Source organism: Hyperoodon ampullatus, assembly GCF_949752795.1.
Source record: "Hyperoodon ampullatus genome assembly, chromosome: X".
NCBI classification, from domain to species: domain Eukaryota; kingdom Metazoa; phylum Chordata; class Mammalia; order Artiodactyla; family Ziphiidae; genus Hyperoodon; species Hyperoodon ampullatus.
The window spans coordinates 60,814,879-60,959,057 of record NC_136913.1 but is presented as its reverse complement, the minus strand read 5'-3'; the positions used below and the strand labels follow the sequence as shown (position 1 = coordinate 60,959,057).

Sequence of the window (144,179 nt, the reverse complement as noted above, 5' to 3'; positions counted from 1 at the left end):
CCATACTACAGCATATAGCAAGATTTCCTTCTTTTTAAAGGCTGAATAATATTCTCTTATATGTATACATTATATACACCACCTTTTATCTATTCACCTGTTGATAGATATTTAGGTTGTCTTCACCCCTTGGCTATTGTGAATAATGCTACAGTGAACATGGGAGTGCAATGATCTATGCAAGATCCTGATTTCAATTATTTTGTAATGTAAATGTAAATATACGGAAGTGAGAATGCTGGATCATATGGGAGTTCTATTTTTATTTTTTTAGGAACTTCCATACTGTTTTCCATGGCGGGTGCACAATTTTACACTCCCACCAGCAATGCACAAGGAATTCATTTTCTTCACTACCTTGCCAACACTTGCTATTTTGAGTTGTTGTTTTTTTTAATACTGGCCATGTTAACAGTTGTGAGGTGATAACTCATTGTGGTTTTGAATTGCATTTCCCTGTTGACTAGTGATGTTGAGCATTTTTCATATACCTGTAGGCCATTTATGTGTCTTCTTTGGAGAAATATCTAATCAATTCCTTTGTCCATTTTTAAATTGTGTTATTTGGGTTTTGTCTGTTTCTTTGTTTTTGAAAGCATAAGCCACAGACTGGGAAACAATATTTGCAAAGCACACATGATAAAAAACTTGTATCCGAAAGAGATAAACAACATTCGATATTCAGTAATGAGAAATCAAACAACACAATAAACAATGAGCAAAAAAAAAAAAATCGAACTGACATTGTGCTTACTGGATGGTCAGTAAGCTACTGAGAAGATGTTTCACCTCATTAGTCATTAGGGAAATAACTAAAGCCAGAATGAAATACGACAACATAGCTATAAACATGGCTGAAATAAAAACAAAATACAGACAATACCAAGTGCTAGACAGACTGAGGAACAGCTAGAACTCTCCTGCATTGTTGGTGAGAATGCAAAAAATGGTATAGACTCTCTGGAAACAGTTAAAAATACACTAACGATTCAATCCAGCAAGTTAACTCCTAGATATTTACCCAAGAGAAATGAAAACTCATATTCACAAAAAATCTGTATGCAAATGTTCATAGCACTTTTCTTAGATGCTTGGGTGACTGCACACTGGCACCGGACACAGACATATCTAGGACTACTGGACACAGTTTCTGAGCTGACATTGATCCCGGAAGCCCAAAGTGTCATGATGGGGCCCCATTAGAGTGGGGCTTATGAGGTTCTGGCAGTAAAAGGAGTTGGGGATAGAGATCAGTTCACGGTGAGCTGACTGGGTCCCTGGACAAACATAGTGGTCATTTCTCCAGTCCCCAAGCTGATAATTCTAAGTGATACACTTGGCAGTTGGAGCAATGACCTACACATTGGGTCATTGGTCTGTGGAGTAAGAGCTATCACGGTGGGGAAAGCCAAGAGGAACCTCTGCCACTGGCTCCCACCCTGGGCCAAGAGAGTACGTCAAAACCAGTATTGGATCCTGGTGAGCATAACGGGGTAAAGCAGAGATTAGTGACATCATTGGAGACGTATGGGATGTATGGGAAGAGGAGGTAGGAGAGCCACAGGGACGAAGAGAGTGGAGAAGGTGAGAAGTTGCGGGAGTCTCTCTATGGGGGAGGGAGGAACGAATGGAAATGGTGAGAGGGAAGATGGAGGCTTCCACTGGATCCACTGGTAATGTTTCATAGGATGCTGGTGGATGCAGGAGATTTTGCTATATCCTTCCTTATCCATTTTAACATATTTGAAATAGCACACCATGCCTTAAAAAGTCACTGGGAGAAGGGGAAGAGGGCGGTATCCACAAACAGGCAGGCACCATCGGGGGCAGGCTCGAGGAGGAGGATTGCAGATTTACAGTGCACCCAGTCTCCCCTGCTCTGTAACTTCTCCAGCATGGCCAGCTTCTCAGGTGCAGAAACTCAGGCCCAGAAAACTGGGCCTTTGAGTTCCACAGGCAACAGCGGTTCAGACACGCCAGGACTCTCCAGGAGGTCAGCCAGAGCAGGATGCAGGAGAGAGAGGTGACTGAAGACAGAGGAGTATGAACGGGAAGGAGCAGAAGGAAGGTATGGGAGGAATGGAGGGGTGTCAGAGTAGGAGTTGGGTGGCAGACAAGGGAAATTCTAACACCCATGGGCCATATAGAAACCAAGGGAGGCACCACCCCCCAGACATCAGTACTGCTCAGCTCAGGGAAGCTGAGAACTGACAGTTCCAAGAAAAATTGAGAGACACCTGGCTATCCACACCGACCGCCATCACAACTGGTAGGCCTTGGTTGTGCGTCCTTCAAAACTTTAAAACATACTTGTACATATACTTAAATGAATTCTCATATATTACATAGGATTGACTGGTGTGTGTGTGTGTGCCCACGCACGCAAGTGATTTAACTTACAAATGTGAATCCAAAGCCATCGTTCTGCAACTTGCAGTTTGAAGTCAGGCAGGTGCTTTCGAAAGCTGTGAGAATGGCCTGATGCATTCCGTTGGACTGCCACGCTTTATGCTACTGGATGCTAAGCCACGTTGCATTCATCCATTTCCTTACTGATGGGAATTTGGAGTGTTCCCAGGTTTTCCCATCACCAACACCCTTGTGCATGGGCTCCTGTACACTACAGGTACCAGCGTGTCTCCGGGAGAAGTACCAGGCAGCGGACTTGCCGGAACATAGAGGAAATACCTTTTTTTTTTTTTTTTTGCTTCCTTTTTAAGGTCTTCGGCTCAAAGCAAGGACTCTGGAGTCAGATTGATTGGTTTCAATCCTGCCGCTGATCCCCACGAGCCGAATGACCTTGGGCCAGTGGCTGAACCTCTCAGTGCCTGTTTGCTCACCGGTAAGAGGCCAGTAATAGTTGGTACTATAGTTCTAGGAGTGTCACGCTGATGCATTACTATTTATGCCCAGCGCTTAGAAGAGTGCCAGGCACAGAGTCCGTGCTGGCACTAAGTTGCTTTCAATGGATTCTGCCAAATTACCTCCCAAATGGGTCTCTTGCACCACCGCCACAGGGGTTTGCTCCTCACCTCTCCCACCCTCGGAATGGTTAAGCTCTTTGAAGGTTGTCAACCTAGTGTGTGAAACCCGATTCGTGGTTTTAGTTCACATCTCCAGGATCAGCGGTGGCGAGCATCTTTTGGGGTGTAACTGGCCACTGCGATTTCCTCTTCTTTGAATTTGCCTCAGAGAGGGGGAAGGGCTGATGGAGCGAGGCCAACCCCAATCTGTCCGCCAACCCCAGTCTGTCCGCCAAACCCGCCTGCCAATGACGTTTGCTGAGCCACATTTCATGGAGCAGTTGAGACAGAGACCGTACAGAACGAAAATACGATCCCTTTGCTCTCTGGCCGACCCCTGATCACTGACTGCGGGACTCCCATGCCCATTCTCCTGTTGGGTCGTAAGGCTTGCGGTGGAAGGGAGGCTGGCAAATGCTTTCGGCGCGTGCTAGGCGTCCAGTGCCTCCATCTTGACATTTCATCCTCACCACCCCTGGAGCCCGGCGCCCTCACTCCCCGACCCCCTGTATAGATGGGAAACGGAGGCTCAGAGCTGTGACTCTAACCGGAAAGGGGAGGCGGGACAGGAGGAGGCGGGCCGAGAGTCTTGACAGAGGGAGGCACTCCCACCATCCCCTTCACCAGCCAACTGCTCGGACCGCCCACAGGCTTGAGGGCAAAGAAGAGGCCCCCGACCTCATTGGTTAGGCCTCGAGGGGACAGGCGAACAAGGCGCCCGCTGGTTGGCGGGGGCCGGACCAATGAGGAGGCCGCGGCGCGGGCGTGGGAGGTGCGCTGAAAGTGGCGCGTCGTTTCGTTTGAGGCGAGCTCGTGCGGCGCCTGAGGTGGTTGGCGCTGCCCTCTGAGCGCCGCCCGCCTCGTCCGCCGTGACCGCGACCGCGACTCGGGCCATCAACAGTCGCCCCGGTTCCGCGGCCGCCCGGGTCGCGACATGAGCTCCCCAGATGAGGTGTCTGTGTGGGGAACGGGTTTCGGCCCAGAGGGCGAGGAGCGGGCCGGCGTCCACCCGGCCGGCCGCGCAGTTCCGCGGGGACCCGACCGCGGCCCCGAGCCCAGGAAGCCGCCGAGCGGCGGGGGCGGGAGCGGCTGCCCGGATCCCAGGGGCTTCCAGTCAGAGTGGCAGATGCTGGAAGCGGGAGGGCCGGTGCTGTGTGGCCGCGAAGGCCGACCTGGCTCCCCAGCTGACGACACGAGGGACCTCCAGGACCTGGCCGCGGAGTCTGCGGCGGGCATCCTGCAGCAACTGTATGACCGGGACATGCTGGGCTTCCGCAGATACCCGTTAGCGGAGCCCTGCGCCTCCTTCGAAGTGTCCGCCGGCCTCGAGGCGGGTCCCGGCGGTCCAGGAGCGACCGCCCAGAGCTGTGGGGAAGCACCGCCGGCTCTGGCCGGCCCTCTCCACCTCGGTGGGCCCGAAGCGGGCCGGGCCTGGAGGAATCCTAAGAGAGCCACTAAGCGTAGGTTGAACGTGGCTGTGGATCGCCAGCGCTTCTCCGATGAAGGCCTGGCCCTGCTGCTATCCGACTCCGAGTCCTCAGATGAGTTCAGTGAGACAGAGCTGATGACGGTGAGTACTTACCCCGGAGGAGGAGGCCAGGCCGAGCCCAGCAGACCCGAGGATCCCGGGGATACTCCCAGACACTCGAATTTCGAAATCAGGGAGAATTTCCTTCACGTGACAGGCTCTTCCCTGTCCTCGGCTCTGCGAGGACTCTCTTCGGTTGTGGAAAGGCAGGGCGTGGGAGGGCAGGGCATCTCTTCCCCTAAGAAAATGCAGAGCGTGCTCTGGGGGAACGGGGGCAGCAAGCCCAGCTACCCGGGAGCTGCTGCTGCTGCTGCTACGGCAGGTGGCCTGCCGCAGGTCACTCCTAGGAAGAAGGGGACCCTGGAGAAGAAATCCCTCGGGGGAGCCTCCACACTTGCCCTGGGGAAAAACTTCCCTTCCTGGGGGCAGCGAATCTGGGCAACTCCGCTGGAACCGGCCACCTTACCCCAATCTCTGGTATTCCACAGCTTGGGAGATCCAAGAGGTATACCATGGGCCCTTCCGGAACCAAACAGGCCAAGCACACCAGCGCTGGGAAGAAATCCGTGGTCACGTGGACAAGGGAGTCTGAGGCTGTGGCGGGAGAAGATCAGGACCCAAATAGAGACCCAGCCCCAAAGGGCCAAGTGAGTAGGCCAGGCTCCTCCTGTCTCCCCACTCTTCCCCGCCCCCACCGCACCCAGAGCACACGTCTTCACCCATGCTGCCTCTGTCCACCCCTCAGGGGTCGTCATTGGGTGCCCCTCGGTCACTGGGTCATTATGATGCCTGATCGGGCTCCTTTTACTAGGGACAAACAGTAAGGTAGCACTTCGGGTGTGCTGGGCCTGGTTCTCCACCCTTGGCCTGTTTCCAGCGTCCTCTGAGAGACTGGGGCTGGGATGGAAGGGAGGGCTGGTAGCTGAATTGGGTCGGGGGATCCCTTAAAAGCTTCCCCGAAAAGCCTCAGTATTTAGACTCACCAGCTTCCTGAATCCTACTTCCTAGCTGTTCCCCAGACCTTCCTTGCAGGCGCCCTGGGCTTACTCAGTGCCCCACTGTTGTCCCTAGATCACCTCTGCCTGCTGGCCTGGGGCTGACGGAGGGAGAAAGTGCTAATGAGATCAGCCTTTCAGTTCCCTTCCCAATTCCCTGCCTCACTCCGGCCTGAATCACACAACTTTCTCTCTCTCTCTCTCTCTCTCTCTCTCTCTCTCTAACACACACACACACACACACACACACACTTCCTTACTCCAAATCGGTGAGAAATTTTTGTTTCAGCTGCCAGCTCACAGGCCAGGGACATCTTATCCGCACATGCATTGTGGAAAAGCCAGCAGTGGCGAGGTCGACCCCAGAGGCCCCCAAGATCCAGGAAACTCAGAGCCCTTGGCCCTGAACCAGGGAGAAGTCATGCCCAGTGGGCCTGGCCCCTCAGGTGAGTGTCGTGGGTTTGGTATGAGGGGAGGGGAGAGGGGTGGAGGGCAGAAAGCTCTGGCTCTGTCTCTGTTGGGGGCACAGCCTTTCTCCCAGGCAGCTTCTCCCACAGGAGACGGGGTGCCGGCAGGGCTGGCCTTGAGCCACATCATCCTGTGTGTGGTGTTTGTGCGGCGGGGCTGATCGGTGGCAGTGCCACAAACAGCTCCTCCGCGTGCAGATTTACAGGGGAACAGCCTTTTCTGTTAAGTCCTTTTCGCCCACATTGCTCTCCCACGTGCTGGCTGTGGCTGCAGCTATGGGAGGGGCGAATCCAGAGGCACATAGCTTGGGGACCACAATGGCGAAATGGCTGCCCCCGGGTAACAGAGGAGGCAGGCCCAGAGAGAAGGTTCGGGCTTCTGGGCACAGCAGGGGCGGCTGGTTGCCAGCAGAGGGTGGTGCTGCCTCACCTCACGGTAGACCCCACTTGACCCTTTCCACCTCATTGGGAGCCTGGGAAGCTGGATTGTGTGTCCTTTCCCTCTCAGGTGACTGGGAGCCACTTGACCATCCCCCAAGACCGGAAATGCAGCAGCAGCCACTGGGAATGCCGAGCTGTCCTCAGGTAATGCTTCCTCTGGCTCCTGGAAATGCAGGCCCAAACTCGAGGGTGGGATCTGGGTCCAAGTTCAGCTGACATGTGTGGGGCCACCCCTCCCCTGCCCCCATCACGTACCCCATGGAGGGAGCCCACCTGCTTTCCACTGAGGAGCGCTTGCCATTCTAGCCACCCGGCTTTGGGGTGCAGGGCCCGGTGGAGAGGAGAAGGTGGAGGAGAGAGGAGGCCAGATTATACTAATCATTTCTCTTCCTCCTGTGTCTGCTGGCCTAGTGTCTCCTGCTACACAGAGAAGTAGACGACCTTAAGAAGAAACTTGGTATGAGGAACCAGGGACGGAGAGCGGTGTCTTAGTTCAGAACCCGGGTGGGCACCTGGGGTGGGGCTGGGCTGCAGGTGCAGTCGGCCTCGCAGGGACCAACATCACTGTGGGGAGGAGAACCTAGCAGGCCTGGCCCTGGAGCCGGCTGTGCATGTACAGCTGGGCGTGTGTACAAGTAGCAAAGTACTGTCTGGACTGCATGCACACTTTGCCAACCAGACCAGTCCTAGGGAATCTCGTTCTGATAGGACTTTTAGAGATGCCTCGTTGATTTTTCCGTAGAACTGCTGCTTGGTGTGGCTTCTAAGGTTCTTATTGGATTGTTTGTTTGTGTGTGTGACGAGATCTGACTGGTTGTGGCACGGCCCACAGCATGAGAGCTGCTGGCACACTTTGTTTCCCTTTAGGAACCAGTTCCACATTCAATTCGGGTGGTGGGGAGTGATCTGGCCCAGAGCTCTTTGCATCCAGTCTGGAGGGGTTTTCAGGTTTCAGGGCTAAGCGGTTCCTCACAGGGATAGGGGGACGGGCTTCTATATCCCTCTCTCTGGAGCGCCTGCTAATGCCTGTCCCTGTTGCAGCTGCCATATGGTGCCTGGCTGACAAGTTCCAGAAAAATTGAAGTGAGTGTTACACACACCGTACCCCTTCCCACAGTCCTGGCTGTTGAGCAGGGCTGGGGGCTGGCCCTGGCTTGAGGCTCTTCCCTGACTCTGCTGTTTTACAGGCTGAGCCCATCGTCTTCCTGCAAGAGGGGCAGCTGGTACCTTTGGAGCCCGGGAGCTGTGGCCAAGCTCGTTCCCTCCTGTTCTGCCTCAGCTAGGGCTTCCTCTACCCTTGTTTTGCTCCCTCCCCAGTTTTACAGCAGTTTCCAATTAAAGTACCTCTAATATTATTTGTTCTGCCTTCTCTCTGGAGGGGTAGGGGTAGGGTTAGGGGGCCGGGGCGGGGCACTGCTCCACGTCAGAGCCTTTTCCAGAACAGTATCTGTCGCATCCTGTGGTGGGGACTCTGGACCAGCCTCTGCTACCATCCCTGCAGTCATGCCAGCTGCGTGCCCCAGGTCTGGGTCCTCTGTGTGCTCTCCCTGGCCACATTGACACGTCATCCCTTGCCCCCGAAGGCCCTCTTCTAATTCTCTCCAGACCACCCTCCTCTGGGGTCTGGTGGTTCCCATTCATCTCTACCATTCCCACTCCCCATCAGCAGGAACTCATGACACCCTTCCAGAGCTCCAATCTGGAAGCATTCACATCCTGCCTCCCTTAGCTAGCTGACCACCCTCCTCCAGCCTGGTCGTCTCTATACCCTTGAGTGGAAATTGGCCCATCAGGTTCTATGGCAAGTGTGGTTAGTAGGTCTGTGTTCTTGCATGGTCCCCATCAATTACTCTTCCACCAGCCCCATGACACAGATTTTCCTGGAAATGATATTTCCGTGTCCCAGCTCAATCTCCCAAACTGCCTCTTTAGGACACACGAGATTGAGTCTGAGCTCCATGTTCGATTTCCCCCTCACTGGAGGTTGGGGAGCACTTCCTTCCCTCAGCCGGGACCCAGGGCTGTACTAGCCTGAGACTCAGACAGATCTGTGTTTGAGTGCAGCGATTCTGCCTCGCACCCTTCCCAAAAGACCGGTATTTTACTACACAAAGGGGGGTATGATGGTAGATAGGACATTCAAGGTTGGTGACTGTGTGTCCCTGTGTGTGAATAAAAGTAATCAGGGATAATCTCCCTTGAGGGAGAAAGATGTGATTCAGGGAGTAAAGGGAGTAGAGGCTGGTCCAGGTTCTGTAAGGCATCGAATGAGCAAAAGCAAGGGTCGGATCTGTTTTGTTCAAGGGTTGTCGTTAAATTCCCAAAGCATAGGCGGGGGAGGATGCAGAAGTCACCAAACCCCACGACAGGGTGTCGGGATGCTCGAAATGTTGGATTCGCTGGAGGAGGCTCTCGATCCTACTCTGTGATCCTGTGATGTCTGACAGCTACTGTGGTTGTGGATGGAATGAGATTGGGAAGAGTGGCTCCTCAGAGTAGCTCATCTTAGAATCAGGGGACCCATATATGAGACCACCCAACATGAGCTACCCGGGACAGGGGCAAGATGGGCACAGTGAGGATGGGAAGTAAGGAGTGACTGCGCCTGGACAATGGGGAGCCCTTGGGTCCACCCTTCCCCCATATTCTCACAGTGACTCGTTTCCAGAGTCCATGGCATGAGCTCAGGTGGACAGACCACATGCGGGATGGGGCAGTCACAGACCTCAGGGTCAGAAAAGAACATTCGTGGGACTTAATCCACTCAAACCCCTCCCTGGAGAAGGTGGGCTTGATTGCTGCCCAGGCCTCTGGCTGGATTCCTAGGATGTACCCAGTGCCCCCCCCCCAGTCCAGCCTGTACCAGGCTTATGTTCTAGCCCCTCTTGCTTCGGCACTGCTCCCCACTGAGCTGAGGCCATTACCAATGAGTGTGTGTGCACTTCGAGGAAACAGAGCCAGCTTAGACTATGGACCTGCCTCTAACCTGTAGAGACAGTCATTCCAGGTCTTGGGTCCCTGCAGACACTCGAGAGAGTGAAGCTAACTACAGGCTGGTGGCTGCCATCACAGGAGCCCGCTTCCCAGTGCACACTATGGAGGGTATGGGACCAGCTCAGTGGTATGGCACCAACCCCTCCGGCCTAAACCCCTCTGGCTCAGAACCCATTCCCTCCAGCCTCTAACCACAGTGTGCACACTGGGGGAAAAGTGAAACCAGAAGAGAAATACTGCCCCAAGCCCTCAGGACCCGTCTATATCCCAGACCAATGTGGAGACTGCCATCACACCGGGGAGAAACTCAACTTCCTCAGGGCTCTTACTCTAGCCCCTCAGGACCCAATCCCACACCTGAAAGGGCAGTGATGGCCACTGAGCATAGAAGAAGCCCCAGCTCATACCTTGTTCTGGCTCTAGCCCCTTCAACTCCAGACCTGTTTCCCACCCGGGCAGTGAGGGTGAGTCCAGTTGAAGGATGAATGGATGTTGCTTGCAATTTTCTTGCATAAGTATCTGTAGGACAGACTTTTTTTCTAAATAGGGGGAAAAGCGGATATTATGGACCATTTTATTCCAATTAATTTGAAAACTTAGAAAAAGGTCACCAATTTCTACACAACCATACTTGCCAAAAATGACTCAGAAAGGAATAGCCAACCGGAACCGTTCCATAAAAATTGTAAAGAAATATACTAGTAGTCAAAATGCTTTTCAAAAAACAAAATCCTCTAGGCTTCACCACTGAATTTTGAAAAGCATCTTAGGAATAAATATTTTCAATTTGACACAAAATCTTAGGAAAAATTGAAAAGGCAGAACACTCCTCAACTCATTTCCTGAGGATGGAATAACCTTGACACTAAATCCTGTTGACAGTTTGAGAAAGGAAAATCACAGGTCAACCACAGGCTCATGGCATAGAAGCAAGAATCAGAAACAGAATATCAGCAAACTGAATCCTACAAGATATAAAAAGGAAAATACAAAACATACCATGACTGGATTCATCCCAGGAATACAAATTTGATTTAGTTTCAGAAAATAAGGTGATATAGCATTCCATGTTAACAAATTACAAGATAAAGTTATGATCCTCCTGTTTAAAAATAAATAAATAAAGTAACAATATCCATTTGTAATGTATTTTTTGGCCGATCAATTTGTAATTATTTTTTTCTGCCGCACCACGTGGCATGCAGTATCCTATTCCCTCAAGGAGGGATCAAGCCCGTGTCCCCTACAGTGGAAGCACAGAATCTTAACCACTGGACCACCAGGGAATTTCCCTGTAATGTAAGGTACTTTTTTAAATTGAAGTAGAGATGACTTAGAATGTTGTGTTAGTTTCAGGTGTACAGCAAAGTGATTCAGATATATGTATATATGTTTTATATAAATAAATATGTATTTTATATACATATATTCTTTTCAGATTGTTTTCCATTATAGATTATTACAAGATATTGAATATAGTTCTCTGTGCTATAAGTAGGTCCTTGCTATTTATTTCTTTTTTTTTTTTTTTTTTTTTTTTTTTTTGCGGTACGCGGGCCTCTCACTGTTGTGGTCTCTCCCGTTGCGGAGCACAGGCTCCGGATGCGCAGGCTCAGCGGCCATGGCTCACGGGCCCAGCCGCTCCGCGGCATATGGGATCCTCCCAGACCGGGGCACGAACCCGTATCCCCTGCATCGGCAGGCGGACTCTCAACCACTGCGCCACCAGGGAGGCCCTATTTATTTCTTTTACATATAGGAGTGTGTATCTGTTAATCCCAAACTCCTAATTTATCCCTCCCCCCTTTTCCCCTTTGGTAACCATAAGTTTGTTTTTGATATCTGTATGTCTGTTTGTTTTATAAATAAGTTCATTTGTGTCATTTTTAAAGTTAGATTACACATATGAGTGATATCATATGATATTTGTCTTTGTCTGCCTGACTTGCCTCACTTAGTATGATCATCTCTAGGTCCATCCATGTTGATGCAAATGGCATTATTTCATTCTTTTTTTATGGCTGAGTAATATTCCATTGTATATATATATATACCACATCTTTTCTAACCATTCCATTCCATGTGTGTATGTATTTGTATGTATGTGTATATATACATATATATACACATATGTGTGTATGTATATATATATACGTACACATATATGTGTGTATATGTATATCACATCTTCTTTATCCATTCCTCTGTTGATGGACATTTAGGTTGCTTCCATGTCTTGGCTATGGTAAATAGAGCTGCTATGAATATAAGGGTGCGTGTATCTTTTCAAATTATGGTTTTCTCTGGATATATGCCCAGGAGTGGGATTGCTGGATCATATGGTAATTCTATTTTTCTTTTTTTAAGGAACATTCATACTGTTCTCCATAGTGGCTGCACCAATCTACATTCCCACCAACACTGTACAAGGGTTCCCTTTTCTCCACACCTTCTCCAGCATTTATTATTTGTAGACTTTTTGATGATGGCCATTTTGACTAGTGTGAAGTGATACCTCATTGTAGTTTTGATTTGCATTTCTCTAATAATTAGCAATGTACAGCATCTTTTCATGAGCCTATTGGCCATCTGTATGTCTTTTTTGGAGAAGTGTTTATTTAGGTCTTCTGCCCACTTTTTGATTGGGTTGTTTGTTTCTTTGCTTGTTTGTTTTTGATATTCAGCTTTATGAGCTGTTTGTATGTTTTGGAAATTAATCCCTTGTCAGTCACATCATTTACAAATATTTCTTCCCAGTCCGTAGGTTGTCTTCATTTTCTTTATGGCTTCCTTTGCTGTGCAAAAGCTTTCAAGTTTCATTGGGTCCCATTTGTTTATTTTTGCTTTTGTTTCCATTACTCTAGGAGATGGAGCCAAAAAAATATTGCTGCAATTTATGTCAAAGAGTGTTCTGCCTGTGTTTTCCTCTAGGACTTTTATAGCATCTGATCTTACATTTAGGTCTTTAATCCATTTTGAGTTTATTTTTGTAGGTGGTGTTAGAGAATGTTCTAATTTTATTCTTTTAAATGTAGCTGTCCTTTTTTCTCAGCACCACTTGCTGAAGAGACTGTCTTTTCTCCATTGTATACTCTTGCCTCTTTTGTCATAGAGTAATTGACCATAAGTGTGTGGGTTTATTTCTGGGCTTTCTATCTTGTAGCATTGATCTATGTGTCTGTTTTTGTGCTGGTACCATACTGTTTTGATCACTGTATCTTTGTAGTATAGTCTAAGGTCAGGGAGCATAATTCCTACAACTACATTCTTCTTTCTCAAGATTGTTTTGGCAAAATCGGGGTTGTTTTTGTTTCCATACAATTTTTAAAATTATTTGTTCCAGTCGTGTGAAAAATGTCATTGGTAATTTGATAGGAATTACATTGAATCTGTAAATTGCCTTGTGTAGCATGCTCATTTTAACAATATTGATTCTTACACTCCAAGAACATGGTATATCTTTGATCTGTTTGTATCATCTTCAACATCTTTCAACAGTGTCTTATAGCTTTCACAGTACAGAACTTTTGCCTTCTTAGGTAGGTTTATTCCTAGGTATTTTATTCTGTTTGATGTGGTACTAAATGAGATTGTTTCCCTAAATTCTCTTTCTGATATTTCATTGTTAGTGTATAGAAATGTAACAGACTTTTTTTTGTGTGTGTGGTACACAGGCCTCTCACTGTTGGGGCCTCTCCCGTTGCGGAGCACAGGCTCCGGACATGCAGGCTCAGCAGCCATGGCTCACGGGCCCAGCCGCTCCGCGGCATGTGGGATCTTCCTGGACCGGGGCACGAACCCGTGTCCCCTGCATCTGTAGGCGGACTGGCAACCACTGCGCCACCAGGGAAGCCCTGTAACAGACTTTTTATATTAACTTTGTACATTACAACTTCACTGAATTAATTTATGAACTCCAGTAGTTTTCTGGTGGCATCTTTAGGATTTCAGATGTATAGTGTCATGTCACTTGCAAACAGTGATAGTATTACTTTTTCCTTTCCAATTTGGATTCTCTTTATTTATTTTTCTTCCCGAATTGCAGTGTCATAATGCACTTTTTACATTTTTTTAATAATATGGGTTTATCAAAATTAATTTACGTACAAGTTCTAAGAGTCTCTATGAACACATTCTGTTATGGAACCACCAATACAATCAAAATAAAAAAAAACATTTTCATCAGCCTCAGAATTGCTTCATGCTCTTTGGTAGTTTAACCCCTTGTCTCAACCCCCAGACCCAGGCAACCACCAATCTGTTTTCTGTCCCTATAGTTTGGCCTTCTCAAGAATGTGAAGTAAATGGGATCAGGCAGTATGTAGACTTATCCATTTGGATTCCTACACAGTAAAGGACATATAGAGGACTTCTGGATGTGCAATGTAATTTTCTGTCACCTGGGTATAATTGCATGGGTTACTCCATTCATAATTATGTGTCAGATTGAGAGCCTATGCTCTCTACGATGTGTATATGTATAGTGTCTTTTATCTTTGGAAGGGTTATTTTATTAAATAGCAAATGTAAATCCTTTAAAAGAAAGTGAATGATCGTTGTAAAAGTCAGGCTGGCAGATACCTCAAGAGGACTAGGGAGGGGGAAGTGATCAGCTTGGAACAAAAGGGAGGTGCAAAACTACTGATCTGTCCTCCATCTGCGGCTGAGCCATACTTACCAGGACTTCAACAGTGCACAAGCACAGGAGGCACCAAGCACACTGCAGTCATTTGAATGCTGCACCCTGGAATCACACAGGGATGGTCAACATGGCAACCCTGGCAGCAGCAATGTGCCTGGCCGAACCTGGCCAATGCAGGTGAGAGTTTCCCCACCTTAATTCAGCTGAGTAGCAGCCTTTATCCCCTGTTGCTATGGAAGGTAACATATAAGCCAACAGCAGGAATTAGGATTTGGACACCTTTGGTCATGATTACTCTGCCCACCACACCCAGCTCCCTCTCCAGGGCTCACCTACAGCTACCTTCTTTGTTTGTGTCAGTTCCCCCCAAGAGTCCAGAGAGAGCAGTTGGCCTGTGGTGGGGCTGGTGCTGGTACAGAGTGGGTGGGTGGGGAGGGGGCATCTTCCCAGTGATTGGGCAGGGAGCAGAAGCAGGCAGGATGGGGCCTAGGGCTCTCCAGGCCAGCCGTCACTGTCTCCGAGGCTGGAGAAGGAGCTTGAGAGGAAAGGCAAATGGGGTGAACTGAATGAGGATGGGGTTCTGACCTCCTCCTACCCACGGGGGCCCAGATGTATGACCTGCCACTATTTCCCTCTGGAACTGGAAAGCTCAGCACCAAGCCACAGCCTGTGATATACATGTTTCCAGCAACATTTTTCTGCAGTAGTTGGTCAGAACACGTAACAGAGAGATCGTATGCTCAGTGGAGGGAAGGGAGGCAGGGAAAATGCATCACCAAGGGTTGAGGTCACGCCTTCCCATGTCACCTCCCTTTCAACAAGCTTCTCTGTTTCCTCACCCTGGTGACTACAGCCCCGTGACCCCCTCTGCCGACAGGCGGTGCTGGTGCTGGTGCTGGACTTCTCCCCGGGAACAAGTTGCCTGCACGTCTCGATGGGGAGAAACCTCAGCTGGAAGGTCTCTGCCAAACTTAGTCACTCAGACAACAGCGAGATGTGCTACACCGCCAAGCAATAACCACTGGATCAGGTTCAGGCTCAAAGCTGTAAACTAAGCACTCAAGCCCACCTTCTCCAGGGAGGGGATTGAGTGGAAGGATTAAGTCCCACGAACGTTCTTTTCTGACCCTGAGGTCTGTGACTGTCCCATCCCACATGTGGTCTGTCCACCTGAGCTCATGCCATGGACTCTGGAAGCGAGTCACTGTGAGAATATGGAGGAAGGGTGGACCCATGGGCTCCCCATTGTGCAGGTGCAGTCACTCCTTACTTCCCATCCTCACTGCGCCCACCCTGCCCCTGTCCCGGGTAGCTCATGTTGGGTGGTCTCATATATGGGTCCCCTGATTCTAAGATGAGCTACTCTGAGGAGCCACTCTTCCCAATCTCATTCCATCCACAACCACAGTAGCTGTCAGACATCATAGGATCACAGAGTAGGATCGAGAGCCTCCTCCAGTGAATCCAACAGTTCGAGCATCCCGACACCCTGTCGTGGGGTTTGGTGACTTCTGCATCCTCCCTCGCCTATGCTTTGGGAATTTAACGACAACCCTTGAAGAAAACAGATCCGACCCTTGCTTTTGCTCATTCGATGCCTTACAGAACCTGGACCATCCTCTACTCCCTTTACTCCCTGAATCACATCTTTCTCCCTCAAGGGAGATTATCCCTGATTACTTTTATTCACACACAGGGACACAGAGTCACCAACCTTGAATGTCCTATCTACCATCATACCCCGTTTTGTGTAGTAAAACCCTGGTCTTTCGGGAAGGGTGTCAGGCAGAACCACCCTCGCTTCACTCAAACACAAATCTGTCCCTCTGAGTCTCAGACTAGTGTAGCCTTGGGTCCCGGCTAAGGGAAGGAAGTGCTCCCCAATTTCCAGTGAGGGGGAAATTGAACATGGAGTTCAGACTCAATCTCGTGTGTCCTAAAGAGGCAGTCTGGGAGTTGAGCTGGGACACGGAAATATAATTTCCAGGAAAATCTGTGTCATGGGGCTGGTGGAAGAGTATTTGATGGGGACCATGCAAGAACATAGACCTACTAACCACCCTTGCCATAGAACCTGACGGGCCAATTTACACTCAAGGGTATAGAGACGACCAGGCTGGAGGAGGGTGGTCAGCTGGTGAGGGCAGGGAGGATGTGAATGCTTCCAGATTGGAGCTCTGGAAGGGGGTCATGAGATCCTGCTGATGGGGAGGGGGAATGGCAGAGATGAAAGGGAACCGCCAGACCCCAAAGGAGGAGGGGGGTTTGGAGAGAACTAGAAGAGGGTCTTTGAGGGTCACACACAGGACCCAGACCTGGGGCACTCCACTGGCTTGACTGTAGGGATGGTAGCAGAGGCTGGTCCAGAGTCCTCACCACAGGTTGCCAGAGATACTGTTCTGGAAAAGGCTCTGACGTGGAACAGTGCCCCGACCTGGCCCCCTACCCCTACCCCTCCAGGGAGACGGCAGAACACAGAATATGAGAGGTACTTTATTTGGAAACTGCTGTGAAACGGGGGCGGAACGGGGGCAAAACAAGGGAGAGAGGAAGTCCTAGCTGAGGCAGAACAGGAGGGAACGAGCTTGGCCACAGCTCCCGGGCAACAAAGGTACCAGCTGCTCCTCTTGCAGGAAGACGAAGGGCTCAACCTGTAAAACAGCAGAGTCAGGGAAGAGCCTCAAGCCAGGGCCAGCCCCCAGCCCTGCTCAACAGCCAGGACTGTGGGAAGGGGTACGGTGTGTGTAACACTCACTTCAATTTTTCTGGAACTTGTCAGCCAGGCACCATATGGCGGCTGCAACAGGGACAGGCATTAGCAGGTGCTCCAGAGAGAGGGATATAGAAGCCCGACCCCCTATCCCCGTGAGGAACCGCATAGACCTGAAACCTGAAACCTCCTCCAGACTGGATGCAAAGAGCTCTGGGCCAGATCACTCCCCACCACCCGAATTGAATGTGGAACTGGTTCCTAAAGGGAAACAAAGTGTGCCAGCAGCTCTGATGCTGTGGGCCGTGCCACAACCAGTCAGATCTCGTCACACACACAAACAAGCAATCCAACAAGAACCTTAGAAGCGACACCAAGCAGCAGTTCAAGGGAAAAATCAACGAGGCGTCTCTAAAAGTCCTATCAGAACGAGATTCCCTAGGACTGGTCTGGTTGGCAAAGTGTGCATGCAGTCCAGACAGTACTTTGCTACTTGTACACACGCCCAGCTGTACATGCACAGCCGGCTCCAGGGCCAGGCCTGCTAGGTTCTCCTCCCCACAGTGATGTTGGTCCCTGCGAGGCCGACTGCACCTGCAGCCCAGCCCCACCCCAGGTGCCCACCCGGGTTCTGAACTAAGACACCGCTCTCCGTCCCTGGTTCCTCATACCAAGTTTCTTCTTAAGGTCGTCTACTTCTCTGTGTAGCAGGAGACACTAGGCCAGCAGACACAGGAGGAAGAGAAATGATTAGTATAATCTGGCCTCCTCTCTCCTCCACCTTCTCCTCTCCACCGGGCCCTGCACCCCAAAGCCGGGTGGCTAGAATGGCAAGCGCTCCTCAGTGGAAAGCAGGTGGGCTCCCTCCATGGGGTACGTGATGGGGGCAGGGGAGGGGTGGCCCCACACATGTCAGCTGAACTTGGACCCAGATCCCACCCTCGAGTTTGGGCCTGCGTTTCCAGGAGCCAGACGAAGCATTACCCAAGGACAGCCCGGCATTCCCAGTGGCTGCTGCGGCGTTTCCGGTCTTGGGGGATGGTCAAGTGGCTCCCGGTCACCTGAGAGGGAAAGGACACACAATCCAGCTTCCCAGGCTCCCAGTGAGGTGGAAAGGGTCAAGTGGGGTCTACCGTGAGGTGAGGCAGCACCACCCTCTGCTGACAACCAGCCGCGCCTGCTCTGCCCAGAAGCCCGAACCTTCTCTCTGGGCCTGCCTCCTCTGTTACCCGGGGGCAGCCATTTCACCATTGTGGTCCCCAAGCTATGTGCCTCTGGATTCGCCCCTCCCAGAGCTGCAGCCACAGCCAGCACGTGGGAGAGCAATGTGGGCGAAAAGGACTTAACAGAAAAGGCTGTTCCCCTGCAAGTCTACACCTGGAGGAGCTTTTTGGGGCCCTGCCACGGATCACCCTGTCCGCACGAACCCCACACAGAGGATGATGTGGCTCAAGGCCAGCCCTGCCGGCACCCCGTCTCCTGTGGGAGAAGCTGCCTGGGAGAAAGGCTGTGCCCCCAACAGAGACAGAGCCAGAGCTTTCTGCCCTCCACCCCTCTCCCCTCCCCTCATATCAAACCCACGACACTCACCTGAGGGGCCAGGCCCCCTGGGCATGACTTCTCCGTGGTTCAGGGCCAAGGGCTCTGAGTTTCCTGGATCTTGGGGGCCTCTGGTGTCGACCTCGCCACTGCTGCCTTTTCCACGATGTATGCGCGGATAAGATGTCCCTGGCCTGTGAGCTGGCAGCTGAAACAAAAATTTCTCACTGATTTGGACTAAGGAAGTGTGTGTGTGTGTGTGTGTGTGTGTGTGAGAGAGAGAGAGAGAGAGAGAGAGAGAGAGAGAGAGAGAGAGAGAGAGAGAAATTTGTGTGATTCGGGCCGGAGTGAGGCAGGGAATTGGGAAGGGAATTGAAAGGCTGATCTCATTAGCACTTCCTCCCTCCGTCAGCCCCAGGCCAGCAGGCAGAGGTGATCTAGGGACAACAGTGGGGCACTGAGTAAGCCCAGGGCCCCTGCAAGGAAGGTCTGGGGAACAGCTAGGAAGTAGGATTCAGGAAGCTGGTGAGTGTAAATACTCAGGCTTTTCGGGGAAGCTTTTAAGGGATCCCCCGACCCAATTCACCTACCAGCCCTCCCTTCCATCCCAGCCCCAGTCTCTCAGAGGACGCTGGAAACAGGCCAAGGGTGGAGAACCAGGCCCAGCACACCCGAAGTGCTACCTTAATGTTTGTCCCTAGTAAGTAGCAAACTACTGTCTGGACTGCACGCACACTGTGCCAACCAGACCAGTCCTAGGGAATCTCCTTCTGATAGGACTTTTAGAGATGCCTCGTTGATTTTCCCTTGAACTGCTGCTTGGTGTGGCTTCTAAGGTTCTTGTTGGTTTGTTGGTTTGTGTGTGTGACGAGTTCTGACTGGTTGTGGCTCAACCTACATCATGAGAGCTGCTGGCACATTTTGTTTCCCTTTAGGAACCGGTTCCACATTCAATTCAGGTGGTGGAGAGTGATCTGGCCCAGAGCTCTTTGCATCCAGTCTGGAGGGGTTTTCAGGTTGCAGTGCTAGGTGGTTCCTCACGGGGATAGGGGGACGGGCTTCTATATCCCTCTCTCTGGAGTGCCTGCTAATGCCTCTCCCTGGTGCAGCCACCATGCAGTACCTGGCTGACAAGTTCCACACCCTTTGAAGTGAGTGTTACACAAACCGTACCCCTTTCCACAGTCGTGGCTGTTGAGCAGGGCTGGGGGCTGGCCCTGGCCTGAGGCTCTTCCCTGACTCCGCTGTTTCAAAGGTTGAGCCCAGTGACTTCCTGCAAGAGGAGCAGCTGGTACCTTTGTTGCCCGGGAGCTGTGGCCAAGCTCGTTCCCTCCTGTTCTGCCTCAGCTAGGACTTCCTCTCTCCCTTGTTTTGCCCCCGCTCCGCCCCCGTTTCACAGCAGTTTCCAAATAAAGTACCTCTCATATTCTGTGTTCTGCCGTCTCCCTGGAGGGGTATGGGTAGGGGGCCGGGGCGGGGCACTGCTCCACGTCAGAGCCTTTTCCAGAAGAGTATCTCTGGCAACCTGTGGTGGGGACTCTGGACCAGCCTCTGCTACCATCCCTGCAGTCAAGCCAGCGGACTGCCCCAGGTCTGCGTCCTGTGTGTGCTCTGCCTGGCCGCATTGGCACGTCCTCCCTTTCCCCAGAAGGCCCTCTTCTAGGTCTCTCCAAACACCCCTCCTCCTTTGGGGTCTGGCATTCCCCATTCATCTCTACCATTCCCCCTCCCCATCAGCAGGAACTCATGACCCCCTTCCAGAGCTCCACTCAGGAAGCATTCACAGCATTCACATCCTCCCTGCCCTAGCCAGCTGACCACCCTCCTCCAACCTGGTCGTCTCTATACCCTTGAGTGGAAATTGGCCCGTCAGGTTCTATGGCAAGTGTGGTTAGTAGGTCTGTGTTCTTGCATGGTCCCCATCAAATACTCTTCCACCAGCCCCATGACACAGATTTTCCTGGAAATTATATTTCTGTGTCCCAGCTCAATCTCCCAGACTGCCTCTTTAGGACACCCGAGATTGAGTCTGAGCCCCATGATCTATTTCCCCCTCACTGGAGGTTGGGGAGCACTTCCTTCCCTCAGCCAGGACCCAGGGCTGTACCAGCCTGAGACTCAGAGGCAGAGATTTGTGTTTGAGCGAGGCGATTCTGCCTGGCACCCTTCCCAAACGACTGGTGTTTTACTACACAAAAGGGGGTATGATGGTAGATAGGACATTCAAGGTTGGTGACTCTGTGTCCCTGTGTGTGAATAAAAGTAATCAGGGATAATCTCCCTTGAGGGAGAAAGATGTGATTCAGGGAGTAAAGAGAGCAGAGGCTAGTCCAGGTTCTGTAAGGCATCGAATGAGCAAAAGCAAGTGTCGGATCTGTTTTGTTCAAGGGTTGTCGTTAAATTCCCAAAGCATAGGCGGGGGAGGATGCAGAAGTCACCAAACCCCACGACAGGGTGTCGGGATGCTCGAAATGTTGGATTCGCTGGAGGAGGCTCTCGATCCTACTCTGTGATCCTATGATGTCTGACAGCTACTGTGGTTGTGGATGGAATGAGATTGGGAAGGGTGGCTCCTCAGAGTAGCTCATCTTAGAATCAGGGGACCCATATATGAGACCACCCAACATGAGCTACCCGGGACAGGGGCAGGGTGGGCGCAGTGAGGATGGGAAGTAAGGAGTGACTGCGCCTGGACAATGGGGAGCCCTTGGGTCCCCCCTTCCCCCATATTCTCACAGTGACTCGCTTCCAGAGTCCATGGCATGAGCTCAGGTGGACAGACCACATGCGGGATGGGGCAGTCACAGACCTCAGGGTCAGAAAAGAACATTCGTGGGACTTAATCCTTCCACTCAAACCCCTCCCTGGAGAAGGTGGGCTTGAGTGCTTAGTTTACAGCTTTGAGCCTGAACCTGATCCAGTGGTTATTGCTTGGCGGTGTAGCACATCTCGCTGTTGTCTGAGTGACTAAGTTTGGCAGAGACCTTCCAGCTGAGGTTTCTCCCCACCGAGACGTGCAGGCAACTTGTGCCCGGGGAGAAGTCCAGCACCAGCACCAGCACCGCCTGTCGGCAGAGGGGGTCACGGGGCTGTAGTCACCAGGGTGAGGAAACAGAGAAGCTTGTTGAAAGGGAGGTGACATGGGAAGGCGTGACCTCAACCCTTGGTGATGCATTTTCCCTGCCTCCCTTCCCTCCACTGAGCATACGATCTCTCTGTTACATGTTCTGACCAACTACTGCAGAAAAATGTTGCTGGAAACATGTATATCACAGGCTGTGGCTTGGTGCTGAGCTTTCCAGCTCCAGAGGGAAATAGTGGCAGGTCATACATCTGGGCCCCCGTGGGTAGGAGGAGGTCAGAACCCCATCCTCATTCAGTTCACCCCATTTGCCTTTCCTCTCAAGCTCCTTCTCCAGCCTGGGAGACAGTGACGGCTGGCCTGGAGAGCCCTAGGCCCCATCCTGCCTGCTTCTGCTCCCTGCCCAATCACTGGGAAGATGCCCCCTCCCCACCCCACCCACTCTGCACCAGCACCAGCCCAACCACAGGCCAACTGCTCTCTCTGGACTCTTGGGGGGAACTGACACAAACAAAGAAGGTAGGTGTGGGTGAGCCCTGGAGAGGGAGCTGGGTGTGGTGGGCAGAGTAATCATGACCAAAGGTGTCCAAATCCTAATTCCTGCTGTTGGCTTATATGTTACCTTGCATGGCAACAGGGGTTAAGCTTGCAGATGCAATAAAGGCCGCTACTCAGCTGAATTAAGGTGAGGAGACTCTCACCTGCATTGGCCGGGTCCGGCCAGGAACATTGGGGCTGCCTGGGTTGCCATGTGGGCTGTCCCTGCATGATTCCAGTGTGCGGCATTCAAATGACTGCAGTGTGCTTGGTGCCTCCTGTGCTTGTGCAGTGTTCAAGTCCTGGTAAGTACCACTCAGACACAGGTGGAGGCCAGGCCGGTAGCTTTGGATCCTCCTTTGTTCAACCCCCTCTCTTGTCCTTTTGATGCACCCGCCAGCCTGACTTTTCCAGTAATCATTCACTTTCTTTTAAAGGTTTTACAATTGCTCTCTAATAAAATAACCCTTCCGAAGACATAAAAGACAAATTACATTGAATTAAATATAAATCAAACACACCACACATATGCACATTGTAGAGACCATAAGCCCTCAATTAGACAAATAATTATTAACTGATCACTCCATGTTACTATACTCAGTTGATAGAGAGGTACATTGTCCATCCAGAAGTCCCCTATGTGTCCCTTTCTGTGAAGGAATCCAAATGGATATATCTACATACTGCCTGATTCCATTTATTTCACATTCTTGAGTAGGCCAAACTATAGGGGTAGAAAACAGATTGGTGGTTGCCTGGGTCTGGAGGTTGAGACAAGGCATTAAACTACCAAAGAGCATGAAGAAATTTTGGGGCTGATGAAAATGCTTTTTGTTTTGATTGTGGTGGTGGTTCTGTAACAGAATGTGTTTATAGAGGCTCATAGACCTTGTATGTAACTTATATCTCAATAATCCCATATTATTTAAAAAATTATAAAAGGTAGAATTCAACTGCAGGAATAAAAAACTGTAGAAAAAACAAACAGATGGAGGCTAAGCAATATGTTACTAAAAACCAATGGATCACTGAGGAAATCAAAGAAGAAAACAAAAAATACCTAGAGACAAATGAAAATGAAGGCACAACGATCCAAAACCTATGGGATGCAGCAAAAGCAGTTCTAAGAGGGAATTTTATAGCAATGCAATCTTACCTCAGGAAACAGAAAAAATCTCAAAGAAACAACCTAAGGTTACCTAAAGCAACTAGAGAAAGAACAAAGAAAACCCAAAGTTAATAGAAGGAAAGAAATCATAAACATCAGAGGAGAAATAAATAGAGATGAAGAAAGCAATAGAAAAGATCAATGAAACTAAAAGCTGTTTCTTTAAAAAGATTAAAAAAATTGATAAACCTTTAGCCAGACTCATCAAAAAAAAGGGAGAGGACTCAATTCAATAAAATTAGAAATGAAAAAGGAGAAGTTAAACTGACACCACAGAAATACAAAGGATCATAAGAGACTACTACAAGCAATTATATGCCAATAAAATGGACAACCTAGAAGAAATGGACAAATTATTAGAAAGCTACAAACTTCCAAGACTGAAACAGGAAGAAATACAAAATAGGAACGGACCAATCACAAGTACTGAAATTGAAACTGTGATTGAAAACCTTCCAGCATACAAAAGTCCAGGACCAGATAGATGGCTTCATGGGCAAATTCTAGCAAACATTTAGAGAAGAGTCAACACCTATCCTCCTGAAACTATTCCAAAAACTTGCAGAGGAAGGAACACTCTCATACTCTTTCTATGAAACCACCATCACCCTGATACCAAAAGCAGACAAAGGTGCCACAAAAAAAAAAAAGAAAAGAAAAGAAAATTACAGGCCAATATCACTGATAACCATAGGCACAAAAATCCTCAACAAAATACTAGCAAACCGAATCCAACACTACATTAAAAGGATCATACAACATGATCAAGTGGGATTTATCCCAGGGATGCAAGAATTTTTCAATATACACAGATCAATCAGTGTGATACACCACATTACAAACGGAAGAATAAAAACCATATGGTCAATAGATGCAGAAAAAGCTTTTCACAAAATTCAACACCCATTTATGATAAAAACCCTCCAGAAAGTGGGCATTGAGGGAACCTATCTCAACATAATAAAAGCCATATATGACAAACCCACAGCTAACATCATACTCAATTGTGAAAAGCTGAAAGCATTTCTTCTAAGATCAGGAACAAGACAAGGATGTCCACTCTCAACACTTTTATTCAACATAGTTTTGGAAGTCCTAGCCACAGCAATCAGAGAAGAAAAAGAAATAAGAGGAATCCAAATTGTAAAAGAAGAAATAAAATTGTCACTGTTTGCAGATGACATAATACTACACATAGAAAATCCTAAAGATGCTACCAGAAAACTACTACAGCTCATCAATGAATATGATAAAGTTACAGGATACAAAATTACTACACAGAAATCTTTTGCATTTCTATATGCTAACAATGAAAGGTCAGAAAGAGAAATTAAACAAACAATCCCATTTACCATCACATCAAAAAGAATAAAATACCAAGGAATAAACCTACCTAAGGAGACAAAAGACCTGTACTCTGAAATCTATAAGACACTAATGAAAGAAATCGAAGGTGACACAAATAGATGGAAAGATATATCATGTTCTTGGATTGGAAGAATCAATATTGTCAAAATGACTATACTACCCAAGGCAATCTACTAATTGAGTGCAATCCCTATCAAACTACCAATGGTATTTTTCACAGAACTAGAACAAAAAAAAATTTTAACTTGTACGGAAACACAAAAGACCCAAATAGCCAAAGCTATCCTGAGAAAGAACAACGGAGCTGGAGTAATCAGGCTCCCTGACTTCAGACTATACTACAAAACTACAATAATCAAAACAGTATGGTACTGGCACACAAAAAGAAATATAGATCAATGGAACAGGCTAGAAAGCCCTGAAATAAACCCATACACCTATGGTCAATTACTCTACAACAAAGAAGGCAAGAATATACAATAGAGAAAAGACAGCCTCTTCAATAAATGGTGCTGGGAAAACTGGACAGCTACATGTAAAAGAATGAAATTAGAACATTCTCTAACACCATACAAAAAAATAAACTCAAAATGGATTAAAGACCTAAATATAACACCAGATACTATAAAACACTTAGAGGAAAACACAGGCAGAACACTCTGACATAAAGCACAGCAATATGTTTTTGGATCCACCTCCTAGAGTAATGAAAATAAAAACAAAAATAAACAAATGGGACCTAATTAAACTTAAAAGCTTTTGCACAGCAAAGGAAACCATAAACAAAGGGAATAAAACCCACAGAATGGGAGAAAATATTTGCAAAGGAAGCAACCGACAAGGGATTAATCTCCAAAATATACAAACAGCTCATGCAGCTCATAAAAAAAAAAACCAAATGACCCAATCAAAAAGATGGACAGAAGATCTAAATAGAGATTTTTTTCAAAGAAGACATACAGATGTCCAAAAAGCATATGAAAAGATCACAGCATCACTAATTATTAGAGAAATGCAAATCAAAACTACTATGAGGTATCACCTCATACCCATCAGAATGGCCGTCATCAAAAAGTCTACAAACAATAAATGCTGGAGAAGGTGTGGAGAAAAGGGAACCATCCTACACTGTTGGTGGGAATGTAAATTGGTACAACAACTGTGGAGAACAGTATGGAGGTTCCTTAAAAAACTAAAAACAGAACTACCATATGATCCAACAACCCCACTCCTGGGCATATATCCAGAGAAAACCATAATTCAAAAAGATACATGTACCCCAATGTTCACTGCAGCACTATTTACAATAGCCAAGACATGGTAGCTACCTAAATGTCCATTGACAGAGGAGTGGATAAATATGTGGTACAGGACTTCCCTGGTGGCACAGTGGTTAAGAATCCGCCTGCCAATGCAGGGGACATGGGCTCAATCCCTGCTCTGGGAAGACCCTACATGCCATGGAGCAACTAAGCCCATGCACCACAACTACAGAGCCTCCGCTCTAGAGCCCACAGGCCACGACTACTTAAGCCCATGCACCCTAGAGCCTGTGCTCCACAAGAGAAGCCACTGCAATGAGAAAAGAATCTTCTAGCAAATTAGAACATTCTCTAATGTTGTAATTCTAATGTGTCGCACGCAACAAAAAGTAGCCCCTGCTCGCCACAACTGGAAAAAGCCCACGTGCCACAACGAAGACCCAACGCAGCCAAAAAAAAAAAATCATGTGGTACATGTATACAATGGAATATTACTCAAGCATAAAAAAGAATGAAATAATGCCATTTGCAGCAACATGGATGGACCTAGAGATTATCATACTAAGTGAAGTAAGTCAGACAGAGAAAGACAAATATCATATGATATCACATGTTTGTGGAATCTAAAAAAATGATGCAAATGAACTTATTTACAAAACAGAAACAGACTCACAGACTTCAAAAACCTACTTATGAAAAAAAAAACCTACTTATGATTACCAAATGGAAAGGTTGTGGTGGGGGGGATAAATTAGTAGTTTGAGGTTAACAGATACATGCTACTATATGTAAAATAGATACATATAGTAACAAGGAACTACTGTAAAGCAGAGTGAACTCTACTCAGTATTCTGTAATAACCTATATGGAAAAAGAATCTGAAAAAGAATGGATATATGTATATGTATAACTGAACTACTGTCCTGTACACCTGAAACTAACACAACATTGTAAATTAACTATACTCCAATATAAAATAAAAATTAAATTACAAAATAATTTTTTTATTTTTTTAAAACATCTTTATTGGAGTATAATTGTTTTACAGTGGTGTGTTACTTTCTGCTTTATAACAAAGTGAATCAGTTATACATATACATATGTTCCCATATCTCTTCCCTCTTGCATCTCCCTCCCTCCCACCCTCCCTATCCCACCCCTCTAGGTGGTCACAAGGAACCGAGCTGATCTCCCTGTGCTATGTGGCTCCTTCCCACTAGCTATCTATTTTACATCTGGTAGTGTATATATGTCCATGCCACTCTCTCACTTTGTCCCAGCTTACCCTTCCCCCTCCCTGTATCCTCAAGTCCATTCTCTAGTAGGTCTGTGTCTTTATTCCCGTCTTGCCCCTAGGTTCTTCATGACCAGTTTTTCATTTTGTTTTTTTAGATTCCATATATATGTGTTAGGATACAGTATTTGTTTTTCTTTCTCACTTACTTCACTCTCTATGACAGACTCTATGTCCATCCACCTCACTACAAATAACTCAATTTCGTTTCTTTTTATGGCTGAGTAATATTCCATTGTATATATGTGCCACATCTTCTTTATCCATTCATCTGTTGATGGACACTTAGGTTGCTTCCATGTCCTGGCTATTGTAAAGAGAGCTGCAATGAACATTTTGGTACACGACTCTTTTTGAATTATGGTTTTCTCAGGGTATATGCCCAGCAGTGGGATTGCTGGGTCGTATGGTAGTTCTATTTGTAGTTTTTTCAGGAACCTCCATACTGTTCTCCATAGTGGCTGTATCAATTTACATTCCCACCAAGAGTGCAGGAGGGTTCCCTTTTCTCCACACCCTCTCCAGCATTTATTGTTTCTAGATTTTTTTGATGATGACCATTCTGACCGGTGTGACATGATATCTCATTGTAGTTTTGATTTGTATTTCTCTAATGATTAATGATGTTGAGCATTCTTTCATGTGTTTGTTGGCAATCTGTATATCTTCTTTGGAGAAATGTCTGTTTAGGTCTTCTGCCCATTTTTGGATTGGGGTGTTTGTTTTTTTGATATTGAGCTGCATGAGCTGCTTGTAAATCTTGCAGATTAATCATTTGTCTGTTGCTTCATTTGCAAATATTTTTGCCCATTCTGAGGTTGTCTTTCCATCTTGTTTATGATTTCCTTTGCTGCGCAAAACCTTTTAAGTTTCATTAGGTCCCATTTGTTTATTTTTGTTTTTATTCCCATTAGTTTATTTTTGTTTTTATTTCCATTTCTCTAGGAGGTGGGTCAAAAAGGATCTTGCTGTGATTTATGTCATAGAGTGTTCTGCCTATCTTTTCATCTAAGAGTTTTATAGTGTCTGTCCTTACATTTAGGTCTTTAATCCATTTTGAGTTTATTTTTGTGTATGGTGTTAGGGAGTGTTCTAATTTCATTCTTTTACATGTAGCTGTACAGTTTTCCTAGCACCACTTATTGAAGAGGCTGTCTTTTCTCCATTGTATATTCTTGCCTCCTTTATCAAAGATAAGGTGACCATATGTGTGTGGGTTTATCTCTGGGCTTTCTATCCTGATCCATTCATCTATATTTCTGTTACTGTGCCAGTACCATACTGTCTTGATTACTGTAGCTTTGTAGTGTATTCTGAAGTCAGGGAGCCTGATTCCTCCAGGTCCATTTTTCTTTCTCAAGATTGCTTTGACTATTCAGAGTCTTTTGTGTTTCCATACAAATTGTGAATTTTTTTGTTCTAGTTCTGTGAAAAATGCCAGTGGTAGTTTGATAGGGATTGCATTGAATCTGTAGATTGCTTTGGGTAGTAGAGTCATTTTCACAATGTTGATTCTTCCAATCCAAGAACATGGTATATCTCTCCATCTGTTTGTATCATCTTTTATTTCTTTCATCAGTGTCGTAGAGTTTTCTGCATATGGGTCTTTTGTCTCCTTAGGTAGATTTATTCCTAGATATTTTATTCTTTTTGTTGCAATGGTAAATGGGAGTGTTTTCTTAATTCCACTTTCAGATTTTTCACCATTAGTGTATAGGAATGCAAGAGATTTCTGCACATTAACTTTGTATCCTGCTATTTTACCAAATTCATTGATTAGCTCTAGTAGTTTTCTGGTAGCATCTTTAGGATTCTCTATGTATAGTATCGTGTCATCTGCAAACAGTGACAGCTTTACTTCTTTTCTGATTTCGATTCCTTTTATTTCTTTTTCTTCTCTGATTGCTGTGGCTAAAACTTCCAAAACTATGTTGAATAACAGTGGTAAGAGTGGGCAACCTTGTCTTGTTTCTGATCTTAGTGGAAATGGTTTCAGTTCTTCACCATTGAGGATGATGTTCGCTGTGGGTTTTTCATATATGGCCTTTATTATGATCAGGAAAGTTCCCTCTATGCCTACTTTCTGGAGGGTTTTTTTCATAAATTGGTGTTGAATTTTGTCAAAAGCTTTCTCTACATCTATTGAGATGATCATATGGTTTTTCTCCTTCAATTTGTTAATATGGTGTGTCACATTGATTGATTTGCGTATATTGAAGGATCTTTGCATTCCTGGAATAAACCCCACTTGATCATGGTGTTTGATCTTTTTAATGTGCTGTTGGATTCTGTTTGCTAGTATTTTGTTGAGGATTTTGCATCTATGTTCATCAGTGATATTGGCCTCTAGTTTTCTTTCTTTGTGATATCTTTGTTTGGTTTTGGTATCAGGGTGATGGTGGCCTCGTAGAAGGAGTTTGGGAGTGTTCCTCCCTCTGCTGTATTTTGGAAGTTTGAGAAGGATAGGTGTTAGCGCTTCTCTTAATGTTTGATAGGATTCACCTGTGAAGTCATCTGGTCCTGGGTTTTTGTTTGTTGGGAGATTTTTAATCACAGTTTACATTTCAGTGCTTGTGATTGGTCTGTTCATATTTTCTATTTCTTCCTGGTTCAGTCTCAGAAGTTTGTAAATTTCTAAAAATTTGTCCATTTCTTCCAGGTTGTCCATTTTATTGGCATAGAGTTGCTTGTAGTAATCTTTCATGATCCTTTGTATTTCTGCAGTGTCAGTGTTACTTCTCCTTTTCCATTTCTAATTCTATTGATATGAGTCTTCTCCCTTTTATTCTTGATGAGTCTGGCTAATGGTTTATTAATTTTGTTTATCTTCTCAAAGTACCAGTTTTTAGTTTTATTGATCTTTGCTATCGTTTCCTTCATTTCTTTGTCATTTATTTCTGATCTGATATTTATGATTTCTTTCCTTCTGCTAACTTTGGGGTATTTTTGTTCTTCTTTCTTTAACTGCTTTAGGTGTAAGCTTAGATTGTTTACTTGAGATGTTTCTTGTTTCTTAAGGTAGGATTTTATTGCTATAAACTTCCCTCTTAGAACTGCTTTTGCTGCATCCTGTAGGTTTTGGGTTGTCGTGTTTTCATTGTCATTTGTTTCTAAGTATTTTTTGATTCCCTCTTTGATTTCTTCAGTGATCTCTTGGTTATTAAGTAGTGTATTGTTTAGCCTCCATGTGTTTGTATTTTTTACATGTTTTTTCCTGTAATTGATATCTAGTTTCATAGCATTGTGGTTGGAAAAGATACTTTACACGATTTCAATTTTCTTAAATTTACCAATGCTTGATTTGTGACCCAAGATATGATCTATCCTGGAGAATGTTTCATGAGCACTTGAGAAAAATGTGTATTCTGTTGTTTTTGGATGGAATGTCCTATAAATATCAATTAAGTCCATCTTGTTTTATGTATCATTTAAAGCTTGTGTTTCCTTATTTATTTTCATCTTCAATGATCTGTCCATTGGTGAAAGTGAGGTGTTAAAGTCCCCTACTCTGATTCTGTTACTGTTGATTTCCCCTTTTATGGCTGTTAGTATTTGCCTTATGTATTGGGGTGCTCCTATGTTGGGTGCATAAATATTTACAATTGTTATATTTTCTTCTTGGATCAATCCCTTGATCATTATGTAGGACATTATGTATGTCCTTCTTTGTCTCTTGTAATAGTCTTGTTTTAAAGTCTATTTTGTCTGATATGAGAATTGTTACTCCAGCTTTCTTTTGATTTCCATTTGTATGGAATATCTTTTTCCATCCCCTCACTTTCACTCTGTATGTGTCCCTAGGTCTGAGATGTGTCTCTTGTAGACAGCATACATACGGGTCTTGTTTTTGTATCCATTCAGCCAGTCTGTGTCTTTTGGTTGGAGCATTTAATCCATTTACATTTAAGGTAATTATCGATATGTATGTTCCTATTACCATATTCTTAATTGTTTGGGGTTTGTTATTGTAGGTCTTTTCCTTCTCTTGTGTTTCCTGACTAGAGAAGTTCCTTTAGCATTTGTTGTAGAGCTGCTTTGGTGGTGCTGAATTCTCTTAGCTTTGGCTTGTCTGTAAAGGTTTTAATTTCTCTGTCAAATCTGAATGAGATCCTTGTTGGGTAGAGTAAACTTGGTTGCAGGTTTTTCTCCTTCATCACTTTAAATATGACCTGCCAGTCCCTTCTGAATCCCCTCTCCTCGTGCACCCCGAAACAGTGGTCTCTTGCCTCTTATGCAGTTCCAGACATTTCCCCAGACTCCCTCCCGGCTAGCCGTGGTGCACTAACCCCTTCAGGCTGTGTTCACCCCGCCAACCCAGTCCTCTCCCTGCGATCCGACCGAAGCCCAAGCCTCAGCTCCCAGCCCCGTCCACCCCAGCGGCCGAGCAGACAAGCCTCTCAGTCTGGTGAGTGCTGGTCGGCACCGATCCTCTGTGCGGGAATCTCTCTGCTTTGCCCTCCGCACCCCTGTTGCTGCGCTCTCCTCCATGGTTCCGAAGCTTCCCCCCTCCGCCACCCGCAGTCTCCGCCCATGAAGGAGCTTCCTAGCGTGTGGCAACCTTTCCTCCTTCACGGCTCCCTCCCACTGGTGCAGGTCCCGTCCCTATTCTTTTGTCTCTGTTTTTTCTTTTTTCTTTTGCCCTACCCAAGTACGTGGCGAGTTTCTTGCCTCTTGGGAGGTCTGAGGTCTTCTGCCAGCGTTCTGTAGGTGTTCTGTAGGAGTTGTTCCACATGTAGATGTATTTCTGATGTATTTGTGGGTAGGAAGGTGATCTCTGCGTCTTACTCTTCCGCCATCTTGAAGCTCCACCCCAATAAATTTTTTAGACGTACATTATGAACAGATATTGACATTTAATATTTATTTTTTCTGAACATGGTTTTATCCCGTAATCTGATAATGTGGAAAGTTATATTACCTTCTTTTCTGAAATTAAATCAAGTTTGTATTCCTGGGATGAATCCGGTCATGGCATATTATGTATTTTCCTTTTTTATATCCTGTAGGATTCAGTTTGCTAATATTCTGTTTCTGATTCTTGCTTCTATGCCATGAGTGTGTGATTGACCCATGATTTTCCTTTCTCAAACTGAATATCAAGGTTATTCCATCCTCAGGAAATGAGTTGGGAAGTATCCCACCTTTTCTATTTTTTCTAAGGTTTTGTGTCAAGTTGAAAATATTTATGCCTAGGATGTTTATCAGAATTCAGTGGGGAAACCTGGAAGGGTTTTTTGTGAAAGGTGTTTTGACTACTGGTATAATTTCTGTATGGTTACCTGGAACAATTCAGGTTGGCTATTCTTTCTTGAGTCAGTTTTGGCAAGTTATTTTTTTCTAAAAAGTGGTCACCTTTTCCTAAGTTTTCAAATTGATTGGAATAAAATGGCCCACAATATCCTCTTTTTCCCCAAAAATTTTATTTTTGAAAATATCTCCCCTACAGATAGTAGTTGCAAGAAAATTGCAGAGAACACCCAAACATCCTTCACCTGGACTCACCCATTATTAATATTTTGTCACATTTGTCATATTCTCTGTTTCTCTCTCTGTCTCTCTGTCTGTCTCTCTATGTTTTGTTGAATCATTGGAGTTACTTTAAGATATTGTAGCATATCTTCTCTAAATATTTCAGCATGTATCTCTTAAGAAAAAGATTAGTCTGCTACAAAATCTTAATGAAATTATCATACTCAGAAAATTTAACTTTGAGACAATACAATCACCTACTATATGATCCTCACTCAAAATGTCCGATTGTCCCAATATTGTTTTTTGTACCTGATTTCTTAAATAAATCTTGTTTCCAAATAAAGTTCATGCAGTGCATTTTGTTGTCAAGTGTCTGTAGTGTCCTTTAAAGTATAACAATTTCCTAGACTTTTTTTGGTCTTGCATGACATTGACATTTTTAAAGATCCAATCCAGGTGTTTTTCAGAAAGCTTCTCGAGTTGGGTTCGTCTGATTTCTGCTTCCTTATTCCATCAGGTTAAACATTTTGCCAGGAATATTACATAGGTGATGTCTTGTTTTTCTCAGTGTGTGGCATCAGGATATTCTTTATTTTCTTCCAGTTTTATTCAGATATATTTGACATACAGCACTGTATAAGTTTAAGGTGTACAGCATAATGACTTGGCTTACATACATCATGAAATTATCATCACAATAAGTTTAGTGAACATCCATCATCTCATATAGATACAAAATTAAAGAAAAAATTTTTCTATGATGAGAACTCTTAGGATTTACTCTCTTAACCAGTTTCATATATAACATATGGCACTATTAATTATATTTATCATGTTGTACATTACATCCGTAGTGCTTAATTATCTTATAACTGGAAGTTTGTCCCTTTTGCCCACCTTCATCCAATTCCCCTCTGCCACCCCTAGCCTTTGGGAAGCGCAAATCTGATCTCTTTTACTCCGAGTTTGTTTGTTTGTTTGTTTTTGAAGTATAGTTGACCTACAACACTATGTTAGGTCCTGTTACACAACATAGTGATTTAGTATTTCTATACATTTCAAAATGGTCAGCATGATAATTGTAGTTACAATAAGTCACCATACAAAGATAGTACATAGTTATTGACTACATTCTCTACACTGTGCATATCTCTTTGTATCTATCTGATTATTTTAAGTTGCTGACCTCTTAAGTTCACATGCATTTTAATGACCCCGCATTTTTACTCCCCTCCTCATGTTCACTGTTTTTGACATCATATTTTCCATCTTTTTGTTCAGTGTATCCCTTAACTACTTATTGCAGATATAGATGATTTTACTACTTTTGTCTTTTAACCTTCTGCTTTGTAAGTGATTAATGTACTACCTTTACTGTATATTTGCCTTTATCAGTGAGATTTTTCCTTTCATCATTTTCATGTTTCTAGTTGTGTCTTTTCTGTTTTGCTTAAAGAAGTCAGATTTGGTGGTAATGAACTCTTTTAGCTTTTGCTTGTCTGTAAAGCTTTTGATCTCTCCTTCAAATCTGAGGGAAAGCCTTGCCAGTAGAGTATTCTTGGTTGCAGGTTTTCCCCTTTCACCACTTTTATTTTATTTATTTATTTATTTTTTGTGGTACGCGGGCCTCTCACTGTTGTGGCCTCTCCCGTTGCGGAGCACAGGTTCAGGATGCGCAGGCTCAGCGGCCATGGCTCACGGGCCCAGCCGCTCCGCGGCATGTGGGATCCTCCCGGACCGGGGCACGAACCCGTGTCCCCTGCATCGGCAGGCGGACTCTCAACCACTGCGCCACCAGGGAAGCCGCACCACTTTTATTTTTAAGATTTAATTTTTTTAATTTTTGGCCACGTTGGGTCTCGTTGCTGTGCGTGGGCTTTCTCTAGTTGTGGCGAGCAGGGCTACTCTTCATTGCAGTGCATGGGCTTCTCATTGTGGCGGCTTCTCTTGTTGCAGAGCACGGGCTCTAGGGGCACGGGCTTCAGTAATTGTGGCACATGGGCTTAGTTGCTCTGCAGCATGTGAGATCTTCCCAGACCAGGGCTCGAACCCATGTCCCCTGCATTGGCAGGCGGATTCTTAACCACTGCACCACCAGGGAAGTCCGTCCTTTCAGCACTTTAAATGTATTGTGCCACTCCCTTCTGGCCTGCAGAGTTTCTGTTGAGAAGTCCCTTGTTTGTAACTTGTTGCTTTTCCCTTGCTGCTTTTAGTACTCTCTCTTTTCTTTAATTTTTGCCATTTTATTTACAATGTGTCTTGGTGTGGTCCTCTTTTTGTTTGGGACTCTCTGTGTTCCTGTACCTGGATGTCCATTTCCTTTCCCAGGTTAGGGGAGTGTTCAGCTATTATGTCTTCAAATATGTCTGCCCCTTTCTCTCTTTCTTCTCCTGCTGGGACCCCTAGAATCCCAATGTTTCTATGCTTGATGTTGTCCCAAAGGTCTCTTAAACTGTCCTCATTTCTTTTTATTCTTTTTTCTTTTTTCTGTTCAGCTTCAGTGATTTCTGCTACTGTCTTCCAGCTTGTTGATCCACTGCTCTGTATCATCCAACCTACCATTGAAGTGTATTTTTCATTTCACTTATTGTACTCTTCATCTCTGTTTGGTTGTTCTTTATATGTTCTACGTTTCTCTTAAAAACTTCTAACATCTCAATTTGTTCATCCAGTCTTCTCCTGAGTTCTTTGATCATCTTTATGATCATTACCTTGAGTTCTCTATTGGGTAGATTGCCTATCTCCTCTTCATTTAGTTCTTCTGGGGTTTTATCTTGTTCCTTCATTTGGAACATGTTCCTCTGTCACCTCATTCTGACTAATTTGCTTTTTTATTCCTATGCATTTGGTAGGTTGACTATGTTTCCCCACCTTGGAGAAGTGCCTTTTTTGTAGGAGACATCCTATGTGTCTCAGCAGCATGCTACCCTCTGGTCACCAGAGCTATGTGCTTTAGGGGTTCCCCCTATGTGGGACACATGGGTGCTTCTGTTGTGACAGGCTAACTGCTATAAGTGGTCTGGTAGTGGTGGCTGACCCCCAGTCTCACTGGTTGCCAGGCTCTGCCTTGGGCAGAGGCTGCCATCCACTGGTGGGCAAGGTTGGGTCACATGGGGCCCTGAGGCTATTGCTGGCCCACTGGTGTGTGGAGCCATGTTCTGGAGTGAGTGAGTGCCAGGTCCAGGGTGTCTCAAAGCTGGTGTTTTCCTGCTGGTGAGTGGGGCTGGATCTTGGGGCAGCTGGCTGAGGCATCCAAGTTTCTTGGAGCTGGTCTGGTCCTGCTGGTGCACAAACCCTGGTCACAGGGTCTCTGACTGCAGTGCCCTGGTCGTCCCAGGGCTGAAACCAAGCAGGACCCTTTGGGGCTCCTGGGCATGGAAACTTTTCCATGTCTGCCGTTCCTTGTTTGTAGGGAACAGACTCCAGCCTCCATGACCTTCCCTGAGTCCCAAAGGACAGATTCAAACAGTTGCTAATCAGGGAAGGGAGGGGATACAGAGACAAGGGAGGAGCAGCCAAGAGACAATAGTGCAGCCTTGGGGCAGGGTCCTAGCTCTGCCTCAGGGATACACATAATATCTTTTGAGCTCTTTATAGAACTAAAACCCCCAACAAATGGAAGATGTCAGCATTCTTCATACCAGAGAAAACCACCTGAGGCCAGACTAAAGGAACCAGAGAAGCCCATCAAGATATTACCTGAGACCAGATTAAAGGAGTGCAGGTGAGGCACACACCCTAATCTTGTCAGCAACCCCACCCTTGAACTATTACTATAAAACTCCTCACCAAATCCTCCTGGGTTGAGACACACAATTTTGAGAGGCATGAGCTCACTGTGTAACCCTTTGCCTGGCAAAGCAATAAAACTATTCTTTTCTACCTCACCCAAAACTCTCTCTCTGAGATTTGATTCAGCACTGGTGCACAGAGGCCAAGTTTTCAGCATCAGGGCTAGGGTTGGCACACTGTAATTGGGGGCCAGATCCTGGGCCCTCTACTGGACAGGGCTGAGTCCTGGGGACCTATGGGCTCAGGAAGTCTTTAGTCACCTGGCCTGCTGGTGGATGGAGCTATGTTCCCGCCCAGCTAGCTGCTTGGCCTGAGGCATCCCAGTAGTTGTGCCTAAAGGTTGATGGGCAGGTCTCGGCACTGGTGCTAATAAGCTAGAGGGAGGATTCCAAAGTGGTGCTTGCCAGCACCCAGTGTCCACGTGGCAGAATTAGCTACCCAAAATGGCTGCCTCCCGTGTCTATGTCCCAGGGTGAGCTACAGTTGTTCCCTGCCTCTCTGGGAGTCTCTCCAAGATCACCAGGTGGGTCTGACCCAGGCTCCTTTCAAATAACTGCTTCAGCCCTGGCTCCTGGAGTGTGTGAGATTTTGTGTGCATCCTTTAAGAGTGGAATCTCTATTTCCCACAGCCCTCTGGCTCTCCCATAAGTAATCCATGCTGGCCTTCAAAGTCAAATGTTCTGGGGGATCATCTTCCCTGTGCAGGACCCCTGCGCTAGGGAGCCTGATGTGGGGCTCAGACCCCTCACTCCTTGGGAAGAACCTCTGCAAGTGTAATTATCCTCCCATTTGTGTGTTGCCTACCTGGGGGGTATGAGTCTTGACTATACTACATCTCTGCTCCTCCTACCTATCTCGTTGTGATTCCTTCTTTATATTTTGATTGTGTAAGATATTTTCTCCTAGTCTTCCAGTCTTTCTCATCAATAGTTGCTCTGTAAATAGTGTAATTTTCGTGTGCCCATGGGAAGAGGCGAGCTCAGGGTCTTCCTACTCTGCCATCTTGGCCACTCCTCCCTGACATCAGGATATTCTTTTATATATATATATAATTTTTTAAATTTATTTATTTTTTATTTTTGGCTGCACTGGTCTTTGTTGCTGCATGTGGGCTTTCTCTAGTTGAGGCAAGCAGGGGCTACTCTTTGTTGCAGTGCGCGGGCTTCTCATTGCCATGGCTTCCCTTGTTGTGGAGCATGGGCTCTAGGGGAGCGGGCTTCAGTAGTTGTGGCAAGTGGGCTCAGTAGTTGTGGCTCGTGGGCTCTAGAGCACAGGCTCAGTAGTTGTGGCTCACGGGCTTAGTTGCTCCACAGCATGTGGGATCTTCCCAGACCAGGGCTCGAACCCATGTCCCCTGCATTGGCAGGCAGGTTCTTAACCACTGCACCACCAGGGAAGTCCCCATCAGGATATTCTTGATGTCAGTTTGTCCCACAACTGGTGATGTTCACTTTGACTGTTCAGGGCTCTGCTCCAAATGACTCCATGGTTATATTAACATGTCCCTTTTTTGTAGTAAACAATTTATTTCTGTGTCATTACTTTGATACTATGAATATTCAGTTGCCTCATAATATCCTCTTACTATATTTTAAATTTACTTCAATGCATTTTTTGGATGTACAAAAAAGTGTATATTATATATGCAAGTTGTTGAGTCTTAAGATAAGTATACATCTGTGAAAACATCACCACAGTCTATGCCATTAACCTATACATCACCTCCAAAATTTTCCTCCTTCCATGTTATTTATTACTGCATTTTTTTGTGGTAAGAACTCTTAACCTAAGATCTACCATTTTACCAAATATGGAAACAACACAAATTTCCACTTTCATGCACTGGATCAATAAATTGTGGCATATTCATATGAAGAAATATTATTTTATCAGCAAAAGTGTATAAATTTCCACTACACGGAATAGGCATGAATCTTACAAATTTAACACTGAGTCAAAGAAGCAAGAAACAACACAGATATATTTAATACTTCCGTTCATATAACTGTAAATAACTGGCAACACTTACTCATACCATTTAAAGACACATATATAGGATATAAAACCTTGAGGAAAAGGGAAGAAAGGGTGGTCACAAAAGTAGGAGTGTGGATATTTTCTTTGGAGAAGGAATGGGACTAAGATAAGACAGGGAAACTTCAGGAGCCTTGGGGGAAGCTGACAGTATCCTCTTCTGTGACTTGGGGGTGTACACTCAATAACCATTTATTAAACTATACATATATATTATGACCTTTTCTCGATCTATTTTACCTTTCACTACAAATGGAGAAAAAATAATGCTAAGGGAACTAACATCCCAGTATAAGCATATTGTAATTACGTTCTAACCAGAAGTAGAACCAAAATTATTTCCTTTATTTATAACATATCTCATTGAGATTAGTAATCTTATTTCATTTATATTAATAGTCTTATTTTCAAGAACTCACAGATTTTACTAAAAACAATAAGAATGATGCTTACATACTTATAATATCAATCTCAATTTTTTTGTGTGTGTGTGGTATGCGGGCCTCTCACTGTTGTGGCCTCTCCCGTTGTGGAGCACGGGCTCCGGATGCGCAGGCTCAGCGGCCATGGCTCACGGGCCCAGCCACTCCACGGCATGTGGGATCTTCCCGGACCGGGGCATGAACCCGTGTCCCCTGCATTGGCAGGCGGACTCTCAACCACTGTGCCACCAGGGAAGCCCCCAATCTCAATTTTTAATAAATATTCCATATTTGGGTAGTACATTTTCATTCAGAATTTAATTGTGAATTTGTACTGAAACCCACAGAAGTGTTGCACTTTGGTTACAATTTCTCAGAGATTTCTCCCCTCCCCATCCACTTCCTCTCATAGGTGGAGCACTAAGAGCCTGAGAAAAAGAAACGAAGGCAAAAAAACCAGGGCAATGTGTCTGCGTTGTAATACCCCTATTTGACCAGCAGAGGACAGTAGTGTTTAAGGCTGCTTGTAGGGAAGGGCCAGATGCCATGACTTTGGAGTTCTCATGTTCTTCGTGATTAGCCAATTAAACCCTGGGACTGAGGTAGTTATTTGTACCAATAAAGGTGGTGGTAATGGTGGTGGTGGTTTTGATGGGCTGCATCTCCTTTGCTTGTTTGACGCCTCTATCTTAACACCAACTTTCACCCCTGCTCCCCCAGCAGCAACTCTTTTCTTCCTCTTTCTCCTCAGACAGAAAATGAGACCATTGATGTGCTAGACTAGGCGTGCTACACACACACACACACACACACACACACACACACACGCAGAGAAGCAGCAGGCGGTTGTGCGCAGCCCTTCAAGCCCTTCTCCTGTTCTTTGTGGGAAGCAAAGCTAAAAGAATTTTCCTGAAATGTTAGCTTCCACCCCACAGTGAGTGCCCCTGCTTTTGTATCTAGTCTTGTGTTCCCCCCAAGGGAAGGCTCCACACTGGTTTGTGGTATTGACAGAGTCAATAGGAAGAATGTAATTTTTTTTTAATCTCACTGATTGATGAAATGAAACAAAAATGATTCTCTGGGACCAGCCCTCTGCCTAAAGATAAATAGCATTTCCATTACAAATACTGCCCATCCTCTAACCTCATTGTTTAGAATTCCAGCTATCATAATTCACCTCCCTTACTTAAAGATGGGCCTGCAGCAGAAATTAAGGAAGCATTTATGTTGAAACTTTAAATATTTAAAGGATCTTCTCAGATTTTTTTTTTTTTTTTTTGGCCCGGCCATGCAGCATGCAGGATCCTAGTTCCCCGACCAGGGTTTGAACCCGCACCCCCTGCAGTGGAAGTGCAGAGTCTTAACCACTAGACCACCAGAGAAGTCCCCTTCTCAGATTCTTGTTGGGGATTTTTCATCTCTTTAAGCTACATTTGCTTTATTGCTAATTCTATTATACCATTAGAAGACATTTTGAAAAAAAAAATTTTGACCATAATTCTAGAACCCAAATGCCTCAACTGATCTTTCCCCCCATGGTTCCTGCCCCAGAATCATAGAAGTACAGAATGGTAGAGTTAGAAGATCTCATGGAGAAATCTAATAGGTCTACTCTTGAGCAGTGTACAAATGAGGAATCTGAGAGTAGAGGGACAGTGCCATGTGAAGGCCACCAGACAGTTCAACTGTACCTCTTCAGTCCCCACTTTTTCCTTTATCAGAACAGAAGCACTTCCATCTCCTCACACTCAAACCTCTTGTGGACGTATGTCGAAGTTGGTGCAGTTTCTTCCCAACCTCCCGACTAGTTCAAAGCACTGAAATCTGTCCCATTTGCTGTCAGTTACAGCTAGAGGCTTGTTAACTCACGTGAGCATTCCAGGTGAAGAAGTGACTATCCCCTTCACTGTGTCCACAGGATCTGTGGTGTGCTGGGGTCACCACGGATTGTTGACCTAACAGGCTTAACAGAAGTCAGAGTAATAAGGTAAGGCAAGCACTAGATGAGGAATCAGGAGACCTGGTTCCCTCCTAACCTGCTGAAAAGCACTTCCCCTTTCTGAACCCTGTTCCTCCATCTGTGAAAAGAGGAAGGTGGCCTAGAACAGTGGTTCTCAACCTGGGATCCAAGAACTTCCTGAACTTGTGTGCAGAATTATGGGAGATAATGTATACAGTCTTCTTGGGAGGGTGTACAGAGCTTTCATCAGATTCTCAAACAAGTCGTGCTATGGACTGAATTGTGTTGCCCCAAAATTCCTATCTTGAAGCCCTAACCCTCAGTGTGACTGAATTTGGAGATGGAGCCTTGAGGGGGGTAATTAAGGTTAAATGATGTTGTAAGATTGGGGCCCTAATCCCACAGGACTGATATCCTTATAAGAGGAAGAGATACCAGCGATCTCTCTCTCTTTCTCCCTACACACACAAAGGAAATGTCATGTGAGGAAACAGTGAGAAGGTGGCCACCTGCAATATAAGAAAAGAGCTCTCACCAGGAATTGAATTTGCTGGCACCTTGATCTTGGACTTCTAGTATCCAGAACCATGAGAAACTAAATGTCTGTTGTTTAGGCCACCCAGCCTGTGGTACTTTGATTTGGCGACTTGAACAGACTAACACAGGTCTCATAACCCAAAAAAGATTCAGAGCCACTGGACCCACTGGTCCGCAGAAACCCATCCTGGACATTCATGTTTTAATACAACATGTTTTTAGATATTTTGCAGACTTCTTGAGTTTCTGCTCAGAACTGTGCATCTTTTTTATTGCAACATACTTCATTTTCTAATAGTTGCACAACACAGGTTTAGATCTGTATAAACCCAGAGACCAGAGTTTAAATCCTGATTCCACCACCTACTAGCTGTCTGACCTCAGACAAGTTATCACATGTTTGTGCCTCATATATAAAATAGGGATAAAGTTAGTATCTACCTCACATGGCTGTTGTGAGAATCAAATGAGATAAAGTATATAGAGGGCCTGGCACATAGTAAAGTTTCAACAGATATTAGTACCTCTTGTGGTTGTCATTGTTGAACATTTAAGTTGCTATCGATGTTTTTTGCCCTTATAAATAACACTGTTGTGAACAAACTTCCTTATACATAGAGAATTTTTTTCTTTAAATGATTTCCTCAGGCTAAATTCCTGAGAGTGTGGTAACAGGGTCAATAGTTAGGGGTTTTTTCCCTTATCATTTAGATTTTTTTATCTTGTTCTTATTGAAAGATCTCATTTACATTTATTTAGGTGTAAATCTCTTGAAAATACACAGAAAAGCAAAATAAATCAGTTATTTATTTGTAACATTTCTAGAAGTTCTTTATATTTACTATAGAACTTTTATGAGTCCTTTTTCAACTCAGAGTACTCTGTGTTGCTGGTTTTGCACGCCTATGCAATTCTTTGGTGGGACAGCATTTATAAAGAGCTACTGAGATCCCATCTACGCCCTTTCAATGGAGACGCTTTCTAAGGGGGTTTCATGTAGGTACAAGCAATGACAACTACATCATAAAACTGCCAGATGGCCAAAAGATATCACTGACTATCAAAAGTATGCTTATTTCAGAAACATGAAAATGTAAAAAAAAAAAAATGCTTGTGTTAGAATCAATGAAATATGCTTACTCACCACTACTGTGAATCCCATCTTCTTCAGATAATTTTCTTAAACTACACTTCCCAACATCCCTTGCAAGCCTGTGATCTGGTTCTCACCGATAAGGTACATCCACGCAAGGCTTTGATTTGGAAGTGGCATGAGAAAACAGCTGGGCAGAGGTCATCGGTTTCCCTGGCATGGATGGCAACAGAGGCAGTGTTTCTGAGGTTAATCAGACAAATTAAGCAGCAATGTTTCTGAGAGCTTTGCCTAGAGCTTCTTCTACAGCCATTCTAACAATTCTGCAGGGGATAAATTCCTTTCTGCCCCAACTAGTTAGAGTTGCCCACGAGATCTTTTTTCTTTCCTTCTTCCTCGTTAACAAAGCCTGATTTTGTTGGGGGCAGCAGTATGTTCCAGCTAAAAAGCTTCATTTCCCAGGCTTCCTCAAAGAGGGATAAGCACATGACTAAATTCTGGCCAATGAGACATAAGTGGAAGTTGGTACATAGAGGTTTTGGGGAAATTCCTCAGGAAGCAGGGTGATCTCAGTATGTCCCACAAGGTAATGTCCCACAGGTGAGGTGGTGTGTGTCAACTCCTCAAAGCTAGAGGGTTTTTTTTTTTTGGCTGCGTTGGGTCTTCATTGCTGTGTGCGGGCTTTCCCTAGTTGCAGCAAGAGGAGGCTACTCTTCATTGCGGTGGCTTCTCCTGTTGTGGAGCATAGGCTCTAGGTTTGCGGGCTTCAGTAGTTGTGTCACGCGGGCTCAGTAGTTGCGACTCGCAGGCTCCAGAGTGCAGGCTCAGTAGTTGTGGCACACGGTCTTAGCTGCTCTGCAGCATGTGGGATCTCCCCGGACCAGGGCTCGAACCCGTGTCCCCTGCATTGTCAGGTGGATTCCCAACCACTGTGCCACCAGTAAAGTCCCCAAAGCTAGAGTTTTATTTTATCATTGTTGTTAAGTGTAAGCCTAGGGCACATATTCATTTTGCAAAATAAAAATAACGCCCAGAAATGCATTTGGATTATGATAAAGAAACAAAGATATGAAACCTAGGCTTCCATTGTATACTGATAACACCCACAGGATGGAGAATGCTCTTTCAGCTCTGTACACAGCATGTACATAGGGTCATTTTACCTGAACCCCATTCAACATGCATAAGCAGTCACTAGGTACAAAATGGCCAGATGCTTCTGTAGATAATGTTAGTGCAGGAAATATTTGACAAGCCAGAACCAGAATCTATCACTTTGCCTTCATTTCAGGTAAAATTTTTATTACATGACCAAAGATTTGGATTTTATTTTGTATTTGCAAGGTTTGCCACTGAATAATAATTAATGTCCACCTTATGATAAGCTCATACTTATAACTCAACAGATGTTAATTTTCTTCTTGTTTGCCCTACATTCCTTTTCTTACCCTCAGAAGTTGATTTTGTTTTTCATCATGGTCTTATTTCTTAGTGTTTTAAATTGGAATGATCCTAGTTCATGAAGCTTTAAATTATTATTATAAATTCCTTTGCAGATTGAGTGCTCTTTGTTTAACATTTGTTTCGATGTACCACTGCCTATTCCACACTGAATATATCATTCTTTGACATTATACTCTGCTGAACCTAGCAGTGAAATCTGAGTATCATCTTTCCTACCTAAAAGTACCTAAAAGATTATACAAATATATTTTATGGCAAAGAAACATGGGTGGGGGAGTTAAATCAATTGACCAATCTCCTTTTGCCCTTACCTTCTCTTCCTCTCTGCTGCCTTGAAGACAGATGTGAAAGCTGAAGCTCAGGCAGCCATCTCGTGAAGGCTAAATGACCATTCTAACTTTGAGCAGAAATACAAAAGGAGTCTGAATTTCTGAAAACATCATGAAGTACCATTTCAGCACTTGATTGCCCATCTTCAGACTTTAGCTTAAATGGAAAAAAAATTTTTTTAACTTAATTTGCTTAAGCCACTGTTTTTGGAGTCCCAGTTACTGGAGCTAAATTCAGATTCTAATTGATTTACAATTTGGTACCTCAAAGTGCAAGCTGCAAGTTACAGAATCTAAAGTTTTAGAATTGGCTGACTAGAAAGGGTTGGGCTTGGAGCCATAATGGTAAAGCTATGGCAGGCTGAAAAGCTGTCACTCTTAGGTATGTGGTGGTGAAACATTTGGTCAAATTATTGTCTGTGGTACTTTAGAAAGTGGGTTCTGTGCCAACCAAAACTGTAGGTTAGGGCAGTTAGGTTATTTTTAAACTTGTATGTGCTTTTTAATCTTTCTTCATAGAAAGGTTTATCATCCAAGAGGATACAAGGAAGAGAGGCAGAGACAGAGACAGAGATGAAGGGAAGATACCCTCACCCACACAGCTACCCACTATTGCCCTTGCACAGCCATCTCAGGTACTGGGCCCCACTTCAACAAGACTGGAAGACTTTCTCGGATAAGCAAAAGCTGAGGGAGTTCTTTACTGCTAGACCTGCTCCATGAGATGGGCTAAAGGAAGTCCTTCAAATTGAAACAAAGGGATGGTAAACAGCAATATGAAGCCATGTCAAAATATGATTCTCTGGGGTTTCCCTGGTAGCGCAGTGGTTGAGAGTCTGCCTGCCGATGCAGGGGACACTGGCTCGTGCCCCGGTGTGGGAAGATCCCACATGCCGCGGAGCGGCTGGGCCCGTGAGCCATGGCCGCTGAGCCTGTGTGTCCGGAGCCTGTGCTCCACAACAGGAGAGGCCACAACAGTGAGAGGCCTGCGTACAGAAAATATATATATATGTATTATTCTCTGGTAAAGGCAGATACATGCACCAAACACTATGGTAATTTGGGTGCATAGAATTAAATGACAAAAACATAAAAATAATTATAAACCTATGTTAATGGGTATACAATATATAAAGATGTATGTTATTAATAACATAAAGAGGGGGTGGAGCTGTGAAGGAGGACAGTTTTTGTATATAATTGAAGTTGTTTTTATCCATTTAAAATAGAATGTTATAACCTTAAGATGTTTTATGTAATTGCAATGGTAACCACAAGGAAAATATCTATAGAATATACACACGAGGAAATGAGAAAGGGATTAAAACATATCACTACAAAAAATAAAACCAACACAACAGGAGGGAAAGCAATAAGAGAGGAAAGGAGAGACCAAAAAAAAAGCTACAAGACATATGGAAAACAATCGACAAAATGGCAATAGTAAGTCCTTCCTATAAATAATTACTTTAAATGTAAAATTGATTAAACTTCCCAAGATACATAAATTTGCTGAATGGATTAGAAAAAAAACAGGATCCATATACACTGTCTACAAGAAATTCGCGTTAGATCTAAGAACACACATAGGCTGAAAATGAAAGAATGGAAACAGATTCTCCATGCAAAAAGAGAACAGGAATGGCTATACTAATATCAGATAAAATGGGCTTGAAATCAAAAACAGTAACGAGAGACCAAGGACATTATATAAGGTTAAAAGGGTAAATTCATCAACAAGATCTAACAACTATACAAACTTATGCACCAAACCTTGGAACTCCCAAATATAGGAAGGAAATTTTGACATAACTGAAGGGAGAAATAAATTGCAGCACAATATTAGTAGGAGACTGCAATATCCCACTTTCAGTAATGGATAAAATAACCAGACAGAAGATCAACAAGGAAATAGAGGACCCAACAATGCTATAGACCAGTTGGACTTAACATATGCAGAACACTCCACCCAACAGCAGTGGAATATATTCCCATGTGTAAATGGAACATTCTCCAGGATAGACTACATTTTCACCCACAAAACAAGTCTTAAGAAATCCAAGAAAAGTGAAATCACACAAAGTATCTTTTCTGATCATAGTGGAATGAAACCAGAAAGCAATAGCACAAGGAAGACTGGAAAATCCACAAATATGTGGAAATTTAACAACACACTCTTAAACAACCAATGGGTCAAAAAAGAAGTCACAAGGGAAATTAGAAAACACCTTGAGACAGAAGAAAATGGAAACAAAACATACCAAAAGTTATGGGGTACAATGAAAGCAATGCTGGGAGTTATAACTGTAAATGCATACATTAAAAAGGAAGAAAGATCTTAAATCAACTACATAATTTTACACCTCAAAGAGCTAGAAAAAAGAAGAACAAACTAAACCCAAATCTAGCAGAGGAAGGAAATAATAAAGATTAAAGCAGAGATAAAAGAAATATAGAATAGAAAAGACAACAGAAAAAATCAACAAAACTAAGATTTGTTTTTTTAAAGATCAACAAAACTGACAAATACTTAGCTAGATTAACCAATAAAAAAAGAGAAGAAGACTAAAATAACTAAAATCAGAAATAAAAGAGGGGGTATTACAACCAATGCCACAGAAAACAAACAGGATTTATAAGAGAATATTATGAATAATTGTGTGGCAAGAAATTGGACAACCTAGGAGAAATGAATAAATTCCTAGAAACACACAATCTACCAAACTGAATCAAGAAGAAATAGAAAGCCTGACAGACCAATAAAAAATAATGAGATTGAATCAGTAATCACAAACCTCCCTGCAAAAAGACCAGGAACAGATAGCTTCACTAGAGAATTCTACCAAACATTTAAAGAATTAATACCAATCTTTCTCAAATGCTTCCAAAAAACTGAAGAGGAGGGGGAACACTTCCAAACTCATTTTATGAGGCCAGCATTACCCTGATATCAAAGGCACCAAAAGAAAAGAAAACTACAGACCAGTTTCCCAGATGAATACAGATGCAAAAATCCTCAACAAAATACTAGCAAAATTAATTCAACAGCACATTAAAAGGACTATGTGTCATGGCCAAATGGGATTTATCCCTCGGATGCAAGGATAGTTTAACATACAAAAGTCAATCAATGTAATAAAACACATTAACAGAATTAAGGATAAAAATCACATGATCACCTCAATAAATGCATAAAAAGCACTTGAAAAATTCAACACTCTTTCATGATAAAAACACTCAACAAACTAGGAGTAGAAGGAAATTACCTCAACATAATAAAGGCCATATATGAAAAGTCCACAGCTAACATCATACTCAATGGTGAAAAACTGAAAGCCCTTCTTCTAAGATAAGGAACAAGGCGAGGATGCCCACTCTCGCCACTTATATTCAACATACTAGAAGTCAAAGCCAGAGCAGTTAGGCAAGAAAAAGAAATAAAAGGCATCCAAGTCAGAAAGAAGTAAAATTATCTCTGTTTGCAGATAGCATGATTTTGTACATGGAAAACCCAAAAGATTACACACACACGCACACACACACACACACACACACACAAAACTGTTAGAACTAATAAATTCAACAAAGTTATAGGACACAAAATCAACAAACAAAAGTCAGTTATGTTTCTATACACTAACAATGAACAATCTGCAAATGAAATTAAGAAAACAATTCCGTTGACAATAGCATCAAAAAGAATAAAATACTGAGGAATAAACTTAAGCAAGGAGTTGAAAGACTTGTACACTGGGACTTCCCTCGTGGTGCAGTGGTTAAGAATCAGCCTGCCAATGCAGGGGACATCGGTTGGAGCTCTGGTCCTGGAAGATCCTGCATGCCACAGAGCAACTAAGCCCGTGCGCCACAACTACTGAGCCTGTGTTCTAGAGCCTGCAAGCCACAGCTACTGAGCCTGCACACCACAACTACTGAAACCTGTCTCCCTAGAGCCCGTGCTCCACAACAAGAGAAGCCACTGCAATGAGAAGCCTGTGCACTACAACAAAGAGTAGCCCCCACTTGACGCAACTAGAGAAAGCCCGTGCACAGCAACAAAGACCCAATGCAGCCAAAAATAAATAAATAAATGAATAAAGACGTACACTGAAAACTACAAAACATTGCCAAAAGAAACTAAAGAAGACACAAATAAATGGAAAGGCATCTGTGTACACAGATTGGAAGACTTAATATTGTTGAGAGGTCCATACTACCTGTAATGGTTAATTTTATGTGTCAACTTGACTGGTCCACGGGGTGCCTATATATTTAGTCAAACATTGTTCTGGGTGTCTCTGTAGGGTGCTTTTTGATGAGATTAACATTTATTTTTTAAATTTTATTTATTTGTTTATTTTTGGCTGTGTTCGGTCTTCATTGCTGCACGTGGGCTCTCTCTAGTCGCGGTGAGTGGGGACTACTCTTCATTGAGGTGCATGGGCTTCTCGTGGTGGTGGCTTCTCTTGTTGTGGAGCATGGGGTCTAGGCACACGGGTTTCAGTAGTTGTGGCTCACAGGCTCTAGAGCACAGGCTCAGTAGTTGTGACACATGGGCTTAGTTGCTCATGGCATATGGGATCTTCCTGGACCAGGGCTTGAACCTGTGTCCCCTGCATTGGCAGGCAGATTCCTAACCACTGCACCACCAGGGAAGCCCGAGATTAACATTTAAATCAGTCAACTGAGTAAAGCATGTTGCCCTCCCTAATGTGGGTAGGCTTCACCCAGTCAGTTGAAGGCCTGAATAAAACAAAAAGGCTGAACTTTCCTGGTGTAAGAGAGAGTTCCTCCTGTGTGAAAGCCTTTGGACTGGGATATCAGCTTCTTTTCCTGCCTTTGAACTCAAACTGAAACATTGGCTCTCCCGGTTTGGTTTTTAGGCCTTCTCACTTGGGCTAGAACTAAACCACTGGCTCTCCTGGGTCTCCAGCTTGCCAACTCACCCTCCAGATCTTGGGACTTACCAGCCTCCATGACTGCATGAGTCAATTCCTTAACACACACACACACACACACACACACACACACACACACACACACACACGCATTCCATCGGTTCTGTTCCTCTGATTAACACACTACCCAAAGTGATCTACAGATTTAATGCAATCCCTGTCAAAATCCCAATGGCATTTTTTACAGAAATAGAAAAATTCATACTACAATTCAGATAGAATCTCAAAAGACCCTGAATAGCCAAAACAATTTGGAAAAAGAACATAGTTAGAGGACTCACACTTCCTGATTTCAAAACATATTATGAAGCTGCAGTAATCAAAACTGTGTGGCACTGCCATATTGACCAATAGACCAATGGAATAGAATAGAGAGCTCAGAAATAAACCCTCACCTATCATCAAATGATCTTTGAAGATTACTTACCTTATACCATATACAAAAATTAACTAAAAATAAATCAAAGACCTAAATGTAAGACCTAAAAATATAAAACTCCTAGAATAAAACATAGGGGGAAAGCTTCATGACATTGGACTTGGCAACAATTTCTTGGCTATGACACCAAAAGCACAGGCAACAAAACTAAACATAGACAAATGGGAGTACACTCAAGTTAGAGAGCTTTGTGCATCAAAGGACGCAATCAAAAGTGAAAAGGCAGGAATTCCCTGGCAGTCCAGTGGTTAGGACTCAGTGCTCTCACTGCCAGGGCCCTGGGTTCAATCCCTGGTTGAAGAACTAAGATCTCACAAGCTGCGTGGCACAGCCCCCAAAAAAGTGAAAAGTCGACCTCCTGAGTGGGAGAAAATGTTTACAAATCATACATCTGAAAAGTAATAAATATCCAGAATATATTAAAAACTCCTACAATTCAACAACAAAAAAATGAAATAACCCAATTTTTAAATGGGCAAAGAATTTGAATCAATGTTTCTCCAAAGATGATATACAAATGACCATCAAGCATATGAAAAGATGCTCAGTGTCACTAACCATTAGGGAAATGCAAATCAAAACCACAATGAGATATCACCTCATTAGTACGGCTACCATTAAAAAAAAAAAAAGAACATAACAAGTGTTGGAGGATGTGAAGAGATTGGAACCCTTGTGCACTGTTGTCAGGATTGCAAAATGGTGAAACCACTATGAAAAGCAGTATGGGGTTTCCTCCAAAAATTAAAAATAGAACTACCATATGATCCAGCAATCCCACTTCTGGGTATATGTCTAAAAGATTTGAAAGCAGAGTCTCAAAAAGATATTTGCACACCAATGTTCATGGCTGCACTATTCACAATAACTATGAGTTGGAAGCAACCCAAGTGTCCATTGATGAATGAATGAATTAAAAAACTGTGGTAAATACATACAGTGGAACATTATTCAGCTTTTAAAAAGAAGAAAATCTTGTTATATGCTACAATGTGGATGAACTTTGGGGGCATTGTGCTAAGGGAAATAAGCCAGTAACAAAAAGACAAATACTGCATGATTCCACTTATATGAGGTATCTAAAGTAGTCAAATTCATAGAAACAGAAAGTAGAATGGTGGCTACCAGAGGCTGTGGAAAAGGGGGAAAGGAGGGCTGCTGTTTAAAGGGTATAGTGTTTCAGATTTGCAAGGTGAAAATTTCTGGAGATGTTTCACAACACTGTGAATATATTTAATACTGCTGAACTGTACACTTAAGAATTGACGGTAAATCTTACATTTTATGTTACGTGGTTTTTTTTACCATAATACAAAAATGACCTAAAAAAGAAAATCCCAGACTGCATTATGAAGCCTGGCTTGGATGGACACAGAGACTGGAGACAGGGATTCCAGTGAGGGGGCTGTGACAATTGTCCACAGAAAAGATGTTAAGGGTTTGGACCAGGACAAATTAAATGGAATGGAGAAGAGATGAGGTTTTCAAGAGGTGGTTAGGAAGTAGCACTGCCAGTAGTTGAGCAAGGGAGGAAAAAGTCAGAGGTGGCTGAGATTTTGAACTGGGTGACTGAGAGAATCATGACACCATTAACGAAAATAGGGGATTCAGGAAAAAGGAAGTGATTTGAGGGAGATGAATTTTGTTTCGAACACATTGAATTTGAGGTGTGTGTGACATAGCAAAGTATAGGTGTTCGGTAGGCAATTGGAAGCACAAGTCTGGAACTCTGGAGAGTTCCGTCCAGAGAGGTGGGAGCTGGAGGTATTGATTGGAGAGTTTTCTGCTCAGAGATGGTGACTGAAGCCAAGGGTCAGCTATAGCCCACAGACCAAATCAAACCCACAACCTGTTTTTGTACAGCTTGTGAACTAAAAACAATTTTTACATTTTAAATGTTTATGTAAGTACCCACATAATCGCTTTGATTTTTTCCTTTGGCCCACTAAGCTGAAAATATTTACTCTCTGACTTTTAAGAAAAAGTTTGCCAGGTCTTCCCTGGTGGCGCAGTGGTTAAGAATCCACCTGCCAATGCAGGGGACACGGGTTCGAGCCCTGGTCCGGGAAGATCCTACATGCCACGGAGCAACTAAGCCCGTGTGCCACAACTACTGAGCCTGCATGCCACAACTACTGAAGCCTGCATGCCTAGACCCCGTGCTCTGCAACAAGAGAAGCCACCGCACTGAGAAGCCCGCGCACCACAACGAAGAGTAGCCCCCGCTCGCTGCAACTAGAGAGAGCCCGCGCACAGCAACAAAGACTCAACACAGCCAAAAATAAATAAATAAATTTTTAAAAAAGCAAAGAAAAAGTTTGCCAATGGCCAGTTGAAACCATAAGAGTTCAGGTGCTCACCAAACGAGTGGTGTCAAGGGAAGAGCATCATGGGTAAGGAAGAGAATAGGCAGAGGGAAAACCATAATAAAACAGCAATGAAGATCAGTGAAGGAGAGCACTTCAGAAAAAGACAGCTAGGCCAGAGTGTCAAGTGCTGTACGGAGAGTGACAACTGCCATCTGAGTTTGGCAGCTAGGAGACTATTAGTGGTCATTAGGTTGGCGACCAAATAGAGCGGTGGAAACAGAAGTCAGATTGTAAGGGGTTAACAAGTGAGTAGGTGATGAGCAGGTAGGGAGCTCGCATAGACTATTCTTTGAAGACGTTTAATGTTGGGAGGGACTGGCGTAGGGTGGTATCTGGCATGGAGGGCGAGAAGATGGTTTTAGAATGGAGGAGATCCAAGTGTATTATATGCTGAAGGGGAGATGTAGAAATGCAGAGGTAAATGAATGATACAGGGGATCATTATTGGAGCAAGGTCTGGAGAAGACGATATGGGGTAGGAGCCAGGGTACTCGTCAGAGGAGACTGTTGGCAAGGAAGGAGACGATTCTTCCCCAGCCATGGCAAGAGGAGATCAGGGAGAAGCAGACAGACTTTCCGGTGATGAGTCTTTTACTCCCATAGCATAGGAGCAAAAGACTATTTCTCCTGCAAATTTGGACATTTGTAAAAGCTACAACAGTCAGCAGACAGTCATCCAGGGCCCGGAAGTCAACCAGAGAAAGGAGTGTGGAAATGCAAGGTGGAGGTGAAAGCATGGTGATATGGCTAGCCATGGGGGTCTGGCTTGGCAGAGAGGTGACTGAGACCGGACCAAGGTGGCCTGGGAGAATTAGGCTGGCTTGAGGGGTTAGAAACCAAAATGAAGACAGACTGACTCTGGTACAAGAGAGAGAACTGAAAGAAACAGAGGTTATACTCAGAAAAGTGGATTTTCAAGTTTAAAATCTTGAAAATGAAACTCTGGTAGAAGGCATCCTAGGTGTGATTAAATGTGTGGGAGGCTGAATAAGAGTAGAGATGGAGATTACTGAAAACGAAAGGAACAGTTACATGGTCTTATTTACTCCTCATCACATACTTAGCAAATAGAAGATGAAGAAACTGAGGCACTGAGAGGTTAAGTAGCCAGCCCCCAAGGCATGCAACTAGGAAATGGCAGAGTTGAGATTTGAATCCAGATCTGTGACTCTAATATCCAGTTGACCATGTCATGGGAGAGACGTGATGCTTTTCTGTCACTGGGGATAGAGTAAAAAAGATGGCATGGAGAGAGGAGGACAATGCCCTACGGGTGAAGGCAGAATTAAGCACGTACTTAGTTTGAACAGTGGAAATGGAATAAGGAGGGTTTCATATGTATGAACCAGGTTCCTAAATTAGGGATGTAATTTTTGTATATCTCTTTTTTTCTGTGCCACTTTGAACTAAAGTGGTCCTTTGGAAGTTATTAGCACATGACTTCATCCCTCAGTACCTTCATGACAGTCTCTGAGGGTAGCTATTATTATTATGTCCATTTTACTGAGAAGAAACAGGCTGGAAAGCTACGATTTGCCCATGAGCACATAGAAAGTGACAGATACAGGCATGCCGTCCAGATATTGGGTTCTTTTGTTGAGCCATCAAGGTGAAAGTAGGCTTTACTGGCCCCCACCATCTCACTGGTATTGAAGAAATCTCTAGCTCCAGCACCTCCAGCCTGAGGTGGCCTTGGAGAATGAGGAACCCCACGTGCCTGAAACCATATCCTCAGAGAGAACTACCAAGAATCTTACTAAATGTCAGAAATATCGAGATAACAGGTATCCGTGGAGGGGAAAGAATTGTTTCTAAAATAACAATCCAATATACTAATTTATGTTCCATCCTGATGCACACTGTACCGTGGGAGCCCAAGGGAGAAGCAACTACTATTGCGTAGGGCATTCAAGGCCAGCTTCTGAGAGGAAGAGCTTCCTGATGGGTAAGGAGGCAACTGAGTTAGGGCAGAGCAGGTAGGAACAGCATGCACAGAGACACAGAGAAGGGCCCGTTGACCCATTTGGTGAATGAACTTTGCAGCATGCTTGGAAAGTGGGGTCGCTGTTAAGGAGCCAGATCATGGGGCCTTGTGTAGCAAGCTCGGAGCATCAGCCTGTATGCAGAGGGCAGTGGAGAAGACCATCGTGCAGTTTTCAACAGAGAAGTAATATGATTAGGTTTGACTTCTGAGCAGTCTTTCCATAGAGAGGCAGGACTGGGCACAGGAAAATCAGATAGGAGGCTGTCACAGTGGGCCAGATGAGAGATGCCAGCTTGAGCCCTGGGAGGAAGGCTAGAGAAGAGGAAACCTATTTGAGAACACCTTCGTGCATAGATTTTTGAGCACTTGTGCTGCTGGGGTTGCTGATTCATAGAAGATGCACCTGTTTTCTGGATACTGCCCAATTGCTCTCCAAAAGGACTAGAAATTTTTATGTAGGCAATGTTCGTTAGAGTACCCCAAACATTTTCCATTTTCTCAGTCTTCTTAGAATGCTATTTCATATAACATGCTCCATGCAGGAGATTGTATTCTCTGATTATGGATAAAACACTCATTTTAAGCAAAACCTTCATTTTAAGCATGTGATTTCCCAAGCAATCGTGTGGCTCCCTTCTGCCTTCACTCCCACCACGCCCAAGCTCCTCGGCAGACTGAAAGCTGTGTTTCTTTCTTGTTATCAGTCCCAAACCATAATTGTAGGTATGCAAGAAATAGCGCCTCTCTTTAGTGTTTTTCTAAATCAACTTAATTTCGATTCTTCACCCCATCTCAGCAGAGGGTTGGGAAATTCTACCTGAGTCATTCTTGCAGTTCCTGCCTCCCTGAGATCAAAACGAGATCTTGGAACTTTCCACAGTGTGAGACGTCTGACAGAGCCCCATCTGGTCATCGATTATCTGTAGTATGCAAGCTGTCAACAAGCCACCCATTGTCCCCTGTCCATTGCTGCTTCTGTAGGAAACTGAGGAAATCTGCCAGACGGCTGGGAGCCCTGGTGTTTCTGGATGAACCAGGATTGGTGGGGGCACTCCACTTAGGGGAATTACCAGCTCCTCAGAGCACTACTAAGAAGCAGGGTCTAGCGACCCACAGTGCTCTCTCTCCTCCCTCTACCAGGCTATTACCTCCCCCGAGACAATAAAGTGAAGAGCTGGCTTCGTCTGGGTCAGATGTGGGGAGAAAGGGGAAAATACAAGAAGGAAAAATACAGCCTTCAGCCTATAGCACCTGAAGGGATGAGCTAATGAGCTGCTGAGTAGCTTTATTAAAACTGATATAATATCAGAGTAAAGCAATCTTAGAGCTTATGGTTAAAAAATAATTTGGAAATGGCAACATCCAATCTAACTTTAAAACACTTAAATGGGGCCACAGCCCTACATCGTGTATTCACGGGGCATCTCCCAGGTGATGTTAACACTTTTGTTCCTAGGATGGAGACTCTTTTCCTCCTAGGCCTGTGTGGTGGGCAGAATGATTCTCCCACCACCAAAGATGTCCACATCCTAATCCCGGAAATTGTGAATATGTTATATTATATGTCAAAGGGTAATTAAGGTTTGCAGATGGAATTACAGTTGCTATTCAGCTGGCTTTGAGATAGGGAGATTCTCTTGGACTACCTGGGTGGGCGAGTATAATCACAAGGGTCTTTGTAAGTGGAAGAGGGAGCCAGAGTGAAAGAACCAGAGAGATGGCAACCTGAGAAGGACTCAGCCTGACATTGTCAGCTTTGAAGATGGAAGAAGGGATCATTAGCCAAGGAATGCAGGCAGTGTCTAGAAGGTGGAAAAGTCAAGGAAACTGATTCTTCCCTAGAGCTTCCAGAAGGAGTGCAATCCTGCCAATACCTTGATTTTATTTTTTTTTTATTTTTATTTATTTATTTATTTATTTATTTATTTTTGCGGTACGCGGGCCTCTCACTGTTGTGGCCTCTCCCATTGCGGAGCACAGGCTCCGGACGCGCAGGCTCAGGGGCCATGGCTCACGGGCCCAGCCGCTCTGTGGCATGTGGGATCTTCCCGGACCGGGGCACGAACCCGTGTCCCCTGCATCGGCAGGTGGACTCTCAACCACTGCACCACCAGGGAAGCCCAATACCTTGATTTTAGTCCAGTGAGACCCATTTCAGACTTCTGACCTCCAGAAATGTAAGTTAAGCCACTAAGTTTGTAATAATTTGTTACAGCAGAAATAGGGAATGAATACAGCCAGACAGAGGAAAACAATGCTTTTTAATGTCTTGACATCGTTTCCAGTGTAACTGTTTCCATCCCAGGGCTCGAAGGTAGCACTGGGTAAGACTGGAATCATATTTGCTCCTATACTTGGATGGTAGAGGGTGAGTAGAACAGATGACCCACCTCTGGCCCTGGCCACGTGGGTCCTGAGAAATCAATATCTTCCCCTTGCCCTCCAACCCATCTAAAAGCCAAGTCTTGACTAGAGATGAGTGCTGAAAGCTGCTGGGTCTACAAATGGGTCCTCCTTCAGTCACATGGCCAAACTGCACTTCTCATCCCCATTGAAGTTATACGTGGCCATGTGGCTTGCCTTGGCCAGTGAAGCTTTAGGACACGGTGTGCAATTCATCTTGTTCTCATCCCACGGCTGTGGTGACCATGAGAGCGTGTGCTGAGATGGGGCCACCATCAGTCTTGGTCCTCGAGTGACCCATGTTGCATGTCTAACGTGAGTGGGAAATAAAGTTCTGTTTGGTTAACCTTCTGAAGTTTGGACATTTTTGCTGTTACCAACGCATAGCTTAGTCTAGCCTGCTCTGTCAAACCTGGGTCCCGTCCGTAGCTCTCTCTCCTAGTCAATCTCTTACTCAAGTGGCCACAAGAGAGGTGGAGCCTTAGCCTTCTTCACTTCAGGCATGAACTTGTGCAACATGGACTCTGGCCCCAGCCTCATGCCCTTTGTCTCACTTGACACTAACTGACCTCTGCTTTCCCATGGTCTACTCTGGGATACCGCATCACTGAGGAAGCTTTTGGCTGCAAGTAAAACAAGATAGGGATTTTTTTCATCTCACTTCATAAATGCAGAGAGGTCCCGGGGATTATTCAGGAACACAAAGACTTCATCAAGGACCCCAGACATTTTCTATCCTTCTGGTTTGCTAAGCATGTTGACATTTGTCCTCAGGTTTGTCACATCATAACTGTAAGATGGCTGCTTCACACAGCCATGTCCAAAGACAAGAAGCTACAGGAGGAACACTCCTCACCAATTTCTCTTTTTATGACAGGGAACCCTTTCCCTGAAGCCTTCTAGCTGATTTCCCCTTACGTATCATTGTTCAGAACTCAGTCATCATACACGACTACGCCTACCTGTAAGGGAGGCTGAGAAACTGAGTCCCTGGCATTTCCAACCTCTTTTGTGGGAGAAAGGCTCTTCCCGTGGGAAAGAAGGGGAGGGGCATGGCTGTCAGGCAGACAACCAACAGAGTCTGTCAGAACAACTGTCTGCCCAAGCTTCAGCCTGCTTCTCTCCCGCACCAGCTGTGACACTTGGATTCACTGGGTTGTGGGTTTGCCCCTTCCGCTCCTTGCCACACTCCTGGTGAGATGACTGCCTGGGTTATGGCACAGCTGAAACACAAAATGGAGTGTGATTTGTGGCTGAAAGACCACTTGAAGGTTTAATACCCGTCCTTAGGGAATTTTGATTCTTCTAACTTTCGTGCTTATTGGGGGGGCTGGCTTTCCTTAGAAGCAGACAAGAAAGATAGGGTTACCTTCAGGGGTTTTCCCACATGCTTAGATGCAAAGGAGCTTTCAAAAGTGTCATGCAAAGCTTTGATGAGGTATTTGCTTTCTAAATGTCTGATAGCAGCTGGGGGGATGAAAGAAGTGAAGGCCATACAGCTTGTAAGAAACTTGCTTCTCAGACCTAGCCTGGACAGAAAGTTGCAGGCAGGAACTTGCCTGTCTCTTTCTCTCTCCAGCTCCTCCTGGGGGCTTAGTGGTGATGCTTATTCAAGAATAAACGTGCCCTGTTGGAGGCCAGGGTGTCAGGAAGCCCTAGGAGGCAGGACACAGACAAGGAGAGGAGAGAGCCCAACATCTTCCTTTTTGTAAGAAACAGGCACAAATGTCACCCAAGCAGAGGAATCTAGCCATCTGGCCCCTGGGGCTTGTGCAAGGTAAAGAAAGGGCCTTCTCCGTGAGAGTCTTTGCTACGGGGGCCCGTTCCAAGCTCCCAGGGAGTGTGAATGGCCAGCTCGCAGGGTAGCAAGGGCTCTTGGAAGGGTGGAGAGCAGGGCAACAGTCTCTTTGGAGCCCGCCTAGCCCAGCCAATGAATAGGATTTGGGCCAAGCCAGCATTTGAATCCTGGCCCTGCCACTTATTTGCTGAATGATCCTTTCTGAACCTCACTTTCCTCTCCTGCAAAATAATAATCCCTGTTCATAGCGGCATTATTCACAATAGCCAAATGGTGGCAACAACACAAGTATCCACTGATGGATGAATGGATAAATAAAACATGGTATATCTGTGCAACGGAATAGCATTCAGCCTTAAAAAGGAAGGAAGTCCTACCACATTTACAACATGAATGAACCTTGAAGACATTATGCCAAGTGAAACAAACCAGTCAAGAAAGGACAATACTGTATAACTCCACTTACATGAGGTACCTAGAGTAGTCAAATGCATAGAAACAGAAAGTAGAGTGGTAGTTGCCAGGACCTAGGGGGAAAGGGAATGGGAGTTAGTGTTTAATGGGTACAGTTTCAGTTGAGAAGGGTGAAAAGAGTTGTAGAGATGGATGGTGGAGATGGTTGCACAAAACTTCAAATATACTTAATGCCACTGAACTGTAGACAAAAATAATTAAGAGGGTAAACCTTAAGTTATGTGTATTTTGCCACAGTTTTTAAAAACTGCATGCCAGCTGCCAAACTAAAAGCACTTATGTTAAAATAATGTGTCTAAATTAAATGAGTCAAAACAAAGAGTCTGAGTCCACATTGACATACCATTCTTACTCCATCCCATTACTGTGGGGGGAGAAGGTTGAGAGTCAGACATAAAATGCAGTAAACAGTGTATTCTTCCTGATATTTATAATTATTCAGAATAAATCAGAACTTTTAAGTTTACAAAAGGCAGCTTCAAAGCCACCATCTCATTTTATCCTTTCAGTAGACTGAAACGATTTGGAATTTTTTTTTTTTTTTTTTGCGGTATGCGGGCCTCTCACTGCTGTGGCCTCTCCCGTTGTGGAGCACAGGCTCCGGACGCGCAGGCTCAGCGGCCATGGCTCACGGGCCCAGCCGCTCTGCGGCATGTGGGATCTTCCCGGACCGGGGCACGAACCCGCGTCCCCTGCATCGGCAGGAGGACTCTCAACCACTGCACCACCAGGGAAGCCCTCGATTTGGAATTTTGAGGCTAAATATGATATTCTATCTGTGAAGAATCTATCGCCTACCATAAAAATGTATCTGTGGGGCTTCCCTGGTGGCGCAGTGGTTGAGAGTCCGCCTGCCGATGCAGGGGACACGAGTTCGTGCCCTGGTCCGGGAAGATCCCACAGGCCGCAGAGCGGCTGGGCCCGTGAGCCATGGCCGCTGAGCCTGCGCGTCCGGAGCCTGTGCTCCACAACGGGAGAGGCCACAGCAGTGAGAGGCCCGCGTACCACAAAAAAAAAAAAAAAAAAAAAAATGTATCTGTGATTCCTTGTCCCCAGCAATGGTTAAAATGGTAAGCTTTATGTGATGTATATTTTAGCACAATTTTTAAAATGAGAAAAAATTAACAGTAATGCCTGCCTGGCTCACCTCCCCAGAGAGCTAGGGGGGGTTAAGGAGATAGTGGACAGAAAAGCTCTGGATAAGACCCCATGGAGTGCTAATCAACTATACTCCAATAGAACGTTTAAAAAAAATTTTTTTAAGAAAAAACCCCATGGAGAAAGGAAGTATTCCTTTTTGGAAGCCGCAACCTCAGAAAGGTTTGGTCCATCATCGTGAGGCCTCATACCAGGTAGCTTGAACCTCAAGAGCCAGCAGGGATGCTGAAAGACCGCCCCCCGCCCACCTTGGCCTCCGCAGTCATGGCAAGATTGCCCCCTCCATCTGGGCCAGAAGGGAGTAGAGGCTGGGCCCAGACCAAGGGCTTTCCTTTTTTTTATTAAATAAACACCACCTGGGCTTCCCTGGTGGCGCAGTGGCTGAGAGTCCGCCTGCCGATGCAGGGGACACGGGTTCGTGCCCCCGTCCGGGAAGATCCCACAGGCTGCGGAGCGGCTGGGCCCGTGAGCCATGGCCGCTGAGCCTGCGCGTCCGGAGCCTGTGCTCCGCAACGGGAGAGGCCGCAACAGTGAGAGGCCCGCGTACCGCAAAAAAAAATTAAATAAATAAACACCACCTTCTCTTTCTTCCCGGCAACTCTTGGCAGCTCTCTGCTGGGTCCCTATGTCCGGCACTGTAGACTCTGGCTAGGGGCTGAGGCTCTCGAACATCGGTGGCTCCAGCGACGATTTCTGCTTTCTATCTGCACCTCACACTTGCTGAGCATCTCCCCATCCTCCCCGCACAGAGGCAGCCAGTGTTTCCAGCACTTTCACATTCGTTATTATCTCCCTGAAAAGGTCAAGAGGATTAATTATGGATGTAAACATTATGAAGCTTGTAACTACTCTTAAGGATAATGTTCACCAACAGCTGTATTTTGACATTCTCACCGCCTCGACACTATTGTCCAAGTGGTTTTCCACTCTTGCTATGCATTACAGTTACCTGGAGAGCTCTTGAAAACCACCCATATCCAGACACCCTCCCCAGCCTAATTAAATGAGAAGTACAGCGGCGCTCATTACTCTCCATCAGGCATAATTACCTCTCCATGTCTTTGTACGCAGTGGGTCCTAGTCCTTGACACACAAAAAGAATCAGCAGGAGAGCTTGGTCAATATCCAGCCCCATTCCTCCCACCCTGAAGAGGGCCTGACAATTATAGTATCCTTTCACGTTTTCAAGAAGTTGTTTCTTCCTGTACTCTATTCCCATCTCCATCCCCATCCTTCCTAAAAACCCATTTTTCTCAAGTCACCGTTTCTCAAAATAGTAGGGGAGTTGTAGGAAATAGGAGAGATAGTGACTGTGGTTAGCTGATAATGGCCCCCAAAGATTTGTGCAGTCCTAGACCCCAGAACCTGTAAATGTTATCTTGTTTGGAAACAAGTCTTTACATATATAATTAGGTTAAAGATCTTGAGATGAGGAGACAATCCTGGATTATCTGGGTGGACCCTAAATGCCATCGCAATTGCCCTTATAAGAGAGAGATAGAGGTAGATTAGACACACAGAAGAGGGGGAGGCCACATAAAGACGGAGGCACAGATTGGGGTGATGGTCACAAGCCAAGGCATGTGAGCCAGCAGCAAAAAGATGCAAAGAATAGATTCTCCCCTAGAGCCTCTGGAGGGAGTGTGGCCCTGCCAACAGCTTGATTTTGGACTGCTGGCCTTCAGAACTATGAGAGAATAAATTTCTGGTGTTTTAAGCCACCCAGTTTGTGGTAATTTGTTATGGCAGCCTTAGGAACGGAATATGGTAACCAAATGAGTTTGGCTACTCTTGTCTTTACAGCAGGACTTCCCAAAAGCTTTATGCTAATAGGCATTGTTTCCCAAACACAGGCCCTAGAAAAGTACTCCCCAGAACACACCTTGTGCTAGGTCACATGCTTGACAGCAGCAATACCCCAAACTTACAGCGTTACAGGTCGTATGCATGAGAGAGAGTTACAGCCATACGTATGTATCCGTTGTGTATCTACCCTTTCAGAACCCACTAGCCATTCATTTATAACTCAGTAAGTATTTATGAGCACCTACTATGAGTCAGAAACTATTCAAGTCACTCAGGATATAGTAATTAAGAAAAGAAAATTATATCTCTAGTGAAAAGTATATTCTAATGGAGTGATAAGTCAGTAAACAAATAAGCAAGTAAATAGCAGGTGGTGATGAATATAAAATGAGCTAAAGGGATAGAGAGGGATGGGGGTAGCTACTTTAGAGTGGGTGTCAAAGAAGGTCAGGTATTTCACCAGGTGATTTTCCTAAATTGGTTTCATGTAATCCTTTCAACAAGCATTTCATCCTTGTCATATGAGGTAGGTATTATCTCCACTTTGCAGATGAGGAAACTAAGGCTCAGGGAAGTGAAGTGATTTGCCCAAATCATACAGCTGTTGAGTGGCCAATACGAGATTGAAGCCCAGGCCTGTCGGACACCAAACAAAGCCCATTTACTACCACCATGCTGCACGATTCCTGTCTTCAGTAGGACTCCCGTTGAGGTCCTCCAGAGCCTGTCTTGGTCTGTCTATACTTGTTCAATGATTCCCAGTGGAGTGAGTGGTTCTAAGGGGAAGAAGGCTGGAGGCGAGAGATCAGATGGCAAAGGATACTTCTAGTCAGAGACTTGCCCCGCAAAATAACTTCAACCCATTTCTATCTTTGGAAGGTAGGCAGAGGGTACTGAAACTTCCCGCTTCCTCCCCTGGGTCTTCTCACCTCTCCTTTCTGTCTGCCTCATTGGCTAGGGCCCTCAGGGCAGAACCATGGGGTCCAGATAAAGGGACTTTGTAATGCCTTCATGGCTCTGAGCTGTACCTCTGAGTCCTAGACGGTGGGCAGGACTCAGGTAGAGACCAGCCAAGCAGTGAAAACTTGGGGTATGCTTGCAACAGTGTGAGACTCAGTTTGGCTACCATACAGGATGCACAAAGCAGAGAGGAGAATCAGGCTGGGCAGGAGGCTGGGGCCAGATCACGGAAGGCCTTGAAGGCCAGGCCAGGAGAATAGCCTCCATCTCTGGGCTGGTGTTTGCCAAGGTGTGCCCTGCAGACAACTCACGTTTGGGGATAACAATAGCGGGCACAAGAAGGGGTGTTATGTGAGAATGCGAAGTTTCCTTGTCACTAATTTGGAGTTCAGAGGCTAAACAGACCCCTTTTATGCCAAACTTCCCAGACCTGACATGAGGGCAGAGGACAAACTGAGGGCCGCAGTGGATGCCATCCTCGTGGCAAAGATGGATGGAAACCCACGAGAGGCAGACTGGGCTGGGGGTGGCCAATCAGTGTTGTGGATTCCAGCTCTGAATCACCTTCTCTCTCCCCTCCCTGCCGCCCCTGCTACCCACACTTCAGTGAACACTCTCCCTCCCTTTTAACTTGTCTCCTTACGCCTATACCTGCCCCAAACTCTCTCCCCCTTCCAACTCTTTCCCCCACCGCACCACCCCCTTCCTCCTCAACCATCCTATGCCTCTTCACACGCAAGCACTTCTCTAGCTGTACTGTACACTGCAGTAATTTATAAATCCTCTGGGTAGTTATGTGAAAGACTGCTACCCACTAGCAAATAGGCTAAAAATTCATCTGAGTTCCACAGAGGGTTTGTCCTAAACGATTCTCCAAAAAATATAGAATTAAAAAAAATATCATTTGCTTTTTTTTTTTTTTTTTAAGACCCAGACAGGCTCGGCTTGGAGCTTTACCACACTGTTGGTTCCCATGGTAACCACCGCACGTTCCTGACTCCCATCCTTCACTTCCGTCCTGGCACCACCGGCTGTGAAATATGCCTGAGGAGCACCGTTGTCGCAGGGGCGGCCTTGCTTTGGTTTCCACCGCAGCCCCCGCACTGGCCCAGACGCTCTGGAATCTCCGTTGGGGTTGGGGATTTGCATAATGAGCAGCGCAACCATCCCGGGCCCAGCGGCGGCTCACCTTCAGGCGCCTCTGCTTCTCTTAAAGTCACATAATGGCCTTTTCAGACTCAAGACAGTAGAGCAGGGTGGTTAAGAGTGTGGATTTCGAAGCCAGACTGCTTGGTTTGAAAGCCAGGCTCCATCACTTATCAGCTGTTTCACTGGGCGAGTTACTTGACCTGAGTCTGTTCCCTCATCTTCAAAACAGGAATAAAATTAGAACCTCTCAAAGACTTGTTAGGAGGATATGTGTGTGTAAAGGTGCTTCAAATGGCATGGTAAGTGCTACGTAAGCATTACTGACCAGTGTTATTGTTGTTGTTGTTTTCTGTCAGTCCCATCATCGACAGACATTTTGACTGAGTCAGCAATTAAAGTGGTATTCTGTGAGTGAGGAACTTGTGGATATCACAGGGGAAAGCATGTTTTCAATTTGGTGTGCCCTCAAGCTCCTTTTAAGTCTTGAGCCCCAGAAGCAAGGCTCAGCTTCTAGACCCAGTCCCCTCTGTAGCCGCAGAACAGAGCAGACAGCCCACCCAGCCGGGCTCTGCGTCTGGAAGGGACCTCTCACCCCATCACCCATGAAGACCTGGGCACAGGGATAAAACTGTCGTTCAGGCCCCACAGCCAAAGGCATCAGCGCTTTGACCAATTCGGCAATTCAGGGCCAAGGCTTAGGCTTTCCAGTTTGGGGTGTGCAGTACCTCAATGCAAATGAAGCTGCCCCTGGACAGAGAAAACAAACTTATGGTTACCAAAGGGGAAAATGGGGTGGGGCGGGGTGGAGGGAGTTTGGTATTAGCAGATACAAACTACTATATATAAAATAAACAACAAGGTCCTACTGTATAGTGCAGGGAAATACATTCAACACCTTGTAATAAACCATAATGGAAAAGAATAAGAATAGATATATATGTATAACTGAATCACATTGCTGTACGCTAGAAACTAACAACACTGTAAATCAACTATACTTTTATTTATTTATAAAAAAGAAAATAAATAAAAACTTTTAAAAATGAAGCTACCCCCGGGGGTGTGCCCAGTCCTGGGAGGATCTCGGCAGCCACAGGGAGGAGGGTAGCTAACGATTCAGATATAGCACTGACCACATGCCATGCCTTGTCCAGAGCATCTCGACATATACAGCATACTGACTCTGTTTATCCGGAGAGGGAAACCAAAGCACAGAGAGGTGAAGTAACTAGTGCAAGGTCACACAGCTAGTAAATGGCAGGGCCAGGAATCCAGTTCAGACAGCCTGAACAGCAGGCTGCTCCAGAGTCAGCGTGCTGACCTGCTCTGCTGGACTGCCTGGCATGGGGCCAGTTCGGCTCTGGCCAGACGAGCCCCAATGCCTGTGCCCGTGCAGATGACTTAGTGCCTAGTTGGAGAAATATGGGCCCAACAATAATGGAAGGCAAGGCCAGGGCTATGGCAGCACAGGACATGTAGACAAAGCCCCCCAGGCCACCACCATACCCTGCTGGGATTTGGGGAAATTCGTTTAGCTGGCTGAGGAATTTTCCAGAAGGCCAGAGAGTCCAGGCAGGAAGAGTTCAGACCAGAGTCAGACCCATCAGCAAGGGGCCTTGTGCAGGGTCATGGGAGGCCAGTGTAACGCACAACTGGGTTCCCTTCGAGGTAAGCACACGGGGAGGGACACCATCACTCAGCTGCTCCTGCTCAGTGGAGCACCTTAGCGGCAGGCAACGTGGTTTCCAGCGTGTGCCTTTTCCTCTTCGTGGGAGCCCAGAAGCAGCCAAGAACCCTTGCCCAGACTGCTGGCTCTTAGGGGAGAGTGGCCTCTCAGACAGGGACCTCACCCAACTTGGCAGGTCCACTTCCATTTGGAAACAAGAACTCCAGGCCCTCAGCTGGTGACACCCTCTGTAGGACGCAAGCCCCAATCCCTTCTCTTCAGCCAGTCTGAGGCAAGAATGGGGTCACCCTGAGAGCCTCAGGCACGGCTTGTATTCTTTGAGGGGCCCTGAGGGGCTTGGAGAAGGAGTGCTTGGGCTGCCAGTGCCTTCCACCTGGAAAGCAGACAGCGCTTCCCTTCCTGGTTCAAAAGGCAGAGGGGAAAGTTGGGAGGAACTCCAGGCCAAGAGGCTGGAGGTAGCCAGACTGTGGGAAAAGGGAAGAAGCCTGGAGTCCAGAAGTAAAGTGAGGCTGGAGGGGAGAAGGGGAGGGGACTGAGTCATGGGAGGGAGCTTCCTGGGGACGAGGCCAGAGGACACAGCCAGTGAGCATTTGTTTCCAGACCACCTCGGTCCCATCTTCTTCTCACAAGACCTCTAAGCTGGTCCTGGGAATAGCGTCTGACACCAAACCCATCTTGCGTGAGAGAGATCCTTTCAGTAACTTTTATTTTGATATAGTTTCAAACTGACAGAAAAGTTGCAAGAATAGTACAAAGACCTCCTTTATACCTTTCCCAGTGTCACCAGTTAGCAGCACGCTGCCCCACTGCCTTTATCCTCTGTGCATCCTCTCTCACTCTGCGTATCTCTTTTCCAACTCATATGAAAGAAAGCCACAGATGTGATAGGCTTTTACCCATAAATTCCTCAATCGTAATTTCTACAAACAAAGACATTCATTAGAAAAATAGCATGGATATAAGGTTTTTATCTCATCTCCAGGCCATGTTCAAATTTCACCAATTGTCCCGGGTGTTTAGCTTAATTTTATTTTCCTTCTGGATGGTTATTTTTAATCACATAGCTAATACGTGAATCCAATCTCCTTGTAAAACATTACAAAGAAGGCCAAAGCCAGCCTCTTTGAACACCACCCTCCGTCCCTGTCCCTCTCATCTTAAAAGGCATGACAGCATAATAGGTGAGAGCAGGAGGTCTCTGCCACTTGCTGGCTGCGTGGCTTTGAGCAAGTTCCTTAAACTTTCTGTGTTTCTGCCATCTGATAATAGTAACGATGTCATAGTTACTACATAGTTGTGAGTATTAAATGAGTTCATCCCAGTAAAGCTCTTAGAATAGTGCCTGGCACATAGTTAAGCAATCAATAGATGTCAGCCGTTCTTATTGTCCCATTTGACCTCACTCTGTGGGGATGACCCAAAGAAGTGCAAGAAGCAAATGCTGGGCCTGCCAATGACTTCCACGGGGCAGCCCAGCCGAGCAGCGTGGGGGGACATCCTCCCTCTGTTAACTGAGGGAGTGATGGGGACTCAAGAATCCATCAAGGTTACATGCACCCCAATGTTCATAGCAGCACTGCTTCCAAGAGCCAAGACATGGAAGCAGCCATCAACAGATGAATGGATAAAGAAGACGTGGTGCATTTATACAATGGAATATTACTCAGCCATAAAAAGGAATGAAATAATGTCATTTGCAGCAACATGGATGGACCTAGAGATGGTCATACTAAGTGAAGTAAGTCAGACAAAGACAAATCCCATATAATATCACTTATATATGGAATCTAATATATGATACAAATGAACTTATTTATGAAACAGAAACAGACTCACAGACATAGAAAACAAACTTAGGTTGCCAAAGGGGAAAGGGGTGGGGGAGGGATAAATTTAGGAGTTTGGGATTAGCAGATACACACTGCTATATATAAAATAGATAACAAGGTCCTACTGGTATACCACAAGGAACTATACTCAATGTCTTGTAATAAGCCATAATGGAAAAGAATATTTTAAAAAGAATATATATATATATATATATATATATATATATGAATCACTTTGCTGTGCACCAGAAACTAACACAACATTATAAATCAACTATACTTCAATTAAAAAAAGAAAAAGAGGGCTTCCCTGGTGGTGCAGTGGTTGAGAGTCCGCCTGCCGATGCAGGGGACACGGGTTCGTGCCCCGGTCCGGGAAGATCCTACATGCCGCGGAGCGGCTGGGCCCGTGAGCCATGGCCGCTGAGCCTGTGCGTCTGGAGCCTGTGCTCCGCAATGGGAGAGGCCACAACAGTGAGAGGCCCGCGTACCGCAAAAAAAAAATAAATTAAAAAATTAAAAAAAAACAATTCATCAAGGTCAGGCTTCCATGATAGAATTTCTGTGCGTTGCCAGTGTTGCCACCTGCACCTCTGGAGAGTCCGGACAGGCCCGAGAGCAGAGGTGGTGTCCCAGGGACCGGGGGGGATGGGAACAGATGCACACCAACCACAGAGGTGGGGAATTTTCCAAGCCAGGTCTTCAGGAGCCTGTGGTGGCAGGGAGACTTCTGGAAGCATCACAGATCCTCCTGGAGGCATCGCAAAAGGGGTCTGACCCTCGGCGGAATTTTGCTTGGTCCTCCAGGCTCCTTGTCCTGGAGATTCTGACATTTCTTCTCCTAGTAAGTGGGCAGAAGAATGGGGATGTGGTGAGGTCTACCAAAGCTCCCCCTAGGGCACAATCCCCGCCAGGTGAGCAGCTGCCCTCACACAAGATGCCTGCTTGGGGCGGCATGGTGAGTAAGGTGTGGCTCCTGAAAGATCCAGTCCTCGGGCGGCAGCATGATTGTGGGGGTTGGGAGAGCACATTAGAAAGCAGCCCGGGTAGGGATGTTGTCACAGACCCTGCTGGCTGACCAGCCTAGGACAGGTCACTTCACCTCTCGGAACCTCCGCTCCATTCTACAAAATGCGTACAGCAACCTCTGGCTCCCCGGGAGGCTTAAAGGTTTAGAGAAGATTGTGTGTACGAAAGCAAGGGCTTGCCAAGTGGAAGCTGTTATCATTTACTGGTTCCCAGGCACTGCTGCGGACAGGATGACAGGAAGGTCATTGTGTTTGGTGGCAAGGCTTGGGTCCTGAACTACTCTCCAGCCCACTCCATCCCCCTGCTTTCATACATACCCTCTTTTCCAACCAGACTGCCTGCTCCTGGGCTGACAAGCTCTTCCTCGCTGCCTGACCTTGGCACCTGCTGGCCCCATGGCCTGACTTGCCTTGTCTCCCTTTGCCACCTGACAGATGGCAGCAACATCCTCCTTCCCTGGTCCCCAAAAGAATGAGCACCCCCATAGCTTGGGGGCTCAGTCCCACGGGCCTGGACTGCTGAGGTCCCAGCCCATGGCCCCAGCACTTGGAAAGGACTTGCCTCGCTGTAGGGCTCAGAGCTGCAGGGAAAAGGACAGAGGAGGGGGCACTTCCCAGTCCCTGGGCATCCCTGTGACTTAAGCTCTCCTTCTCTTGTGAAATCCACAGCCGGCAGAAGGAAGCACAGAGTCCCAGCAGTGTCTGGGGCAGACGCACACCCCCTTCGTGGGGTTAGGACTCTTCATTTTGTGTAAGAAAGGCTCTGCCCCAGTCTGGGCCACCACCTGAGACCCAAAGAAAGCTTGGGCCTCGCTGAGCCTGCCCCCCTGACAGCTGGGGGCTAGCAGCCCAGTCCAAGGGGCTCCCAGAGGCATTCGGAGAAGCTGCGAGAGAGGCTGTGAAACACTGAGAGGATGGAGGAAGAGGAAGTGGCCCCCTTCCCTGACTGGCCTGACAGACACCTGTGGAGGCCCTCCTTCCTGTGAGGGACCGGGCCCAGGGCTCAGACCTTCAAGCCTCCCATCTCCCCAGACCACAGCCCAGAGGTGTGAAAGACAGAAAAAAAAAACAGGGGGAGGGGTGGCAGAGAAGAGACAGGTGCACATTTCACACCTTGACCACAGGTGGGGCTCGGAGCAGCTTCGCTCTGACTAACTTCCTTCTGAAGCTTCCCCACTGGTGTCTCGGGAGGCCAGAAGCAGAAGGGTGCAGCTACCAACACTTAGGGTGCAGGCTCCTGGCTAGGTGGGTCTTCCCCAGGGCTGGGCCTGCTTGGGAGCTGGTCTGGGGACTGCTTGGGATAGGAGAGGGCCGAGTTAGTGGGCCAGACAAGGTTCTTAGCTCGGCACCTTCTGAGGCATGTGAGCTGTGAAAGACAGCGCCTTGGGAGGGGCTGGTCTGGAAAGTTACTAGAAGGGGAGGAAACTGCTGCTCGCTGGGTTCTTTAACCTGTGCCATATGTATTGTTTACAGTTCACAGAGCAGCCCTGACACAGGTGGACTAGCTTTATCCCTACTTTTCAAATGAGGGAACCAAGGCAGAGAGGTAAAATGATTCACCTAAGGTGACACAGTGGGGCAGCCAGAGGATTCGGCCAGGACTGGCCAAACCCTCCCAGCTAAGGCATGGGGCAGCCTTCCCAAAGGATCCGTCCTCCAGCCACGTCCACAGGGCAGCACACTCCATCCCAGGGCTCCCCCGACACGGAAGGGCTCCCAGGGACTCTGGGTTTGTGGCCAGTATCCCTCACACTCAGCATTCTCAGATATGCTTCTACTAAGGGCTGAGCCCTTTGTGGAGACCTCACAGCCTTGTTCACCTCAGATGATCTTTTTTTTTTTTTTACAAATTTATTTATTTTTGGCTGCGTTGGGTCTTTGTTGCTGCACGCGGGCTTCCTCCAGTTGCGGCAAGCGGGGTCTACTCTTCGTTGCGGTGCGCAGGCTTCTCATTGCAGTGGCTTCTCTTGTTGCGAAGCACGGACTCTAGGCGCACGGGCTTCAGTAGTTGCAGTGCGTGGGCTCAGTAGTCGTGGCGCATGGGCTTAGTTGCTCCGCGGCTTGTGGGATCTTCCCGGACCGGGGCTCGAACCACTGGTGGTGCAGTGGTTGAGAATCTGCCTGCCAATGCAGGGGATTCTCAACTACTGTGCCACCAGGGAAGCCCTCAGATGATCTTATAACACCCCTGCTGAGACCAGCTCAAAAACGGTTATGTCATAGGTCCAAGGTCACACACCTCGAACGGGGTGGAGTCAGGGCTGGAGCCAGACAAATTCAGCATTTTTCCCATTCTTCCCACTGCATCATGGCCACACCAGGAGCAGCGGCAACAGTCTGCCCCACAGCCCAGGCTGGCCTCTCAGGATACGGCCCAATGCAGAAAGGAAAGCTCTCTGCACCTTTCCAACACTCTTAGCTGACCTCCTCTCATTTCTCCTTTCCAGCAACTCAGGAAGGTGGGGATCTTGGTCCCCATGTGACTTGGACACAGGAAGGAGACCGTAGGTCCCTAAACTTAGAAATTTCACGTGTATCTGGAGGACCCACACTGGGTTGTCAACTCCTGCTAACACAAGATGCTATTGTCACCAACATTTCATAAACAGAAGATCCTTCTAATACCAAAAAGGGGATGAAGGCCATAACTGCAGAATACAAGAACCTCCTTTAAGTTGAACAAATAGAGCTTTTTGTTTTCTTCCTTTCTCTCACGTGTAGAAGCCCAGTGAATGGAAACTCCTCATGGACCAGCATCGGAAGCTGTGCTCCTGGCTCCCACCTGTCTTCCTCCACCTGCAGGCAAGTCACCTGCCAAGTCCTACCTATCCTAACTGCTGTGACTTCTGGAATCCTCCCAGGCCCCTCCACTTGTGCTGCTCCTGACCTCCTCCAAGCCCTTAGTTCCCTCTGGCCTGGATTCTGCAGGTGACAAACTGCTTAGAGCAAGGACAGTCACATCTTCTGGCCACAGGAGGCGGGGAAGGACCTCGCTGCCTCACAAGTGTGTGTTTTGTCCATTAAGTTTGAGCTGAATTCCAGACCCAAGCCTGGAGGCTCAGGTGACGCATTCTGGCTGAAAGCTGGACCCCATTGCCATAGCCTCTGTCTCAGTCTCCCTCTCTCTCTCTCTCTCTCTCTCTCTCTGCTTTTCACCTATGAGGAGAGAGGGAAACTGCTTGGGAGAGGCAAGGGGCTGCCTTTTCCCTCTGATAATGATAATGCTCCAGAAGCAACTGCTCTCATGGATGTGTGGTGTGTCCAGTCCCTACTTTAAACTTCTAGGACAAATAGCTGTATCCAAAACAACACGGTATTGTTTTGTGTGTGTGGTTTTTCTAATTTACCTAAGTGGTGTCAAACTATACACAGTATTCCCTAACTTGCCTCTTCCACCACTGGTCATTGGTTTTTCTAGATGTGTCCATGTTAAAATATATAGCTTTTAGTTCATTTGTTTTTAACTGTGTGAATATATCATTGTTTATCCATTAGAAAGCAACTGAAGGCAGTGTGAGGAGTGGTAAAAGGAGAGTCAGACAGCTGTGGGTTCAGTCGTAGTACCTACCCTTGCTTGTTATGTCTGGCGAAGGCCTTTCCCCTTTCTGGATTAGCCATGAGGATGCCGCCCACCCCTCCCCCCTGCCCCTACAAGGGATTTGTGTGGTTGGAATGAGGCAGTGTCAGAGAAAACGCCTAAAGCAACACCCAGCACACAGCAAGTTCATTACTAGCAGTTCCCTTTCCTTGCCCCTGTTGCTTAGCAGGGAGGGGCAATAGTAAAGGACTAGAATTAGTGTGATGGATTACTTTCAAATATTTTCATTTTTTAAGAAGGTTCATCTCCTTTATAGAATTAACACGTTTAGCTATCCAGTCCACAATCGTGCAAGAGCAGCTCCAGCCCAGGACGGATGAGCAGCAGTTCTTACCCCTGCCCTTGCCAGCTGCGCTGCTTCTCCTTCAGACCTCTCCCCTCAAAGCACCTGCCCCTGCCGTTCCCTCGGCCCCAGGCTTTCTGGTCCCAGGCTTGTGTTCAACTCCCAGAGCAGCTTCCCCGGGCCAGCGGGACGTTGGGGTAGGAACCCTGTGGGCTTGGCTCTAGGGAGTTCTGGTATAGATAACCCCTTGGAAGAGGCTGCTGCCGAGAACCGCGTGAAACCCTGACTTCCTCTGTGTAGCGCAGGTTCCCGACCACAAGCACCAAAGCAGAGGGGCAGGCAGCACACGGCCAGGCAGCCAGAGTACCAGCCCAGCCATGGTCCCCGAGGTAAGTGCCGCTGTCCAGCCAGGCCAGACCACAGCTCCAAGTGGAGAGCCTAGGACACTAGGGGAACATCAGGGCTGGCCCACAAGCCAGGGCCACCAGAGGGTTGGGTGAATAGGCAGAGAATGCAGGGGTTGTGTAGAAGGAGCACTCTGGACCTGGAATTGGGAAACCACCTTGGCCACTGACTTGTGAATGACCACAGGCGAGACCCCTCCCCTTTCTGGCTTTGGTGCCTCATCTGCGAAACGCATGAGGTTGAGGCTCACCCCTCACGGTCCCCAAGGCTCCCTTCAGCTCTGACTTGGAACTCTGATCTTCCATGCCGGACTGAATTGGCCCCTGGGAGGCCCTCAGCTATGGGGTGGTTTGCAGGGGAAGGGGGTAAGGAATGTTTCTAATAGAGCTTGCTGGGCAAGTCCCCGGCGGGTGGCAGGCCTCAGTGTAGGGGAGGGGAAGGACAGTGGCAGAAAGCATGTGGGGGGCTGCAGTGATTTGTAGAGGGGCCCCACAGGGTGGGGGGCAGGAAGTTGGAGTCCCCAGACAAGGGCTGAGGAGGGAAGAGGAGGGCCAGTGACTTGGAGAGGGGACTGTGGATAGGCGCCAGGGGACGAAGGTGGTGGAACTAGGCGTGGCCAGGACACTGAGGACCGTAAGCCATGAAGGAAGGGCAAGGAGAGAGGAGAGAGGGCCGGGAGGGCTCTGGGCACAAGATGGAAGCTCTTCCTCCAGTCCACAGTCCCTGGGCCGATGGGGTGACCCAGAAGGGAGAGAGAGAAGCAGCCTTCGAGAAGGGAAGTTACCAGCCCAGCACCCAGGCCAGGCACCTGGAGCTCAGAGGGCGTGGTTTCAGAAGAAAGGCAGGACAGTTACAGGGTACAGCCCAGGCCTCCGGGCCTGCCTTACAGAGGAGTTGCTTCGAGAAAGGCTCCTCAGACTGAATCTTGAAGGAGTGATGTTTTTTAATTGAAGTATAGTTGATTGACAATGTTTCAGGTGTACAGCAAAGTGATTCAGTTATGCTTACATATATATCTATTCTTTTTCAGATTCTTTTCCATTATAAATAACCTACAAGATATTGAATATAGTTCCCTGTGCCCTACAGTAGGCCCTTGCTGTTTATCTATTTTACATGTCGTAGTGTGTATCTGTTAATCTCAAATTCCTAATCGAAGGAGTGACTTTTAAGGCCTTCACAGGCTCTGTGCCCTCCCTCCCTCCACAGATGAGTGAACGCCAAGAGTTCCAAGCCTCAGAGCTTGCCTTCCTCCTGGAAAACTCTTCCTATGACTACGGAGAAAACGAGAGTGACTCCTCCTGCTGCGTCTCTCCACCCTGCCCGCAGGACTTCAGCCTCAACTTCGACCGGGCCTTCCTGCCCATCCTCTACAGCCTCCTCTTCATGCTGGGGCTGCTGGGCAATGGCGCTGTGGCGGCCGTGCTGCTGAGCCAGCGGGCGGTCCTGAGCAGCACCGACACCTTCCTGCTGCACTTGGCCATGGCTGACGCACTGCTGGTGCTGACGCTCCCGCTCTGGGCGGTGGACGCGGCCGTCGAGTGGGTCTTCGGCTCCAGCCTCTGCAAAGTGGCAGGTGCCCTCTTCAACATCAACTTCTACGCGGGGGCCCTCCTGCTGGCCTGCATCAGCTTCGATCGGTACCTGAGCATTGTGCACGCCACCCAGCTCTACCGCCGGGGGCCCCCGACCCGCGTGGCCCTCACCTGTGTGGCGGTCTGGGGGCTCTGTCTGCTCTTTGCGCTCCCGGACTTCATCTTTCTGTCCGCCCACCACGACAAGCGCCTCAACGCCACCCACTGCCAGTACAGCTTCCCGCAGGTGGGCCACACGGCCCTGCGCGTTCTGCAGCTGGTCGCCGGTTTCCTGCTGCCTCTGCTGGTCATGGCCTATTGCTACGCCCGCATCCTGGCCGTGCTGCTGGTCTCCAGGGGCCAGCGGCGGCTCAGAGCCATGAGGCTGGTGGTGGTGGTGGTGGTGGCCTTTGCCCTCTGCTGGACCCCCTACCACCTGGTGGTGCTGGTGGACACCCTCATGGACCTGGGGGCCGTGGCCCGCAACTGTGGCCGAGAAAGCAGTGTGGACGTGGCCAAGTCGGTCACGTCAGGCATGGGCTACATGCACTGCTGCCTCAACCCTCTGCTCTATGCCTTTGTGGGTGTCAAGTTCCGAGAGCGGATGTGGATGCTACTCATGCGCCTGGGCTGCCCCGACCAGAGGGGCCACCAGCGGCAGCTTCCGGCTTCCCGCCGGGATTCATCCTGGTCTGAGACCACAGAGGCCTCCTACTCAGGCTTGTGAGGCTTGGGATGGGGGATCCCCCTTTCCCACGCAGCCCGACTCCCCCCACATTCCAGGCTCCTCCATCACTCGCTCCCCAGACACACACTCCTTGGAGTCCCCGATGGCCCCGGTACTGCCAGGTCTTCCAGGGAGCCTCCCTCCTGGCTCTGGGGGATGCGCCATCACTGCTCCTTAGCTGCGCAGCCCCCATCCCGCCGCTTCAGAGGTGGCTGCCTTCAGGCCCTTCTTACCTTGGCCGCTGGGAACCCCACCACCCTCCTAATTCAGTAACTAGCCTTCCCCGTATGCAGGGAGCATGAGGCAAACAGCATAATGGCAGCTGCCTTGGCCAGGCCTCCTGTTCCGCAGTGACTATGGCTGTGGTTCCTGAGACCTCTGTGTTTGCTCACTTTGATTTTTATGTCTAAAACTCTGCTTCAAACTTTTCAATAAACAAGCTAATCAGGACCAGGGTGTGTTGTTAGTGCATCACTGCAGCCAGCCCTGCCCAGGCTCTGGGGATTCACTTCCTGCTTCTCTTTGTCTGGCCCTGGGTCTGTGCCAAACAATGCTGCCTCTGTCTCTGTCTCCCCTCCTCTCTGCCCTCCTGGGCACACCTGTCACTCACAGGGAAGCACCCAGGGACGTGGGTGCAGGGTAAGCAGTTAGCCAACCTGCTGGCTAGACACTGTCTAGGCATAATTTGGGGAAGGGGCCTTCAGACATAAATAAGACATAGTCCCTGCACTCCAGAAGCTTAGGCCAGCAAGGAAGATGTATAGGTGACAATACCAAGCAGTCTATGCCACGAGGCAAATGTGCAGCACATGTTCAGAGCACTGTGGCTGGAGCCATTTGGGAAGCCTTCTTGAAGACAGAGAAATGAGTAAGAACTTAAGGGGCAAGTAGTATTTCCAAGGGCAAAGAGAAGGAAAGATGGTGTTTCCGGGCAGATAGGAGGGCAGCAGCAAAGGCAGGAAGGCTGGAAACAGCAATGCTTATTGGAGGAATGATAAGTGGTCCCAACTGGCTAGAATTAAGGGTTCAGGTAGAGAAAGGGTGGAAAAGACTGAAAGTTAGTTTGGGATCAGGTGAGGGTATCATAGGTTACAAGGCTGTAGTGGTGATTCATGTTAGAGGTGACGCAGGCTCTTACTAAGGAGATAGAAGTGGGACTGGAAAAAAAAGGAGATCGGACGACTTGGCAGTCATTAGCACATAGGCCAGCTGGAGGTATGTGTGGGCTGCAGGGAGCACTTTCCCATGGCTATAGCTTGGGTGGAAGTGAGTGGGGGAAGTGACCAGGGCTACTGAGGTAAGGCAGAGGGCTGGACCCTCCCTTTGCAGGGGTGGAACCACTGTCAGTTCTCCCTAATGAAGTCACCAATGGGCCATGATCCAGTTGCACAGGCCAGCTGGGCTTTGCTAAGATTGCAGATGTGGCTGGAGGTGGGACTGGAGAAGAGGGACCCAAGGATTTAGCTGGGGGAGCGCGTACCACCCTGTACACATACCCGATCCCATCTAGACTTGTGCTTAGGCTTCAGTTTGTGGCCACTGAAAGAACACTCTCAGAATCTGCAAAATGAAGGATGGAAGGCAGATGACAGAATAACACATCCTGCCTATAAAAAAGTATCAGTGATGCTAGACTAGTAAAGATGTTTGTGGCAGGCTAAGTCCCCAAATGTCCACACTCTAATCCCTAGAACTTGTGAATATGTTAATATGTTACCTCACATGGCAAAAGGGAATTGAGGCTGCTAATCAGCTGACTTTAAAATAAGATTTTCCGGGGCTTCCCTGGTGGCGCAGTGGTTGGGAGTCCGCCTGCCGATGCAGGGGACACGGGTTCGTGACCCGGTCTGAGAGGATCCCACATGCCGCAGAGCGGCTGCGCCCGTGAGCCATGGCCGCTGGGCCTGCGCGTCTGGAGCCTGTGCTCCGCGACGGGAGGGGCCGCAGCGGTGAGACGCCCGCGTACCGCAAAAAAAATAAAAAATAAAAAAATAAGATTTTCCTGGATTATCTGGGTGAGCCCAGTGTTATCACAAGGGTCCTTAAAAGTGAAAGAGGGAGGCAGAAGGGGAGAGAGTCAGAGAAAGAGATGTCACTGGCTTTGAAGATGGAGGAAGGGGGCCACAAACCAAGGAATGCAAGCAGCCCCTAGAAGGTGGAAAGAGAAGGAAATTGATTCCCCCGCCCAGGGCCTCCAGAGAGGAATGCAGCCCTGCCCACTCCTTGATTTTAGACTTATGAGGTCTGCGCCAGACTTCTGACCTCCCGAGCTGTAAGATAATACATTTGTGTTGTTTTAAGTCACTAAACTCGTGGTAATCTGCTTTGGCAGACTGTTTTGGCAGAAACAGAAAACAAATACAACGTTGATTCCAGTCTACATCCCAGACAGCTCCCAAAAGTGGGGAGGTTGTTGAGGTGCTTATGAGCAGTCACAAAAATCCAAGAGAAACCCTAAACGGAGGCTGTTCTTTCAGACACATCCTGGAGAGCTTGAGAGGTCTGGGGTCTTAGACAAAGACCCAAGGGTTTGTTCTGCTCTGGACATGGGTTGTCAATGAACAGACTTTGCTAACAAGTGAACCGCAGAAAACATTTGTTTATTTTTATTTTACACAGTTACATTGTTCAGGTGGCTTCATACAATGTCAAGAGCAACTAACTTCATGAAACATGTCTGTATTTCACTTCCAGGTAGGTGTAACAGGTTACATCTGACAGCAGCTCTGGTTTTGAAGTACTGTCTTTAAAACTTGTTCTCTTCTCAGCATGCCTCTCATTCTCTCAACGTGCCACTCTCCAGAACTCATTTCTCTTTTGCATTTTGTTCTACATGTTAAAACTACAGCATCTAAGTAAGACTCAAGGTAGATCCTAAGTGCTTTTGGGTATCAACACAAAATGATTAGCAACAGAACCCTTAGTGAAGAACGAACATCATTAACAACAGGAAGCTTTTAAAGAAGGATTTAAATTCTAATATGCATAACTTCACAGCATCAAAGATATCTTTCTAAAACTCCTTACCAATAGGTGACTCACCTCACACAAATACATTCTCAGATAACCTCAACGAACCTGGCTTTGTTTTTTGGCATTAAAATCCTTGCTGAGCTTTCTCATCACATCCCCATGACCTATCCCTGCCATCTCCTTCCTGACTATCCTGTAATTCTCCTGCACATACTTGGCAAATGGTCTCACGTGGGGCTTAATGGGGGTTCCATCTTTACGAGTTAATGGCAGAATGACCAGAGAGCCCTTGCACCTAGCACAGATGAAGCGCTTGGTGTCCAATGATCTGGAGTAGCGGCCGACCCTAAGGAGGAAAAGAGACACCACACAGCAAACAAATCAGTCACTGTACCTCCACATCTTCTCGGAGCTGCTGCCCCTGAGCCCACAGCCAGACTTCTTCTGTGGGATCTCAGCAAGTGGGGCACCAGGCACTGGCCGTGGTCAGGCTGGCTCAAAGCAGCAGAGAATGGAGAAAGAAGACATGGAAAGGAGTAGAGAAGTTTTACTCCTCAACTCAGATAGCCATGTACTTCCTGATAAAATCACTGAAGACCACGTGGAGGCCATAGTAAAAACGTAATTGAAAAAAGTCTGAGGAGAAGGGTCTTACCTGAATTTGCAATTAGTACACTCGTAATAAATCTTGTAGTTAATCTTGTAGTTATGGCAACGGGTGACCTTGGGCAGCTCCGGGTGCACCATATTCAATTTTCGGGCGTAATTCTTCCATGTATCACCATGAAAATCACGTTTGCCATCGAGCAGCCAGGAGGCTACGTGGCATATCTCATGGATCAAAGTATCCCGGAGTCGGTCTTAGAAGAGGAATGAAAAGAAATCATGTGGCTTAAACCGATTCCCTTCTGGTCTGTTACCCAACCACCCCTAGACTCTCCACCCCACCAGACACATAAGCATATGTGGGCAGGCAGGAGTGTTATCGCCCCAGGATTCTGAAGGTGAAATTTCTACCAAATTCAACCCGATTTTATTAATGGCAGAGAGCCTCAGCAGAGCAAGTGGTTTTGGAAAAGCTCCAACGTGCTCTTTTTGTGGGACACTGCTAGAAATACATCCAGCCGAGACCTGGTCGCCGCCCTCCAGGAGCAGAAAGTGGGGTTTGGTCAGGAGAAGCTCCGTGGAGAAGCTGGGATCTGAGCTGGGCCCTTAACAATGGACTAGATTGGCAAAATTATCAAGGTCTTTCTAGGTGTGGTAGAGAAGGTGAGCCAAGGTTGGGGTCAGGAAAGCGTGTGGTCCATTTTGAAACACAGCGTGAAGAAAGCCTGGTTGGAGCACAGGTGGAGTAGTGAGAGACAAGACTGGCCACATGGAGGGGGGCAAAGTACAATGGCCTCGAAAGCCACACTCGAGGCATTGGCAAGCCCAAGGTTTCCTAGCAAGAAACTGCATGGAGCAGGGAGAAAAGTGAGGTGATGAGGGTCCATAGCTGGGCAGAGGCAAAGACAGAGAAGGAATGATAATAGGAGAATCATTATGAACATCTGGTGATTGGCTAGATATAGGGGACCTTGAACCTCAGTTACTGGGAGGATGGAGATGCTGCCGCTGGCAGTGGGGAGCTGCAGAGAGAAAGTTAGGCCCGGTAGAAATATGGACGAACTGGATTCTTGGTGGCGGTGAGACATCCAATAATAATGTCCTCTAAGCAACACACAGTAGGCCTGTCCACCCAGGAGTGACAGGGAAAGCTGTGGCACAGGCGGCCAGAGAACACCAGCACCCAAGAGTAACCTCCCAGGCGCCGTATCGGATGTAAGTGCGGCAGGGGAGCTGCCCAGCTCTTGCCATCACCTGCAGAATCGCAGACTTTCTGAGAAAGCTCAATCTTAGCAAAACGCTCCCCCTTCAGGTGCTGAATCTCGCCAGCAGCACATAAACCAGCAGTTCTCAGCATCTTTTTATTCCAGGTGATGTCAATTTTCTCCGGCAGCTGAGAACAAAAAGCAAACAAGAGCGAATCAGAAAGTGGTTCTAAGCAGAGCAGAAAATATCAACTCAAGAGTTTTGCAAATCTAACATTCTGGGGAGAATAAAACCTAAGCTGAAGCCCACGTAAAGACGAGACTGTTGCAAGCACGTGAATGCAGGATCTGTGCTCCCCTGTATGGAGACAAAAGCCAGGGGCAGCCAAGGAGAGAAGGACACTCCTGCTGGGCTAGGAGATGGAGCCCGTGCATGAGAGCCATGAGGCAAAACTAAAAATGCAACTCAGAATACTTAAGGTTCCACTCATCAGAGACGTCTGATGTAACACCACTGTCATCAGGAAGGGCACCAAAGGCTGGGGAACCTTTAGAAAGATCTAAAAACTTTCCCTGCAGGAAGTTTTGTCACCAGAGACAATAAAGTCTGGAAAACCTCATGACCACAAGTCAGTCTGCCTCCAGATTCTCTCCGATCCAGTCCACACCACAGGCTACTGACAGAACCATTTCTTTCAGCAGGCACTCCACATTACATCCCATCCCTGGGCAGTGGTGCCTACTGATTTCAATTTAAGTTCTTCCAACCTGACTCCCAAGGCCCTCCATTAACCAGCCCTACGCTAGTTAACATGTACTGCTCACTATGTCATAGGCCCTGTTCTAGGCACTTCAGGGGCATTCACTTATCCAGGCCTAACGGTAATTCTGTGAAGTAGGTGGTAGGGACTAGGGTAGTAGGACTGCCCCCATTTTACAGATGAGCAAACAGGGGCTCAGTAACTTGCCCAAGGTCCCACAGCTCTTTCCTAGTATCCTTCAACACGAACCCTCTCTTCCAGATAGTCAAGCCTCAATACTTGCCCTCTCCCCCACCACTGTTGTTCTCTCCCCTTACCATCCTTCAAGACCCAGAAGAAGTCTCACTCCCTCCAGGCAATCCTATTTCCCGACCGCTCAGGCTCTCAGTGATTTCTCCCTCTGCTGATCACCTGTGGTAGTAACAGTCTGGACCATATACTATAACCCACAAAACATTCTCCATGTCTTTCACATATGCATGTCTCAACTCCCCTCCCCATCTAAACTGACACTTCTCAAGGGCAGGAAATATACAGTTAGTACCTCTGCACGCCTCCCAGCTCCCAAGACAGCTGGGCATACAGCAGGTGCTCAGTAAATGCTTATTTCATCGAGTCTACCTTTTTATCAAAGACAGAGCTGTTACACAGATCGTAGATTTTCTGAACCAGTTCATCCTTATTTTGCTTGAAATTCTTTCCAGAATACTGCTTTGAGTTCTCAATGCCACGCAAGAAACATCCAGGTATTTTGCATTCAGAATGCCTGCAAAGGTTAAGTTCAACTGAGTTTTGTAGAGGGAAAGAAATCAGTAGAAGAAATGCATACATACAGGTCATGTCAAGAGAGACTTAGAGAAGACTTGCTGGTCCCTCTTCCTTCCAGCTCCTGCTACAAGGGCATCTCCTATAGGGCATCTCCTATAAGGTTCCATTCATAGCCTTTTTCTCGTCACTCCCCGCACATTGTCAGAGATGTGAAGCCCATGGTTCCAACCTCAACAGGGGTGATCCCACATCTGGATCTGCAGTCTCCATCTCTCTCCTAAGATCTGCGTTTACAACTGCCCAGTGCAAATTTCCAACTTACTAACCGGAGTATGTCTCCAGCTAAATGTGTTTAATTGTTCAACTTCTGTTATAACGGGCTGAAAACCTCAGAGACTTTAAATTCATTTTTCTCCCTCACCCCATATTCAACTAGGCAAAAGACAGACCACTGTCTCCTTCACATCATCTCTTCCAGCCAGCCCCTCCTTTCCACCCTGCTGTCACCACTCTAGGTCAAGTTCCTGTCCTCCCCTCTATGCCTTGCTACTACAGCATCCCGCTGTGTTCCTCACCTCCAGGCTCTTTTTCTTCTAATCCAAACACACACACACACACACACACACACACACACACACACACACACACACACACCCTCCAGATTAATTTCCCTAGGCCATGTTCCAATGATGTCCCTCCCTGGCTTTTCACTGACTGTCTGGCCTAACATTCAAGGCCCAGGTCAACCTGGTTCCAACCTCTGTTTCCAGCTATCATTTCCACTCTGGCCAAACTGGGCAACTTAAATGTTCCCTGGACATGAACCGATTTGTCCATGGCCTGGAATGGCCACACCTCCACCTCTACTGAGACTCACCCTCTGTGGAGCACTTCATCATTTGCTAAGAACTTCCTTTTGCATCATCATATTTAATCCTCACGACCACCCTCCAAAGAAGCTACTACTGTTCTTACCATCTCCACTTTGCACATGACGAAACTTTAAGTTCAGAGGTTAAATGACTTACCCAAGTTTCACAGACACTGAATCTTTTGACCCAAATCTCTTGGTCTTTCCATCAGACCACTATTGCTGCCCCATCTTTCAAGGCCTAATTCAAATGCACAAAGAATAGTGCTGAGCCCATAAAAAACTCACACGTGTAATATCTGCTTATTTAAACTGAAACATTTTTTTTAAAGAAGATGTTGGGGGTAGGAGTTTATTAATTTATTTATTTATTTTTGGCTGTGTTGGGTCTTCGTTTCTGTGCGAGGGCTTTCTCTAGTTGTGGTGAGCGGGGGCCACTCTTCATCGCAGTGTGCGGGCCTCTCACTGTCGTGGCCTCTCTTGTTGTGGAGCACAAGCTCCAGGTGCGCAGGCTCAATAGTTGTGGCTCACGGGCCTAGTTGCTCCGCGGCATGTGGGATCTTCCCAGACCAGGGTTCGAACCCGTGTCCCCTGCATTGGCAGGCAGATTCTCAACCACTGCACCACCAGGGAAGCCCCTAAACTGAAACATTTTTATCTTGGCTGGAACAATCCACGAATCCAAAGAGATGAGCCCACAGAGCTGAAAAAATGATAAACCAGTAGCAAACAGAGGGAAGTGTTTCTGACCTAACAGAACCCCTGAGACCGAGATTTTGCCAAGACACTCATTAACCCTTAAGTCACAAAAGAAAACCCTATGAGAGTTGCCCAGGGTGAGACAGAGGGAAAGTACCAGAGAAGATATAGGCAGCTAAAGTAAGGGACTTTTGCCCCACAGTCTGATATGGGTGACTAATATTTCTGCCTCCAATTATTTAGTCCTGAAAGCAAATTTGCATCAGAAAAGGTGGCAGATAAAAACCTAAACCATCTGCAGACCTCAGCAGAGTGTAATCCCTGCGTGTGTCTGTGCTCACATCAAGCAGCTTGTGGCTTAGCAAGCCTTCACTTCAGTGGCAATGCTGCTTTACTGCAGACTGAGTACCTCCACATCAGAGGAACCAACAAGACCCCAGACGCATGCATCAGACACCATGACCAGCAAGCAGCCTGCACAGGAACAATGCTGAGCAGAACAGGAAGCCTACAGACTGAAACAGGAAGCAGCAAGGCAACAGAGAAGAGTCCAAACAGGCCAGCCTCCTGATATGAGGCAGAGGACAATGACACAAAGGAGCAGCTTCTTCCTTCGTCACACTGTTTAGCAAAGCAACCTGGGCCTACCCAAGACACATGTCCCTTAGAGGCAAAGCAGCCTAAATATGGATCTAGGAATCCAGAGAACAAGCTTTGCTGCAAGGGGACCCATCTAAGACATCACACGCCGAACCAAAGAGAAATGCAGAAACAGAGAGCCTCTCTGCTCAAGTTCAAGTTTCTCTGTTGCCCCTACGCCTGACACATCATTCTTCTTCTCCCCTTAAGGTGCAATTATTGGAGTTCCCTGGTGGCACAGTGGTTAAGAATCCGCCTGCCAATGCAGGGGACACGGGTTCAAGCCCAGGTCCGGGAAGATCCCACAGGCCGCGGAGCAACTAAGCCCGTGTGCCACAACTATTGAGCCTACGCTCTAGAGCCCGCGAGCCACAACTACTGAAGCCCGTGTGCCTAGAGCCCGTGCTTCACAGAAAGAGAAGCCACCGCAGTGAGAAGCCCGCGCACCGCAACGAAGAGTAGCCCCCACCCGCAGCAACTAGAGGAAGCCTGTGTGCAGCAACGAAGATCCAACGCAGCCAAAAATAAATAAATAAATAAATTTCTTAAAAGGAAAATACCATATGTTTTAAAAAAAGATGCATTTATTGCCCCAAAATACAGGTACAAAAAGAAACGTACAGTCCTTCAAATATATCCCTTCTTTTGTAAGATAATTCAGATGTAAGTATAAATTACTCCTGAATGCAAAGAAAAACAAAGAAAAGTATGCTCACTATATCATATTTTTAAGAGAAAAAGTGAGAAGTTCCTGGAACCTAAGTGAGAAAATGCATTTTTTTTTTGCTTCCTTTGAGCATTAACATGTCTTTGGTCTAAATGACCTGTTGTTTTCAGTATCAATATAATATCTAACATATAGCTTAATAAAGATAAAGAGACTATTTATTTTACCTTAACGTTTAAGCTTTAAAAATTTGCAAGAATATATACAGATAGTAAGACTAAGGGTTCATATAAAATAGATAACCAACAAGGACCTACTGTATAGCATAGGAAACTATACTCAATATTATGTAATAACCTATAATGGAAAAGACTCTGAAAAAGAATATCTTTATCTATATCTATATATATACATACTGACTCGCTGTGCTGTAGTCCTGCAACTTACATGATATTGTAAATCAACTATACTTCAATTACAAAAAAAATTTTTTTAAAGAATAAGGGTTAAGGGCTTCCCTGGTGGCGCAGTGGTTGAGAGTCCACCTGCCGATGCAGGGGACATGGGTTCATGCCCCGGTCTGGGAAGATCCCACATGCCGTGGAGTGGCTGGGCCCGTGAGCCATGGCCGCTGAGCCTGCGCCTCCGGAGCCTGTGCTCCGCAACAGGAGAGGCCACAACAGTGAGAGGCCCGCGTACCGCCAAAAAAAAAAAAAAAAAAAAAAAAAATTAAGGGTTCATCCAGAACACTAGAAACCCCTGGAAGACAATCTTGACTGCCTCCCCCCAGTTCCAATGGATGGGAACACATCTGTTCTGCCTTCTCACCATTCCCACTGCCTTTGCTTTTAGTTCAGTGCAAACTGGTGGCCATGAGGCTGTATCTGGCCTGAAAAAAAGGATCTTTAGCTACACATCATTGTTTAATCTGAGTGGAAGGACAAAGGAAACCTCAGAGGCCAGAGTTCCTGTCGGGGAGTGGAGGGCAAAAGGGCTCCCGTCTGCCCGGAATTGCTGAAATCTGTGCAGAGCGCCCACGCCCGGCTCTGTTGGGGGAGGGGGAGGGGGGGCACCGAGGCTTCCCCCCGCCCCCGCTTCCTCCTCTCCTCCTCCGGCCGCTTCTGCCCTCCCCATTCAGGGAGGTAAAACTTGTGCTGCCCCCCGCCCCAGCAGACTTCTTCATCCCCTTGAAAACCCCCACACGTGCCCAGTGGACGGCTTTGCACGTGACAACTGTGCAGTCAAATCCTGTGCCGTTGACCGTGAGCAATACATACATACCCAGGCTTGCATTTTTCAAATTCTGCTGCTCTGGGTTTCTCCTTTAAAGGCTCATGCTTCTTTGGTCTTTTAACAACTGAAAAGAGAGTAGTTCGTTTGTACCCTGAAAACTGGTACCAACCAGCAACTCGCAGAAAGGTAATCTCAGGAGGAGCCCTCACAGCCAAGCCCAGAGCAGCACCTATACACTCAATGCTTCTCTCGGAAGCGGGCACCCTCCTCCGTTAGTCCGCATGAAAGATTTCACCTACACGAGTAAGCAGAGTAAGCGGGACAGGATTCTGTCCTAGGCACTGAGGACTATTATGAGGCTACATGAATATGCCTTTGGAGGTTAGACTGTGGGGGCGACTGAGGCACGTGCAGTACCAGGAATGGTGTGGCATAACTCATGCACTCACTCTGAGGAAAATGGCCCCCATCCTAGGTGGCACCTTCATCCAATGTGCAAGCCAAATCTTTCCCCTTTTGTCTAGCACCCATACTGCCGGTTGCTCTAGCCAGAAATTCGCATATCAGGAGTTAGTGCCCTTCATTCATTTATCTAAAAACTTATTAAACGTCTAGTACGTGCCAAGTACCAGGCTAGACTCCAGGAGAGACTAAAGGATGAGTGAGAGCCCTCTCATCAAGAGGCTCACCATCAGGATTTCCCTGGCAGTCCAGTGGTTAAGACTCTGTGCTTCCACTGCAGGGGGCACAGGTTCAATTCCTGGTCAGGGAACTAAGATCCCACATGCCATGTGATGTGGCCAAGAAAAAAAAAAGGCTCACTATCTACTGGGAGGACAGATTCAAAAACATACTTAATACAGTTGTGTAAATGCTTTACTAGTGACAGGGTCTAGGAACTTTGGGAACCTGGGAGGGAGGAGCACCTCGGACTTATGGCTTCCTACAGCAAGTGGCAATTGGGCTGGATCCTAAGAAAAATGGGATATCCTCAGGACAAAAAATTGCGGGGAAAAAGCACTGCCAATGGATGGAACGGCAGATACTAACACACTGGAGCATGAGGACGACACAGGTGTTCCTCACCCTTCCCCAGAAAGAGCCTTCTCACTGGGATGGCTGCCTCCCTCAGCCACTAGGAAGCTGCTGAAACATAGCGGAGGGTTAGTAGACAGGACAAGCAGACTTGACAAGACAGACGTATCCGGGGGAAAGGGCACCCACTTGTGGTGCTAGCCTTAGTGGGACAGGCATACTTGGTTTGATTGGCTTACCAGGTGTCACAGGCATGTTTTTGGTTTTATATTTCCTTTTCCTTGGTTTTGCCACCAAACATACAGGCTCTTCATCACTTGACAACTTTCCAGCTGAAATCTCTAGCTCAGCCTTAGGATCATCACTTGGTGGCTGGCAGACATCTTCCCCAAGATCCTGATTACCAACAATATGAGATGATTTGTGTCGGTAGACAGCACACTCATTCTTCTTTTTCTCATTTGAGGGAGTTTGGTCCTCATCACACGAACCATCTTCTATTAGCACAGGGCCCTCCAAATCATTATGATCATCATCATCATCAGTGATAAGTGTTGGAGACCCCTGGGGTGGCTGCTCATCGGTATCAGACACTTCCAGAATCTCATCTGAAATTCAAGAGACACAATGACGTATAAACATACTCCCTCCAGCCCCCACACCCCCAACTCAAGTTCAGATTATTGAGCACAAATTAAACAAGTCAGGGGCTTCCCTGGTGGCGCAGTGGTTGAGAGTCCGCCTGCCAATGCAGGGGACACAGGTTCGAGCCCTGGCCCGGGAAGATCCCACATGCCGAAGAGCGACTAAGTCCGTGCGCCACAACTACTGAGCCTGCGCTCTAGAGCCCGCAAGCCACAACTACTGAGCCCATGTGCCACAACTACTGAAGCCTGAGCACCTAGAGCCCGTGCTCCACAACAAGAGAAGCCACCACAATGAGAAGCCCACACACCACAACGAAGAGTAGCCCCCACTCGCCGCAACTAGAGAAAGCCCGCACACAGCAACGAAGACCAAGTGCAGCCAAAAATAAATAAATAAATAAATTTATATTTTAAAAAATTAAACAAGTCAGGACCTGTGATATAATGAATCCTAGGTAAGAATCAGTTATTTAGACGATTTTCCCTCTATTACTTTTTTATTTTACCGAGAACAGTGACAGATAAAATAGCAATCCAAACCCAGAGGCAATTTTCAAATCACATTTCTCTGTAGGTGCTCAGGGGTTCCCACAGGTCCGAAACTTGTATATTTTCACTGGGCCAGAGCAAAATAAGAGAAATTAGAATTATAAAGTGGGTTTGTTTTTCTTTCTCTCCTATCAAGCTAGCTTTCTATAATTTAAAGGAGTGTCCTTTATTTTTTATTTTTTTTGCGGTACGCGGGCCTCTCACTGTTGTGGCCTCTCCCATTGCGGAGCACAGGCTCCAGAGGTGCAGGCTCAGCGGCCATGGCTCACGGGCCCAGCCACTCCGCGGCATGTGGGATCTTCCCGGACCGGGGCACGAACCCGTGTCCCCTGCATCGGCAGGCGGAGGAGTGTCCTTTATTTTGAGATTATGTCCTGACTAAACTTTTGGTGCTCTTTACCTTATGAAATTATGGTGATAGATGGTAGTTGGAGTTTATTTCCATCATTAGACAAATTAAAAATTGGCAACTCTATGTTAGTCACTAAAATTTCTTTTTTTAACTAGTCCATAAGTCCTAAGCTCTCAAAACCACTGATGTGAGAGTAAGGAGTTAAGTTCTGATGCCAGCACTGAGAGGCCTTGGGAACACTGAGACTGTCCCTGCCCTCACTGAGGATCCATCCCTTCATCTGGATACAAGGGGCAACGTGTCTAAGACTCAAGCTCTCTGCAGTCTGCTCAGAGTTCAACTTCTAGGTTTCTATGATTCTGGATGTAAAAAATATAAACCACAGCATGAGCAAGTTGTGAAAATATCTTTATGGTGCAAAAACTCTGCATCCTAAAATTGCAGATTTGGGATAATATATTTTGAGTCTCATCTATGATTTAAATTAATTATCAAAAAATTTCTGATATGCAATAAGGAAAGAGAAAGCAGTGGGTGTTCCTATGGTAAAAAGTCATCCTTCCTAGAAGAGTTAAAGATTTCCCAACTGCAGCTGAAATTCTAAGCTGTAGGGACACAAATGAACTCATTTACCATACAGAAACAGACTCACAGACCTGGAAAACAAACTTCTGTTTACCAAAGGGGAAAGGTGTTGGGGGGAGGCATAAATTAGGAGTTTGGGGTTAACGTATACACACGACTGTATATAAAATAGATAAACAACAAGGACCTACCGTATAGCACAGGGAACTATATTCAATATCTTGTAATAAACTATAATGGAAAAGAATAGAAAAATATATATATATATGTGCATGTGTGTATAACTGAACCACTTTGCTGTGAAACTAACACACCTGAAACTAACACAATATGGTAAATCAACTCTACTTCAATAAAATATAAATAAATAAAAAGTAGGGACACACTGCTTACAATCTGTAAAAAATGACTCTGTACATTGACAAAGGTTACAGGTGAGGTTGGAAGTATGGGTTTAAGCTCCTTGGGCCTTTTTTTTCTGTAAAACTGCCTAAATTCATTACCATAACAAAAGAAATGGCATGTGGAGAACAGTAAAGAAACATAAAAAGACAGTCCTGTTGAAGCATTCTTCATCCCACTACCGGGATGGATGCTACCAGTCAGAGCAGCCTTAGTTGAAAGTTCATCCTCAAAAGACGATGGATCTTCTGATTCAAGGAGTTAGCAACTGGTGGCCTATGGTGATAAACTGGCCTCTGGCTTTGTCACTCAGGCCCCTACTCTAAAGCTACCTCCCTTGGGGCTCCCTCTGCATTACAGTAGCTTGTCATGTTACACCCCCTACTCTGCACCTGGACCTCTGTCCTGCTCAGGCAATCCACTCAGAGCTAGAGAGGAGGGAAAAAGGAAATGAGAGGGGACAGGTGGTGAAACAGTAGGAAATGCGGGTTCCAAGCCACCTCTCCTTTCCCTTCTCTGATATCAATGGTATATCTGAGGTAGTTATCAAAGAAGTAACCAGTATTTTTAAGGGTGCCAGTACTTTAAGTAGATGCCTGTGTCTCATGCCCTACACCAGGTACTTGGCAAACAGAGCAAACAGAGATCAATAAAATACTATCTCGGGCTTCCCTGGTGGAGCAGTGGTTGAGAGTCCGCCTGCCGATGCAGGGGACACGGGTTCGTGCCCCGGTCTGGGAAGATCCCACATGCCGCGGAGCGGCTGGGCCTGTGAGCCATGGCCGCTGAGCCTGCGTGTCCGGAGCCTGTGCTCCGCAACGGGAGAGGCCGCAACAGTGAGAGGCCCGCATACCGCAAAAAATAATAATAAATAAATAATAAAAATAAAAAATCAATAAAATACTATCCCAAAGGCTTAAGAAGCTCCTAGTCTTCCTATGTCTCACACCCACTGAGCAGGTTCTGAGCTGCGAGTAAAACTCCGTGCCTCCCGAAAGGTGATGAGGGCCTCTGACTCCAAAGAGGCAAGGACCTGCTATGGGAAACAGGCTCTAAGAAAAACAAGACTCTCTAGAAAATATAAAGGGGGTAGCAAAAGGCAAAGACAAACAGCTAGACAGAGAAAACAAGCATTCCTCTGAGAAGTCACTGCCAGCTGGCCCGTAAGCCTCACGCACGAGTCTCCATCAGGCTGGAAAGAATGAGCCCCTGTCTCTTACTCCTCCTTCCTCCTCTGTCATCCCCACACGCAGAGAAAGAGGAAAAGAGTGGAAGGCGGAGGAGCAGGGCAACCTTCATGCTAATCAGGCTGAGTTCCTGACTTCCCTCTGCTCCCGCGATGTAACGCTGGGTAGCTAAGAACTCTACTGAGGGCGATGCCTGGGGTCTAAGGCAGCAAGAACAGTTGCTGCTATGTTAGGAAATTGACCAGGCAGTGCGGGGAACCCAGCCATATCCACATCCAGCACATAGGAGGAAAAAACAGTGGCACTCACTACGAAATGATTCAGAATAGAACATTTGCTGACTTTCATCCTGAGATGACTGTGCATGGTGAGGCTGCACCTTCTCTAAGTTAGTAGTATACTTGCCTTTGCTATGTATTTCAGCTATCTTAGCTCTCTTCCGCTCACAGACGTATTCATTGTCAGAGTCTGAGTCGATCACCATGTAGCTGAGTGATGAGACTGGGAAAAACAAAAGAGAAGCATGAATACAACATTCTTCTTTTCATGGCATTTTCTACCTTTGCTCCAATGAGCATAATCACTTTGAAATGACTTTTTGGTTTCCCACAGTAACTCTGTTCCCCTTCTCTGGAACTACTCAATTGTTATTCCTGATTTTCCATCTTTCCTATCTTCGTACCAAACCTGTCCATCCGTCTCAATCCTTTCAAAAGGAGGAATGTGTCAAGTACTGAGAGAGTGAAGTGGGCTGTCAGACGGTACGTGTTTAAATAGTTTTGGCGCAGGGGGAAATTGATTAAGGAAAGGTCTAGTTAATTGCCATTTCTCTTTATCCACATTGAGATCCCCCTGCCACAGATACAGAGAGGCAGCCTCGGCAGGGAGATTTCTCCTGGGCGCCACTCTTTGCAGCCAGAAGCCAGCACTGCCCTCTCTAATTGATGGACTGCTCTGGCAGGAGTCCAACTCAGCAGTATCCCTGTGCCACCCAGGATGCCGGTGGTGAGCATGCCTCTGGGACCGTCGTTCTCAGCTAGCCCAGGTATTTGGGTCAGAGGTTCCAGAAGGCTGAAATTCTCCACCTTTTTGTATTTCCCAAACAGTGTACGATAAGCGTGATATACCTTTATGATGAGACAGAAAACTACTTAAAACACTGCTAAAGGACTTGTCTGTACCCGTTAACAGGCACAAATCCATTCATCCATTTCCACCATATTCACCACTTTTAAGCTGCCAAGTTGATGGGCCTTTGCTCTCCTGTTGACCATTCATTCCATCCTTAAAATTCTCTCTTTTCTTGATTTCTGGGATACTGTTTGGTTTTGGTTCTCTTCTCACCTTTTTTGCCCACTCCTTCTCTCTCAATTCTCTTCCTCACTCGTTCCCAGGCTTTATCCACACCCCTTTCATGCCAATCCAATTAATTCCTAAGGATTGGGTAAACATTATCCATCCACCAGCCCAACTTTGCTTCTGACTTCTCACTCCACAGTGCCAGCTTCCTACCTGGATATCCTGTGGGGAGGGCCGATTTTTAGTCAGTCTCCACAGGTACAGCCTCACCAACTGTTTTATTGATGGTGTCTATTTGAACCAGTCAGGCAGCCATCCTGACTAATCCCTGTCTGTATCTATTGGCTGTAAATGTTTTGAATATCAGCCCTGCCTATAGGCCCCTCAATTTCAGCATACCCCAAACTGAACTCATCACCTTCCTCCCCAAATCCACCCTTCCTACAAAATCCCATATATAGAAGCCTCCTGGGACTGGACCGAGATCTGTGGGCACTCCTGGCAGACCCATTGAAATTGATTTTCTTTACATATTTGTTCAACATCTACCTAGCGGAGGCAGGAAGAAACCAATTTTTCTACTTAAAATTTGGATACTTTTAAATTTATTATCAAACAAGGGCTCTATAATGTATAATATTGTAAACCAGAATATTTCTGAGGATCCATGACATACCATTTAAAATGTAAGGGGCAATGATGGAAATTCTGCATCTTTGACTGTGGTGATGGTTACACTACCACATACATTTGTCAAAACTCATCAAACTGTATTCCCCAAAAGGGTTAATTTTTCTGTATGTTAAGTCATTCCTCAACAAACCTAACTTTAAAAGTATAAATAATAAAACTGATCGTTTCCAATATAGCTTTATACAATGCATTATTCAGTTCTAGAATTTCAGCTGACTGCAACTGCTGACTTTAAATCACTTTCACACATTGGTGTCAAGCTTGGTGGCTTGCACGTTGCAAAAATAATCAACAGAGGTAAATCAGAACTAGCTAGAAAAACATTTTCCCACTTGACAGCACTATTTCGCCTTGGGTGGGTGGGTGGGGACAGGAATGATCAATTCATATTTCTACAGGAATTCAAGGAGTTGATGTGGAAACCACAGTTATTTCAGTTTTATTCCAGGAATTTTTTTTTCTTAGCACTTCCTATAGTTTGGCACCTGGGCAACACCCCTTCATCTAGCAGAGGGCTCCTAAATAGGAAAAGTAGTAGACAATGCTGACAGTTAGCTTAGAGCCAGATCACAGAGGACTTTAACTACTGGGCTTACCAGTTTGATTTCCCTATGATAAGCAACTTGAATAGAGAATTAATATGATCAAAGCAGTGACTCAGGAGATTAATCTGGAAGTGGGATACAGACTGGATCAGAGGAGGAAGAAATCAGGGTGAGGAGCCCACTTAAAAAGCTCTTGCACGGGGGCTTCCCTGGTGGCGCAGTGGTTAAGAGTCCGCCTGCCAATGCAGGGGACATAGGTTCGAGCCCTGGTCCAGGAAGATCCCACATGCTGCGGAGCAACCAAGCCCGTGTGCCACAACTACTGAGCCTGCACTCTAAAGCCTGTGAGCCACAACTGTTGAAGCCTGCGCACCTAGAGCCTGTGCTCCACAACAAGAGAAGCCACCGCCACAAGAAGCTCACACACCGCAACAAAGCATAGCCCATGCTCGCTGCAACTAGAGAAAGCTCGCACACAGCAACGAAGACCCAACGTGGCCAAAAATAAATAAATAAAATAAATTTATTTAAAAAAAAAAGCTCCGCACAGATACAAGAGTAAAAACTGACAAAGGCCTTAGTAGTCGAGACGGAAAGTTAAGGGATGGTTCAGAGAGACTTTTTTTTTTTTTTTTTTTTTTGCGGTACGCGGGCCTGTCACTGTTGTGGCTTCTCCCGTTGCGGAGCACAGGCTCCAGACGCGCAGGCTCAGCGGCCATGGCTCACGGGCCCAGCCGCTCCGCGGCATGTGGCATCTTCCCAGACCGGGGCACGAACCCATGTCCCCTGCATCGGCAGGCGGACTCTCAACCACTGCGCCACCAGGGAAGCCCCACAGAGAGACATTTTGAAGAAGAAACTGCCCAATTAAATAATGGGCCAAGGATAAGAAATCTAATATTTCGAACCCAGTTGTGAGACCAAACACCCATTATGACCCTGAACATAGGATTCACAGAGAAAATGTGATGTTTATTCTTAAGTCATCTTACCAGGAACATCGTTCCTTAGAAAAGTCAAATTTCACTAATTCTCCTATTCACCTGATGTTCCTTTTCTGCACGTTCATTCCAGACACAACTGACACAAAGAAAGAGGGCATCAGAAAGCATCTGAAGCATAATCAAATCTGGTTACCCATGTCTAACTCACTAAAACCAAAGTCCATAAATTACAGCTGGTCAAAATTTATGGTGGACTCTTACATCTCCCATGAGAGAGAAGAAATAAAAGTAAGGAGACCTTGAATGAAAAAAGTAAAGGAAGCAAATTGGAAAAGAAGCACAAAGAACTTCCTCTGCTCCTCACAGTAGGGAAATAAACTTTGCTTTGCCAATCTAGAACGAGCCCTAGAGGAGACAAACCTAGGACAGCTTACACCAAATGTCCCAAATCACATTTTAGTCATCTCTATGGAGACATGGCTAAATTATGCTTTAAATTGTAAATTACTGCTTTGAGGGGACTCTACTTACCGTAATCAAGTTCTTCATCACTGCTTGAGTTCACAGTAAGAATGTAACTGCAAAATAAAATACATTCTGTTTTAAAGGAAGGCTACTAACGTCATAAGCAACCAAATGTCAAAAATCTCAAATGAAAAGAATCATCAATCAGAGTTTCTGAAATGCAAAAAGGTTTTAAGGGCTTATGAAATGAAGATCACAATAGGGGAGGAGAAGAAAAATTAGAAGTCACAAGCTGCTCAGTCCGTACTGCACAAAGACCGGACAAGAATGTTAGTTGAGTATCATTAGCTATCAGTGAGAAGACTGTTTTCTGCCAAGTGGTATATTTCTATTTAAAGATATGAAAGTGAATTCTGAGAAAGGGACCACAGGGGAAAGGACTTGAGGATGCAGAGTTTACAGTTAAAAATCAAAAGGGCAAAAGAGCAAGGGGTTGAACACCTTTTGGGGCTTTGCTGCTTGAAGAGGGTCTACTGATCGGGATTGCCACCTGAGTAAATGGACAAATGCTGAAGTCCATTTCTTGGGGAGCAAACAGAGCGTGATTTCAAAGCTGCACCTGCCCCCTGCAGTGAACCTTGATGTTGGGCCGCTTGCTTCTCTGCCTCGCAATTTGCCAGAGGCCCAAGTACTCATCCTACCCCCGCCGACGGCAGGCTACTTGGCCTGTTGTTGTAGCTTGGCAGTATGGTCGGCCCTCCATATCCATGGGTTCCATATTTGCTGATTCAATCAACGTCCGATGGAAAACATTCAGAAAAAAAAAAAAAAATTGGCCAGCAAGTTCCAAAAAGCAAAACTTAAATTTGCTGCGCGATGGCAACTATTTACGGAGCATTTCCATTGTATTAGGTATTATAAGTCATCTAGAGATGTGCATAGGTTATATGCAATTACTACACCATTTTATATAAGAGACTTGAGCATCCAGGATTTTGGTATCTGAGAGGGGTCCTGGAACCAATCTCCCACAGATACTGAGGGAAAACTGTACTATCTGAGGTGACACCAAAACACATTGCAGCTGGGGATCCTTTTTTTTTTTTAATTTATTTATTTTATTTTTGGCTGCGCTGGGCCTTCGTCGCTGCGTGCGGGCTTCCTCTAGTTATGGCGAGCAGAGGCTACTCTTCGTTGCGGTGTGCGGTCTTCTCATTGCGGTGGCTTCTCTTGTTGAGGAGCATGGGCTCTAGGCACACGGGCTTCAGTAGTTGTGGCACGTGGGCTCAGTAGTTGTGGCTCATGGACTTAGTTGCTCCGCAGCATGTGGCATCTTCCTGGATCAGGGATCGAACCCGTGTCCCCTGCATTGGCAGGCAGATTCTTAACCACTGCGCCACCAGGGAAGCCCGCAGCTGGGGGTCCTTTAGCTCACCAGGTAGCAGCTGACTGGACATTGTCAGCTATCTTGACTGGACTCAAGATTCAGCTCAGAAAAGTCATACTGCGATAAGCATCACTTCCACGCTGGAGCCAGGCTCCAGTTGTAGGACCTACCCATAGGTAATCTTATCATGAATTACTGTGACAATTGAGCTAACAGAGGAAACCAAAGTGCTGAAGAAAGCCTTATAATAGCTATAAGGCTTTACATATATTTATATGGTTTTATACACATAAGGTTTTACATAATATTTATAAGGTTTTACATATAACAAGTTAGCCTTACCCACTTCTTGTGGACTTTTATTTTGGCCTTGAGGTTGATTACTGGATTGCTTATATACCTTTTATATACATTCTTTCAAGACACATGCTGGCTCACCCCCTTGATTAAGTTTCCTATTCATTTATTGATTGCTGTACACTGGACTTATTCAGTAGTAGGCTTCAAGTCCCTTTTTTTTTAATCAAGAAAGAAAACTCTTGGTTTCCTAGGTATGGGTCAAAACGTGACCTTGGTTATTTGAAACCTATTATCAATATATCACACTATATATAAACTAAAACGTGGTTCATACTTCATTTATCTTTTTACATATTTTTGTGTTACATGCACACACACTTTTTTTTTTAGAGGTCAGGCAAAAGGAATCAGGGATTGGAAACATGACACAAAAAGTTACACAACAGGGCTTCCCTGGTGGCGCAGTGGTTGAGAGTCTGCCTGCCGATGCAGGGGACACGGGTTCGTGCCCCGGTCCGGGAAGATCCCACATGCCGCAGAGCGGCTGGGCCCGTGAGCCATGGCCACTGAGCCTGCGCGTCCGGAGCCTGTGCTCCACAACGGAACAGGCCACAACAGTGAGAGGCCCGCATACTGCAAAAAAAAAAAAAAGTTACACAACAGAGAGTCCCACTCTAATCCCGAAAGAGAAAATATCGCATTCCCGGCTGGCTACTAACCAACAGGAAAAGTGAAAAGGTCCGAGGACAGCACTAAGGAAGAAATAGGAGGTCAAAAAGAAGGCAGATTTTAGACACCCTCTAAAGTAAAATTTACGACCAGGAATACAAGTCCCTAGACAGTGTTTCAAGACTGATTGTTTTTTAGTTTTTTTAAAAATAAATTTATTTATTTGTTTTTGGCTGCATTGGGTCTTCGTTGCTTAACCAGCACTCTATCATGAAAGGACTAAGAAATCATATTAGGGGACTTCCCTGGTGGCAGAGTGGTTAAGAATCCGCCTGCCAATGCAGGGAACACGGGTTCAAGCCCTAGTCTGGGAAGATCCCACATGCCGCGGAGCAACTAAGCCTGTGCACCGCAACTACTGAGCCTGCGCTCTAGAGCCCGTGAGCCACAACTACTGAGCCCATGTGCTACAACTACTGAAGCCTGCGGACCTAGAGCCCGTGCTCTGCAACAAGAGAAGCCACCTCAATGAGAAGCCCGCACACTGCACCAAAGAGTAGCCCAGGGAAGCCCAGGAAGATAGCCTTTTATCATAAGTAATAAAAATATTTTTCCAGTTTGTTGTCATTTTTATGCTTTTGTTAGATATCAAATTTAGAAAGACCTTCCCCAATCCAAAATTACTGGAAACAAAATCCAGCTATATTTTCTAGCATTTTTAATGGTTTCATTTTTTTATTTTTAAATATTTTATCCAGGGACTTCCCTGGTGGCGCAGTGGTTGAGAGTCCGCCTGTCGATGCAGGGGACACGGGTTTGTGCCCCGGTCCGGGAAGATCCCACATGCTGCGGAGCGGCTGGGCCCGTGAGCCATGGCCGCTGAGCCTGAGCATCCGGAGCCTGCAATCCGCAGCGGGAGAGGCCACAACAGTGAGAGGCCCGCATACCACAAAAAAAAAAAAAAAAATTTTTATCCAAGTGTAATTTACTTTGGTATAAGGAGTGATGAGGTAAGAATCCAATTCTTATTGTTTTCCAAATGGTCAACCAATTATCTTCGAATTATTTGTCAATGAGTCCATCTTTTCCCCACTGACTTGAAATGTCATTTTTTTCATCATGAACTAAATTTTCATGTGTATTTGGGTCTATTTCCAGACTCTCTATTCTATGGTCTCTACTCCTCCCATACCAGACACTTATCTGTATGTTTATCTTACCTGTGAAGGAGGAAAATAGAGCAGTGTTCTGGGAGAATGAAGACTTAGAGGAGATGAGGCAACTATCCTAAAATACCTATCCCAGAAGTAAAATACTTCACCTGTGTACCTCAAGAAGGCAGCACTGCGAACACTGGCAGTAACAAAAGGACAGATTTGAAATTCACCAGAATGAAGAACTTTCTAGAAATTACACATATTCAACACTGCATTGTGTTGCTTCATGAAGTTGTACACTCCTGGCCACTAAAAGAGCTGTTATACAGAGGATTCATGCATTGGATAGAGCTGGACCCCCATGATTCTAAGCTCTCTTTTCACAATTCTCATTTTATGACTAACCAAATTATACACTCTGTAGACTCTAAGTGACATAAACATATACTTTTTGAGAAAGTCGTTTTGCCAACAGAGTAAGACTAAACTAAGAGAAAAGAGAATTTTTCAAATCTCACCAATAATCATCCTGGATCTTCCAACGCCCATCCTTTCTTTCGGACATGTCCACGTCTGTAGTCAGGATAAGGATATACGTTTGAAAGGAAACCAGAACCAGTTAGATGTTTCTACATTCTGCATTTACCTTTGAGCAGCTTCTTCACCCCAACTTAAAGCCAAAACTTTGCTCTATGAAATGAGAAGTATTTAAATTTGTTTATTGCTGACCTTTCTCCCACCTTGCCCCACCAAGGTTCTTCGTTGATCCATTAGAAAGCCCAAAGCCCACAGCGGCCCCTGATGTTAAGCTACCTCAACCGCCAGCTGTTATAGAGATGTGCGGGGAGGACAATCATTCATTTATCAGCCCCCAGATCAATTTTCTCCCACTGTAAGGCTTTTAGCATGTACTACTCTGTCCCCGGCCCAATGCTCTTCTGACCCCAAATGTATTCCCACCACCCCCTACATCACCACCGGCCCTCCCCTGTCCCCACATCTTCATTCCCCCTACTCCCGCCTCATGCCCCAAGGAAGTCTTCCATCAGGCTTTCACACGCTCCCACCCCCACCCACGCCACCCCCGTACCCTCCACCACCTCCCTACTCCTGCTCATAGCCCGTCTTACACAGACCAGGCCACACCCCGACACACACCTCAATCCAACTCACACTCTCCCCATCCCCCTACTCACGCAGGGAATCAGGTCACCCTCCCCCCACACCTCCACCTTCCGCCCCAGCTGGGCCCCAAACCCTCCGCTTACCATCACACTCTGCCGCCTCGAAGCTCCACCCTCTCCACCTCCCCTCTAAGGCCCCTCCACCTCTCCACCGCCCCCAACACCGCGCCCCCCCCGCCCCGCCCCCGCCAGCTTTGCACCAATCAAGCCTAGACTCCTCCCCCATCTCAGCGCCCCCAGCCAGCCTTGCACCAATCAAGTCTCGACTCCTCCCCTCCCCCCACCCCCACCCTCGCCCCCGCCACTCTCGCCTTCTCTCCCCACGAAGTCTTACACCAACAGGCCTGGAGCCCTCCCCCCTCCTGGCAGTTTTGCACCATCAGTCCTAGACCCATCCCCCCATCTCGCCTCCCAGCGCCCCCAGCCGGCCTTGCACCAATTGGGCCTTGACTCCTCCGCTCCCCGCTCCCACGCCCGTCTCTCGCCCCTAGCTGATCAGGCATCGACCCCCCCCCACGCACACCCCTACCCACCCTCCACCTGCCCCTACTTCCACACGTTACTCCAACCTCTATCAGCCTGCTGGCCTTCCACCACTCAGGCCTAGAGTGCCCCCTACAACTGTACGCCACCTCCCAGGCCTCTACTCCCTAATGCACCAATTGGTATCTCTGCCCCCCATCCCCCATCTTTGCTTTAGCGGAGTTAATATCACTAACACACAAAAATTCCTTCTTCCAAAAGCTTTAAGTGGAAACGGGCAAAATATTTTGCCAAAATCTCAGTCTCAAGGCTCACGGACAGAGTATCCAGGGCTTACGGTGGTCCTGACTTTGTCAGCTCAACTAGGACGAGCGTGAAGATTGTTTCCGCTTCGGTACTCTCCCTTCACCTACCTGCTTCTGAGACCTCTGGCCCGATCGAATCACCACCGCTCTCCTATGACCGGGAGTGGAAGGTGTGCAAGGTACCGAGCAACTGTGAAACACGCCATTTTTATAGAGCCCAGGCTCAGCGGAACTGACGTATTCCTGCCTTCTCTGTACCCACCTATCACAGTGCAGTAACTAGGCAATTTCGCAGCTATGAACTCAAACTTGGCACCCAGTTATAGTGCTTCCGGAATCAAGGTTACCACTTCCACGAGGTATCGCTAATTTTACCAGAACGTACCATTTCACACACAGGGTACAAGCCCATTTCTGTAGTTTGGTGATCCCCAAATTAATTTTGGGGGCGACAGGGAAGAACCGAGTCGAATCCTCCCGAACAAAGTTTCATCCTTGTGAGGACTTGGATAAGCGAGCCCCATTCCTTGCTTGATTTGCCCAACTAGTCCATTAGCCTCCCTCCAAACAAAGCAGAGGTGCGGGAGGGAGGTGGGGGGAGCGGTCAGACCCCTTGATAAGAGTGAGGCAGCAACCCAAAAGTGCCAGGCAACACTGAACTATGATGTTTGCTTCCAGACCCCTCCGAACTCTGGAGATAAAGAGAAATTAGTTACTTGAAGCTTTCTGGCACTCACTCCCGACACACCAAGAATAACAAACGGGGGCAGCAAAGCCTTTCTAGATTGTGCCCGTTTCTCTGGCAAAAACCCATACATCTCATAATTTAAGCATTTGGCCAACAGAATACATATAAAACGTCCCTGCATTTAAAAACATTAATGACATTGAGCTTATTTCATGCTAGGCTCTGTTCCAAGTGTTTTTATATGGATTTAATCCTTACGACACTTTTAAAAAGTAGGCAGTGTTAGCACTCATTTTACAGAGATCACATGGCTAAAAAGTGGCAGGGAGCTAGAATGCAAATTCCAGCAGCACTAGTTAATCTTAAGCACCAAACTGCCTACATATAAAAAGGTACTTTCTGGGGCTTCCCTGTGGCGCAGTGGTTGAGAGTCCACCTGCCGATGCAGGGGACATGGGTTCGTGCCCCGGTCCGGGAGGATCCCACATGCCACGGAGCGGCTGGGCCCGTGAGCCATGGCCGCTGAGCCTGCGCGTCCGGAGCTTGTGCTCCTCAACGGGAGAGGCCACAGCAGTGAGAGGCCCGAGTACTGCAAAAAAAAAAAAAAAAAAAAGGTACTTTCTGAGTTGATAGGGAATGGGATAAGAAGGGCTTATCATTATAACCTTATCACTTACAACAAACTTGCAAATTTACCTCTACAAGCCTATTCCATAAAAATGGGGCTTACATAACTGTGTGCCTCAGAGGTTTGGGCAAAGAATCTGAACATTAGCTGTAGTTAATATTAAGAGGCATGTGCTTCAAGTAAAGAGTGGGTTTAGGATTGGAATCAAATGGTAAGTTACACAAGTTTATTCAAGGTGCAGAAGCAACTCCTTTAGACTGAAGGCAGGAGGAGCTGAAGTAGACTGGAAATAACTGACGCAGATTCCTAATAGATAGAAGAGGGTGGGGGTAAGAACTTAATTATGGGGACTTCCCTGGTGGTCCAGTGGTTAAGAATCCACCTTCCAATGCAGAGGACACATGTTCAATCCCTGGTAGGGGAACTAAGATCCCACATGCCGTGGGGCAACTAAACCTGCACGCCGCAACTACTGAGCCCACACACTCTAGAGCCCGCACGCCACAACTAGAGAAGCCCGTGCGCCACAACGAAAAGACCCTGCGCGCCACAAGGAAAAGACCCCACATGCCACAACTAAGCCCCGATGCAGTCAAATAAACAAACAGATATTAGAAAAAAAAAGAGCTTATGACTAATCTGCTGGACATCTTTCTTGCCCCATCTTCCAAGAAACAAACACTAACCCACATTAGGGCTTTGAGGGTCTCAATCCACAGAACTTGCGAGGTAAATTACCTAACATTTTATTGAAAAAAAATTGGTTATATCTCTGAGAAAACAGGCAGCTAAACAGCCTGTTCTGGTCCCTGATGCATGGATATCCTCCTCCCTCATACTGGTGGTTGAGTTCAATCACCATACAGAGTGGGAAGGAATAGTCCACATAAAAGAATGAGACTACAAGGGTAGATGAAGAAGCCAGAATGGTTATAAGCTGAACAAGAACAAACACAAATGCGTGTGCTGGGAGTCTCAGGCTTTGTTAAGTCTTAATGGATCATACACCAACCTGACCCATGCTCCACCACACTTGGCTGAGAAAACAAAATAATTCTTACTATCATAGCTGCACTGTAGGGAAATCTGGTCCTTTTGTTGTTTGGAGCTGTTCAAATATAGATTTCATCACTGGAGGACCCTATTATTCCATCCAATGCTCAATTTAACAGAACACAAAATACATCAGCCATATTAAGGGCAAATCATTCATTTATTGTTTAAAGATTGCAAGACAACATCTGAATTTCTGTAGCACAATTTAAATGTTTTACTTTTTTGATAAAGCAGAGTATAATAGAAAAAACAATTAGTTTCCAGTAATATCTATAACTCTATTCAGAATTAAGTCTTCCACAGACATGTTACCTGGAAACAAAAGCCTGTTACAATAAGCAAAGCTTCAACCAGAGCGGCTACTTTTCAGGCCAGGGAAAGGTTCATCCCTATAGGAGGATGATGTGCTATGTAAAATGGCTGCAAGGTCACAGCCTTGAGGGCGTTGAAAGTCTATTATCCTATTCCACATTAAGTAGTTTGGTGAACTTCAAACGTCCGTTCATCTGCAACCAAGCTGGCAACCTTTAACTGATATTTCAAGCAGGTAAAAAATAAATTAAAAGAAATCCCTACACTGATGTTCCTTGATTTACACTGTTAAATGGTTCATTAACATGTAATTCTGGCTAAGAATTACATTTGAGACTCCTTGCTCAGATTTTGGTTAACAGTACAAATCTTTCAGAAATTCAAGTTCTTATTAATCAATTTGTCAGCTAGGATACATTCAGGCATCAGCTGCAACTACAGAATAGGTGCACTGCCTCAGCACTTTGGAAAGACATAATCTAGAACACTACTAGCAGACAAAATATCTGTTACTAGACAGCATATGTGCAGTACAGCAAGACAAAAACATATATTCATATGTTGGCTTGTTTAAGCCTCAAGCCCTCGATCCTTTGTTGAAATACAATGATTTCATTCCTATGGTTTTCAATACCAAAAACTCAACCTCCAGGAGGGCTAAAGTCTAATTTGTACTCCAAACCAAGTAGCAGTGCAGTTCGCTACTACTGAGGCTGAATCCATAAAGACTTCAAGACCACGTCCAGAAGACAAGTTATTATATATAATACCCTAGAAGGTCTGAAACATAATTATCATATACATAGCTGGTCCTTCAGAGCTTTTTACCTATAACATGTTTTTTGATGAAAGTTATTTAATGTACTGGAGATAACTGTGACTTACTGATCAAATATTTGAATACTTATACTTACCTGGGATTTCATTTCTGCTGAAAGAAAAAGGAAGAACAGGACTCACTTAAAAAAAAAAGCAAACTTTAGAAATGAAAGTAAAAATCTTATCACACACTATCACTTTTGGAAGCAGCATAGAGGGGCAGTCAACAGTAAAACACTGGTGAAATAGGTCAAAACTCTAGGCCAAAAATCTATTATTATTATCATCAGTGACAGTACCACAACTGTGCCCTTCATAATTAATAATCACTCCTAAGAATCTTCATTTGGCACCAGATGATGTGTTTAAGAGAAACACTCTGGGAGGTTTTGAATCAGACTTGGTTTTTTGTTAGCCAAGTTACAGGAGAATTTCTAAAGTGGGGGGAAGGGAAGAAGGAAACGGACCAGAAAAAGAATTGAAGCCATCATCTACAAACCAACAAAGCACTGAGAGTTCCAAACATTATGCCAGACACTAAAATGACTGATATAGGCTCAAGTGGTTTATAAAACCTATAAAAAGACTACACCAGCAAAGTCCCCATTTATCTGTAGAGTTCAGAAACTAAAACAAGGAATATTTTAGCTTAAAACCTTATCTCAAGAGAATCATATATACTTCACATGAATAAAAATACCTGAAACCAAACATTTTTAGAAGCTCCAATACCCAAAATATAAAGAAAAAAAATAATTCAGAAGACTCAATCAATCCATGATAATCACAAAACGGCTGGGCAATCTCTATCTCCCTTCCACACTAACCATCCATCCCATGGAAGACCAAGGGAGATCAGACCTTCCAGACTTATGCAACACCCGGCTGCTGCAAAATTCTATGGAGACTCCTTGTGGAACAGCAGTTTCCCATCTCTTGTGTCTCTCCCTATCATGATCATGCAGGAAGCAAGTCTGGCTGTGCTATTTCTTATCATTGTCTGTCACCCATCTGCAACATGATATTGTACAGATAAGTAAAAAGTAGTTCCCTTTCCCCCAGAAGGTTGAGGCTCAGGTACAGGGGTAATTCTCCTGTGCACACAGTCATTATTTAGGCCGACTCAGTGACTTCAACAGGCTTAATCATGTGATCAGGTTTGTTGCCAGCTGCATAATGCTCCCACATCTGTAGATAGAGCCGCTCTAGTTCCATTGTGTATTGTTTGGTGTTGAACAGAGGGCTAGATATTCTCTGCTTCCAGACTTTGCCACGAATTTTCTTCAGGCTGAATAATAAAAAGAGATCAAAGTTTACAAATCAGAGCAGAAACTCAGAACTAGCCCCCATAAACACCTAGACACCTTTATGGTAAATTATATAACCAAACTTTCTCTTCTGATTGGCCCTCCCTTACCTCAATGCTAAAAAAGTGAAAGGTCACAGCTAACATAATGTTAAACACTTATAATGGAGTTCACCTCCACGTCCCCTGAAAAAACTGTTCTTTCCTAAATAATCATATCCAAGAGACACCATGCTTTCTCCACTTCATCTTATTTCTACCTTTAAAATAAAAATAAGACTTAGCAATGACACGTCTATTCCTACGTACTACTGGTTAGAACATAAACTGTTTACCCTTTTAATACGCAACTTAGCAATGTGTCTATTAGAACCATAAATGTTCATAACCCTATGACCTATCAATAACACTTTTAAATCTATTCAACAGAAATAATCAGAGATGCAGACATACCTGACCATGCAAAGATGTTCACTGAAGCATCATTTACAATAGCTAAGGCACAAACATAAGATGGAAGCATTCGTTTTATGAATGTTTTAATGAAATAGGAAAACACTCAAGGGGAAAAAATGCAGTACGTCTACTGCTTTAATTTTCCCCTTGTACATGAACTGAGTTGTTTATTTAGATATAAAAAAAAAAGTGTTCCTAATATCACCAAGACTATGGCTCTGTTCAGAAACAGGAAAAAAAAAGCAATCAATTCTTCTGGGGAAAGAGGATAGAATTCTCTCTCTCCTCCTGTTGTGAATATATCATTTGTCATGAGACTATTCTTATACAGAGAGAGTTATTACTTTAGAACCAGAAGCTGGAATACTCCTGTGCATTTTTTAAAACAATGAATAAAAAGGTTGTTTTAATATTTTTTTTGTGCCAGAACTAGTAAAACAGCTATGCATATCTGTTGGCCTCAACCCAACCATGACCATATTAATGTTATCTTCCAAATAAAAATACCTTTGTGTTATTTTTAAAGTTCTCTATGTCGGCTTCCCTGGTGGTGCAGTGGTTAAGAATCCGCCTGCCAATGCAGGGGACACAGGTTCGAGCCCTGGTCCAGGAACATCCCACATGCCGTGGAGCAACTAAGCCCGTGCGCCACAACTACTGAGCCTGCGCTCAAGAGCCTACAAGCCACAACTACTGAGCCCACATGCCACAACTACTGAAGCCTGTGCACCTAGAGCCCGTGCTCCACAAGAGAAGCCACCGCAATGAGGAGCCCGCACACCACAACAAAGAGCAGCCCCCGCTCGCCGCAACTAGAGAAAGCCCGCGCACAGCAATGAAGACCCAAAGTGGCCAAAAATAAATAAAATAAATTCTAAAATAAATAAATAAATAAAGTTCTGTACGTCAATAGAATGGTTAAACTGTGGTGCATCCATACACTGAAATACTACTCAGCAATAAAAGGGAATAAACTACTGATACGAGCCAACAACATGGATGAATCTCAAAACATTATCCTGAGTGAAAGAAGCCTTCAGAGTACATGCTGTATGATTCTATTTGTATAAGGTTCTAGAAAGGCAAGACTAAATAAATTATGGTGGAAAAAAAATTCAGAACAGTGGTTGTCTCTGAGGGTTGGTGAGGAGAACCAACTGAGAAGGGGTGTGAAGGAACTTTCTGGAGTGATGGTAATGTTATACATGCTGTTGGAAGCCTGGGTTATAAAGGTATTTCTCAAAACTCACTTAAGATTTGTGTATTCCAATTTGGGATTAGCAGGTACAAACTACTGTAGATAAAGTAAACAACAAGGTCCTACTGTACAGCACAGAGAACTATATTCAATATCCTATAATAAACCATAATGGAATAGAATATGAAAAAGAATATACATGTGTATATAATATATATATATAACTGAATCAACTTTGCTGTACACCAGAAACAACACTGTAAATCAACTATACTTCAACTAAAAAAGTAAATTAATTTAAAAAAAGATTTGTGTATACACTGTATATAAATTCTGCCTCAAAAGAAACAAGTATTAAACTCTAGTTAATGATGGCCACTCTGAAGTATTTAGGGAGAAGAATACTGATATCTGCAATTTACTTCAAATAAGGTGGATGTCTAAATGGATATAGGAATAAACAGATGGAATAAATGTAATAAAAGTACAGTAAAATTATCAGTGGCAGAAGCTAGGTGGTAGGTATATAAGTGTTTATTATAAAATTGAATTTTCATAATAAAATGTTGGGAAAAAGTATTGTATGAAATCAACTAAGTTCCAAAAAGAAAATACACTAAATTATTTATTGTAGTTATCTCTGGGATGATGGACATGAATCTTAATTTTTTAATGCCTGGGCTCAAAGTTTTCACTAGTTTTTCTTAGCTGTATATGATGTTCAGGGGAGAAAATTTTGAAAATGATAAATAAATGCTTAACATACATCTGTTGAATGCTTGCTATGTACCAAGAACTGTTGTTAAGTGCTTCACATGGAACACTTCTTTTCTTTTTTTAAACATCTTTATTGGAGTATAATTGCTTTACAATGTTGTGTTAGTTTCTGCTGTATAACAAAGTGAATCAGCTATATGTATACATATATCCCCATATCCCCTCCCTCTTGCGTTTCCCTCCCACCCTCCCTATCCCACCCTTCTAGGTGGTCACAAAGCATCGAGCTGATCTCCCCCTGTGCTATGCGGCTGCTTCCCACTAGCTATCTATCTTACATTTGGTAGTGTATCTATGTCAATGATACTCTCTCACTTCGTCCCAGCTTACCCTTCCTTCCCCCTCCCCACGTCCTCAAGTCCACTGTCTACGTCTGCATCTTTATTCCTGTCCTGTCCCCTAGGTTCTTCAGAACGTTTTTTTTTTTTTTAGATTCCATATGTGTGTTAGCATACGGTATTTGTCTTTCTCTTTCTGACTTCACTCTGTATGACAGTCTCTAGGTCCATCCACCTCACTACAAATAACTCAATTTTGTTTCTTTTCATGGCTGAGTAATATTCCATTGTATATATGTGCCACATTTTCCTTACCCATTCATCTGTCAATGGACACTTAGGTTGCTTCCATGTCCTGGCTATTGTACATAGAGCTGCAGTGAACATTGTGGTACATCTCTTTTTGAATTATGGTTTTCTCAGGGTATATGCCCAGGAGTGGGATTGCTGGGTCATATGGTAGTTCTATTTTTAGTTTTTTAAGGAACCACCATACTGTTCTCCATAGTGGCTGTAACAATTTACATTCCCACCAACAGTGCAAGAGGGTTCCCTTTTATCCACACCCTCTCCAGCATTTACTGTTTGTAGATTTTTTGATGATGGCCATTCTGACCGGGAACAGTTTTTTTTAATCCTCACATCTCTGCAAGGTAGGTACTATCATTCATCCCCATTTTGCAGATGGAAAAACCAAGGCACATAGAAACTAACTTGTCCAAAGTCACAAAGCTTGTGAGAGAGCCTGGATTCAAACCCAGGAAGTCTGACTCAAAGAGGGTGCTTCTTTAAACTTCTACATAATATGCTACTTGTCAGAAAACACAAAGAAAAAAATCACACGTAATACCCAAAGAAAAATCTCATTTAAGAGATAAACACTATTGGGGCTTCCCTGGTGGCGCAGTGGTTGCGAGTCCGCCTGCCGATGCAGGGGACGCGGGTTTGTGCCCTGGTCTGGGAAGATCCCACATGCCGCGGAGCGGCTGGGCCCGTGAGCCATGGCCGCTGAGCCTGTGCGTCCGGAGCCTGTGCTCCGCAATGGGAGAGGCCACAACAGTGAGAGGCCCCTGTAACGCAAAAAAAAAAAAAAAAAAAAAAAAAAAAAAAGATAAACACTATTTTATTGTATGGATAAAGCATCATTTATCTAAGCATCATCTAATTCCCACCCATTTGGGGGCATTTAAGTCGTGCCCAATTATTATTACAAGGATATTCTTAGGGTCAAAAGTCTAGCTTTTTTTTTTTTTTTTAGGGCTCTGAAAAGACTACCAATTTACTCACCAATGTATGAAAAGGTCAGCACCTCAATGCTCCCTCATCACTGGTATCATATTAAAAATCTTTTATTTTATAGTTAAATAATGGGTATACCTCAATGTTATTTTAATTTATTTCTACTAGGGAATTCCCTGGTGGTCCAGTGGTTAGGACTCCACACTTTCAATGCCGTGGGCGTGGGTTCAATCCCTGACCAGGGAACTAAAATCCCACAAGGCAGGTGGCAAGGCCAATAAATTAAAAAATAAATATTTATTTCTACTACAGAGGTTGAAACTTTCTTGTTAACCATTTGTATTTCTACTTTAGTCAGTTGTCATTTCTTTGCTTACTTTCCTATTAAGGGATTTAAAATGTAAATATTCTTCAGTCTTTATATAGCCAGGCTATTAATATTTGACATTAAGGAACACATTTTTTTCCCTCTTGTTTGCCTTTTTCTTTTTTTTTATTGAAGTATAGCTAGTTTACATCTTTTAATTCTCTTGACTTACTTTTATTCAGCCATTTACTCTTTACATAGTGAAACCTAATGATCACTTCATTTATGAAAGTTTAAAAAATTCTTCTCAGGACTCCCCTGGCGGTCCAGTGGTTAAGACTCCATGCTTCCACTGCAGGAAGCACAGGTTCGATCCCTGGCCGAGGAAGTAAGATCCCGCATGCCGCATGGCGCGGCCATAAAAATAAATAACAAGTTAAATTAAATTAAAAAATAAAATAATAAAAAGTCCTTCTCCCATCCAGAGAGCATACAACTAATTCATTTATTTTACATTACCCTTATTTTATGATTTCACTTCATAACACCTATATTCTGTCTGAATTTTTCTTGTTTCCTTCACCTCACCATAAAATTTGTTCATGGAAAAGTTTACTTACTATTCTAGATCAGTTCCCAGTTTCACAGCTATGTCTTCATATTCTTGTCTATTTTTAGCAATAAGCTCAAGACAGCCTAAACAAGTGAGCTGGGAAGCTGCAACTCGGGAAGCAAGAGTCTCTCCTGCAATAAGAAAGATAACAACTGCACATCTGAGAATGCAAATAGCACACAGTTATGAATGTTATTTATGTTAAATATCCACACGATGCAGATGAAGAGTGTTCAGACTTGAACAAGTCTCATTTTCTATCATCTTGCCCTAAATGTTGCTTCTAGTACACATGATTTCACCTGGAAGTGTCTCTCCCAAGGAGATTTTAAAAAGAACAAGGAAGCAACTCACCTGGCATAGTCACCATGGGTGTCCCTGCCCAAAGGACATCCATCCCTGTGGTGTGTCCATTACAGAGTGGAGTGTCCAAGCAAACATCAGCCAGCTGGCCTCTCCGAACATGTTCCTCTTTAGGAGCAACAGGTGAAAAAATGATACGGTTCTGGGGAAGGCCCATATTTTGTGCGTACTGTTGAATATTAGGTTCTCCTACTGCTGGAAAACGCAACAGCCACAGTACACTATTGGGAACACGCTTTAGAATCTAAAATAGGGAAAACAAGAGCAAGTATTAATAGCAGCTCTGCCCTTCTCAAGAAAGGTTCCCATAAATTTCTAGTAATTCTACCATACTCTATTCTTTTCACCCAGATAGCAGTCTACCGTGAACTTAAGTCTTTCTTTCACATAGATGAATTAGATCGACTGAATTATAGGTTCCTGTTCTGCTTAGCTGTCCCCAAAGACAGTTCAAAGAAAGAGGAGATTGATGCAAGAAGACACAAAACAGGTTACTAATTGGCAAAATCTGAGGCAGCTATGTCCTGTGGGAATTGATACTAGGAGTGGTTTTTGTCCATGATAGGAATTTTCCATTTCAAATTTTAAATCCCCCACCATGGTACAACAAATAAAGTTAGTTCACACTTGCCAAACTTTATTTGCCTAATCTAGATCCGGGGTCAGCAGACATTTTCTGTAAAGGACCAGAGAGCAAATACTTTTGCCTTTGATGCCAACATGGACTGTGTCAAAACTATTCAATTCTGCCCTTGTCACTGGAAAGTAGCCATAGACAATATATAAGTAAGTAGGCATGGCTGTGTGTCAGTAAAATTTTATTTACAAAAACAAGCAGCTGGGACTTCCCTGGTGGTCCAGTGGTTAGGACTCCGTGCTTCCACTGCAGGGGGCTCAGGTTCGATCCCTGGTCAGGGAACTAAGATTCCGCATGCCACACTGCCAAAATAAAAAAACAAACAAAAAAAACAAGCAGTGGACTGGGTTTGGCTCATCGGCCATAGTTTGCCAACCCGATTTAGACCTACATCTACTCAATGTATCATACAAGTTCACCATCCCGTCTCTGAAAGCCGTGAGAACAGATGGATTTCAGAATTTAGAATATTTCATATTTTTAAAAAGTAGTACAGTATATATAAATTACCTAACACTCTCAGCGGCAACTCCCTGCAAACCAACATATTAGTATCTCTGAATCAAGATGTAGGAATATTCATACTAATGGAATAAATAAAGAACCATAAATAGCCTAACATCAGTTCAGGCAGTGTGGCTGCCAACCAAATAAATTTACCACAAACTTATGAAGATGCTTTTGGTTTTCAGGTTTTTTGAAATGGGGAGGTGAAGATTCAGGGATAGTAAACCTGTACTCATCTGCTTCCTCTTCTCCACCCTCCCTCCTCCTTTAAAAAAAGAAAACAGACCAAAAAACCCAGATATTAATCAGAAAAAAAGTCAACCAAGAATTATCTCCATTTTAGCTCTATGGAAAAAGAGGCAGATATGGATAGCAAAGTTTAGAACCTTCAGAGGTCCTGCTTATGCAAACTGCTATGATGAAATAACTGAGAAGTAATGCCATAAGTCAATTCCTTCCTGGTTCTAACTCTACAATATTGCAAGAATGATGTAAAATGTGGATGAGTATACGTAACAGCTTTGCTATCAGCTTAGACCACGGGTTGGCAAACTATAGCCTATGAGCCAAATCTGGCATATTGCCTGTTTTTGTAAATAAAAACTTATTGGAACATACCTACACTCATTCATTTATATAATGAGTATGGTGTTTTCTTGCTACAATGGCAGAATTGAGTAGGTGTGACAGAGAGGATGGACTGCAAAACCAAAAATATTTACCACCTGGCCTTTTAAGAAAACGTTTGCTGATCCCTGCATTTGAACACATAAATTTTAAAAGCTCATAATATGATATTTAGACACTTGAAGGACAAATCAAAAATTGCTGAAATCTACAGCTCTTTTGAAGATTATCGCAATAATCTAGCACAATAGCTCCTGAATGGGAGGATGGGGGGCAGCCTCAGCAAGACGACCTATATACAGAATCTTTACTAGAATCTCTAGACATTAATAATGAATCTACGCACACTCACATTTGCCCACATCTGCAAAGTAGATGGGTCAATTTTATATAACTGATTAAAGTTACAGTACACAATGGCATCTTCTGGTAACCCGTACTGAGAACGTGTGGTTACAATAATGGTACGGGGAACCTCCTCTCCAGTGGCAGCCTTATTGTTGATCTAGAACAAGAAAAAAATATATGATTATATTTAAAGTAAACATGGTCCGATATTTTTCTTTTCTTTTCAATATTTGTTTATTTATTTATTTGGCTGCTTCAGGTCTTAGTTGCGGCACGCAGGATCTTCGTTGCACTATTGCAGTATAGAGGGTCTTCAGTTGCGGCATGCGGGATCTAGTTCCCTGACCAGGGATCGAACCCAGGTCCCCTGCATTGGGAGCACGGAGTCTTAACCACTGGACCACTAGGGAAGTCCCCAGTCTGATTATTTTTCAATCAATAAACAATCCTTACGATACAAAGTGGTATAACCATTAAAAGTCATGTCACTCAACTATAATGAGAATATATTAATGACACATTAAGTTAAAGGAAAAAAGTTAGAGCATTATCTTAATCTGGGGGGGACTGCACTATGAAACATCTCACTCTAGCCAAAAAGTTCTCTTCAAAACCCTATTAGTCCAACAGCAAGCTTTTGCTTACTCTTTTCTCCATGTACGAAATATCCTTTTCTAAATCACACCCACCTTTCAAGACTAAACTTAAATTACTGAAAAATCTCTACTAAGACTGCCTCTCCTCACATTGTTCAGCACTGTTTCTGAGCATCTACATATACAATTACAGTCTTATCTTGCAATTCCCACACATCTGGGTACTCTTACCTTGTTATGTAACTATTCCAGGTGTGATGGACATCTCATACATTATGGGCATTGTGTTGTTCTACACTCAAAATTCTTTGTACCTGTGCACTTCAAGAAGTATATTTTTCCTTAAGTCAAGCATGTCTGCCCTATTGTTTCAAAGGACAGTTCAGGCCCAATACACATTACGGGCGATTAATTCCTTTACCTTAATTCATTTCAAGCATTCTTTGTATCAACTGCTATACCACTAAAACTGTTAACTCCTAAAGAGGTCAGAGATCCTTGCCTTATGATCTCTTGACAGAGCTACATATTCACTTATTCAAGTATGCAATATACAATATTGGGCTGGCCAAAAAGTTCATTCGGATTTTTCATACAAGCTTACAAAAAACCTGAACGAACTTCTTGGCCAACCCAGTATTTACTCAGCACATACTTCATTATTGTGGCTAAGACACGGACCCTAAAGTAATTCAATTCAGTGGAGAATACATACAAACCCAGGGAATTATAATGTGTTGTGCTGGATGTAAAGATATATCCCAAATACTACAAGAACAGAGAATACAGGTACCAATGGAGCAGGGAAGGAGAGGTCAGGGATATGGACAGAAACAGATTCCTGGCGGAGCTGTCTGAACTGAAAGCCTTAAAGATGAGTATGATTTAACTGGGGAAAGGATGAGTTACAGAAGCAAGACACTGTATGATGCCTACAGACAGTTCACCGTTGATAAGAGTAAAGCCACAGGCAGGGAATAACAAGGTATTAACACAGAAGACTCTCATTAAGTAACCTGCTGGCTGAATCCAAGAGACTTTTAAAATCAAACAAACCTATATAAGATGCCAGTTTCCACTGAATTCATTTCCTCATCTATAAAACAGAAGTAATGATGCTTATCTCCTAGAGTTATGAGATATAAAGAAGATAAATGTATACTTGGTGGTAGACAGTATGTTCTATTATTCTCTTCTCACCTGGGTAGTTGCCAGTCCATTGCTAATACTGAATCCATTAATTGTTATCTGAATTTGTCCTCTGTTAATCATTTCAATAACTGCTTCTGCAATAGTATTCATAGGAATGACAGGCATATTAAGAGCTGTATTACTGCTGTCTGCGTTGTCTCCTCCATCAGGACATTTCATCTTAAAATAATTACACAAAATACATCATTAGGGAAAAGATCCCAAATGCAGATAACTTAAGTTCAATGACAGTATTGACCAGGTTCTGACCTTGACAATTTTCACATCTGGTAGACTATCAAGAAATGCTTTGAGGTCGATGCCATTCAGCACAATCCGATTGTCATAAATGTGCCCATTGGACTTAAAATCGATGACTGCTTTTTTCTAATTGAAAAAAAAGTTTCAGACATATCTTTTAGGATGCACAGGGACAGCAGCAAGGAAATAAATGACTACAGTTCTTTGCAATTCCCCTATAGCACTGTTTTTCTACCTACCTTCAGGTGAGGGAACATATTAGCATGATCACCAATAAAGAAAGTATGGGGCATATAAGCCAGTTTCTCAGAATACTGCTCAGCAACTTCAGCAGGTGAAGTTTCCTGATCAGTGATGATATAATCCATGAAAAGCGCACCACTAGTCCCAGGGTACCCCAGCCACATTGCCTAAAAGAAAAAAAAAATATCAGACCAAAAACTGACTAAGAACCTTCAGCAAAATGGTTTAAAATTAAATAAGTAAACAAACAACCAAGGAGGGTGGACTTCTTTAGCCAAGAGCAATCAAGTAATATTTCAGACTAACCTTCTAAGTGCTAAACCGTTTTTCCAATTTGCAAGACAGAACAACTGTTTACATCCAACTATGAATTGCACGTCTCCACATACATGTTCCTGTGGGCACTGTGTTCTCACTCAAAATTCTTTGTCCCTGTTCATTTTCAACAACTACACTTTTTTTTCCATAAGTCAAGCATGTCTGTCCTATTGTTTCAAAGGACAGTTAACCAAAGAGGGAAAAAACCTATCACTGTCTTCTTAGCCCAATAAACACTGTGAATAATTATCATTATTTCCTTTACCTGAATAGGAGCTGGCCTGAGAGCAAAGAGTTCATTTCGAGCACCCTTGGTATAACCATTCATATTTACAAGGATGTGTATACCATCTTGATGGATGCGATCAGCTGCTTTTCCATTGCATGGAATCTATGGAATAAAAAATTAAGAACTTTTACTATGTATAATCTAAGACTGATTCAATTAGTCTTAATGGCATTGAACAGAATGCAAATTCCCAGATGCAAAAGTGGTAACAACACAAATTACATTAACGTGGGGTAAAAACATGGTTAAGTACCATTAAAATGGGCCCACAGCATTACACAAACAGAATACAGAGGAAGGAGAGTTTACCTCTACAGTGAATGTATGAACAACTAGGCTTGGGACTTCCCTGGTGGCTCAGTGGTTAAGAAACCGCCTGCCAATGCAGGGGACACGGGTTCGAGCCCTGGTCCAGGAAGATCCCACACACTGCGGGGCAACTAAGCCCATGTGCCACAACTACTGAAGCTCGCGTGCCCAGAGCCCATGCTCGACAACAAGAGAAGCCATCGCAATGAGAAGCCCAGGCACCCCAACTAAGAGTAGCCCCCGCTCGCCACTACTAGAGAAAGCCCACACACAGCAACAAAGACCCAACACAGCCAAAAATAAATAAATAAATAAATAATTTTTTTTTAAAGATGGATAGGAGTTTGAGGGAGCTGGACAGAATACAATCTTGACAGAGAACTGTATGAATAAAGAACCAGAGTAAAGTGCATGGTAGGTTTAAAAAATGGGTAGATCACTTCTACTTGGTATAGGGTATAACTGAGGGCTAATGATGGCTGAAATGCACTGGCAAACAAGGTTGTTTGTTTAGAAAGGTTGTGAAGGCCACACTGAAGAGCTTAGACTTCATACAGGCACACCAATGTTCACTGCGGCACTACTTACAATTGCCAAGATATGGAAGTAACCTAAGTGTCCATCAATGGATGAATGGATAAAGAAAATGTGGTATATATACACAATGGAATATTCCTCAGCCATTTAAAAGTTGCCAGAGGGAAGGGAGGGAGGAGGGCAAAATAGGTGAACAGGATTAAGTAGTACAAACCTTCAGATATAAAACAAGCAAGCCACAGGGATATAACATACAACATGAGGAATATGGTCAATAATACTGTAATAACTTTGTATGGGGACAGGTGGTTACTAGACTTATCACGGTGATTTCACAATGTATGCAAATGTCAATTAACTATGTCGTACACCTGAAACTAACATAACATTGTACGTCTACTATGTTTCAATTTATATATATATATATATATATAATTAATAAATAAATACGTGTGTGTGTGTGTGTGTGTGTGTGTGTGTGTGTGTGTGTGTGTGTGTTATGCGGGCTTCTCACTGTTGTGGCCTCTCCCATTGCAGAGCACAGGCTCCGGACACGCAGGCTCAGCGGCCATGGCTCACGGGCCTGGCCGCTCCGTGGCATGTAGGATCCTCCCGGACCGGGGCACGAACCCGTGTCCCCTGCATCAGCAGGCAGACTCTCAACCACTGCGCCACCAGGGAAGCCCCATAAATATATATTTTTAGAGAGTTTAGACTTCAGTCAATAAGCAGTGAATCCTAAAAGGTCTCAGAGGTAGAGGGCCATATTCTTCTTGGTCACAGAGAGTCCAACCCTACATCAAGAATGGTCAGGTATATTTCCAAAGCAACAGCTATAATGCAAAAGACGTTGGTAGAAATTATTTATGAAATGACAAGAGTCTCACAATCCTTCTGCTAGGACTTCAATGATTCATATATATGAATTACTGGATATACCATACATACCTCTGTTAGTCACCAAAGTGGCCAATAGCGTCTATAAGAAAAAAACTCTAGTCCATACCTTCAGCAAATTCATTCCCTCACAGGTTTCAATCTTAATTTATCATAAAACTTTTGCTCCTAGAGGAAACAGCAATGGAGCAAGTACAGAAATAAAGAAAACCAAAGGCAAAGGCCCTTTAAATGACTTTTTTGTTCTTCTTCCAAGCCACCATTTTGTTCAATTTATTCAGGTAATATTAGGTATCTACTGTCACAAGTGCTAGCTCAATCCCCAGAGAAGTTCTACGTCCATGCACAAATACACCGTATTTCTATTTCACTTGCAAACTCAGCAAAAATCCACGCTGATTATAAATGCAATGTAATAAATGTAAACAATCAAGGAAATAAGATCAAAGCCATTGCCCACAGGTATGTAGTAGCTGAGGTTAAATATCTGTCATGAAAAATATTGAGGATATGGGCTTCCCTGGTGGCGCAGTGGTTAAGAATCTGCCTGTCAATGCAGGAGACACAGGTTTGAGCCCTGGTCCAGGAAGATCCCACATGCCACGGAGCAACTAAGCCCGTGTGCCACAACTACTGAGCCTGCGCTCTAGAGCTCGCGAGCCACAACTACTGAAGCCCACACGCCTAGAGCCCGTGCTCCACAACAAGAGAAGCCACCACAATGAGAAGCCCGCACACCGCAATGAAGAGCAGACCCCACTCACCGCAACTAGAGAAAGCCCATGGGCAGCAATGACGACCCAAACCGGCCAAAAAATAAATTAATTAATTAAATTTAAAAAAGAAAATTGAGGATACAAACTACACACCAACAGTTTTATTCACTATTTGCTCAAAATAAAAAGTTGGAAGTACAAGCCTCTTAGATAGCCTCATCCACCAGAGGGCAGACAGCAGAAGCAAGAATCCTGCAGCCTGTGGAACAAAAACCACATTCACAGAAAGACAGACAAGATGAAAAGGCAGAGGGCTATGTACCAGATGAAGGAACAAGATAAAACCCCAGAAAAACAACTAAATGAAGTGGAAATAGGCAACCTTCCAGAAAAAGACTTCAGAATAATGATAGTGAACATGATGCAGGACCTCGGAAAAAGAATGGAGGCAAAGATCGAGAAGATGCAAGAAATGTTTAACAAAGACCTAGAAGAATTAAAGAACAAACAAATAGAGATGAACAATACAATAACTGAAATGAAAACTACACTAGAAGGAATCAACAGCAGAATAACTGAGGCAGAAGAACGGATAAGTGACCTGGAAGACAGAATGGTGGAATTCACTGCTGCAGAACAGAATAAAGAAAAAAGAATGTAAAGAAGTGAAGACAGCCTACGAGACCTCTGGGACAAAATTAAACACAACAACATTCGCATTATAGGGGTCCCAGAAGGAGAAGAGAGAAAGGACCCAAGAAAATATTTGAAGAGATTATAGTCAAAAACTTCACTAACATGGGAAAGGAAATAACCACCCAAGTCCAGGAAGCGCAGAGAGTTGCATACAGGATAAACCCAAGGAGAAACATGCCAAGGCACATAGTAATCAAACTGGCAAAAATTAAAGACAAAGAAAAATTATTGAAAGCAGCAAGGGAAAAACGACAAATAACATACAAGGGAACTCCCATAAGGTTAACAGCTGCTTTCTCAGCAGAAACTCTACAAGCCAGAAGGGAGTGGCATGACATATTTAAAGTGATGAAAGGGAAGAACTGACAACCAAGATTACTCTACCTGGCAAGGATCTCATTCAGATTCGATGGAGAAATCAGAAGCTTTACAGACAAGCAAAAGCTAAGAGAATTCAGCACCACCAAACCAGCTCTACAACAAATGCTAAAGGAACTTCTCTAGGCAGGAAACACAAGAGAAGAAAAGGACCTACAAAAACAAACCCAAAATAATTAAGAAGATGGTCACAGGAACATACATATCGATAATTACCTTAAACGTGAATGGATTAAATGCTCCAACCAAAAGAAACAGGCTCGGTGAGTGGATACAAAAACAAGACCCATATATATGCTGTCTAGAAGAGACCCACTTCAGACCTAGGGACACATAGAGACTGCAAGTGAGGGGATAGAAAAAGATATTCCATGCAAATGGAAATCAAAAGAAAGCTGGAGTAGCAATACTCATATCAGATAAAATATACTTTAAAATGAAGAATGTTGGGCTTCCCTGGTGGCGCAGTGGTTGAGAGTCCGCCTGCCGATGCAGGGGACATGGGTTCGTGCCACGGCCCGGGAAGATCCCACATGCCACGGAGCGGCAGGGCCCATGAGCCATGGCCACTGAGCCTGCCCGTCTGGAGCCTGTGCTCCACAACGGGAGAAGCCACAACAGTGAGAGGCCCGCATACAGCAAAAAAAAAAAAAAAAATGAAGAATGTTACAAGAGACAAGGAAGGACACTACATAATGATCAAGGGACCAATCCAAGAAAAAGATATAACAATTATAAGTATATATGCACCCAACATAGGAGCACCTCAATACATAAGGCAACTGCTAACAGCTATAAAAGAGAAAACTGACAGTAACACAATAATAGTGGGGGACTTTTAACACCTCACTTACACCAATGGACAGATCATCCAAACAGAAAATACATAAGGAAACACAAGCTTTAAATGACACAATAGACCAGATAGATTTAATTGATATTTATAGGACATTCCATCCCAAAACAGCAGATTACACTTTCTTCTCAAGTGCGCATGGAACATTCTCCAGGATAGATCACATCTTAGGTCACAAATCAAGCCTCAGTAAATTTAAGAAAATTGAAATCATATCAAGCATCTTTTCTGACCACAATGCTATGAGATTAGAAATGAATTACATGGAGAAAAACGTAAAAAACACAAACACATGGAGGCTGAACAATACGTTACTAAGTAACCAAGAGATCACTGAAGAAGTCAACGAGGAAATCAAAAACTACCTAGAGACAAATGATAATGAAAACACGATGATCTAAAACCTATGGGATGCAGCAAAAGCAGTTCTAAGAGAGAAGTTTATAGCTACAATCCTACCTCAAGAAACAAGAAAAACCTCAAATAAATAATCTAACCTTACACCTAAAGGAACTAGAGAAAGAAGAACAAACAAAACCCGAAGTTAGCAGAAGGAAAGAAATCATAAAGAGCAGAGCAGAAATAAATGAAATAGAAACAAAGAAAACAATAGCAAAGATCAATAAAACTAAAAGCTGGTTCTTGGAGAAGATAAACAAAATTGATAAACCATTAGCCAGACTCTTCAAGAAAAAGAGGGAGAGGACTCAAAAAAAAAAAAAAGTTGTAAGTATAAGAGTTTCACCTACCTGAGAAAGATCAATGAAATGATTGGCTTCTGCCATCACCTTCACTCGGAAGTTTGTGCCATCATCTGGGCTCAGGGCATAACAGAATACCTGAAAGGCAGCACATAGTATATTTAATAACCTTGTCTCAAATCTTTCTAAAAGACACTGGGCTTAACACCTAAAGGTGACTATAAAGCTACCACTGTAGGTTTGTTTGGTTTTATAAATAGTGACTCTAGAGCAACACTAGTCTTACCTCAAATTTATCAGGATTGTGCATGCCTGGGATAGACTGCATAAGATGAGAAGTAGGATGATTCCCAAAGTCAGAACTCACGTATCCTACACGCAGTCGACCATCACTGAGCTTCAAGTCTTTTGGATGTTCATACGGTGGTTTATGAAGGACATTTATCTACCAATGGAATTCAGTGCTTGTTAGTAAATTTGAGTCTATATGTAAATTTTCATCTAGGAAAACTGACTAAAAGCATACCTGTTAGGAATGTTATGCCCAGAAAACTTCTTTAATTCATATAAGCAGTCTAATACAAGCTTAGCAATTTGTATAATATGCTTCATACTTTGACCTGTTCCTGAGGTCTATGAAGTAGCCCAAGCAAGTTAAAGTTGTAGGAAGGAAGCAGAGTGGAAAGAGCATGACAAACCCTGCATTTTAGAAAATTCTGTAGGGAAGCATTTTTTAAAAACAGAATTACACCTAGCACTCTGCTCTATTCTGCTGAGAAAATTCCCACCTTTGATCAAGTGCTGCTCTAATTCTCAAAGGTGAGTAGAAAATACCAAACACTTTATTAAAAACTATGGTTTCAAAATTAAAGGAAAACACCATCAGCCTACTGTTAAGTATTTCAGTTAAGGATTCCACCTTATAGAATGGAAGGGGTTATGATCAAGACAGGACACAATGGGAGGGGGGCTTCTGGGCTGGCTCACGAAGCTTCATTTCTCAACTTGGGTGGTAAACACCTTATGATAACTCATTAAGCCATAAATTTGATTCATGTAGTTTTCTGTATCTGTTTTACTTTACAACGAAAAGATTAAAATGAAAGACTCGCACCTTATCCAAGCAGAGGTTCCCATGCCTCTCAGCAATAGCCTTCCTGAAGCCATGAGAAAGAGGATATAGCATACTATGATGAGGATGCACAGAAGGCAACCTATTCTTCTCTAACTGGTCAGCCACAATGCTGACCAACTTCTTCATTCGCTCATCATAGTCTGTCCAATCACAGACAATCTAGAGGAGGCAAAAAGAAGTTATTATCCAGAAAACCTTACTCCAAGACTTAACATCTTATGTGTCTTTGGCCTAAAGTAATGTCAGATAACCCATTAAAAAACACTGTCTCCAGCCAAGTTTGGATTAATATGGCACATACAATTAAAAAGTGATTACAACCCTGAAAGCCAATTACTGGCCTGTTATTCTTTACCTGCAGGCAATGAGCCAAATTACAATAAGCGTCAGGAAAATCAGGTTTAAGCTTCAGAGCAGTGCGATAAGAAGCAATTGCTTCTGGAATATTCCCTGAATCCTGGAAATAAATAGAGTGGAGTGGTTAAATTTTTTCCTAAAATTAAAAACATTAGGTGCTAAGATGGATATATTGTAATAAAATATATATATATAAAATAGTACCTTGTGAATGGAAGCCAGATTGCTGTGGGCATCCGCAAATGCAGGGTTAATCTGAATGGCACGAGTATAACACTGCAAGGCTCCCTGAACATCCTGCATCTCCTTTAGAGTGTTTCCCATATTAGAGTAGGCATCAGCAAAGGTAGGACTGATTCTAAAGGAGAGGACAAAGATTTTATTTCTCTAGTACAAAAACCTTTAACCCCCTGTAATGTTAATTTAGTCTGCTATTATTAGAAGTCCCACATACCAAATGTGCCAAATGCCAAACATTTAAAAACTTAGAAGAAAAAAATAAGGCTGTGTGTCTCTTACCGAATAGCCTCCTTATAATGCATCAGAGCTTCCTGCAGTTTTCCCTGCTGCTGCAATACACTTGCTAAATTTGAATGGGCAGCAGCAAACTCTGGGAAGACCTATAAAGATTCAAGATGATAACTGAGGTTTAAAAAAAAATAACTGCTAAAACAGCAGTAATAACTTACCACAACAAGAACTTCGCTCAAGCACCTTTATATCCCTACACTTCTCTTCACCTTCTCCAAGTCTACTCATTCTTCAAAGCCAAGTAGTTCAAATTCTACCTCTTCCTTTCTTTTATACCTCTCCGTGTTTCAAAACATAATGAGGTAGACCTCTCCTCATCTTAGTTTATGCTGGTAACTCTAGCATCTCTCTCTTCAAAACTCCTACCACACCTACCAACCAACATTACAGCCATCAGGTACTGAAATTATATATTTACTGGTAACTCTTCTTGAACTCTAGCTTACTGTTTAAATTTTTTGTGCCGATCTTATCTACCCATAAAGTAACAAACTCAATGTTAAGGATTTTCTTGAATGTCACACAGGACCTCACTCATACCTTAGGTACTCAATTACTGGTTCAATGAATGATTCACCCACTATCTACTTTTACAAAAGAGGTGGATGACATGGCAAACTTAACTGCCTTCCCTCTACTTCACACAGACAAAATACCCAGCCACACCACCCTCAACATACTTCTAACGCTTTACGATACAAGCGAACTGCCTCTTCAATGTTTCCCTGTTCTCGTTTGATATTGGCTAGGTTATTCAGAGAGTCTGCATGGGTGGGACACAGCCGGAGAGCTGTGTTATAACAATCTTCTGCTTCGGCAACCTAAAAAACAAAACAAACTATTCAAAAACCTATACAGAGGAATCACAAAGTCACCACTGATATTATTCTAACAATTGCTTAGTTAAGCCTAATGGCTGGTAATATTCCAGAAAACAGGTATTTTTGCTATTCTTCCTCTCATCTACAACTCTGAAATTAAACAATTTACCACCTCAATATTTAATGACAATATGTACAAAAACGACTTTTTTTTAATGCCATCAGGTAACAAAGAAAGAGACAATAAAAATCCTTACACTGCCCTTCTCTTTGAGAGCGTTGGCTAGGTTGCAGTAAGCATCAGGGAAATGTGGTTGCAATTCAATAGCTCGCCTGTAGGTGTCTATTGCCAGATCTATCAGGCCTTGCTCATAGTATACACAAGCCAGGTTGCCATGTACCACTGCATGATTTGGACTCAAGCTTAGGGCACGAAGGTAAGCTGCCACAGCTCTATAAACAGAAACACACACACACACAATGCAACTAACTTTTAATGGATGCTTTGTTAAAATTATTTCATTCTATACTATATCAAAGTATATCAATTATAACTAGTTACAATTAATTCATGTCATACTACACTTAACCTCAAAAATCAAAATTGCACCTTTATAAAATGTATTTTTACACTGAAAAATTTTCTATACCCCCATAAGAAACAGACTTTCCTTTGACAACAGCAAAAAAAGTTAAAAGTCAGGATTTGCTTAGTTTTCTGAATCAGATAGAAGGAATAATTTAGTCTAAAAGATAACCATTTCAATAGTTTTACAATAAAGGAAATTTCAACTGAACTCCTAGTGAGAAGGATAATGGCTTTGTGAAAAGCCAACAGTGAAGTCAGGCAACAATAAACCTATAATAAAAGGTAATACAGCAGACCTGAGCAGGGGAAAGCAACACAGTAGAAAAGGAAAGTGTATTTCAATGACCCACTGTGATAATTTCAGTCCAAACTCTCAAGTGTTGATACAACAAAAACTCCAAATAGAACATTCCCTCACCTGTCAAAAATCCGTGCCTCTTTCAAGACATTTCCTAAATTGATATAAGCATCCAGAAAATTGGGGTCAAGGGTGACAGCCTAAAAATTGCAAGACAGTTACTTAGAGCAAGTTAGGATTTCAGATTAACTTCCCAATTACAATTTTTTAGCCTGAGATAATTTTAGACCTCCAATTACATTTTCTAGTATAATTAAATCTTATTTCTTTCATTTTTAAAACCCAATTATTTTAGTACCCACTCATTATTCACAAATCTCAATGTTACCAAAATAACTTCCCATGTAATATAAGAGCAAAATGTGTCCTGAAGGGAAAAATTTTAAATTGGGTCTGCTCCACTTTTATTGAGCTGAACACTTCTCATGGTTGGCCCCATTTTATTCTCAATTAATCAGCCTAGCTCTTCTAAAAAATAATGGCAGGAAGAAGCAGCAAGCTCTAACTGAATAAGGAAATACATACCTCAGTAACTACAACTGTATACTCAGACCTTAGTAAGATATGTAATTAGAGCTGTATACTCAGTAAGATACATTACTTCAAGGGGATACTAACCATTAAATGGTTCATTCAAATAGTTCTGAAGCTGTCTTAAAATATGATCAGATATATCTACAGCAGTAATTCTCAACCCTGGCAGTGTATTAGAATTCACCTCCTAAATGGAGCCTGGGTTCCATCACAGGCCAGTTAAATCAGACCCTCTGAAAACGGGGCCAGGATATCCATATCTTTTACAAGCTCCTCATGTGCAACCAAGGAGAACCACAGAGCAAGAGAGTAGGTACTCCTATAGCGTAATGAATGGAAACCTGAACTGAAATACTGAAAAATACTAACAAATCATATTCAATTTTATTTAATCTATATTCCAACCTAACTCGCCCTCTTCCCAGATCATTCTGAAGCTAATCCCAGACATATTAGTTCATTCGAAAATATTTCAAAATATATTTTAGGGACAATACAGGAATACTTTTTCCTCCTAACGTAACCACAATACCAATATCACACCTAAAAAAGTGACAGCAATTCCTTAATATTCATTCAGTGGTCCAATTTCTGATTAACTTTGATTGAGGATCCAAATAAGACCCATACAATTAACATGTCTTTGTGAGTTTCTTTAAATCTTGTAAATTAAAAGTTTAATTTAAATCTCCATTTTTATTCCTGTAATTTGTTGAAGAAATCAGATCACTGTCCTATACAGCTTCCCATAGTTTGAATTTGCTGACTGCACCCCTACGGTGTCCTTTAACGTGCTTATTATGTTTCCCTGTCCCATGTATTTCCTGTAAATTGGTAGAACTACAAGCGTAATCAGATTTGGGTTCTTTTTTTTTCCCCCCCGGTATGCGGGCCTCTCACTGTTGTGGCCTCTCCCGTTGCGGAGCACAGGCTCCGGAGGTGCAGGCTCAGCGGCCATGGCTCACGGGCCCAGCTGCTCCGCGGCATGTGGGATCTTCCCATACCGGGGCACGAACCCGTGTCCCCTGCATCAGCAGGCGGACACTCAACCACTGCGCCACCAGGGAAGCCCAGGGTTCTTTTCTCTTTTTGCAAGGCTACTTCACTGGTGGAAGTATTTACTTCTATCACAAGGTACAAAATGTCTGGTTGTGTCCCTTTTTTTTGCCACTGATAAATGCCTAAATTTATTATTGGTTATACTTTGATTCTATCATTCCTACTTCATTTATTAGCTGGAACACTTGTATAAAGAGAAACTTCCCCCATCAACTACTGGGTTACCCTGATGTCCAGTTCATACAGGAGAGAGAGGACAATTGTTTAACCAGTTCTCAAAATGAGTTGCTCCTTATCTTCCGAACATGACCCATGGATTTCTTCTTAGTATAATTATACTCATGAACTTAAATGTATTTGATAAGTTTCAATATATTTCAGTTATTATTCCCATTGATGCTCAACTCCCATCTTTAGCTAGTAGGAGCCTCTTCCAGTTGCCTCCTGAGTCCTTTTGACATAAATGTATCAAAACTTCCTTGCTTTCTGGCACAACAAGGCACTCCAGATTATTTTTGTACATTCCCTGCCCCAGATCTGGAATCAGTCGTTTCACCAAGAAACCCTGCTTCTTTACAGTAAAGCTGCCCGTTTAAAAAAAAGAATTTTTAATTACTAAAGTAGATTTTCAATGCTAAACTGGAAACTTCCATATACCATCCAGCAAATGCTGCAATACTGTCAGAGAAACAAAGATATTATGTGACTGATTAAGTAAAGGCCTATTATTTAGTTCTAGTAGAAACACCCTGCATACATAAGCACTTCAAAAATACCTATTACTAATTTAACGACTAACCTTTTCAAAGTGATGAATTGCAAGCCAAATCTCCCCTTGTGCATTGAAAACACAGCCAAGATTACTCCAAGCTACTGCAAAGTTCGGTTGCGTCTCAATTGCTTTCAAATAACATGCCTTAGGAGGGGTTAATGAAAGAAGAAGATGGGAGGGGAAGGAGGTAAAGGGAAAGGGGAAAATTTATAAAGGGGAAAAAAAAAGATTGGGGGAGGGGGGAAGAAGGTGATATCATTATTCCTTCTCTGACCAGCCAAAAGTGACCCTGCAGCATAGGCTCGCTTGCGCCAAAACTAATGCGCTGCCACAGCTGGCTGCTCCTGCGCCTGCGCCACCAGAACCCAGGTGCAAACCACCATGTTCAGTTCTGCCAACCAATGACCAACCCTTACACTGGGACTTAACCGGGAAGTCGGTTGCCTTAAGACTCTATGCTGGACTTCTCTTACCTGAACACCTAAGGGCTCTTGCTACGTTTTCAAGTGGTATCTGGAAGGCGCCACTTAAGGCTAAGTTCCTCCCCCCTCCCCCACCCAAGTTTCCCAAAGTCTGTTCTACGATGTGTTAATAGTTATCACTGGAAAAAAAGATTTCAAGATCAAATAAATTAGGAAAACAGAAAACAGGTTTCTTGACTACAGGAGTTCCCTAAGCCTTTAATAGTATATACACGGTTCCCTGAACTTAGTTGACCATGGAACTCTTCTTTCATTGGACATTTTATGAGAATACCTATAAAACACATTTTGGGAAATGCTGCTCTAAATAAACAATAATGTTCCTAACATCAAAACTATGCTACTGAGGAGGAAAATGTTTTTCTGACAAGCCAGATATCATAAGGCCAGGCTATAAGTCACATCCTCACAATGCCCGTCCCCCGAGGGGGACTGAAGCTGAAACCTCATATGACAGGACTGCACCTAGGTTGAGGTCCCTGTAATGCGAGCGCAAACATCGCTTGCGCAACCTAACAGCATCGCACTGCGCAATCGCTGCGAACTGCTGCGCTACATAGAACACCCCTAGACGCAGCAAACGGCCAACCAGATCCATTAATCTACTAGACAGGCCCATAGAGAATATTTGTTTAATGAGATTACTTGGACTCGAGGTATGTTAAAACCCAATTTTATCCAAAAAGGCTACAAAATAGGACTGAGGGAGCCAGTCAATCAGATTACTCATCTAGTCAACCGTTCACAGGGGCTCATTCGCACGCATTGCGCATTAACGCTGCGCAGCCTTTGCGCTACTGCAGGGTCACAGCGCATCATCAGAAGAGCAGAATGCTGCAATCCAAACAAAGAAGAAAAAAGGAAAAAATGAACAACAAGAAGAGTTAGAAGCTTTTACTAGTAAATTATCTCTAATAATTTTTAATATCAATTAACTTTTACTTATCTTTGACAGAATTGTGGCTGTAGTATAAAACATTCTCTTACATAACTTGCTTGTAAATAAAATTATTTTAAGCTGTTTCTGAAGCCACAAGACAGAAGATTCAGGCATGGAGGCAAATTGTTTTGCTGTGGCAGTTACAAACCCGTTACCATATTTCTCATCATGTGACTTTTCGGTGCGTTCCTTGCTGGAAGAGGAGGAGGTGTGTGTCTGCCCTAGATCCAGGCCTCGAGCTCCCTTCAGCGAGGCACCTTACGCATGGAATAGGAGGTTTCACCCACCTGAAACCTTCTAAATACAATATCAATGGTGAAAAACCAAAAACAAGAGAGAAAATAAAAACAAGATCATTAGTAAAAGTTCAACAAAGCAATTGAAATTCTTTGGATGTCTATTACATATGGGAATGAGGACAGTCTCAAGTCTGTAATATGGGAAACATGCAGAAGGGAGAGGGTTAATCAGGGCTATTGCATACAGCAGGGATTTTTGCTGGAAGAAAGGCTCTTCATTTTCTACAAAGACAACTTAATTTTGCCTCCATCTACTAGGAATATGCTGGCTTGAATTTTCAAATGCACTGATTACAAAAGAAATACATTGCATTTCACTCAAGAGTATTTTCTTGTTCACTAAGTTCTCACAAAAACAGAATAACATTTTTCAAACTAGGTGTCTCCAGAGCTCTGAAATAAAGAAGTCAGCAACCTAAGGCAGGCGCAATGTCTCAGCCTAAACCGATGTCTAAAGCTGCAGTGAAGTGCAATTCATGTTAGCTGTCCGCTTGGTGGGGTGACAATTAATAGAAGCTTATCAAATATTTGTTCTATAAATTACCAATTAGATTTATCAGCTAAGATTGAAATCAATTACAATTCATTAGCTGGAAACCTACATAAGGTTAATCCAAAGTGTCAGCAGAATTTATGAGCTATGCACTTAAAACTAGTGCCTTTTAACATCAGATGGTGCTGAAAAGCCTTCTCCCTCCCTGGATGAAGCAGTCAAACAGACAGCTACGCTGCGCATACACTCCACGTATTAGCATGCGCGTGGGGCTCAGAGCAACAGGTGGGAGTTTCAGAAGCATTCTGGTTTCTCCCCACTCCTCACCCCTGCAGCGCGGTTGCGTAAGGTGGCTTGTAACAAGACAATTTCATTTATAAATTTAATTTAAAATTATACCAAAAGCTTTAATAACCCAACCTGGTATTCAAATTCATTATTTGGAAACACAGAATGCTAAAAGCCACCTTTCCACTTGGGCAAGTTTTCTTTCGATCAGTCCATTTCCCAAACAAACCAGCTTTGTCCTTCTGACTTTTTTTTTTTTTAAAGGAGGTGGGATGGGGAGGAATAAAAGAAGGAAGTAAGAAGAAAAGAAGGTAGACAACTAGGATTGGAAAAGAGGAAAAGGAACTTGGGGAAGGGAGTGAGGACAAGAAGGGGCAGGATGTTCCAATTATTAATTTGCAATCATTTAACAGCCTTTCTTCCACTGTAAAAAGGGTGAGGAAGATGAAGGGAGGAAGGTTAAATAAGAATTTTAAATGCCAGTATTACAGGGTAACATTTGGATGAAATTCTTCTCCACTTACAAGCCACAAAGGACTTAGAAGAGCAGCATTTTCAATGGCACCTGCATCATATAGGAGTCTTGAGCCAAATCACAGGCGCTCTGCTTGTCACCAGCAGGCAAGCCTCAGATTTGAAGGAATGTTATTTATTCCCACATAAGATCATGACGGAGCCCGCTGTTATAAAGATGATCTAGCTCAGCAGAAAGGCTCCAAAATGTTCAGGTTCTTGCTTTACCCCCAGATTTAGAACAGATATGCCAAATCCTGGCCCTGCTCTAGTCTGAGGCGATTCATGCCGTCAGTTTTCCTCAGTTTCATAGGACTGTTTTGTGAAGATAGCTCAATGAAGAGTTGAAGACTTGGCAAAAAGTACAAGTATCCATAACATTGATGCTTAAATGTGTTCTATCAAACACCTACCTTGGCTTCTTCCAAGCGACCCAGGGCTTTGAGCAGGTTCCCCAGGTCACTGCGAACACAGTACAAATCCTAGAAACCCAGAGATACTCTGTCATTAATTATACTCTGCTTTGTCAACCAAAGATATCTTGAAATTACTTTTACGTATCTAGCTCCATCATTTTATTGTCAACTAGAGAGACTGCTTGACAAATTTAAGAACAGGAACACAATCCCCTCATCCTCAATTCCAAATTCCAAAAAATTTTAAAAACTCATTTGATGATTAAATCTGACTTGAACTGGCATGAAGTTATTTACAGAATTTATTGATCCCACTTAATGTGAATATGCATACCTTTTGCTGCAGAAATATGTGTTTTACTAGAAGGTGCTGCTCCAGACACACCTGGGAGTCATATATGGTATTATCATCTTTCTAAAATCCTAAAAAGTCTGAATTTTAAGATGCATTTGATCCCACCAATTTCAGATAAAAGACTACGGGCCTTGCTATAGCTTCTCCTCTCCCCAAATGTTAGTCACGTTAAAAAAAAAAAAAAAGCATCAAATGTTTGTTCAACTATTTTGTTCAAGGTTATGATGAACCACTACTATATCGAGGGTCAAAAATTTTCCAGAGTGGAAAAAAGGATTTAGCTGTGATTAGTTATTGGCAAACCTACCCTTAGGCTGTCAGACCTATGTAGAAAACTTGACTTCATTTCACTATTAGACAAAAGGATTACTATCCAACCAAAGCTTTAATCCTGGCACCTGGCACTAGATTACTCATTAGTATTAACTGCCATTAGAGTTGAGTGGGCGAATAATGAAAAGCAGTCGACTCGGCTTTTTATTAGCAGCACAATTGTGTTGCTAGTCATCTGACTCACCAGTCCGTTCATCAGTATGAAAGACACATCAGAACAGTGAGCTTACATTTTTATTTGTCCTTGGTTTGCCTTGTCAGTCAACAAGCAAAGACAATGGCAATAAGGAGTAAGCTTATCATTCCAAACTGTTCCACGTGTGGAAGAGCCTTACACTAAATCCTAAAAAGTGAAATTTTGTCAACTGTGCCAAAGTATCATCATATATACTATTCTATGTGCAACTGTATTATGGTTTCCACAATCAGGTGATTAATTTTACTGATAAACAGCTTTTATGATTGTATATTATCATCCATCAAGTGAACAAAAAGTCAGCCAGCAAAGAATAGGCTGCCACAGAACAGCCTTACGGTTGGCCATACTGAGTCAGTTCCATGAGCTACCTGATCTGTCTGTCCATGGAGCAGGCAAGTGTTTTAGTCCATTACATTATAATTTTATTTACAAGCAAAACTAGTGTTTTGGAAGAAAATGGTGGTCTCCCGTGACCTCAAGCACAAAAGGCTAATACTAATCCTCATAGGTATCATTAATCTTATTACAGACTTAGCATCCTCTAATGAGTCTATTTTTCAACCCTATTTATACTCTCAGAAGTAATGAATTCTATAATCTTGCTATCTACTTTGTATGATTTTTCCCCCTAAACTTTAAGGGCTACCGTTATGTTTTGGCAGACCATGACTGAACAATCCAATCTGTTCAAACAAACTCCTTCTACTATATCTCATTATCGTGGTTATACCTCTTTGGACTTTTACCAATTCCTATGCCTTTTCTGAGCCATAATAATCAGAAGTCTTGCAATAATTCTCCAACAATGACCCTAATGGGCTATACATCTTAGCCAACTGTTGCATAATTTTACCCTCTAGTTTCTACAAACTCTTGGATGTGTGCCATCCAAGTACTGACAGTGTATGTATCTATATTTAGTTATATCATCTAGACCCATTACAGCATACTAAATCAAGTTAACACAATGCCCACAGTTAAAAATAGATTATCTTCAAGATCACTATAAAATAATCAATAAGGCAGTTTTAGAAAAAGGTAAAACATATCATATTAAATATAATAGTGATATCCAATTCTCCCATTGGAAATCCAAACCTTCATGCATGAATAACTAATTTCCAGAAAATTCAAGGATACCACTATTCTCCCCAAAGTTCAAAACCTAAGACATCAGTTCTGCTTCATTAGTTACATCTAAACAATATCTGCTAAGAGAATCACAATTCTCAAATCCGGCCCATTGTATCCATTCCTAGGTTAATATCTTCTATGCAAACCTTTATTCAATTCAACAATATGCCTGGAACTGTAGGGAAATAAATTAATAGAATCCTTATCTTCAAAGGGCTTACAATCTATGTGGAAAGACAAAACACATCCATACTAAACAGCCACATAGTGGTAAAGAAATGAACTCAAAGAATAAATTTTAAGCTGGGCCTTAAAGGATGAGTACGGTTTTAACACACAAAGGAGGAGGACATTGCAGACAAGGGAAAATAGTATAAATAAAGGTAAGGAGATGGAAATGAGTAAGAATCTGCTGTATAACAACCCTTCCTGAGATAGCATTTATTTCCTGCCTTTCCTCCTAGAGTCCCCACACCCCCACCTACAACATCTATATACACACACGAAATAAAATCAGGTTGATTAAAGCTTACAGTAGTTCTCAATTGCCTCTCAAATTAAATTCAAACTCCTCAGCCTCTATTCTTTCTCAATCTTCCAATTGACTCTCCTCTACTACACTCACTTCTTGTTACTACTTGACTCACCACTTCAACCAAGGAAGTCTACTTGCTATTTACCTTCCTACAGAATGCTTAGGTTATAAGCATCCACTCGAAAAAATCTTCTGATTAATACTCCCTAAGAATAATTATCTGAGGCGCTTACACCTTTTTTCCTTTATGGGTCAAGTCCTGTCTCATATTATAATCCACAACTCCCCCCACAACACATCTCCCCAATTCCTAACAAAGCACTGTACACACAATAAGCACTCAAGTATTTAAATGTGACATTTGCACAGCAAACTTACAAAAAGCAGAGCAGAGAGGGACAGAAATACAGCTGACCCTCTGCATCTGTAGATGCAGAAACTGTGGACTCTGAGGGCCAACTGTTCTACACCACTGTTTATAAGGGGCTTGAGCACCCACAGATTTTGGTATCCATGGGGGGTCCTAGAACCAATCCCCCACGGATACCTAGGGATGACTGTATAAGGTTTTCTACAGTTTAGCTGTATGACTGAGACTCGCAACAGTAACAAATAACATGGCAGTAACACGTGATGGTCAGGATGCCAGTAGCTCTCAGTGCTATGCATCCACAATCAAAACAGAAGCAATGGTTCAAAAACCTATAGACTCAGAAACAGAGTTCCTTAGAGCAACTCAGTATTATAGCCATCTTACAAAGAACATTTTATACATAATTCATAAAAGGGATTGCCAAGCATGGGCAACTCTAGTGAGTTATCATGTGAAAGATTACCAGCTGCAACAGCACCTACAAATACAATGGACTAATATTTTAGTGAAATTACTAAATCACCCTATATTACAGAAGCCAATTCAGAATGTAAAAATATGAAACAGCTCTACTTCTTAAAAGTAATTTCTACAATCAAGTCACAGAATAAGTTCTAAACTGACATACCATTAACTTAAAAAGACAAACACTATTGAAAACAGGTTGCCAAGACTACCACCTTAACATTTTACTTTTTCACTACTGCAAAACCAAAATAACCTGAGTTTCTTTAACTATTTTTCATAGAATGCCAACGACATCTGTGATTCAGGCCAGCAATGTACTGCCAACAAGAGCACAATCTAGGAACAGACTCAAGATTCTCTGTCAGTACTGAATTGACACAGGCATTTGACAGTAAGCTTAAATCTAGTTAAGACTAGATACCCTGAAATGAATTAAAACATGATCACTACGGTATATTTAGGTGAAATCAAGGCAGTAGGCAGAGTCCCTTTTTCATTCTTACTGGTAAAGACAGAGAAATAAAGCAGCACCTTCCACTAGAAGAAACAGAACCAGATGGGAATGCACAGCTGTTCAATGCCTTCAAGGGGCAGTCCCATGATTTATTTTAGTATTATCTTACTTCTTTGGTAGGGCACAATGATAAGCTTCCTGTTAACAGGTTAGATATTGAAAAGCATGGTTCTGTCTCCCACTTTAGCTTTCCCTTCTCATCATACTCCTACAGTTTGGTATACTGTCAGCAGCAATGACTGCTCTGCAATACATGTAGGCAACTGGAAACCTGAGCAAAGGGGATCAGAGTTCCAAGATGTTTGGGGCCACGGCTGTGTAAGAGGGCACAAGTGAATGTATATGCAATCAACAAGTGAATGATGGAACCAACCTTAATTAATAAAGGGAAAGAATTTACTGTGACAATTAGGTACACAAGTGAGCCCCGAGCCTTGGCAAGAACAAGGTCCAAGCCCCAGTGGCAGCACATACAGGGTTCCCTAAAACTTTCTGTAACTAGCTAGATGGTACTGCAATAAAAATTACAAAAAGTCACTCAAATTTACATATATATGCATTGAGTATCTCCAAAAGGATACATAAGAAATTAGTTTCATCAGCTACCTCCAAGAAGGGTAGCTGGGAGACTTTTCACTGTATCCATACAAAAGGCAATAAATAAAATTTAAAATTTTACAATCAAAATTAATGGAAAAGACAACTGTTAATAGATATAAAAAGTGATTTCAGATCTTTGCATAAACTACTATATTAAGCTTCAGTTTCCCACTTGTAAAATAAGGATTAAGGGACAGCAGAATGGTTTTCAAACTGTGCTCAAGGGCTGCCTTGAGGGGTGGATGCCCTCTGGGTACCCAGATAAAAAGGGCTTCCTTTATTTCTTCTCTCTACAAGGTTTGCTTTCAAGATATTCCAACTCAGGTTTTTAATATCCACTTCACCATTACTAGCTGTTTGATCCCAAGAAAGTTAACATAACCCCTGAGTCTGTTTTTAAGTGGTAAAATTGGAACAGATACCATCTACCTTGAAGGATCATTGTGAGCATTAAGAAAGACCAACGTCTGATTGGCACAATGTCTGAGCACATAGTAGACTTTCAATAAATGGTAGCTATAATAGTTAATTATTAACCACTTCAAGGGTTGGTGCAAAGCTAAATGTTGACAACGTAGCTCAGAAACATATTCTTAAATTTTTTCTGGATTCCTACAATCTCCCTCTTTATCACTTTCCTGTTATGTCTATCTTATTTCCCTAACTACATCAAAAGTTCTAAGGGCAAGTCTTACTTTTTCTGTGTACCTTTCAGAAACCCTAACACATTGTGAACTTAATGTCTGCCAACTGGGCCTCACTTGTTCCCCGGAAAACATCTGCAATTTAGACAAAAAAATTTTTAGAACTAATCAAAAGCCTGGTGTGCATACTATCACCTCTATTCTACCACTTCTAATTATGTAGAAAGAAAAGAGAATAGGATATTGAGGAAAAAAATTTGCAGCCGAGTTTTCATGTCACGGATCCATATATTGACATCTTAACTATTCTATATTACAGATTAAGGCCCTTCTTCCACTTTTCCTTGAAAATCAATTAACCGTTGCAAACATGTTATAGCAGAAGTTATCCAAATTTAATCAAAAGAGCCCAAAGAAACAATGCCATGTGTTCTGTACTTTTACGGGCATTATAAAGGTAGATGTAGAGTTTCTTGCAATAAGGATAATTTTTATGCTCTCAAATAACTTGCTAGATAAAATAAATTTTTAAAAACATAACACACACCTGAGTCAAAGCAATTTCACCATTTTAAGTAGACAAAACATTTCCAAACTCTTGACTTTTTTCCATGCAAAAACCTATTTTAGTGTCTAAAGTATCAAACTGTTTCTTCCTAGGCTTTTGTGAAGGGAAAATAATAACCATTAAAATTATACTCACAGGATTGTACTGAAGAGCAGAGACGTAAGCTTGTACTGCCCCTTCCATGTCGCCTGCTGCTACCAAAGCGGCTGCCAGGTTAATATAACCATCGATGAAATCTGGTTTGAGACGCAATGCATGCCGATAATGCTCAATTGCTTCCTGCAACTGCCCTCTTTCCTTGTACACATTCCCCAAATTCGAATAGGCTTCTGCCAGAAGAGGGTTCTGTTTAATTGCCAGAGTACTAAAGTGGGCAGATCTGGAAAAGGGGAAAAGTATTCACGCATGGGTATGCATGTTACAGAAAGAAGGTATGGCCCATATGCAACTCAAACAGTTTCTGAAGATCCTGTGTATTGCTCATTATATAATAATACGTTATCTTTTAACTAGCGCATAGTAGGAAAAATTTTGGAAATCAAAGTTTTTCAGAAGTGGAGGCATTCCAGATTTCAAATTGGAACACTCTTTTTTCTTATGAGATAAAATTCTTAACTAGAGTCCCATTACCAAACTGCCTCACTGTAAACCATGATCGTTAAGATCAAGAATAAAAATGCTATGTGCATGAGTCTCATTTTCCATTTCTTGAAAAGATTCAATGACGCACACCTTTAAATGTCTAAATAAGCCAAAATGACGATTTATTAAAAGGATAAGAACACAGATTCTTCCCTTTTGATTAATTCAATTGATTAGCTAAAAGTAGCACATCATAATGACTTGATGGCATCTGCAACTTGAACCACATATGCACCTCCAACCACAGCATATACACCATCACCTCTGAGCATTTCTGTCCCTCAAGCTGACACATCTTACAAAGGTGAGAGTGGATGCTCAGATGTATACTAAGAATAATTACCTGAACAGAGTTTTAAAAAAGCAGCAGACGTAGGTGGAAAGAACTAGAAAAGGTCCCTAGTCATACTGATAATATAACCACCACCACAAAAGGAGGGAGGAAAAACTGGCAGCTGGGCATGTCACAAGTGGGCAAGAGAGCAGATGTGCGTTGGTGGCTCCAGGTGAAACCCAGTACTGGAAAAATTTCAAGTTCAAATATTTAAGTATCATTTTTCAAGCTTAGCACCCAGAGGCAGCAATCACCAGCATCACCCCCACATCTCCTACCTGTCCAGCCTTCGACACTGGAAGTGTATAGATGAAAGTAATAAAAGTACACCAGTATTGTCTGGCTCTTGTCTCCAGAGCTGCATGCAGTGTCTCTCAGCTGCCTCAAAATCTCCTGCCTGATATTCTCGATGTGCCAACTCAGCTAACCCTTGGAAGGAAAGCATACGTTTCGTTGGTTCTGGAGAATCATCAAAACATTTGAGGGAAGGGGGGGGAAACAAAAAGTTAGAAATGCAAACAAAAAAATGTAAAAATATGGTATATTAAACTTAAAGATGAAAATGCTTGAAACTATGTAAAGCACTAGAGTGTTCCGCACCTTACTGATACCCCCAAGTTAATATCAAGTGCAGAATTGGCATTTTTAGAATTCGCCCATTAACTTCTTTCCCAGACCAGACAGAAATATTTACTTCCAAAGGAGATTACATAATGACAAAAAATACTTCGTATTTTTAAATTACAAATCAGAAGTAGCATCTAAAGATTTACAAAACATTATTCCTCATACCTTTGTTAACACAAACAAAATATAAAACATGTGATTTGCAAGGTCACATAGATTTAATAATGTCAGAATAACCTACTGGGAAACTTAATACTTTGTCCCGTGTTCTAGGTTGGATCTGTGGGGGGTGGGGTACTGGTAACTATCTCTTAACCTGGGTTGGGGGCACCAGATGCGCAGTGACTTTTTTTTTAAATTACTTTAAGGGCAACACTAGAAACAAGCATACCGGAAACAAAACTAAAGGTCAAGGTGCTATTTTTAAAAGAGCTGGTAAACAAGATGAATTCATCTGTCAAGAGCCAAAATATTTAAAGGGATCATCAAACATTTTAAATAAAGATCCAAGATTACATTGCTCCTCTACCATCCCAAACTCACACTGAGACCAAATTAGCTAAATCCCACCCACGCTGGTTTAACACTAGCATTTTCCAAAGACCTCGGATACTGACTAAAGGATTAAGACACTGCAAACAACCCTGTGTAAACCAAGCAGTTACCTACAACTGCAATGATTTTTTAAAATGGGAAAACACTAAAATATAAAACCATTCGATAAAGCACAACAGAATAACAAATGAAAGCACTTTGCTGTGTGTAAGTGACTTCGTTCAGATACATAAAGATAAAGGGTATACATCTAAAGCCCAGAGAGGGAAAACAACAACAAGCTACCTAAGTATCAATTGTAAATACTTACTTAATAATACATTACTGGGAATTTGACCACACCACTTTAATTAGATAGGTGGGAAACCTTGTACAAATTACTTAAATTCTACCAAGGTCAGAGTGACAAGCTCAAATTTAAGCCTAGACCCCCAATCATTAGAGCTGGCGAGTGAACTGTATTCACAGGAACGCAAAGTAAATTTCCTAACAGAATGCACAGCTAGCTGACCACTAACGTAAGAGCAGAGAGACCTGCATCCAACTCTGGGGGCGGTTATATCTCTGAGAGAAACTAGAAAATCACATTTTAGACAAGCCTCTAGAACTTCCTAACTCCTTATCTCAAGACATTATTAACTTTTCAAGACCGCCTGCTATTTTAACGCTCGAAATGACAACTTCCTCAAATAAAATTAACACGTAGAAAAGGGCAAACTAGTACAGGAGAATCTAGGACAGAATCTTAAATCTTTAAAAATCCCTGAGAGGGAGGGGAACACTGACTAATAACTAATCCCACTACCTACAATCATGGATAAGACAATTGAAGATTCACTTCTTAGTGCGCAATGTTCAAAAACAATAAAACCCTTGACACATCTCGACTGAGAAATCAACAAAAAAATAACCTCGTGGGAAACCTTAGAACCGCAGCCCAATCCCCCCTCCCTCCCGCCCCAAATAGCCTCAATATGGAAAGGCAGCTGAAGGACACTCCTATAATTTGGTTGTTTCCTTATTTTTAGTACCAAATACTCTCGACTAATTGTCTAAAAGGGCAACCGCCTTGCACTTGTGCAGCTACACTCCAGTTGCTTTACAAACTCTTCAAGCAGGGATGAAAACTTAAAAAAAAATACACCCCCTATGAATAAAGAGATACCGGGCTAAAGAATGGGGATGGAAAACCCAGAGGCGGCGGCGGAGGAATACAGGGGGAAAGTAACACAAAGCGAGAAACTGGCGGGCAGGATGGTCAACGCCAAAGCCCCAGCACCAGGGTGGTTTCTCCCCAAGGGTAGGAAGTGGACCGCAGGGCTGGCAACCTCGCGAAGGAAAGGGTGTGGCTCCCTGCGGGAGGGGAGGGAGGAGGACAGGGTGGGAAATCCAGGCTGGGGCAGCGGGTGGAATTGAGCGATGGCAAAAGGAACCCCTGGAAATTTCCAATTCGAAACCAGGGCCACTCAACCGAAGATACAGCAGAAAGGCGCTGCCCGGCGGGGTGCTGCTTCAAAATCCTCTCGTCGAGGTTACTCGAAGCACACCCAGGAGCTTGTGATCGTCCTTGGGGTGATACAAAGTGAGGATACGATTACCTCGGAACGGCACCCCCGCCCTCGATTGACAGAGGACCACCAAATCGGGCTACGGGGAGCAGGGTGGAGGGGGACGTGGAGGGGGAAGAGGAGGGGGCGGTGAGCTGAATTAGGAGAGAATACGGCGGCGAAGGCAAGTGAAAGGCAGCGAGAAGGGCAGGGATTCCAATGCAGTCCATTCCGAGACATCCTAAGCGCGCACGTGTGGAAGAAGCGTCCCGAGAGAGTAGAAGGCTAGAAAATGCATAGGATTACAAAGCAAGAAAGAAAGCAAAAAACAAGCAAGCGAGAGGAAATGTTTAAGGAACGGACGACAGCAGAAACCCAGATCGGATGCCGGTAGACGACGAAAAGCTCAGCGATGCCACTGATGTAATGGGGATGGCTAGAGGGAAGGGAGTGATGAGAGGCAGAGGACGGCGCGAGACCCCAAGGGGGCGTCTGCCAAGGTAGAACAGACACCGGTACCTGTGCTGTCGGCCACGTTGCCCACGGAAGACGCCATCTGGAGCTTCTGGAGGGAGTGCGAAAAGGGGGTAATCGAGTCCCGCTGCCGCCACTACTGGCAAGAATGTTTCTAGAGGTAGCAAATACGAGGGCAGCAGCCGTACCACTGCTCTGGCAGGCTTAAGCGGCGGCAACAGTACAGGAACCGAACCTTAGGAACTCTGGTTGGCCATCTACCTCTCACGGTCTTGAAATGGCGGCGACGGCTCCTCGGCCGAGACAACACGGACCGGAACTACTTTCTGTTACAATCAAGTACCAGCGCGGAAGTAGCGCGGTAACCACTTATGAGATCAAAATGACTATAATCAAAGTCACTCTTTCCTATGTAGCCTTCCGCACAGGGCCCATTGCGACAAACACGATTTGTGTCGAGAGCGCATGCGAGCAACCCTGTCAACCGGACTCGCGGCTAGGGCACTGTCTGGGGCAGGACCGTCCAAGTTTTCTACTAGCGAAGCGGAAGGTGAAAAAGAAACACACATGATGGCTACATTTTTGGCAGAGTGGTAAAGTATAGTCCACTACCTAGCCAAGAACGTAGATTTTAATAGAAATGCCAAAGGCATCTACAAAAGTTTCATCAACTTTATTCGTACAAAAAGGGATAGTTACAAGGTTGATGAATCAATTCTGAGCAAGTAAATTTAAATGGTTATATTTCAAAGGCTGGGATTCAAAACGATGGTGGAGAGGGTTCCAATTAGAACACGTCTTAATTCTGATTCCAGCCATTGATTTAAGCACTTTGATGAAAAAGATTGAGAGTTTCACAGGGCCAAGTGAACCCAAGCATCTCAGATTTGAGCCATATAGCCCGAAATTTCCAAATCCTTTTGGTGTTCAGGATAGTTTTGCCCACAGTATTATGGAAAATGCTTCATAACTCGGGGACATGCTGAGAGTTTGCACTCCAAAGGCAGCAGCCATAAAAATGTTAAAGACGATTCATATTCGTCAAAATCCATGACTCTTCTGAGTTGTGACTTCATTTCCACCACGTAGCTCTGCAGAACGTTACAATCGGTGATATTTAACTCAAGGCAGCTCAACAATGATAAATGGATTCATCTGCCATCTACCTAAACCACACGTCGAGATTGAAACTAAATTGCCTCCACTTATTGAACAAATTAGTTCTTTATGATCTCCTGCAGTTTCAAGTCCACTGTTCAGACATTTTGTCACATTGGTATTAATTTATACCTCATCTCTTGTTCCAGGAAGGATTTAAGGTAGCTTGCCACATCAGCAAGAAATTATAAACCAATGGAGGCAACAAGTTGTGTCTCTCGGAGCCTTCTTTTTTCCAAAAAAAAAAAAAAAGTCCTTTATCTATGAAAACAAGTCGGTGAATTTCTTCAAAAGGTTTCTACTACCTAGCCAACTGACTACACACAAACACACCCTTAATTCCTCAAATTTGGCTTCAATTTCTTTGAGACAGTTCACATACTGTTAATTATGGATATGGGCACAGGAAATTTGTAATATTGATCATTTCTTCTATCACATCCATAATTGTGAGTCAGATGCAGTGAAAAAGACAAAGTTCACTACACAAACTCTCCTGGAAATTGGGCACCAACCTCTTCTCTTAATTTAACTGGTAAAACCTTTTTCTCCCCCCTCCCCCGGCAGAAGTGCTCCATCTGTGGTGAATAAAATCAGCTTTTCAACTTTTAGAATGGACTTCTCAGATTCCACTGGCAGATGTTTAGGCCTTACTGATTAGTGGGTGCTAGCTAATTAAGTAAAACTCTTCTTGTTAAATGCCAGATTATGTTCCCAGCCAGGCAGGCTATTTGGCCCATCCATACTTGTGATCTAAGTTTCCTTATCCTGAGAGGAGTCAAAGGATGCTGCTGTGGAAAGCTGGGTGGTGGGGCTCACAGCGATTCAATAAGGAAAAACTCCTGTTGGAGTCTCAAGAACCCCCTCCAGGTACCTTCCAGCAGTAGCACCTGGAGGGTTTAGTTGGAAGGACTTATCAGATAAATGCATCTTCTTTGGCCAATCAAGTAACATTTACTAGAGTGCAAGGCACTGTGGGAGACACAAAAATCAGCAAGACAAGACCTTTGCCCTCAAGGAAATTGAAGCCCAGTTAGGTAGACACAAAAAGCCACTAGAGCATGAAACAGAAGAGTATTATTAAGGTGATAAAATACATCACTGTCTATAAATATCTGAGGAGGGAACAGTCACTTCAGGCTGGAGGAGGGTGACCAGGAAGGCCTGACCTGGGCATTGATGGGGGTGCTTTTGTGTATTCTCTTTCACACTGATTTCTGTTTGTTTGTTTTTCTCCCTTTTATGGGCAATTGTAAATTCAGAATCACCTAAAATAAACCAGCCGCTTCTTCCACCGCAATCCCAAACTTTGCCACCGTAATAATACCGCTAATGGTGTATTCGTTTTCTGTTACTGTCTCGCAAATTGCCCACCAATTTAGCGGCTTGAAACAACGCACACTTCAGAGCAGTCGCGCCAGCGCTCGGCGAGGGAGCTGGAGACACGCTCTGGCCGCCGCCGCCGCCGCCGCGCAGTTGCCGCTGGAAAATGGCTCCAAAGGTTCAGTGAAGCTGGAAAAATACATAGATGTAGCGCCGCAGGCTCTCCAGATGTTTGGGGATATTCCAGAGAGAGATCGACCCCCACCCCCCGGAGTAGCTAACCACTCATAACGAAGAAAATTCGTTGTAAAACCTTCCAGAAATCTTTGAGATCGAATAAAAGTAAAGAAACTGATTTCATGGTAGCACAGCAACCATCACTAGCCAGTGAGTTTGGAAAAAATGATTCCTTATTTGGTAGCTGCTATGGTAAAGACATGGCCAGCTGTGATATCAACAGGGAAGATGAAAAAGGTAGAACAAAATAGATCAAAGACTGAAAGTCTAATGGGTACATTAAAAAGGCGGCTTTCTGCAGAACAAAAGCAGAAAAGCAAGGGGAGCACACCCTCTGGGAGCTCTGCCAGATGAGGATACGTTTTCCTCTCCTCAGCACCAATAGTCTTTAAAGATACGAGAGCTCAAAAGACCAATAAGGTCCACTTTCCTCGTCAATCATCACTATAGTCCTACCCCTTAGTCTCTTGACCTACAAACTCTGAGGAGCGGTGTATCAAAATGGAGGAAGTGAGATTCAAAGCCCTGGTTCATTCTTCCAATCCAAATCCAACACGGAAGGATGTCTGAAAAGATTTTCACAGTCTTCAGCCTGAAACTGTGTGCCGAGAACAAAATAATTCATTAAAGAGTTCAGAATCGGGCTTCCCTGGTGGCGCAGTGGTTGAGAGTCCGCCTGCCGATGCAGGGGACACGGGTTCGTGCCCTGGTCTGGGAAGATCCCACATGCCGCGGAGCGGCTGGGCGCGTGAGCCATTGCCTCTGAGCCTGCGCGTCCGGAGCCTGTGCTCCTCAACGGGAGAGGCCCGCGTACCGCAAAAAAAAAAAAAAAAAAAAAAAAAGAGTTCAGAATCTCAGAATGGAGATTTGCATCTTCACCACAATGAACACGTGCCTGTAGTTATTGGACTTACCCGTCAAGACTGCGTCTGGTATTCTGTGCCTAGAAATGAGGGGGATGTATGCTTTGGAAGCATCGCCTATTGTCTGGACAGCTTTCCCATGGAAGTTTCTGCAGTTCCTTCTCAAGCGGGAGAGAACTCTTTCTCCAAAAATGAAAACCAGAACCTAGTCGTTGCCCCAGAGATCTTTGTGGACAAGTCTGTGTATGGCTTGTTCATTGGCACCTCAGGTGTCACATTGCAAAGCTCAAGAGTGAGTCATGATGATGTCCCTCCACACTCACCATTGCCACCTCCAATGCAGAAAAATCAAATCCAAAGGAAAGTCGGTGGACTTACCAGCACAGATGTCCATGTGTCTGAAAGTATACATGCTATCATTTGAATTTTGATCCTGACTATGCTCCTGTGGTTGCAAGAGTTTCTTTCTTTTTTTATTAATTTATTCATTTTTAAAATTTATTTATTTTTGGCTGCATTGGGTCTTCGTTGCTGCGTGCAGGCTTTCTCTAGTTGCGGGGAGCAGGAGCTACTCTTTGTTGTGGTGCACGGGCTTCTCATTGCAGTGGCTCCTCTTGCTGCGGAGCACCAGCTCTAAGCGCACAGGCCTCAGCAGTTGTGGCTCACGGGTCAGTAGTTGTGGCTGGCGGGCTCTAGCTCTAGAGTGCAGGCTCAGTAGTTGTGGCACACAGGCCTAGTTGCTCCGTGGCATGTGGGATCTTCCTGGACCAGGGCTCAAACCCATGTCCCCTGCATTGGCAGGCGGATTCTCAGCCACTGCGCCACCAGGGAAGCCCAAGAGTTTGTGACTCAGTGGAAAGTAGTGGTCTTATGGCTGTGATAAGCTTTGCAGAGAAGCTGAGAAAACTTGTGAAATAAGGATAGTGCTGGGGACAAATCACATGCTGGGAGACAGAAGGAAATTTAGCAAATGTGCCAGATGGTTCTTTTCTTGCTCTGGCTAGTTCTGATGACTGTTATCTTTTAAGCTCCAGCTTTCGCTTCCATGGTAAACACTTCACACTAGAACTGAGCACTCAAATGTTAGGTTTTGCTTTTATGAACAACCAGATGTGGATGGACAATTTGCTGATCTAATTAAACATTCAACCAGGGACTCTGAAAATGGAGCTTTTTGTTATTCAAGGTCTCGGTTGCCTGGATATGCAATTTACCCTGTCAGACTGACCAACCAAGTATCACGATTCCTGCAGGTGCTATTTTGTTATATGTCAGTATATCAGAATAGACGTATTTCAAAAACTGCCTTTGCCAAACAAAATGAAGAATTATTGACAGGAGAAGCATTACTGAAAGATTAGGAGAACCCTGCGTCATGCACTTTGGGTTCCAGAAAAAGAGACTGAAACATAATTTACAAACTTTCATTACTATCAAAATCTTTGGCTGCCATAACTGTTAAAGATTTAGGTGAAAAGAGTAATCAGTTTGTTTAAGGGTGGGGCAGTATTGCCAACATGTCTTGAGTTTATTTTTGGTTCTTTAAAAAGGAAGGTCTTGGGCTTCC

The 144,179-nt window shown here is 44.4% G+C and overlaps 3 protein-coding genes, 1 long non-coding RNA gene and 1 pseudogene across 6 annotated transcripts; 2 read left to right on the top strand and 3 right to left on the bottom strand.

Moving 5' to 3' along the window:
• The first annotated feature begins 3,957 nt into the window (after nt 1-3,957).
• On the top strand, nt 3,958-7,737 carry LOC307069702 (uncharacterized protein CXorf49 homolog; annotated as a pseudogene). The gene is made up of 4 exons: nt 3,958-5,198; nt 6,522-6,598; nt 6,989-7,097; nt 7,642-7,737. The product of its transcript is annotated as an uncharacterized protein CXorf49 homolog (transcript).
• An 8,839-nt stretch (nt 7,738-16,576) lies between these two features.
• Nucleotides 16,577-18,541, bottom strand: LOC307069467. Its single transcript, XR_013811495.1, has 5 exons — nt 18,391-18,541; nt 17,785-17,861; nt 17,472-17,517; nt 16,846-16,887; nt 16,577-16,741 (listed from the first exon to the last, which is right to left on the bottom strand). It is a non-coding gene; the product is annotated as an uncharacterized lncRNA (long non-coding RNA).
• Nucleotides 18,542-73,693: 55,152 nt separating this feature from the next.
• On the top strand, nt 73,694-74,785 carry CXCR3 (C-X-C motif chemokine receptor 3; the record flags this gene model as incomplete). The annotated part of the gene is made up of 1 exon (XM_079727394.1): nt 73,694-74,785. One exon carries the CDS (start codon nt 73,694-73,696, stop codon nt 74,783-74,785), a length of 1,092 nt encoding a protein of 363 aa, XP_079583520.1.
• Nucleotides 74,786-77,854: 3,069 nt separating this feature from the next.
• On the bottom strand, nt 77,855-85,108 carry GCNA (germ cell nuclear acidic peptidase; the record flags this gene model as incomplete). Its single annotated transcript, XM_079728052.1, has 5 exons — nt 77,855-78,104; nt 78,414-78,618; nt 79,619-79,757; nt 80,952-81,096; nt 84,888-85,108. The coding sequence occupies 5 exons, from the start codon at nt 85,106-85,108 to the stop codon at nt 77,855-77,857; spliced, it is 960 nt and encodes a 319-aa protein (XP_079584178.1).
• An 18,333-nt stretch (nt 85,109-103,441) lies between these two features.
• OGT (O-linked N-acetylglucosamine (GlcNAc) transferase) lies at nt 103,442-139,113 on the bottom strand (the record flags this gene model as incomplete). 2 transcript variants are annotated; one of them, XM_079727773.1, is made up of 22 exons in its annotated part: nt 103,442-104,186; nt 109,080-109,203; nt 109,427-109,679; nt 111,559-111,711; nt 113,351-113,521; nt 113,612-113,728; nt 113,842-114,012; nt 114,429-114,554; nt 119,591-119,680; nt 119,829-119,987; nt 120,657-120,836; nt 121,033-121,134; nt 121,239-121,392; nt 121,554-121,654; nt 122,246-122,386; nt 122,644-122,839; nt 123,394-123,473; nt 125,726-125,842; nt 129,127-129,195; nt 134,988-135,231; nt 136,107-136,251; nt 139,071-139,113. In XM_079727773.1, the coding sequence occupies 22 exons, from the start codon at nt 139,111-139,113 to the stop codon at nt 104,012-104,014; spliced, it is 3,111 nt and encodes a 1,036-aa protein (XP_079583899.1). In that variant the 3' UTR covers nt 103,442-104,011. The 2 variants fall into 2 exon arrangements, with proteins under 2 accessions (XP_079583899.1, XP_079583898.1); XM_079727772.1 differs by having other exon boundaries at nt 136,107-136,287; nt 139,077-139,113.
• Between the last annotated feature and the right edge of the window lie 5,066 nt (nt 139,114-144,179).